This window comes from Alnus glutinosa, chromosome 2, assembly GCF_958979055.1.
Source record: "Alnus glutinosa chromosome 2, dhAlnGlut1.1, whole genome shotgun sequence".
NCBI classification, from domain to species: domain Eukaryota; kingdom Viridiplantae; phylum Streptophyta; class Magnoliopsida; order Fagales; family Betulaceae; genus Alnus; species Alnus glutinosa.
In genome coordinates, this window is record NC_084887.1 from 35,106,011 (window position 1) to 35,235,769 (window position 129,759).

At 35.9% G+C, this 129,759-nt stretch overlaps 7 protein-coding genes across 20 annotated transcripts; 4 read left to right on the forward strand and 3 right to left on the reverse strand.

Annotated features, from left to right (window-relative positions):
• Positions 1-3,416: 3,416 nt before the first annotated feature.
• On the reverse strand, positions 3,417-43,677 carry LOC133859748 (inositol hexakisphosphate and diphosphoinositol-pentakisphosphate kinase VIP2-like). 13 transcript variants are annotated; one of them, XM_062295273.1, is made up of 32 exons: positions 43,519-43,677; positions 43,148-43,355; positions 42,965-43,024; positions 42,618-42,664; positions 41,451-41,534; positions 41,021-41,084; positions 40,227-40,380; positions 30,666-30,736; positions 30,089-30,193; positions 29,268-29,360; positions 27,746-27,820; positions 25,464-25,549; positions 24,440-24,646; positions 24,258-24,357; positions 24,030-24,100; positions 20,146-20,227; positions 19,523-19,681; positions 19,300-19,342; positions 18,503-18,585; positions 18,261-18,323; positions 18,106-18,180; positions 17,449-17,574; positions 16,300-16,535; positions 15,951-15,995; positions 14,164-14,230; positions 13,525-13,596; positions 12,374-12,624; positions 12,234-12,291; positions 8,915-9,086; positions 6,549-6,619; positions 5,853-6,068; positions 3,417-3,437 (listed from the first exon to the last, which is right to left on the reverse strand). In XM_062295273.1, the coding sequence occupies exons 2-32, from the start codon at positions 43,238-43,240 to the stop codon at positions 3,432-3,434; spliced, it is 3,135 nt and encodes a 1,044-aa protein (XP_062151257.1). In that variant the 5' UTR covers positions 43,241-43,355; positions 43,519-43,677; the 3' UTR covers positions 3,417-3,431. The 13 variants fall into 13 exon arrangements, with proteins under 13 accessions (XP_062151257.1, XP_062151261.1, XP_062151256.1 ...); XM_062295277.1 differs by lacking the exon at positions 3,417-3,437 and adding an exon at positions 4,562-5,195 and having other exon boundaries at positions 43,166-43,355; XM_062295272.1 differs by lacking the exon at positions 3,417-3,437 and adding an exon at positions 4,562-5,151.
• Positions 43,678-52,498: 8,821 nt separating this feature from the next.
• Positions 52,499-59,393, reverse strand: LOC133860922 (uncharacterized). The gene is made up of 16 exons (XM_062296590.1): positions 59,083-59,393; positions 58,871-58,996; positions 58,715-58,774; positions 57,535-57,648; positions 57,373-57,460; positions 56,240-56,385; positions 56,056-56,157; positions 54,856-54,927; positions 54,682-54,781; positions 54,533-54,615; positions 53,973-54,050; positions 53,784-53,882; positions 53,652-53,702; positions 53,515-53,571; positions 53,370-53,411; positions 52,499-52,780 (listed from the first exon to the last, which is right to left on the reverse strand). The coding sequence occupies exons 1-16, from the start codon at positions 59,224-59,226 to the stop codon at positions 52,697-52,699; spliced, it is 1,446 nt and encodes a 481-aa protein (XP_062152574.1). The 5' UTR covers positions 59,227-59,393; the 3' UTR covers positions 52,499-52,696.
• A 2,157-nt stretch (positions 59,394-61,550) lies between these two features.
• Positions 61,551-63,338, forward strand: LOC133859749 (putative pentatricopeptide repeat-containing protein At3g28640). Its single transcript, XM_062295278.1, has one exon. The coding sequence runs from the start codon at positions 61,605-61,607 to the stop codon at positions 63,117-63,119; it is 1,515 nt and encodes a 504-aa protein (XP_062151262.1). The 5' UTR covers positions 61,551-61,604; the 3' UTR covers positions 63,120-63,338.
• Positions 63,339-63,371: 33 nt separating this feature from the next.
• On the reverse strand, positions 63,372-66,485 carry LOC133859750 (uncharacterized). The gene is made up of 3 exons (XM_062295279.1): positions 65,806-66,485; positions 64,201-64,489; positions 63,372-63,827 (listed from the first exon to the last, which is right to left on the reverse strand). Exons 1-3 carry the CDS (start codon positions 66,361-66,363, stop codon positions 63,808-63,810), a joined length of 867 nt encoding a protein of 288 aa, XP_062151263.1. The 5' UTR covers positions 66,364-66,485; the 3' UTR covers positions 63,372-63,807.
• A 10,621-nt stretch (positions 66,486-77,106) lies between these two features.
• On the forward strand, positions 77,107-81,564 carry LOC133859752 (HIPL1 protein). Of its 2 annotated transcripts, XM_062295280.1 has the most exons (8): positions 77,107-77,262; positions 77,345-77,455; positions 77,713-77,870; positions 78,373-79,155; positions 79,239-79,455; positions 80,265-80,443; positions 80,607-80,848; positions 80,923-81,564. In XM_062295280.1, the coding sequence occupies exons 2-8, from the start codon at positions 77,365-77,367 to the stop codon at positions 81,317-81,319; spliced, it is 2,067 nt and encodes a 688-aa protein (XP_062151264.1). In that variant the 5' UTR covers positions 77,107-77,262; positions 77,345-77,364; the 3' UTR covers positions 81,320-81,564. The 2 variants fall into 2 exon arrangements, with proteins under 2 accessions (XP_062151264.1, XP_062151265.1); XM_062295281.1 differs by lacking the exon at positions 77,107-77,262 and having other exon boundaries at positions 77,274-77,455.
• Positions 81,565-81,920: 356 nt separating this feature from the next.
• Positions 81,921-84,298, forward strand: LOC133860983 (pentatricopeptide repeat-containing protein At5g39980, chloroplastic). The gene has a single exon (XM_062296672.1). It carries the CDS (start codon positions 81,990-81,992, stop codon positions 84,024-84,026), a length of 2,037 nt encoding a protein of 678 aa, XP_062152656.1. The 5' UTR covers positions 81,921-81,989; the 3' UTR covers positions 84,027-84,298.
• A 4,591-nt stretch (positions 84,299-88,889) lies between these two features.
• LOC133859753 (beta-glucuronosyltransferase GlcAT14B) lies at positions 88,890-93,790 on the forward strand. Its single transcript, XM_062295282.1, has 4 exons — positions 88,890-89,797; positions 89,955-90,030; positions 90,123-90,238; positions 92,884-93,790. The coding sequence occupies exons 1-4, from the start codon at positions 89,218-89,220 to the stop codon at positions 93,396-93,398; spliced, it is 1,287 nt and encodes a 428-aa protein (XP_062151266.1). The 5' UTR covers positions 88,890-89,217; the 3' UTR covers positions 93,399-93,790.
• The last annotated feature ends 35,969 nt before the right edge of the window (positions 93,791-129,759 follow it).

Below are 129,759 nucleotides of genomic sequence, written 5' to 3' on the forward strand. Positions count from 1 at the left end.
CTGTGATAAATTAGTTGACGTCTGAAGAACGCTCGACCGAATAAAAAAAATTAAAGAAAAAAAAAAACTCAAAAAAACAAAGGTGGTGGAGAGGAGAAAGAGTTGCTTGCTATTTAGAGGTCTGACTCCCGCCACTCTCGAAGAAGGTTTCGGGGTGGCTAGACCACACCCTAACCACACAATTTAGGAGTGGTCCAACCACCTCGAAATCTTCTTCAGTGGTGAGCAAACCCCCACCTTTAGGTGAAAGGGTGGTTCAGTCACTCTCAAATGATAGAGATACCCTATTCCGCCACTTTTGTTTATTTATTTTTTATTTTTCCTTTTTCCTTTTTTGTTATTTTTTAATAGGTGAGTGACATTTTGTATATGTGACATCATTTTATTGGTCAGTCTTAACCTTTTATACACATGACAAAAATTCGATTAAATTTCAAATTGTAGATCATGGATAAATGGATGCATCAAATTGATAAACTTGAAAAGTATATATATATATTAATTTTGTCACTTTTTAAAACTCATATAATTCAAAAAAAAAAAAAAACTCATATACCTTTCTTGATAACGTACTAAACCAGTAAACCACCTATATTAATTATGCATTTAACCCTAGAAATTATAACCGTAAGCATGGGCTTAGCAAATACGTTTATTTTCTGTTCCACGTGATATTAAAACGACATCAAAGCAATCCTTTGGCTTTGGGCACTCCCATTAATTGCTGCCTCAAGTGCGCATTCTTATGGTTACGGGCAATGGACCGTCAAGTATGCCCCCTTCTCTTTCTTTCTTTTCAAAGTTTTTCGTTTTTTAATTTCTTGGCACAAATAAATGTTCCCACTTTTTGGCGCACTTAAGACTGTTACAAATTATGTCATGGAGATTTAATGTACTTTACTTTATCCTTCCAGAAGATATTTTCCTTAAAGCAAAGCATGTTAGTGGGTTTAATTAGTTAATAATAAATAACTTTTGTACCTCTGAAGCTTTAGAGTAAAACAATCGGGTTCTCTAGCTTGGGCCTGCCTAGAGTGTCGTTTTACAATTGCTTGTTATTTCTATAATGAATTTACCAAGAATAGGGAGAAGATCATGTATATTGTTGACCGAAGGAATATTAATCAATTGATTATTAAATGAGTTGTGTTGTTGTATTCGAAAAGTCACTGTCAACTGTCAAGAAAGAAGGTATTCATTTAATTATGTTAATTAAAGATGAGTTAGATGAACCAAGCCACTGCAAATACCATCAGGAGGCTGTTTAAAGGCAAAAATGAGTCATGACAGTGACGGCCCCCTGTTTATTTTTTTTTGTCTAGTTTACAGATACTGAAATTGATATGTAAACTCAATACACGAAGAAATATCAGAGACCTCCTTTTATGCTCAGGAACTCACTGGATGCCATTTGGTGATTTGAGCTAATATTTTATATCCCCACTAAACATGGGCTAATGCATCTGGCTTCCACTAAATCACATATATTTGTCTTACGTCACTGGGAAGTAATAAGACAAACAAACATATTTACATATATGCTTTGAACTCCCCCTTAAAAAAAAAAAAAATAAACAAAAACCTTTATGAAAGAGAAAACCCTTCTGCTCCAAATTACGCTACGTTCTTCCCTCCTCTCCTCTTCCCCAACCGGATGTCTCCCGCTTTAGTCTTCTTACGCTGGTGTTTATTTTATTTTATTTTTTATTATTAATTTTTATGTCGCTTTTGTCTTTTTGTTTTGGATTTTGGAGGTCAAAATTGCATTCATCTATCCACTTCTATCATCCATCCGCCTTTTCACCACCTTTGCCAGTATGCTATTTTCCACCCTTTGGTCCCTATTCTAGCTCACAGGCACGGAACTGTGATTTTAGATGTTGGGGGACGAAATTAAACAACAAAAATTTTAGGGGAGGGGGTGAAAATTGATTTTAAAAGAATTAGAGGAGAATTTTAAAAAACTTTTGAAGAACATTTTGAAGTCCTCCCAAGCCTCTTAGTAGTTCCGTTCTTGCTAGCGCGTATACCACACTTGCGAGCGCTACCATGGGTCTTTTATAGCAGATCCATGGTATCATAGCTCTCTTTCGAATAGTCATTTTGGTCATTCATATTACTCAAATTTGGATGTAAGCTTCAGCAAAACCTGCTATAGCGCTATTGATGGGTTTCTACCTTCACAGCCCTAGAATGAGTACTCTCAATTGTTGTATAAATACCTATTAGTCTTTTCAACTCCCTCGGAAGCTAGACATGAGCTAAGTTTTATGAAATTCTTTTGTTAGCACTCCCAATTCCCATTAAGGGCCGCTGCAACTAGTTTTGATGGCAGCATTTTTGTTCACCTTCCACTAAAGAGGTCTCCCTTAGAAGCAGTGGGTGGCTAGCCATCAAGATTAGGTTTTTCCTTTTGGTTTGCTTGTATTTGGATCTAGTGTTTTCTGGTTTTTGTTGTTGTACTATTTATAGTTTTTAGTTCGATTTAATATGATGCACTTGTGAAAAAAAAGGGAAAAAAGAAAAGAAAATATAGAAAAATTGTGGGTCGATGAGCAATTACTAGAGTAATCTAGCATCTAGGGACCATCTTTTTATCCTCTCAAATTAATATGGCTATTAAAATCATCATTAAATTTTAGGATGTATCACTATTAGATTTTGATCTAATTATAATTTTAAAAGTCACGTCAACTTTAAGGAGAATTAAAAAAAAATGGTCCTTAGCATTACTCACAAGTAATGATAAGTTGAAGACTTACCTTATCGTTTTTCCCTTTGATTAGAAATCCTAATGACCATCAATCCTAGATTGTTGATAATGCATCCTCTCAGAATTCCTTGGATTTTCCGTAAGAAAAAAAAAAAAAAAGTTTTTCCATGCTATTTTCGTATTTATTGAGGGAGGTGATTAGAATTCATCATTTGAAGGGACCTCAAGTGAAGTTTCCTACGGAAGGAAGGAGCCATGAGACAAGGATGCTTCTTTTTGCAGTAATCTTCCCTTCTAATATAAGTTAGTATTATAAACACAAAATAAAGGTCAGAAATTAGTAGAAGTGAGACAATTTATGGTTAAAATTGGCCATCTTGTAGATAGAAATTACAGGCATACATTTGCTTCATTGTTAGTGCGGGCAGAAACAATAATCTCAATATAGGGGGACAGAAACAATAATCTCAATATAGGGTGACCGCAAGATCGATTTTGCCAAATATTTCCACTATCAACAATATTGACTTTGTTCAAGAACACAATTGCTTGTGATATTTTTACGAAAAAAAAATGGATGCTGCTCTTCTTGTCCCACTCCCACAAGCTTAGAGAAATATGGGTAAAACTTTTAGCATCTAAGCCACCTACCAGACCTTGTGATATGGGGGGTTGGAATCATTGTTAACTCGAGCCTCGCTCTATACGGATGCGGACCCTATGTCTACGAAATGGTCAACAAAATTAGATTAATTAATTCAAAAATGAAGTAGAAAGTTGAAAGAAAGACATATAAAGAAGAAAAAGGCTCCGATAGTAAGATTCTGGGAATAAAAAAGAAAAAAATATTTATGTAAGCCTTCCCCACCCACCTTCATTTGTCAGTAATAAAGTAGCATCCTCATCAAATTAAGGTGACAACACACTCTTTCTCTTTCAACAAAAGAGAGGAAAAAAAAAAAAAGTAGTATCCTAATCAAATTTAGTTTGATGAACGAGTACCGTGAAAATAAAGGAGGAAAAACAAAAAGAAAAGAAAAAAGAAGGGTGGATTTTGGTAGAAAACTAAAATCGGATAAGGTTGAACAATGAGGGAACATATACGCATGCCTCTTTTAAACAGTGCTTACCACTTTTCGTTACGTTATCTATGAAAAATGTTCCACCTAACATGATTGTGTTTGCAACTTTTTTGATATGCATCTTTGACAAATCAAGAAGGAATTTCTTCATTATGGACTTCCTGTCTCAATTCTCAAATTTTAAACGATAGAGATGTAGCACGTACCACACCATAAGCAACATTTGTTGATTGATTGAAAAAAATAAAAGAAAACGTTTTTTTTTTTTTTTGGATTAAAAGTACAGCAAGCAAAGAACGGACCCCTTTAACTTATTGTGTAACAAATTGCAAAATATTTGACAAGAATTAAATCGCCTCTTCAATACCAAAGAAAAGATAAAACTAACATAAAAATGTCGCTGGTAATTCTATTGTATTATCTTGTTCATCCGTCTTCATAAAATGTTCCCAACGCAAACAAATAAGGGCCCTAATTCATGTACAACCGGAGCGCAACTATTTCACAACCCCAAGGCATCCCACCTCAATGTGCCTTGGGGTTATCCAATAGTTGTGCTAAAGTTGTATTTTTAACATTATCCAACATATAAAAGCCCAACGATATTTACCTTACTTGTTACTTATAGGGTATAAAACGAATTTAGTTACGTGAAAATTGGCTCCTCTTTTTTCTTTTTGTTAAATAGATTGATTAACCTACTAAATAAGTACAGAAGGTATGCCGTCCACAACAGGTTGACACCTAAGTATATTGCCTTTCGATAAGCATTGATGATGGCAAATGGTCTATGGGCCAATGGACTTCCCGGCCTTCCCAAGTGGGAGATTAGGGTGTTCAGTCCCTGGACTCAAGCAATGGGGTTGGTTAGGGGATGAGAATTGTACTGTTACAAAAAAGAAATTGATTAGTGATGACAAGCACATGAAGGTTGGGAAAGAGAGGAACTGCATGGGATGTTTACGAATCGGGCCAAACTTGGCTTGGCATCTAATCCAAGAGTGTTTAGGAGTACTTTCTTTCTCCCTTATTCATCAAATGACAGTAGGCTACACAAAAGGAGGGTAGCCTTCCCCTCTCCCAAAACCCTTGACTCAATGGCAACCCTGAGACGTCCTAATAAAGGGGAAAACAACATGAACCTCGCTGTTGAAATATTCAAATCTGACACCAAAGCATGGCATTCCAAACATGCCATTTCATCACCATGGCCCATGGGTGCTGCACGCAAGCGAGCACTTCCGCAGGCAATTGCTATTATGCGCTTATTTTCATTTTTCTCAAGCCCTCTCTTTCGGAGTTTACTTTCTTTGCAATGATTTGACCTTCATCCCAAAAGCAGATTTAGGATAGTTCCTGAGGCATCACTATAGCAGCCCACATCATGTATAAAATGGATGCTACATTCATCATCAAGGGAGTAAGTAGGAATCTAGCGCTTATAAAAAAAAGACAGTGGGATATACTCAAAAACAAAAACACAGACAAAATGGAAGGGAAAATTTGCTTTGAAATGACTGAATTATTCAATAGACTTGTTCTTTTAGTTATTATCATTGCCATCAACTCATTCTTCAAGTTCAATGAGCCTCAGAAATCTTGTTAGCCAACAAAAATAATCCCATATTTTTTTACCACAAGAAGATTAGAGCAATTTCTGATCAAAACAGAGTATAGTTATTATGGACTTTTAACACTAACAATCTAGACTTTGGGCAAGGCATTTGCTAATGAGTACTGTTATTCACATTAATGGAAGAATGGGGAAATAAATACACACCAAAAAAAAAAAAAGGGGAGATGCAAGCAAAGTCTGTCAGTTCCAGCGGATATGGTTACTTCCAACAACATTCTTTTGTTGTTGAAATTGCGAAATTTTCTCTAAAGGAGCTTGAAACTCACTCTAGCTGTTCAACCGGCCTAAGTTCTTCAAATATCAGGATGCATCATATGAAACAACTAAAGAAAGTGAAGAGAGTGGGGAAACAGAAATAAAGCGAAAGTCCTTGTTACTTTGCACTAGAATTTGCATGCTTATGGAAAGGCCAAAGGTTTACCAGGCGCTCAAGTACAGCTGCACTTTTTGCGAAATAGCCAGAGAATCCTGCAGGGGTTGATGGTGGAGGGAAATCTTCTGCTGGCATCGCAAAAGGGCGAACCATTCTTTCCATTTTCTCTAATGTGAGATATGATCCCACTTCTTGCATCCTTTCTGGACCCATTATTGGCAGTGTATGCTCCTGGTGCAACGACGCAGCCTCACTGTCATTTTTCTGCCACGCAAAAGAGAAGCTTGTTAAACAAACATGCAAAGATCACTGCCGTAACTAATTTCATGCCTTGATGGATTTAATAAGCTTGTGTTAATGGTTTCTGTTCTGGTACCAAAACATTGTTGGAAATGAGGTTAATCAGGTATAAATAAATGCCACCAACATAGGAAGAAGAAACTTAAACGTCAGCTAGACAGATGTGTCCAGAAATTGGTATATTGATCCAACCCTAGCCATGTTTGTTGCCAAAAACACTATTAGGAGTGTAGTGATAGCATACTCAAAGAACAACCACTTTAGTCTTATTTCTAGTAAGCCCCTATGAGGATTTATTCCTCAGAGCTCGTAAGGATAGCTTCAAGACACACCAAAGAGAACTGTCAACTCAAGAATTTCCTTCTCATGATGAACATGCCTTCCATTAACTCCTTTTCAAATGGTCCTTCAATGAAAACTTTACCATAATTGAAAATGCATTACCTCCAAGGGGGACAGATCTGCACCACGGCTGAAGGTCATCTCTACGCGGAACCTTTTAGGGTCTTCTAAGGCTACCTGCAAAACATTATGCTCAGCATACGCCATAAATATCTATTGATGCTTGCTAAGCAAGTATTCATGACAAGGAGTAACGGAACATACAAGTCTAGCAATTATCAAGTACATGTCTCATCATTGTAAAGGATTCTACTCTCAGGTTAGATTACCCTCTAGGTTTAGTTTAGGCTTGGAGTGCATATTTACTATTGTATATGACTGCTTTCATTCAAAGAATGATGAGAAGCTTCTCTCTCGTTAGATTTCCTACATATGGCATATTACCATGGGGACCAAGACTCACCATCCAAAAAAGAAGAGAGGACGTATAGCCAGACTGATTCAACTAGACTGGTAAAAGATAAAAGTTATAAACCTTTAGCAATACAATAATTAGATACTTAGGATTGCCTCATCAAGTGAGCTAGATTTCTTAAAATTCCAGGTGAGAACGAATCAAGTGACCAACCCATTAAATTAAATACCATAAGTGCTGCTGCCTAATGACTTCTTAGAACTGGAAAGAATTGAATGCTGCTAACTTCTGGTTTACAAGTCTTTAGATAGTTTAACAATTTCACAGTGACGGGTTTTGAGGTTTGAAGACAATTGAAGGCCCAAAGTTATAAAAATAAGCTTCACTTCATATTGTCTATGTCAAAAAGAAAATAAAATAAAGTCTAGGAGCCAATAAGCTGCGTCTCAAACGGCACTTCCTTCCCCTTATGAATGGGTTGGAGGGTGAGATGTGAGTTCAAGATAGAGTACGTGAGTAACTTACACAAATAACAAAAAAATAATAAAAATAAAATAAAAATAAAAATCAAGGTACTAGTCAAGCATCCTTACAAAAGACAAAAGAATTGCAACATAAAGGAAAATACATGGCGATCCTAGGTCACCTGCAGGTCAAAGGAATTCAATGAATCCACAAAAAAAAAAGACAAATTCCCCAATGAAGTCAGCAACTTCAGGTTTGTAAAATCAGCATACAATTGAGGACAACAAGAACAACCCAGCTTAGCAATATAGATATGCAGGAAAGAAAAATTTATTTTAGGGAAGACTGTTTCTATGTAAACCTACTAAAAATATGAAAAGGAGAAATTCCCCAGAGAACCAAAACTTTCCAAACAGGAAAGAAGTTATCAACAACACATGCCCACCCCCAACGAAGGACCCATGTCTGAACTTGAGTATGTTAATTACGTAAAATTATCACCAGGCAAGAGTTGATAGCATTAAATAGAGTGAATGAAAACGACATGCTTGTCCCTGTTGATTTTTTATTCATCTTCACCTTCAACGCAGGTCTCCATCAAAATTCAAAATTTTAAGCATCAGAAAGCACGCACAGTATTTACACTTTAATATTAAGAAGAATTTACTGCTCGAGGAGCAATTCTTACACCCAGACCAGTCACTGCACTAATCAAGGGACATGGTCCTAGTTCAATTAAGTATCAGTTGGTCAAACAAGAAGTCAGATAACTATTAGTAAAATGGGTAATCACACAGAAATTACAATCTATAAAGGCAAAGAGAAAGAAAAAAAATATCCACAATGCATATGATTTAAGGAGTTACACCTTAATAAGATGAGGGAAAAAAATAAATAATAAAGGTTGTAAACAGAGGTACTTACTGATAGACTAATGTAAATTAACTTAAATTTTGCTTGAATTTACAGCACACATTCATGTCTGAAGAAAGGCCAAGATCTTATATGTACGTGTATTAAGATCAGTTGTTGATATATTTCTTTTACTGAGACTACAAAAACACATGTAAAGATGCTAAAGTTGGTTGCTGACAGCACACAAATATGTGTACAGGGAGGGAACCATATAAGGCCGGTTAAGTTCCACCCCCCAACCCCATTTTAGGGAGGCGGGGGTGCGCAGATAAGTAAGCTGTTTTAGATTTGATCACTAACAACAAGGTTGTTTTATAGAGGTCAGAAATTCAAAGCTTAGAAATTGCAATAACATAAGTTCTCTATAGCCCAATCACGTAGCATGTGTGAGTCAAAGACTCTGGCAGATTCCATAATGTTGCTGCCTTTAACCATCAGGATTACCTGATTGATCCTGATCAAAATACGGAATACCAAATTAATCGGTCAAGCAGGCTAGTCCATGCATGGACTACTTTATCAATCAAAGGCTAGTTTAAGCACAGAACAGTTTATTGGTCAAACAGGCCAGTCCATGCAGGGTCTATTAACATAGGCTTTAAGCATTGACAATTTAGCAGAAGGACTAAAATAACCAAATAGAATGCCTACCCTAGGAAAAAAAATAAATTACCTACCTCTGTATTCTCAAACATCCTCAGTACAATATAACTCATATAGTCAAGCTCCTTTGTTTTATATAAACGCTCCAACCCATTATGGCAAACAAGGCTATCTTCTTCTTGAAGAGATTCATCCAGGTTACAGTAACGGAGAACATTCATGAGGGAATGGATATGAGACTCCTGTCATCCAAAAAGAATAAATGCAAACTGTGAATATCACATCCCAGAATTGTCATAGGAAATAGGACACTCCACAAGAATCGAAAGACACTAAAGCCTACCAATAAGTATGTAAAAGGAAAGAATCTCGAAGAAAAATATTTGAGAAAATGCATTAAACTAAAGGTATGTCATTGTAACCCAAATACTTGGAAGTTCCATGTTAGAATTGATAATTGAGAGGGTCTTATACCTAAAATGCATAGTCAAGTCCTTGAAGAATTTTTTTCTTCTTCTTCTTCTTCTTCTTCTTCTTCTTTTTATTTTTTATTTTTTGTAAGTAAGGAAAGAATCTCCAATCCCCTCTTAATTGACCCTCCTCAGTTTTTTTTGTAAGAAAACTGTTTAATTCTGACGGCAGCTGGAACTTAGATAAATTGAAGATGTTGTTTGATTCTAATTCTGTCAATCATATTCAAAATATTCATCTCAGTTCTCAGATCTTTGGTTATAATTGGGTCTGGACTTGTTCTCCTTCGGGCAATTCACAGTGAAATCAGCAATAAAGCTTCAATTTACAGGGGCCTCTCACTGCTGCTGATTGGAAGAAAATTTGGTCTTCAAAGCTCCAGCATAGGCTAAAGCACTTCCTTTGGAAGATTGCTTGGGATATCCTTCCTACTAGGGCAAAATTGGCCAGATTCATGCCATCCATTAACTCTGAGGTTTGGTCTTGCCCCATGTGTAATTCTAATGTGGAAACTATTCAACATGTTTTTCTTGGTTAGCTAGAATTATATGGATACAATCAGATTGGCCTTTCAATATTGATGCTTTTGAAAGCTTTCACATTTCAAGCTGGATCAAGGCCATTTCAGAGCCTTCAAAATACTTAGAAATCCCTAGCAAAGAGGTCCATGATTTTCAACTTTTTGCTGCAATTGCTATGGATATGATTTGGTATTCAAGGAACCAAGTGGTTCATAATTCCTCTAAAATAGATATGCCTTCTCTCTTAAAACAGCTGAGGCATACTGTGAACTCATAAAAGTGCTTGGGGTAATTCTGGCTCAGGGAAGGTTCTTTGGAAGGCCCCTCCTTTTGGTTTCTCAAGGGCAAATTTTGATGTTCCAGCAAGGCAAAAAATTTCTGTAGCCTCAGCTGTCATTAGTAATGCAGCATGCCATCTTGTGGCTGTGAGTACTTTGAAACTTAAAATGATGGATGTTAACATTGGTGAGGCAAAGGCGGCCTTGTTAGCTACTAATTTGGCTTTATCTCTCAATGCTAGGCAACTCATATTGGAGGGAGATTCTCTAATCACAATTTCGGCTATTAACAAGCCAAATCTCATGAGGGATTGGCACATTGATCCGATTATCAGAGATGTGTTTTTAAATCTGGCTTGTTGTTGAACTTGGGAAGCTGTTAAAGTTCCAAGGTAAGCCAACCAAATTGCTCATTATGTTGCAAAGTGGGCTGCAGCTCATAGTTCTTTTGGGTTTTATCCTTGTAGCTCTCCTTTGTACTCTTTTATCTCTTCTAGTTTGTAGCTCACCCTCCCTTTCTCTTGTATTGCTCAGGAAAAAAAATCAAAATAATATTAAAAAGCAAAAAGCGCAACTCAAGTACACAGGAAGTATACAAAAGAAACACCTAGCTAGAAGGAGAAAAAAGAACAAGATCATGAAAGCTAAGCAAATTAGACTAGACAAACGCAGCTGTCCAAAGGTAAAGAGAATTGAAGAAGAAAGACTTAAACTCCACCATTGTCGTCTCGTGGTCCTCAAAACTTCTATCATTTCTTTCCTTTCAAAAACACCACAAAAGACATGAAAGCACAATCTTCCACACAGCTTCTAAGAGAGACATAATTGACTGCATTGATCTCTGTAGCCACGCCACCTGCACTCTGAGGGTTACCAAATAACTCCCTCCAAGAAGCAAATAAGTATACTACTCATCTAAGCATAACCCAAGACAGCCCAACACAATTGAAGATAGCACTCCATAAGGCACAAGCAACCTCACAATGGAGAAGAAGTAATCCACAAACTCTCTGCTTCTCTTACACATACAGCACCAATTGACTACAATAACATGCTGCTCCTTATGTTATCCATGGTAAGGATATTCTCTAGGGCGACCAACCAAGCAAAGACAGTCGCTCTCAAAGGAGCCTTAATCCACTAAATACTCTTCCAAGGGAATGTAGTGCCCTCATGACGAGCAAGAGCATTGTAGAAAGATCTAACATCGAACAACCTTCTTCTGGAGGGGGTCCAACAAAACTTGCCTTCAACTCCCGTCTCACTCTAAAGGAATACAATAAATTGAAAAAAGAAGTAAAGACATCCACCTCACAATCATGAGCCGCTCTAACAAAGGTTACGTTCTACTGATAGGAGCCACCAAAAAACTCCAAATGAACTGCTATGGAAGCATCCTTAACGAAAGCAATACTATATAAATCCAAAAAAGCTTCCTTAAGGGCCTAATCCCCACAACACAAGTCATGCCAGAATTTAATTTTGGAGTCATCTCTCACCTCAAATCTTGTATGACTAGAAACCCCCTACCCCTCCTGATAATCTTCCATAACCCCACTCCATACGACCCAAGAATCTCATTAGAACACCACCCACCCCATGAGCTGTCATATTTAGAATCCACCACAACTCTCCGTCAAGCCTCTCTTTCATGCATATAGCGCCTCATGTGTATAGTGCCATAAACATTTTCCCAAAAGAGCACGATTGGACACGAACAAGTTTCGGACCCCCAACCCTCCCTCAAAAATCAGACAACAAACCTTAGACCAGCTTATCACAATCATCGGTCAATATTCCTATATAGCGCCATAGCCATATTCCTATCAATGCATTAATATCACAATCACCAGTCACTTGGGATGAAGGCCAAAGCCCATAGATAATAAACCAGTCAAATAATTGATATAACTATATTCTTTTGTTCAAATTTAGCAGCTATTACTGGCTACAATAAACTAAATATTATTCAAGGCCTCTTCAAACCTCCCTAACCCAAAGGATAGAAAGAAAGAATTCCCACTGCACTTGTTTGAATCATAATTTGAAAAAATTATGGAGAGAGAGAGAGAGAGCTTCTGTAGTGCAAGGTGTGATCACACAGAAACATTGTACTCACTGATGTGAAGTAAAGGCGTGTCCGCACATGACGTTCAGGTGTCTTGACATTTGCATACCTAATAGGAAATAAGGTTAAAAACTTGATATAATTAGTAAAAGCTGAACGAATATGTAACAAACAAAGAGTTATATATTTACTCTGGATCCAAACGATATTTTGTCTCTTTATCATCATCATCATCCTGATCCATTGTATTGCTTGTGGTGCTAATTCTTCTCAAGTCATCAGTCTTAACGTAAAGCTTTGATTGATATTCTGCATCTTCCTTTTCAGGTTTCTTGGATATAGAATCTTGGTCTTGATTACTCTTTAATTCAGCAACACTGATGGCTTCTTCACGAGTATTCCTCAGATCAATCAAAACTTTACCCAACAAACGACGAGCAATCTAGATTGCAAAAATATAAAATTAAGCTGTAACCATTGAGGGCACAGAAAAGGAAATATATGGGATAAAGATAACCATATAACAAGCATCATTGACCAAGAAGGACCCAAGACGCGTGCAAAGGGCAAAGGTCCACAAGTCAACTTAAAATTCCAGACATCATTTTATATTGGTTCCAATGCTTTCTATTTTTGCTTATTTTAATATCTGGGTATACTGAGAGTAATATGACTATCATATGATGTTTACGAAGCATAAAGGGCACAAATTATAAGATTTCGAAGTAATCAAGGTCTGGGATCATGAGCAAGCTGTAGCCCTAGCAATGTACTTCTTTAGCATGTTCTAACAAATATTATCATGTGTGAGAGAAAATCTACAAAAGTACTTCTTGGGTCCATAAAACCCAATAAAACACTCGTTGAGCATGCCCAATAGCTTCCATACATGTTTATGACTAACTAAGTATACACTAACTTTTACCTGATGCTCCCAAATTAAGCCTATATATCTCATATTTCCTGGAAGAATTTCAGAATATTTATTTTCCTAGTGACTGTTCAGATGACACACATTCTTAAACAGAAAGAAAGAAAGGACATATATCCTTGAGTTTTTTTTTATCTGTTATCTACTTTACCCAACATCAACATAAAATTTCATGAATTGATGGTTCGGTCTTCAATGAACAGGAAGCCACTATGTTACAATGTAGTGTTCAAACTTATTATGGTTACAATGTAGTGGAAGAAGGTATGGAAGTCCATGTTGCGAAAAGTGCTTGTAGGGTCTGAATTTACATCAAAAACATTTTATTTTTTGCTTTCTCCTTTTTCGTTGATTTGGTTGAATTTGACACTCTGTTGGTGCTAATGAGGTGAATCACAGCAGAGAGTTTACCTTTGAGCCAATCTTCAGCTTCTGCTTTGGATTAATTCCATACTCATTTGGGATGACACCATCTGCAAGTAACTACAATAACAATATAAAGAGCATTTTCAGTTTACCTATGATAATGAATCGATCTCACCCAACACTCTGGTATGCATGCCAGAAAAAGTGGATATATACAAGTGTTAACTCCCCCTCCATTCTATTTTCCACAAATGCTGATACTCTTAATTATACTTTGGAATTGTTGAGGTTTTTGTTTGGAACATGGGGACAATTTTTTTTTAAGACAGTGATGCAGAGCCCTTGGAAGCAGAAATTATAGAATTGAAGTTAAATGTATAGCAGAGTTATAAGTCCAGCAACCATTGCTTTTTTGCCATATTTATAAGTAAAAGACAGTGGGTTCGTTTGCCAATGCTTTTTAGAGGGTGTTTTTTGCTTTTTGGTTGTGATGTGACATAAAGGTGAAAGAAGTTTTGGGTGTTTTGTGAATATTTTATGTTTTGAGTTGTTTGTTAATGATTTTGTGTCTTTGCTAAAAAGCAAAAAGCTTTGCCAAACGAGCCCAGTATCACTTAATTCCATTACAGCAAAGTTATGAACATTTGCTATTATATCAACAATGAAATGAAAATGATCCGTCACCTGAGCAACTTTGAAGAGTTCGTCCAACCCTTCCAGATTAAGATGTGCATTGTGCAAGAGATCGTATCTGCCAAAGCAGCAAGTCAAGAATAGAATGATTGATATCAGAACATAAATTTCTCTGCCAGTGGGATGCCATAATAAACTACGAATCAAGTTCAACTTGAATTTTAATTAAATTTCACAGAAGATTGTGACGCAACATAAGATAGATGAATGTAAGGAGAACCAAAGATCTTTGTTGAGAACAAAAGAACCACTAAAAACTCTCTCTAAGTTCTACAATAATATTCATGTTTGGCCATTGCCATGTTCCATGAAAGTTAAAAATTCTTACTCATATACATAAGTGGATGCAAGTAGGCATGCAACATGCATATATCTTTTGTCATGTCATGAGGTGTCCCCAACCACCTGACCAGCCCAGACCACTGTCACTCATATGCCGTTCACCTAGTCTAAACTTCTATTCATTATTATTCAATTACATTGAGTAAAAACAAACAAACAAATTCCTTGAAACAAAATAGTAGAACAAGACAATTGTGTATCTAAATTTAGAGGAAATTAATCCTTTACATTCCATGTTTCATACAAGCCTTCTGCCATTCATACGAGTATTATGTGCAACTGAAATTTTTGGTTCCCTTGGAGAAAATCCAAGGTGAAGACATAAGGGATGTGCTCATCAAACTGCCCATTACTAATAAATTAACACAGGTACGTCAAGGAACAATATGCTAAAGCAAAATGCAGATATATAACAGAGAAAATTATAGTTCCTCATATGAAATGACAAACAGTAGGCATATGAGTGATTTACTAAAGAGGACTTTGGCTCTTGCAATGAGCACCAAGCAATTCCTTGTGTTAAAAAAGGGGCTAAAATAATGTCTCACCAAATGGATTTGAATCAGAAAGGCCATAAGTAGAGTCATATTATAACTGCCTATGCAGATCCAGTTCGTAATTGTTGGTAAGCTGAGCAAATCCAAACTGACCTGCAGCCCTAGTTTTGACGTGCATTCCAACCAAGTCACAAGCACCAACCCACAATTGACAGAAAATTTACTGTTACTACTGGGCTAGGGGGAAAGGCCTCTAATTCCAAAGAAGTGTTGCATTGCATTCCGGTGGGAAGGCCTCTACTTTTTGGCATTTTTTTTTATTTTTATTTTTTTAAAAAAAAAAAGAGGCGACTAGTGTAGGAACATTCGATACAAAGATCGGTAGAAATGATTGTGTCAAACTACTCATAAATTCAGCAGAGGTGCATAAGATAACAATTTAGAACACCAGAATAAGCAAGGCCCTATAGGCAGCCATCAAGAAGCCTACTGAGATTTGAAAAGCATAGCAAGATTAACATTCCAGTCCAAATTAAAAAATTCTCCCTCCCTCCATAGATTGAATGTGATAAGTAGTGATGATCAAACTGAGGGTTTATTTGTTAAGGGTTGTTTGAAAAATTCTTCTAATTTTAGAGGTCGATCTAGTGAGGGGGACTAGTTAATGGACACACGTCTTGAAGTGAAGCATAATGAGGGAAAGTAATTATTCCAAACTTTCAACTTTTCATTATAGGACACACTTTTGGTTTTCTTTAGGGGGTGGGGGGGTGGGGGGAGAAAAGATAAGTCATTGAGGGACAAATAGCGTCAACAAAACTAACATGGTAACAAATATCATTTCCAATCTCATGTGCAAAAAATGCACGAATGCAGAATAGGTAATGTGGAACATTCTTATACCTTGAATTCAATATAGATTTAAAACCAATGACTTACTTGCATGAGTCATAAACATCAGGAATTTGTGTTATATCAAACCGCCTGCAAGAGAATCCACAATGTCATGAAATTGCCAATCTATCATATTAAACAATTAGAACATTAAGTTCAAATATCATTTTTCTTTCAACAAAATATAAAACTAACTAAAAATATTTTTCCAGAGTATTAGAGTCATACTTTGTACATATTGAATTGAACAAGATTTAAAAGTAGCTCAAAGGGAAATTCAATATTTCAAAGATTTCACACATTGTTCATACCAGAGAATATGATGCACACAATCTCTTGTGGATCTACATTCCAAACATAACCACAATTAAGTCCATAACATCAAAACACTTACTCTTTGCGTTCATTATACAAGTCTCTCTCAAGCTTTTTCCAGCGGGCATACATTAAAAGGAATCCCTCACTACCACAGGGTAACCCAGCAGCAATGCGATCAACATCGATGTTGGTTTTACCAAGTGCCTTTCCTTGGTCATAAGGTCGAATCACATCATCTGAGCTTGCAAGTTCCTCGTCTTCATCTTTGGCATGTAGTCTTACTTGTTCAGTCACCTTCTTAGTCAATTGTACCTACTTACGATATTATTTTTTTGATAAGTATCAAAATTGTACCTACTTACGATAGAAATCATTCAAAAATAAAAAATAAATAAAGGATGTAATATACTTTTTTTCCATGCACATGCACAACATCAATTGTTGCAATTTGATGAGTGAATAAATTGCGCCATAAGCACAAGGAAATAGATAAGATCAGTCATATTGCAGATAAGTACATGTTGCTTAATGTAACTGCATGACCCGACTAAAATGTACGCAAAAGGCACAGAATATTGCTCAAACATGAATCAAACAGTACATCTTCCAGATTCCTGAAAAAGGAATTTCATCTATGACAATGGAATATATGTAATTTTGTAATTTGGGATAATCCACATCAAATGAGACATTGAATAAAAACTAAATAACAGTTGAGAAAATTTTGTTTCATTCACTAGTACTAATACTCCAGGGTGATGTCAAAATCAAAATAAAATTTAAGATGCATCAGTGTTCCTCTATCAACCTCTTTGCAACATTGAATTAAAAAAAACAAATGTAAAAAAGCAAACTGCTGGTGCCAACTCGAAATATGCAGTAATAGCAATACAAGCTTAAAACGTGAAAATAAACAGATTGAAATAAAACAAAGCAGCTCAGAAAAATCACTGCTAAAGACTCATGGTCGGTAGAAATTATTCCATACACGCCTGTTCCACACGTAAAAGTGGGTCCCACATGTGGAGTCTACAGCAGACCCTTTGATCATGTTAGAGGGTGAACTATTACCCCGGAGCATTGAATAATTTCACCATGGTCATACAGATGTGCTTAGAACGAAATGCAGTGGTTTAGTTTGTATTTGAACATATTTATATCCCGATAAGAGAGGAAAAAAGAAAAAAGGTAGTTAGGCATTGCTTCTCTTCAACAGTGTAATTACCAATTTTGGAAGAAGTTCAGATGCATTAGAAGGCAGTCCGGCTCCATCAGCCATCCAAGGAACTTCAGATGATCCGTTGTTCTGGACCGTCTTTGCACCCGAAGTTATTATCTCGTTCAACCTAGCCTGAAAAGAATTTAAAGGTGGAAAATGGAAAAGAATAAGTACTAGGATCAGAACATAGTACGACAATGCCCCAAATCTTTAAAAATGACAAAATCCAGAAGCATAGTTTCACAAAACCAAGTTTGTTTACCCTGATCCTAGTAATGGAAATGAATCATTATTAAGATCAATGACACAAGGAAATGAGCTTAAGACTCCAACCCTTCAAAATGGAGTAAAAGAAGTTCTGAGACACTGCAATTACTGAACCAATGCCACTTCTCAAACCCATAGCAAGTTACATAATCCAAACAATCATATGGGGAATAGATAAATTTGTAAATTATGGAAATTCGGCCTTACAGACACCATCTATCCAGGTAATAAAGATTAAATAAACACAATTATAGTTCTCCCATCAGTCTAATTATCCCTGAATGATAAGTGTGCGAGGAGATATAGCAGAAACCATCCTCTTTCACAGAAATAATAACAATAACTACAATATCATATGCAGAAACATCCATAATTCAGATGCAGGAGCAAGCAAACCTTGGCTTCTTCCATCTCAATACTGGCATTATCAAGTCCATCCAACATAGAGGAGTCCTTGCTAACAAGTGAAACCTTGAAATTGGTGACATGTCAGTCATACAACCAAAACTTCCAAAAGCAGTCAAAACTTCATTGAGAAAAAGGCTACAGACCAGGATTGGTGTTAGCTGCCCTTCTAGGTCAAGGAGGCCTTTGGCAAATGCAGCTGCAGACATCTGCCAATGAATACCGTACAACAATGTAAGTTATCAATGATGTGAAAGTCAAGTGTCAATTATCAAAAACTCTGGATATTCAGTCTGAGAACTTGGGAGGACAGAAAAGCACTAGAAGAAGTCAAGTTTAAAAGCATAGATTTACAACTACAGTCACACAAGCCCTACTATGGCTATACCTGTACACGACCCTCATCAGAGCTGTAAATCTTGAGATCATGGCGATATGTACTATGGAGGCGAAGTAGGCCAGTGCCTTCACCTGCAATTTTATTAAAACTGCATCAATATATACACAGAAGGATATAGATGTTAAGACAACTGCATAAAATTGGCCTCGTAGACGCAAAACTGATTACTCCTTCAATGTTATACAATGTAAAAAACCATCTAGCCAGTCAAGACAACTTGGAACGAGAAATTGCTAGAGTAGGGAAGGGGAAAAAAAAAATACAACTGTTCATAAACTTCAAGTCTGTGGTTAAAGTGCAAAGCCTCCCAACTAAACAAGGGCAAGCATTCATTGAGACCAAAAATAATCCCAAAAGCAATTATTAATTCAATGGCACTAGGCAATAAGTGGTACAGGATATACTGGCCATAGAGAAGTGGACCAAGGTGATATGCAACCTGGGAAATCACAACTGAGCTCCAAGTACTCGTCACATTCATTGGGGACTAACATGGTTGGCTGTTGGGAAGAACAGCTAACTCAAATAGTCGGAGATCTCATGCATCCGAATCATCTAAAAGTTCTCCATAATCAAGGTCTAGTTTGAACTTAGTAAGGACTTCCAGACTGTCCGTGAAGGAAAGGAATAGCTATGCAAAAAGTTAATAAAGAAAATGGTTGAAATGAGTCAACTGCCTCTTCATAAACATAGGTTGAGTGAGCTATCTAGAGTAGGAAATAGTGAGGATAACATATTACAAAAATGATTTAAAAATTAAAATGAGAAAGATCCATGGCTATAACCTGGATACATGTTATTACGGAAATATCTACCCAAATCTTCAGCCTGCAAAGAAGTGAGAGAAATTAATACTGAGAGACTGAACAAAAGGGCTAAACAATATGTTACAGACAACAATTTTGCATAAGTGTACTTTTCAGCAACAATTTTATTAGATTAGTCCTTATATATGCTAAGCCTAATCAAAATACAGAAACATGTCCATGATGCATAGATTATCATCACCTGCTTTCTGCCAGCATGTGTAAGAACACCCCCATATTTAAGAACCATCAGAGCTTCAACAGGTCGTTCTTCCTCCTCTTCACCATTACTTTTTGTAATCTTAACCCACTTGAGAGGCTTTAGTTGAACCTTCCTATATATACCAGAAAAATGTCCACCCTGGATACACGAAAAAATAAATAAATAAAATAACGCTGAAAACAGAATATGAGGATCATCTGAATCTCATATAAAAGAAAATACTTATATTTAGGCATTTAGTGACTATCCAATCTTTATATCACATGCATTATTGTGGCATCATTGGCTTCATTTTACGCACACTGTCCCGGTGCAAATTGACAAATTACAATCCACCTTCAATCATATAGCCTCACTGAACTTAAAATGCCAAATGATTGTTTTCCTTTAGGAAAAGCGTCCAGTGTTAAACATAATCCCTATTATGGTTGGTGAAAATAATATAAAGGTTTGTTTGTTATAACTTTCAGTTTGTGTATGACAGCTAAATCAACTCCAGGTATATCGCACTTATGATGAACACAAGAAAACACAATAGAATGATTATATCACAGCTGGATATTTAAAATACAAATGCATGACACAAAGGGAAACGAGATAACCTCCTCAAGCACTGCTTTGACTTGCCGAAGCTTTTCAGCATGCTCAACGTCTTCTGTTTCACTATCACTTTCTCGACCTTGTCTAGATAATGTAAATAGTAATCAATAATTCAGATTTCAGAGCCATTGCTAGTGTTTTAACATTAGAATTGTTAGCAAATAGGATGTTTATTTCCATTCTTAATTTAAACATAAACCATGGAAGCATAAAAAGAAAATGTTATAGCCGTTTAAGTACTTCTATGGAAAGTAGGACCAGGGAAAGGAACCATTTTCCAGTTTCAGTTCTCCTTGCTTCTCGAGTAATACCTATGTTTGATGGGCTTATGGCCATTCTTTATTCCACCAACTAGGATACAGAATTCCTTAAAGGGTTGAATTGAGGGAAAATGGTGCTCGTGAATAGCTCATTGTATTTCCACTGTACGGTTCTCGGTGTTAGTTAATGGCTCTCATAATGGTTTTTTTAGTAGATCCAGTGGGTTGAGATAAGGGGATCATTTTTCACCCTTGCTATTTGTTTTTGTGATGGAGGCTCTGAGTCGCATGATTTTTGTTGCAGTCAGTGGGGGTTTGCTAGAAGGCTTCAAAGTAGGCAATGCTTCTTTCTCTCATCTTCTGTTTGCCAATTATACTCTAATTTTTTGCAATACTCGTTTTTCTCAGTTGCGTTATTTGCGGATCATGTTCCTTCTTTTTTAAAGCTGCTTCGGGCTTAAAGGTTAATTTGGCTAAGTCAGAGTTAATTCCTGTGGGGTCTGTTGATCAAGTGGAAAGTTTAGCCAGAATCTTAAGGTGTGGGGTTGCCACTTTGCCAGTGAAGTATTTGGGTCTTCCGTTGGGGGCTTCCTATAAATCTATTCATATTCGGGATGGTGTTATTGAGAAGATAGAACGTCAGTTGGCTAGTTGGAAAATGTTATACCTTTCCAAGGGTGGTAGAATCACCCCTTATCAAGAGTACCATCGCCATTATACCCACATATTATTTGTCTCTCTTCCCTCTCCCTGCGAGTTTTGTTGTTCGCATTGAGAAGCTTCAAAGGGATTTTTTATGGGGTGGGCTTGGAGAAGAGTTCAAATATCATTTGATGAGTTGGTCCACGTTTTGTTCCCCAATTTCAGAGGGTGGGCTGGGTATCAGGAATTTGTTGATGTCTAACCGCGCTTTGCTATGAAAATGGTTGTGGCATTACGGGATTGAGAGAGAAGCTTGGTAGAGAGTTGCAATGGATTTTAAGTTTGGCAATTTATGGGGTAGGTGGTGCTCCCTTGAGCCCGTAGGTGCCTTTGGGGTGGGGTTGTGGAAGAATATCAGGAAAAGGTAGGAGACATTCTCAGGGTCTCTAGATTTAAGGTGGGGGATGGGGCTAGGACCAAGTTTTGGCATGATCTGTGGTGTGGGGATTCAGTTTTTAAGGAAGTTTTTCCTGCTTTGTTTGGTATTGCTCGGCGAAGGATGCCTCAGTTGCGGAGAATCTAGAGTTTTTGGGCGGTTCCAATCAGTGAAACGTGAGCTTTTAGAGAGAGGCGCATGATTGGGAAGTGGATGTCTTTGGTTCCTTTTTCCAGGTGTTGTACTCAGTCTTTGTTAGAAAAGGTAGTGAAGATAGGCTTTGGTGGGTCTTTTCCAAAAGAGGTTTGTTCAATGTCAAGTCTTTCTTTAGCTCTTTGGCTGGCTCTGAAGGAAGTTTCTTCCCTTAGAAGAGTGTGTGGTGGACTCATGCTCCTTCGAGAGCGAAGTTTTTTTGCGTGGTAGGCGGCCCTAGGCAAGATCCTTACTTTGGATAATCTTAGGAAGAGGCAAGTTATTATGGTGAATAGATGTAGCATGTGCCAAAGGAGTGGAGAATTAGTGGATCACCCTTCTTCTTCATTGCGATGTGGCTTTTGCTTTATGTCTAGTAGTGTTATCGAACTGTTTGCTTGTTGGTGGACGTCTAAAAGGCCAAGGAGTGCTGCGATTTGGAAGATGATGCTAATTTGCCTTTTTTGGTGTTTATGGAAGGAAAGAAATAATAGGTGTTTCGAGAATTTAGAGAAGTCCTTTAAGGATATTTTAGCTTCGTTTTTTCATACTTTGTATCTTTGGACAGTGGCTTTTGTGTCTCCACTGTCACTTCGTTTTGTCAAAAGAAAAAAAAAAGTGTGGAACTTCCAAAGTTGTTGTTGGAGATGGAATATGTGGGATTCACGGAAGTTTTACTTTATCGAGCTTGGACTTGACCACATTCTGATTAATGACAAAATTTGTGCTTAAAATGATGCAAAAACACTGGCAGGAGTTCTTGACCGGAACATATTGATGCCAATTATGACTAAGCGGAATCCTTAGTTAGGTTATACAGGGCAACAGTAAAGCATCTACTTCATTCTGTGTGTTAAACAACAAAAGATAAATTTTTTTAACCACTCCGGAGACACTCTAAACCTTCATATTTTTTTATAAAAAAAAAAAACATAGATGCTCCCACTTTTGCTCTCGCTTCGGCCCCTGATCTCCCACTACGTTCTGATATCCTAGTTCCAGAAAGCAGCTTCCCTAAAGAAAAATCAAATTAAACTTGAGCAAAACATTGACCCCTTATCTAAGGACATGCATTGATTCTGATGAGAAAACACTACATCTATCCCTGGAAATGAAGAAACCAGTCCAGCAGGTCAAGAGTCAATCAGAAACGAATTAATTTGAACCAATGCCTGCTGCCTAAGTACTAAATGAGTCAAAGAGTCAAAGTCCTAGGAAATCTTATTTGTCTTTATGGATACAAGAATTTAATAATCTGTATGATATTTTCTGGGTACCTACCAATAGGCGTCTGATTTCCAGAGGTTCTTAAGTCTATTTAAGAGTCTCAAAAGCTGTTCCAAAAGTTTTTAAGTCTGGTTCTGACTTCTCTTTGTAAAAGGCTGAGGCCTCGATTCCTAATTGTGTATCTATTTCGTAGAAGCTTTGCTGTATCTTTGGACAGCAAGCTATTCTATCAAGAGTTGAAATCTCTTTTCATTCTCCTCTCAAATTTTTCAGCGAACGCATTGACTTTCTTCAGTCACTTGGGTTGGGTTTGTTGGGCTTTCTGATTAAAAAAAAAAAAAAAAAAACCATATCAGTAGCCTCAGGGCTGCATAAGATTCATTAATATCGAACCTTCATATCTCAGCAACTTCTGGAAGGGGAAAACAAGGTGCAAAATTGGTTATGAGTTTCAAATAGAAATCACATTTACTTGCTCTAGATTTGACTACAAATTCAGCACCATCTGTGGCATAAGTGTACATCAGACTACTAAAGGTGATAGATGACTTTCTCAATTCTCCAAGAATGTACTGCCTCAGTTGTCAGCTATTGGTTGACAAACAAAAAGAGAAAGATCCCCTCAACTTCATACGTCTAAACCTCCAACTTTGCCCACAGTTCCTAAATAAACAGTTTCCCTTGAGGAAAGGATTTTCATATCTTCATTTACATTTGACTCGCTTCATTCGTAGGAGGAAAAAAAACCTCAAGGATCTCTCCTAAACCTATATATTACAGGAATAAAACACAAAATGTTCAATTTTAATTTTCATTGTTCTTTTTTAATATAAACAATACGAGGTATTATATTTACCAAAACTTGCATGTAGAAACAGTACAGTTAACTGTCCGATGACTAGAGATTACTATGCTAATAATCACTAAAAATTTATAGTTCCTAAAAAAAGAACTTTTCCCAAGAGTAGAACCAATAATTCTAGAAGTACTGAAACATTTCGTTTTTGAAAGCAACTATACCATACATTTTAAAAAGTCACATCTGCGAACACGTCTTTTGGGGGGAGGGCAGTGAGGGTGAGTTTTTACACGAAATTTAATGAGAGGAACTTCTAAATGTGAGTGATACCTAGTACGAGGTACAAGCATTCGCGTGGCATCCAACAAATCTTGCAACTGGATAGCACTTTTAAGTTTTGTCTGTAGATTGAGAACCAACAGATAAACTAACCCATGAGTGGTTGAATAACAGAATATATTCAGTAGAATAAAACAAGATGAAGTCCCCTCTGCGCTTTTTAATGAGATTTTATTATTTATTAAAAAAAAAAAAAAAAGATGAAGTAAAAATATTTACCTCAGATCTAGGCCGCCCCCCATTGTACTTTAACATTAGTTTTAACAGCTTTTCCTCGGTAACTTTCAACTTCACCTTCTGTTTGGGAGTTCTATCACCACTACAAAATTAAAAAAGTGATAAGAACAGAAAACAAGGAATTAACTAATCTAAGTAATCAGACTGAGGAAAACACAACATACTGACGAATAATGGCAATTACACAACGGAGCTCCTCAGACTGCCCAAATGTGCCAATAATCCCACTTCCCTGACGAGTTAATCCTTCAGAAGGCTGGACTGGTTCATTGAGTTTCCATGGTAAAGTTGGTGGAATCACTGAAGAGAGATGAGGAGCTTTCGCATCTAAAAACATCTTCCTCAACACACAAGCAGCATCATCATAATACCTGTATTTGTAAAGGGAAACACATGTACTTTTACAACTGAGAAACATAAGCAATTTCTGAAGTCAAGAAGATAAGGCAGTAAAAAGTTGGCCTTGGTTGAACTATTCAACCCCGTGATGCAGAGAAATCACAATAGAAGCATATAATAGTAATGCATAAATGATGACAAATTATTCTAAATAATTTTTTTTTTAAAAAAAAAAAAAAAAAAAAAAAAAAAAAAAAAAAAAACTTACAGTCGTTCAATATAAGAAGTGAGATGAACGAACACAATTACATTTAATGAACATTTTAGTCATTTTCGTTGTGAATGGTTTTGGCAAAGGCAGTGGTTGAATTAGCCAGATGAAGGGGCACTTTACAGTTGACTAAGAATAATGGTCCCACCTAGTTCTGAATTCATGCATCCAACAGATATCGGCCATTACAGAAATTGATAAGAAAATTGTGTAAATAGATACATGTGTTCACACTCTAGATCATGAAATGATCACTTAATTTCATAGACAAATTGAGATTATCCGATTTATCAGTCAATAAAAATGAATTAGCTTTTCCCCGTGGAAAACAAGATAGACAGATTGCCAAAGAGCATTGATGACCAAAAGGGGGAAAAAATAAACTAAACACTTTAGTTAAGGAGGTAACGGCATCACCATAAGCAGCTTTTATGCTGCTGCGGGGGTCAAAGGAGAAAGTTCAATACTGATATTTTCTAAAGAAGAGTTTAATTCATGTTGCACTCATGCTGGCAATATCAAAACGAGTGCCCCTTAATAATTGTAATATTAGAAAAAATAAGCAAAACAAACATTACTTGTGAGAGTTTTTCACAAAGCTCCACCCATTCACATCACAAACATATGAACATCCATCAGAACGCAAGAGGTCAAACCCACAAACCTGCAAGTAACAAATTTACTTATAAATTGACCCAAAGTACAAATCATTTAACAAGTGACGTCTTGATGCAGAAAGAGTATATGTCTACACATTCGTGCATACCATATTGAGCCATATTATAGTTAGCAGTATTGATCTCTGTATTTCATATTACCCAACTACACAAGAAAAACCATTTACAGAAGTTCTCTGTATTTATAGAACCCACTTACATACAGCCTGTGGAAACTAAATTAAATATCCATCCCAATTTTCGGAACTGCATTGGGTTCAACAAATCAAAGAGGAATAACTGTTTAGAGAAAATTCATATAATACAACTTTACCAATGAGCTTTAGCTCAACTGGTACCTTCCTCCCGTTATAGCACTCTCTCAAGCTTACCTACGTACTTTCTATCTCTTTTCCCTATTCCTGTGGGAGTGGCAAATCGTTTGGAGAAACTTCAGAGAGATTTCCTTTGGGGTGGTGTTGGAGATGAATTTAAATTTCATTTGGTTAATTGGCGTACGATTTGTTCTTCTAAAGCTTCGGGGGGGCTAGGAGTGAGAAATTTGGTTATGTTCAACAAAGCCTTGATGGGTAAATGGTTATGGAGATATGCTATGGAGAGAGATGCTTTTTGGAGAAAGGTGGTGGATGTCAAATATGGTAGTTTGAGGGGTGGTTGGTGTTCTAAGGAGGTTGGGGGTTCTTATGGGTTTGGCGTGTGGAAAAGTATTAGGAGGGGATGGGATGCTTTTGCTGCGCATGTGAGATATGAGATCGGGAATGGTTCGAAAGTTCTGTTTTGGCATGATGTATGGTGTGGGGAAATTCCTTTGAAGATCCTCTTTCCAGATTTGTTCCTTATTGCTAGAAGAAAGGATGCTTGGGTGGAGGAAATTATGCAGAGACAAAATGGCACCATCTTATGGAATATTATGTTTTCTCGTTCAGTTCATGATTGGGAGGTCAAAGTGGTTAGTAGGTTTTTTGGGATGTTGTATACCCTCAAAGTTAGCAGCGAGGGAGAGGATAAGTTGTGTTGGGTGCCAGCGCGAAAGAAATCTTTTGAGGTAAAGTCCTACTATAAGTTGTTGTCTAGTCCTACTCAGTCTTCATTTCCGTGGAAAAGTATTTGGAAAGTTAATGTTCCCTCGAGAGTGGCTTTCTTTGTTTGGACGGCAACTTTAGGGAAATCTTTAACTTTGGATAACCTTCGAAAGAGAAACATTATCGTGATGGATTGGTGCTCTATGTGTAAGACCGCTGGAGAATCCATTGATCATTTGTTTCTGCATTGTATGGTGGCTACAGAATTGTGGAGGGCGCTTCTGCAATTGTTTGGGGTGGAGTGGGTAATGCCGGGGTCGGTGAAAGACATGTTGGGGAGTTTGAGGGGCCAGAAGGGTAATCGGACTTCGATACAGATTTGGCGCATGGCTCCGTTGTGTTTGATGTGGTGCGTTTGGAGGGAACGGAATGCACGCTGTTTTGAAGATTGTGAGACTGGTTTGTCGAATCTGAAGAGAAAGATGCTTTAAATGTTGTTTATGTGGAGAGATAGAATTAAGTTAATGCATGAATGTTCCTATTTTGATTTCTTAGATAGATGTTCTCTATGTTCTTTACATTAGGGGTTCCTTGTATACATCCTGTGTACTTTGGGTTGCGCCCCTTTGCGCCTTTTCAATATATTTTACTTAGCAAAAAAATAGTAAGGTGGAGGGTGAGGCCGCGGATTCAAATCCCATCCGGTGCGTGGGTAACTTACCAATCAAAAAAAAAAATCATATGATATGACTTTAAAATGGGATGGCCAAGTATCTGATACAACATGTACAGCAAAAAAAAAAAAAAGCTGACTTTGAGCCAACAATTCATTTTACATTCCAAAATCCAAAAATAACAAATACTTAGGAAAAGGTTGAAAAACTTTGAGAAAATAAAAACAAACCATTAATCTAGCTAATAAATTGAGCTTGTTAATCTGGCAAATTTCATAAGCTAAATTTAAAATAATAGTTAAGAACTTTTTGTTGATCATCATGGCATGAGCAGATAAATAAATTTACTGACAAGCAAGAACAATTGAAACAAATAGAAACTAGCCTTTAATTAATGTTTGAGAATAGAAATGATCATAAATAAGAAGTAACAATAATGCCTTGGAACAGCGTACTGATTACATGTTACAACAAATTGACAACATACCCCTTGCCTAAATGCAATGCAAACCTCTCTTGCCATTTGCTTCTCAGTAGGTGTCAGTAACACAGGATACCTTACCTGTCAAACAAAGTAACAAACATACGATTCAAACATAACTTTTTTATAGCGATTTATTAGTTTGCCCCCAACACCTACTCCTCGCTACATGCTACATACTAGTATTTTTATTTTTAAATCCAGTAAAGCCAAATCGGCTTATTTCATTATCTGAACATGCAATTCATATATTTTGTTCTCATATTTGGGAATGTCAATCATCCACAACCCAGGTTTTTTTTTCCGCAAAAAGTTTACAACCCATAAGAAGATATAATTCTAGATGAAGCAGAGCTGCTAGATAGGATACATGCACCCAACAGAGACAACTAAGACAAGGCTGGATGTGTGTGATGACAAGAACAGGTTTCCATTAGAGTTAAATATGCACTAAAACAAAACAAAAAGTCAGTTGTACATGGGATATCAAAGTACGCAGGAGTTGATTTTGGAATCAAAAGCACCTGTTCACGGCACAATCCTGTGACAAAGATACAGAAATGAGATGAAGTAACCATTTTATGTGACAGGATCAGGACCATGTGAGAGGCTGCTTCACAGAGTGAAGTATGATAGTTTTTAAAAAATTTGTGGCTGCAAAATATAGCACTCTGAAATAGAAAGTATACTTTTTCGCTTATACAACATGGAATGCATATTCTGAGTCTAATACGAATTGCAGTTACATTAGGCAGTATATCTATGCACATGGTACACAGTGTTTTGAACATGGAGACCAGTAATGATAAGTGGTTACAGTTGCGTATCAAGAAAAAGTTCCAGTCAACAAGTAATGGTTTAAATTCAATTGAACAGCCCACGTTAAATGTAACAGTAGATGTTTTCTACTTTATGTGAATTTTAAGAGCAACTACATTTACATACTACGTGCATTACACCAATAAAGTCAATCAACCACAAAAAGGCCGGCAAAATCAGTTAAGTCATTACAGGGTGGCAAGAAATTGACAACATAATCAACGATTTTTAACCTCAACTTTGCGGATTCTTAAACATCTAGGTTTGCCCCCTAGCTAGGCTTATTTTTCTCAGTTAGGGGTTTGCCCCCTAACTGATTATGTTGACCTGAATGAGTACTCTAACATGAAGCAGCTCTACTGAACCATTCTTCCAGCAAGGTGAGCTTGCCCACACAAAAGCAATCTTGATGATCCAGTTTTAAGCTCAAAAAATGCCAGAATTGATGTTCTTAAAGTTTTGACTGCAAAATATTTTGTGGATGTCCACCATACACAATACCACTCCGAGATGCAAGACCATTAGCCAGTCAGGAACAAAACTCACACCACCTTCAAGTAATGCCAAACAAATAAGAAGATAACAGGAACTTGAAAAACAAAGACTAGGGATCTCTTTGAGAAAGAGAGTAACAGTTGTAGCAGAAAAGGAAGGATAAAAAGTTACATGTAAGTTTTAGTGATCAAAATGTGTTACATGTACAACTTACTTCCTTGCCATCAGGATTTCTCATAACAACACCATCAACAACAGGAGACTTCCTTGCCTCAGCATGTGCATATTCAGGGCCAACAGTATACACCTACAATCATTGATTCATTGGAAAATAAACTCAAGCAGTCATTTGCAGAAAGAAGTATGATAAATTATTTAAAAATTAAAAAAATCATTAAATAATTATAATGAATAAATGATAGAGAATACACTCTAGGATTGCAAAAAGTAAATGCAGGTAAACAGGCCATAGCAGATTTATTTCACAAACATATTTAAAACCAAAAAAGAATGGATCCAAGGAGAAACAACATACAAACAATCAAGCAATGGCAAGTTGAGGCCAGTACGGTTAGAAAATAAAAAAAGAACCATATAAATGAACTGAAAAGGACAGCCACATCTCACACATCTAAAAACTTAATGTCCAATTAGATTTGTGAAACATTTATACTTGGTCTCTTTTTTTCCTCTTTTGTCTTCCCTTTAATGCATTACACAATTGCCACTGTAGCGTAGACCATTACGATCAACACAAATACCAGCAATTAGAAAATAAATGAAAATTCTAAAAAAGTATAATGGGATCTAAGAATTTTGTATTGGTTTTCCCCAATTTCAGCTAAGATCCAAGACTAGCCATTCAAAGTTTTTTCCTGCCAACCCACAACCCAAAAGAACGAATCCAAATACTTTTAAAGAAGTCAAGCTTTCAAAAGGTCTATTGACAAGGAAAACATGTACATTCATCTGCTTACAAAAAGTAAATGTTTAGAACTTCATTACACAAGCAAAATAAACACTAAACTCCACAACCTTGACATCTGTTCCTCCAGTGGGCTTAAATTCCTCATATATATAGGAGCCTTCACGCCTCACTCTTCTGACCTCCGGATTAAACTCACTGGACCGATTACCAACCTAAAACCAAAATAATGATCACATATTGATAATACATAATAATAAATTATAGAAGCCATAAGAACTTATAAACCATCAAACAAATGGATGTCCCACTGGAAATGTTGATATGCTACAATGGATGTCACTAGTACATATGCTAGTATATTAATTCACAGTTATGTCATAAACGATGGTGCAGAAATTTGAAATGGACCTGCCAAGCTACCCACAGCCAGTGAAACTCAAGTAAAACCTAAATTCAACTGACTACAAACTGGTTAGTTTTTACTTAGGTGGCAAAAGCCAACGGACCCACAACCGACGCAATCACAATTTTTTATCAGTATATGACCCCCTTTTTTACTTGACATGTCATTTAGACTTCAGGAACCCATTATATCCATTACATAAACAACACAAAAGAAATATGGATTTAAAATGTTTTGAGTCCACACAATGTAGACCACAAGCTGTCAACAAAATTGCTCACCTTCCTAAATAATTCCTTCATGCCTCCACCAGCAGAACTAGGGTAATATATCATAATACTATGATCATCCCCTTCACAAAAACACATTAGAGTCATTACCATATATGCACATTGGGAAAGCAATATCTTCAAATTAATGCAAATCTAAAAAGTAGTCAACATCAGAAGTTGCATCCAAGAGAACAAAATAATTTTATAACATATTCAAGCCAATGTTTTCTGTAGACCCAATAACAATTGCAAAATGCCAGCTACAAGGATGAAGGAAATTTGTCATATGATTGATAGAAAGAGATCTAAGATACTAAGGGTTACTTATAGTAAGTAAATCTGCAGAGCCACAGATTTTCAAAGAAACTAAAACAACTTAGCACTTTTTCACTTTCAATTTCCCATCTAAAATTATGTTATCCATAAAATGTCAATACAAAGCTTAACCAGACCTTGAGGAAACATGATCTTGGCTTCTGATGTTAATTACAGAGAATTAAAATTAAAATTTCAGAAATAGGTAACAGGAACAGGTACCATAGTTTTAACAAGTGAAAGTTTAATGTGAGGCGCTTGCCTTTCATGAAGTGAGCATAAGTCTCCAGGCGTAAGGCAAAAGCTTTTCAAATTGCTTTATTTGCAATGACTTATTAAATATGTTCCTGGTCTGAACATATAAGAAACATTGTTCAATTTATTTTTTCTTTTTTCTTTTTTTAATAAGTACGAAAATTTCATTAAAAAAGCGTAAGGCGCCCCTAAGTACACAGGAAGTATACACAGGAGCAACTCAGCTAGCCCACATGAAAAACCCAAGAAAACCCATATATAATTCCTTTTATATATATAAGTAAAGCAAATTCATTAAAAGTGCAAGGGGCACAATCCGAATACACACAAAATATACATGAGAAAACCACCCAACAAGATCAAGAACGAGGAAAGAGAGCACAAAAATTTACAAAGCTAGAGATACTGAGAAGGGCATTGATAGAGATCCACTAAAAAAGCGATTTAAGAGAACACAGTTGTAGCTCTGAACTTGTCTTCTCACAATCTTCGAAACTTTAAGCATTCCTTTGTTCAATTTATAATATAACTTTTTTTTTCTAAGTATGGTATTATTTGAGTATATAATATAAATGGATTATATATTATCATCTGATTCATAAGACCAACGACTAGTATATCACAATAGTGCACTTGAAACCACCAAAAAAAAAAAAGAAGAAGAAGAAAGAAAGAAAGAAAGGAGATAAAAAAAAAAAAAAAAACTTAAGAGGAGAAAGATAAAACAAAAAATTAAAAAGCAAAAGCCTTTATTTGCCAGAAAAATGTTGATGGAACTTATGACTAGAATAATTGTCAAAATGGAGAGATTCTTTTTATCACCACCCATAATTGGCTTTGCTATCAACGATGGTCAATTTTATTTCTATAGTTACACTTTATATAACTAAAGGGTGCTTAATTGCTATGCTTCTTATAAAAAAGAAACAAGACTTGCTATTTGAAGATTAAATGTGCAACTTACGTGGTGGTGTGGGGATATGGCCCTTAAGGAAGCCTTTTCAAATTTATTTGGTATTGCTTGCGCAAAGGATGCTTCTGTTGCGGCTCACTTGGAGCTTTCTAGTGATTCCAATAAGTGGAACATGAGCTTTGCTAGAGCGGCTCGTGATTAGGAGGTGGATGTCTTTGCCTCATTCTTCAATGTGTTGTATTCAGTTAGAGTGAGACGGAAAAGTAAAGATAAGTTGTGGTGGGTCCCCTCCAAAAAATGGTTGTTTGAGGTTAGATCCTTCTACAGTGCCAAGGTCTGCAGTGAAGGCTTTTGCTTCCCTTAGAAGAGTGTTTGGTAGACTAAGGCTCCATTGAGGGCGGCCTTTGTCGCTTGGCCGACGGTTCTAAGAAAATCCTTACTATGGACAATCTCAGGAAATGGCATGTCATTGTGATTGATAGGTGCAACATGTATAAGAGGAATGGGGGGTTTGTGGACCATCTTCTTCTCCATTGTGAGATTGCTTCTGCCATATGGAATGTTCTCTTCAGTCGATTTGGGTTGTCTTGGGTTATATCTAAATGTATAGTCGACTTGTATGGCTTGTTGGGGACTGCTGATAGCACTTAAAAGTGTTGTTATGTGGAAGATTGTGCCTTCATGTCTTTTATGGTGTCCATGGAGGAAAATGAATGACAAAAGATTTGAAAACCATAAGAGGACATTAGAAGAGATTAAGTCCTTATTCTTCAAAACTATGTATCTTTGAACAGCTGCTTTTGTTTCTCCTTTGACGATTAGTTATCATGATTTTCTTGTTCTTTTTACTCCTTCTCACTAAGTGTTTTCTCTTATATACATCCAATGTACCTATGGGCACCTTAAGCTTTTAATGATATCTCGATTACTTATCAAAAAAAGAATGTGCAACTTATGTGAGAAGTGTGGGCATTTTGGGAGGCCCACTAAAATTTTCAAGCCTTGGAGTGCACTCATAGCACGTTTTTAAAAACTATGACAGATACACAAAAGAAGATACTAGTGTCACGTTCATAGGCATTAATCATGTTAAATTGTTTTATTATGGGGAAATAACCATACTAAACAATATGAAAATATTCATTTTGTAACACCTCGGTCCTATATTAAAAAGAAGTGTAGCTCACATAGAGAGTGAGTGGTTTATAAAAGATGATCATGAGTGTTAAGTCCCACATTGCTTATTTACTAGGTGAAACTAGGCTTTATAAGTGATTCTAAGAAAACTACAAATTGACTAGTCTTTTTGGAGTGATACTGTAGATGTAGCTAGCGCTTTTCCCTGGGTCATTACAAAATGATATCAGAGTCAAGTTGTAATGCGACATATGGTACTATCAGCACCGCATGACGTGGCCCTGACGAGGACATTAGGGTTGAGGAGGGGAATTTGTAACATCTTGGTCCCATATTAGAAGATAAGTAACCCACATAGAGATTGGGTTGTTTACAATTTGTAAAGACTCGATGAAAAGCGTTAGCCACATTTACGCTATCACTCCAAAAGAACTAGTCAATTTGAAATTTTCCTAGAATCACTTATAAAGCCCAATTTCACCTAGTAAGTAAGCAATATGCAACTTAGCACTTATGAGCATCTCTTATAAACCACTCACTCTCTATATGGGCTACTCATCTTTCCAATATGGGATCGAGGTGTTACAAACTCTCCTCCCTTTAAACCCTAACGTCCTTGTCGAGGCCACGTCATGCAGTGCAAACAGTACCACATGGCATATTACTAGGTGGCTCTTATACCATTTGTAACGATCCAGAAAAAAGCGCTAGCCACATATGCTATAACGACCCAAGGAAAAGCGCTAGTTACATCTGCGCTATCACCCCAAAATGACTAGTTAATTTAAAGCTTTTCTAGAATCCATTATAAAGCCCAGTTTCACCTAGTAACTAGGCAATGTGGGACTTAGCACTCATCTATCTCTTATAAACCATTCATTCTATGTGAGTTATTTATCTCTTCTCAGTATGGGACCGGGGTGTTACAAACTCCCCCCCTTAAACCCCTGACATTCCCGTCAGGGTCACGTTATGCAGTGCTTCAGTACCACATGACCTGGCGTTAGTAGGTGGCTCTGATACTATTTGTAACGACCCAAGGAAAAGCGCTAGCCAAATCTGCGCTATCATCCCAAAAGGACTAATCAATTTAGAGCTTTCCTATAATTCATTATAAAGCTTAGTTTCACCTAGTAACTAGGCAATGTGGGACTTAGCACTCATCTATCTCTTATAAACCACTCATTCTATGTGAGTTATTTATATGTTCTCAATATGGGACCGAGGTGTTACATATGCACTATTGCCTCTTTTTTTTATAAGCAATGTCAATTCATTAATAAAGCGCAGAGGGGCGCAACCCTAATACACTTCAGTATACAAAAGTACCCCTAATAAGAACGAACAAAAAATAAATTTAAAAAATCTGCATAAGTAAAAACATTCAAACTATGATGAGCCGCTATCCAAATATATAACGTGTTAAGCAAACGCTTCCGTAATTCCAACATCGATGCCTCTACATCTTCAAAATGCCACGCATTCCGCTCCCGCCAAATACACCACATTATACACAACGGAACTAACAGCCAAACTTACTTAGTTGAACCATACCTAAACGACGCTTCCCAACTAGTCAACAATTCCTTCACCCTTCGTGGCATAACCCACTCTACCCCAAATAGAGTAAGAATGTAGCTCCATAGATTGCAAGCAACTTCGCAATGAAGTAACAAATGTTCAATGGACTCCCCACTCTTTTTACACATACAGCACCATTCAATCACCACAACACTCCTCTTTCGCAGATTGTCATGCGTCAAAATATTACCTAAAGCTAATGTCCATACAAAGAAAGCCACCCTTGCTAGAGCCTTAACACGCTAGATACTCTTCCAAGGAAATGAAGGGTCATCTTTCCTATTTAACACTTCATAATAGGACTTCACTTCAAATAGACCCCTTTTGGAAAGGCTCCAAACTAACCTATCATCCGCTCCATGTCAAACCAAAATAGAACAAAGCCGAGAGAAGAAAGAAAGTACCATCTCCATCTCTCAATCCAAGACTAGATGCGTAAAAATAGCATTCCACTGAATAACTCCATAGAGGAGCTCATGTGGTGCTTGTGGAAAATGGTTCCTTGTTGTCTTATGTGGTGCTTGTAGATGGAACGCAACGATAGACAGTTTGAGGACAAAGAAAGAACCATAGAGGAGCTCATTTCCTTTTTTATTCATTCTTTGTACTCCTGGACGGCTGCGTATCTCGCACCTCTAGGGATTAGTTATAACGATTTCCTTGTATTGCTTTCTTCTTCTTCTTAATTGTCTCTCTTGTATACCCCCTGTATACTTGATTGCACTTTGCGTTTTTTAATAAAATTCTCTTACTTATCAAAAAAAAAAGTTATCTGCCATCACCGCATCTTTATTCCTCACAATACGAAACAACACTGGAAAACATTGCTTCAAAGATCTATCCCCACACCACCAATCATGCCAAAAACTTACATGTGACCCAACCCCAACCTCAAAACGAACAAGGTTACGAAACTTATCCCACCCTCTCCTAATATGTTTTCACATTCCCACTCCAAAAATACCCAACACTTCTTTAGAACACCACCCACCCCTTAGACTCTCAAATTTGACATCAATCACCATAATGTCTCTCTCTCCCTACCATACCTCCACAACCATTTCCCCAGAAGAGCTCAATTAAACTAGATGAAATTGTGAACTCCCAACCCACCTGATTGTAATGGAATACAAATCTTGTTCCAATTCACTAAATGAAATTTTGCCTCATTTCCAATGCCACCACATAAAAAATCCCTTTGAAGTTTATCAAGTCGATTTGACACGCCCACTAGAATGGGGAACAACGACAGGTAATACATATGAAGGTTAGAAATAGTACTTTTAAGAAGAGTCAACCGACCACCCTTCCACAAATACATCCGCTTTCATCCGGCCAGCCATCATTCCATTTTCTCAATTACACCATTCCAAATAGAAACAGCTTTAAAAGAAGCCCTCAACAGCAAACCCAAGTATGTCATAGGCAAAGATGCGACCCGACATCCAAGGAGTTGAGCCAACTCTTCGACATCCTCCACCTCACCGATAGGAACAATTTCTAATTTTCCTAAATTAATCCTCAATTCTGAAACTGCCTCAAAGCATAAGAAGATACAACACAAATGTCGAATTTGTTCTGCTTGCACACCACAAAAAATCAGCATGTCATCAGCAAACAGAAAATGATTCACAACTAAAGCATCAGAATCTCTGGGTACCACTGAAAACCTTGTCAAGTTACCTCAATCCATTGCCGCAATCAGCATCCAGTTCAATGCCTCCATAACCACCACAAACAATAAAGGAGAAAGCGGGTCCCCTTATCGCAATCCATGAGTGCTATTGAAAAAAAACCAGACAGGGTTCCATTCACAAGAATAGAAAATCTCACCGTAGAAATACAAAATCATATCCAAGTCCTCCATTTCTCCCTAAAACCACAACGCTGCATCAAATAAAGCAAGAAGTCCCAATTAACATAATCATATGCCTTTTCCAAATCCAACTTACACAGCAGTCCAGATTCCCCCAATCGAATTTGACTATCCAAGCATTCATTAGCAATAAGCATTGAATCCAAAATTTGTCGACCGCCAATAAAAGCATTCTGTGTGTTGGAGATAATCTTGCCCAATACTAACTTAATCCTGTTCACGAGCACCTTGGAAATAATCTTATACATCCCTCCCACCAAACTAATAGGGCAAAAATCTTTCACATCCATAGCACCAGTCTTCTTTGGAATTAGAGAAACAAAAGAAAAGTAACATTAAGACTCTTCTCAAACTAACCTCAATTATGAAATTTTGCAAATACAGCCATAAGATCCTTTTTCAATATTTCCCAACACTTCTGAAAGAAAGCCATTGTGAAGCCGTCTGGACCTGGTGCCTTATCTCCATTCATAACCCTGACCACATCCCACACCTCCTTCTCCTCAAACTCTCTTTCTAACCAAATACTCTCATCCGCATCAATGGATAGGAAAAATAGACCATCCACCCTTGGCCTCCAAGAACACTGCTCAAAATACAATTTGTTGTAATAATGTAATATATGCTCCTATATCTCCACAGGATTCTTGTACGTTGCACCATTTATATTCAAAGAGTCTACATGATTGAATTTACGATGTGAGTTGGCCACCCTATGAAAATTTGTGTTCTTGTCCCCAGCCTTCAGCCACAAAGCTCGTGATTTCTGTCTCCAATTCATTTCCTAAAAAATGAGAGTTTTCTCCAGCTCTCTCGACATATCTATCTTCTGAACCCTTTCCTCCTCTAAGCAACAGCACTCTTCAACTAAATCCAGCTCTCGAATACCCTCCAATAATTCATTCTTTTTCTTCCCTACATCACCAAACACTTCCTCATTCAATTTCTTCAAGTCCTTCATCAAAGCTTTCAACTTATTAGCCAAAACGTAACTTGGTAATCCGTAAAACTCATAAGACATCCACCAAGTTTTAACCTGATCAACAAAACCATCCAATTTCAACCACATGTTTTCAAATTTAAAATACATGCTCCCTCCTCTTAGCCCCCCACAATCCAACAGCAAAGGAAAGTTATCGGATAGAAGTCTCTTGGCAATCTCCTTTGTGTCACTTCAGGAAAAAGTTCTTCCCACTTCGGAGAAATTAAGAATCTATCAATTCTAGACCATGTTTGATCTTCCTAATTATTTGACCAAGTAAACTAACCACCTTCAAACGGTAGATCCACCAAACTCTGCATGAATACGAAGTCTAGAAACTCTTCCATTGCTGCAGAAAAGCCGACAACACCTGACCTCTCGCTTGGAAATCGAACCACATTAAAGTCTCCCCCAATACATCATGGCATCTCCCACAAACTCATCAACCCAGCTAACTCATCCCACAATTCCCTCCTATCCCTGTCATCATCCGGATCGTAACCAACCCCACCCCCCCCCCCCCCCCCGCGCGCCCCAAACCAAATGCCCATACTGTTTATCACTAGTATTGTGCAGAGAACAAGCAACCATATATCTTCACACACACTCCTCAGCCTTCTCCATCACCCGTCTATCCCACAATAACAAAATCCCGCCCGACGCTCCACTTGCTCCCATATAGCACAAATCCACGTAATGGTAGCCCCATAGACTCCGCACCACCTCCCTTGAGATAATTGTCATCTTCGTCTCCATCAAACATATAATACCGCCTTCCAATCCCTTAGTACTCATGACTATCTTTATAAACCACTCACTCTATGTGAGCTATTCCTCATCTTCCTAATGTGGGATCGGGTGTTACAAACTCCCACCCCCCCCCCCCCCAATAACACCTGATGTTTCCATTAGGGCCACGTCATGCAGTGCTCAAGTACCACATGGTGTTACAACCTGGCTCTGATACCATTTGTAACGACTCAGGGAAAAACGCTAGCCACATCTACGCTATCACCCCAAAAGGACTAGTCAATTTGGAGTTTCCCTATAATCACTTATAAAGCTCAGTTTCACCTAATAAGTAAGCAATGTGGGACTTAACACCCATGAGCATATCTTATAAACCACCCACTCTCTATGCAAGCTAATCATCTTCCCAATATGGGACCGAGGTGTTACACATGTACTCTAGAAAGTACATTTTGCAAATTTCATATGCTAATCTTAACATCACTGAAGATACTATAAGAAGTTTACTAAAGGTCACACTGGTTCGACTTTGGGAGAGAAAGTCCGAGATGCAGTCTATTGGTGGAGGAAGGAGGTATCAAAGCTTCAAGAGAAGAAGGATCAGCCTATTGTTTGCGATCAGAATTGGGAGAAGGACTGTTGGAGAATTGAGGCAGAGCTCTAGGGGAAGATCTTTAAGGTGTATCCGTTGGTGACTAAAGAACAGAAACAGAAGCATCGGGAGATTTGGGGTGAGATGATTGAGAACAAGAAACACGAGAGTAAGGGGGAGCGTCGGAATCTACAAAGTTCCATAAATTACGGAGACATCAAAGCTTCTTCAAGGTGCAGGAGAGACAAGGCCAATAGGTCGTAGGGTTGGTTGCTTTGAGGGGTTTTTTGTGGGTTGTTCTCAGGTTTACTTGGTTTTTGGGGTGCTATTTGGTTTCTTTTGCAAGTAGTATTTTAGTTGGTTCTTCGTTTTCTAGGTTTTGTCTTGGGGGCTCTTTCCTGGGTTTTTTTCAAGTCTTTTGGGTCAGTTGTGGTTCTCCTGTGTACGTAGGGGCGCCTTACGCTTTCTTTTCAATAAAATCTACTTACTTATCAAAAAAATATATTTGAACTTACATTAAATAGGTGCCAACATCATATTTCAGGCTATATTATTGTTGCATATTTTCAAAAACAGAATAGACAAATTATAAAGAAACAAATAAATTAAAATTAAAATATTTAATCAAAACAAGGCAAATTGATTTTATACACCAACATCCCTCGGGTCCAACACACCCACACCCACACCCTTTTTTGTAAGTGTCTGTATGATCATAATCCACCTTTTGTCAAGAACCTGCTAATAAAAGCATATTACATCCTTTAGTGTAAGATTTTTATTTTCAATTTGTTGTTCCTACTATTTACTTTTAAAAGACAGAAACCCCCTTCAAAGTTTTTTTCTTACTAATGATTGCTTTTAAAAGCCATGAAGGTCTGGAATTAACACCTTATGATAGAAACCAATACCAATAAATCATATGTTGTCAAAGAAACAGAACAAACAAATGAATTGCAATTAAAAAATCTATCATTCAGACATGCTGCTAAAAAAAATTTGCCCAAGATAATGGCAAGCTTAAACCAAAAAAAAAAAAAAAAAGATGAAAACATGAAAAGAAACAAGGCATAACTAACAAAAGCTCGTATCAAAATTACCGGCCTAAATTTCAACAACAAGAAGCAGCGTAGATGGAGCAACTTGTTTATAAATAGAATCAAACTCACCATGAATAGGCTTTTCCACAAACGGCTTCCAAAAACGCTGACCATGAACCTCAACAAAATCTTCTTCCTCAACAAAATAATCCAGCTCTTGATATGCTACTTCTCGATTTACAAGGGCATATCTTGGAACGGGGATTCCATACAATTTAAGACGCTTGAATTCAGAAAAAATATGAATTAATTTTTACCCTCAATTTTGATTTTAAAAAAAAAATTAAAAATTAATAGAATTGACATGATACTGTTAGTTATTTCAAATTCATGCATGAAGCACTTAAAACAATGACCAGGTCTGTCAATTTCCATAAAGTCACAAATTTTAACAGGAGAGGAGATCATAGACAACATAAATACATGCATACATGCATAATGAATTACTTTTTACAACATACATACAATTACACAGCCTTTGCAGACCAGTCCAGCAGAAACATGCTGCACTACACTTTCCAGTCCACATAGTAAACTACAGAACCCCTCCTAGAACTACATAGCAAAAACACAGGGATGGCCTGATAGCCCCAATTTGTGGACTGTGCCAGAAGAGCTCAAACTAGCGCTTGGTAAGCGACTAACGTTTTTTCTTAGCACTTCCATGACTCTTACCTTATAAATGATTTATCCCTAAAATACAGAAATCAATAATGGAAGCGTTTAAGGAAACATAAAGCATGACGAGATCACCATAAAGGATTAAAAAGAACATGAAACATATGCAAGAACCTACCACAAAATGCTAAACACAAATAATGGAACTGAACACTAACTAAAATATCAGAGTTCATTAAGCATACCTCATATACCTTCCTTCGGTCATGAAGAAGGTGTTGCTGTTCTAATTCATTTACTAGAAAAGGTCTGGATCACAGAGCATGTAAGAAAAATTATGGTTATAATACTCCCTCCATCCCACAGTAAATGATGTGCTTTCATTTTTTGAGTTTGTCACAAAATAGATGAAAGTGCCTACAAATGAAACCATTTATCTATTTAACTTCCTATATTACCCTTATAGTTGATTTTTTTTTGTCTCAAATTTGAACTCATCTTTTTTTACATTTGAGTCCTTGACCCTTCTAAGGACGTTTTAGGCAGAGTGTTTGTTTTATTAAAAAGAATGCCATTGATAAATTTCCATTTATTGTGAGACAGAGGGAGCAACTAAAAAAGAACAGTGGTTGAGGAATGAAATATAATTGGTGTAAAAAAAGACTGAAAACTTACTTCCTTAAAGTAGCATATGCCTCGGCCTTTTCAAGGGGATAGCCATTGGAATAGAAGGCAATTAAACAATCACATATTGGCCAGCTGAAAAAAGAATACAACAACAAATTAGTCATCATATGCCCAAAAAACAGAGAAACAAGTAACAAAAGACAAAACCCAAAAGCAACAGATTTCTCATCTAACAGCATGAACAGAATCAGTCACCAATTTCTCCTCTTTACTTATAATGGAACCTTTAAAATTGTCAATTTAGAATTCTTTGGTGATAATTTTGGATTAGATGTTAGGGATCAGAACTGAACAGAAACATAAACACGTCTTTACATTCTATATCGTAAAAGAAAAAGGCTATTAAGTCAAATAATTAGTTTTATTCAAACTCATCTGTTTTTGGAATAGAAACAAATTTTAATTTAAAAGCAAATATAAAAGAAAAACAAATATTGAAAGGAATCTCTTGTAATTACTTCAAAGGAGAGTTCCTTCATCCTCAAGCAGACCTGATCCTTGCTTGGGCTTATCTTCTCTTATAATGACTCATCAACTCATATGATATATGGCAATGAAATGCCAAAAAGTAATTTCCACTTTTTACAAATTTGAATTTTTCCTCTTTGAACTGTATCAATTTAAAAGACATCACCTAGCAGGAGTGGAACTACATGCGAGGTTGGGTGGTACCTTAAAACCTTCTAATATAATTTTACCCTTACATTTTAGCTTAACTTTGTACAAAGTATATAGGTGACCCTCCCAAATGTTCACATGTTTTCTATATGGCCTAATATGTTTGGTTACTTTTCATCATCACCATTACTTTGGCTTCCAATCTTAAAACACTGGTTCCATCCCTGCCACCAAGGCACCAAAACTAGTTGTTGTTTTTAAAGTTCGTTTTTTATTTGTATTTTTTTCTTTTGGCTAATATTGTAAATCACATGATGTTCATAGGCTTTTGAAAGTATAGTATCGACTTTGAAGATTTTGGTAGGAACCAAAGAATCAACAATTATAAAAATACTATCCACAGCCTTTAAATGTCGATAAAATGAAGAAGCCAACTCACATGACACCTGAAGTTACATTCATATAACCAATATTACACATCGTAAGATGTAAAGCACTAAAACACACTATCTTCCAGGTCATTACTTAAAAATATACCTCTCAATTGGATCTTCAAGGATGACCTTGTCCCCAAAATATATGGTCTACAACAACACAAACACGAGAACACGTCAACAAGAAACCAGAGAATGTCAGCAAAGAAATTAAAAAACTCCTACCCTAGTGAGTCGTGACAACAAAATTTGGGAAAAATGCATCACTTAAATATTCAAACAACAAAAACAAACGTCCAAACACTACAATGCTTCACAGAGAAAACTATGACATGCGTAGAACCTTTCGATCACATTCATTTTCTTTAGCAAACAGAAGCATAAGCCAAATCCACAACAACGAGAAGAACAAGTATACCTCAAATTCGATCAAAATTAACACTCATATACCTCAAATTCACCAAATGATTGTAGCCTGTCTAGAATCTGTCCCATCGGTGCCGAAAATACCTACAAGATAAAACAGATTAATCGCTTCAGATTAAAACAAAGCAATATAACCTACATTCAGAGATTCATTGCACGCTCTGTTTCGTATTATTTGACAAAAAAAATTGAGCAAAAAGAGAGAACCTCCGAGCCGCATTTCACCTTCTTTTCCATCACGCAGACTCCAATCGTTATCTTCTTTCCGAAACCACCTCCTTCCTCCTCCATCTCGACCATCTCTCTCTGGAACTCTCTGAAAAACACACACAAACACTCTCTCCCCCCTTTAAGAACGCAGAATTCGAATCCAAATCCAATTCAAACTCTTCAACTCCAGCTTCACCGCTAAAATCTAATACACAAACTCATTAGCAACCGCCATTCAGAAACACCGAAAGCTCTCTGAAACATAAACATACATACACGCGCACGCGCACGCGCACACACATATACATATATACCTTCACATACACGTATACGATCTAGAGGAAGGAAAAGCAAGCGAGAAACATTACCGGAGAAGCGCCAACTTGGACAATAGATTGGAAGTGACAAGCTGAGGACGAGAGAGAAAAGTTGAGAAGCGCTTTTACGCCTTTCCCAAGCTGTGGAAAGTGGAAACTGGAAAATGAGAGTTTCATGAAAAAGGTTATATAGATACATAAAGTGGGAGTGTTTGGATATGAACTTCTTTTAGATTCTGGGATATGCAAGAAAAAGGCGGGCCGGTACGTTGCTTTTCTGGACGAGGTCGAGGTCAGTTTTGTGTGACGTAGCTTCATTACCGATTTTGGATTTTTTTTTTCTGCTGGAATCTGTTAATGCCTTCGTCATGGTCGAAGCTAAGATAGTTTTGGCTGTTTAAGCTTTAATTTGTCAAGTGGCATGTGGTTGGACCGTTGGAGGCGAGGAGGTCCCACGCCTGAGATAATTATGTCATATTTCATCGCTATTTTATATTCAATTATGTGACTGTGTCTATTGTGTCTATTAGTGGAATCCCGTGATATCCCACGCTTGTTGTGGCATAACGCATGGCTTTTGGTACCATTTATTGTTCTATGTTTTTAGGCTATTCTAGATTTTCTAGTCAATTGGTGTTTCTTTCTCCCCCCGGAAGAGGATTTTATGCTCAATTTATTGGGATATGCGAGTCTAATGATTCTACTTTAGCTAATGACAAAAGATAAGCATATGGCAATTATTCCCATATTTTATTTTATTTAACTTTTCGCACCTACAAATCAGTAAGAGATCCCCAACTAAATTGAAATCAAAATCTCTTTCGTGATGTGATGAATGTTCATAGGCATAAATATACATGGTTGAGTAGTGTAAGCATACTACTTTGGAATCTTCCTATAGTTTAATAACATATAATCATATATATATATATTTATGTTAAGGACCACAGGTCCACAATTCATTAAAAAACAGATTTAAAGCGAAAACAATGGTCAAAAGACGGATCACTGGCTCGGAGCCTCGGGTTTTGGGGTGGGGAGTGGGGACCGTGCTGTTGACTACCCCATCAAAACCAGTGAGGATAAATAGTAGTATTTTTTTTACTTCTGACTTTATTGGACATGTTCAATGGAAGACGGTTAGATACCAATTGTTTTCACCATTTTATTTGTTTTAATTTTTTTTTAAAAAAAAATGACGTGAATCTAGGCAGAACTTTTTGACTCACCATTCCGACTTTCCGAGTAACTTCCGAATACACGATTTTACCCATTAAAATTAATAAATTATGTATTAAGTAATTCGGAAAAATTCTTAGTGCGGCATCAATACCAGGAATTTTTACCTTTTACTTAAACCACACAAATTTTGTCTACTTTCTTAAAAGAATTCTAAGTTTAGCAATTATAAGTTATAACCTTTAGGCGGACATTAGTTAATCAAAGTAAGATTTCCATATTGACTTTGGGGGTCAGAACTTAGAATATGCAACTTTATGCTTTCGAGATGGAGCAAGCATATCCTTTATTCTCTGGAAAGATTTGTGTTAGGGAAATTTACATGAATTAAAAAATAGAATTTCTTAGTGACCCCGGACAAGGGCAGAGTCCGACGACAAAGAGTCCGACGACAAAGACACGGAGAGTCCGGAGAAGAAAGGCGGAACAGTGAAATATTAAATGAGGGCATTAATGGGGGAAATCACTTCATAGGAAAGCAGTGGTCTATCGGGTCAAAGACACCCGCCGCCATACAGGAAAGCATGAACTGCGGCGTGAGGTGACCATTTGGAACGGCTGAAGGGCATTAATGAGGAAAAGATAAGCATCTCAGAGTAATAAATGGTCGTACGGATTAAGGGAAAAAGGGGACAATAAAGAACAAATGAGGGAATAAAAACAACAACATGATATTTTTTTAGGTGATATAACCCAAAGAAGTTTTTCCATCCTTCGTACTAAAATCTCCTACTAACTTGATCGTCGGAGGGGATTTGGCCGGAAACCCCGCCGATCCTTTTGTTTTGCAGGGCTTGGAGAAAGTTGCTCTCTGGCTTCTGGTCTAATTGTTCGAGGTCCGGGAGCACCAGGAGCTGACACGTGTTACATTTGAAATTTGACATCAACAATTTGCATTTTGGTCGTTTTCATGGTTCTTTCCTTCACAATTTATTATTTATGTTTTTGATGTTCTTATTCTCCTTATTCCTTATAGCACGGTTAGAATGGTCGGTGCATATCTTCACAGTCTTAATGGCCTAATGGGCTAAGACATTTAAAAATCCACGACGATTTTACGTAGCAACTTCTGGTTCCAGCCAAAGTCGAAAGCAGATAGAAAAAATAAAAATAACCAGAAGGCAGGAATGGTACGTACAAGGGTGATATGATAGAACTAAACGCACCCGTTCCAAATGACTAATCCTCTAATCCTATCCGTACGTAAGTTTGCTTGGTTCTCAACAATTTTATTGATAGGATGGTTAGTAATAGACGTTAGTAATTCACGCAGTAAATTGTTCAAACAAGTTTTGAACGACTCACTCTTATTCGGGAGTATGGGTAGCTCATCCAAAGTGATTTCGATAACGCCCAAACAAATCCAACGATCGTTATCACCAAATTTATGATTCTAGAGGTGGAGCAACCACCTCTAGAGGTTTGAAGTGATGACCAACCACTCCCTTACCTCCAAGGAGGTGGTCAGCCACCCATGAAAGTGGCTAGGGTGACTATTTCGGCCTTCCCTTAGTGACTTGTTTGTGCAATATTTTTGAATTGATGTAACATTAGTGCTACACCACATTGCCACAATAACGCGTAAGGTAACCGTGTGTTAAAGAGTACACATGGCTAGCATTTTTCTACGCTTATTATTTTCTATCTTCGTTTGCATTCTCTTCAAATTACATATGTTGTTGTTACTAAATATTATTTTTTAAGCTTTCATTTAACATCAACAAAATTGAAACATATTTATGTCACATTCAAGTTATACAAGCTCCTCTCCCATTCCCCGCATTGAATAAAATAAATAAATAAATAAAAGAACAAAAAAAAAAAAAAAAAAGTTATGCATGCTTCTCTTTGTGTCGACCCTCTGCCATAATACAGCCCTTAGAAAGGTTTGATTGGTTTATGGTCCATTTGGGGTCATTAATGGATCTATTGTCTATTGTTTATTTTTGTTTCAATATTGCCTTTACGTTTTGGTTTTGTGGTTAGAATGGCCACCTCTTTATAGTTGTTCGACCCCTTAGCTGTTGGACCCCTTGCAACCTTTTTCCGCTACTATAATAATAATAAAAAAGTTATACAAAAATATAGCTATTTGATAATGTTATATCACTTAATATCTTGTCGAACCCATGCTGGGCCACATAATTTATATGTATTGATTATATTTGCTAAATATCAAACGGATCATAAGTTAAAGATTATTATTTTTAAAAAAATATTTGGTGATCACTAGATAATATTTTGATCCTATGGAACCCGTTCCTTTGTGTACATATATGGGATTCTATCATATCCTTTGTCTCGTGTGATTAAATAACTGGAGATATAATGCGGTTCAAATAATTAAATGGTCAAAATTACAAGATGAATCCTAGTGAGTTTTCCTCCAATACTACAATCTTTACCATTTATTTGAATTAGAGGAGATCGATCTTCCATTATTAATCACTTGAGGCAAGCCAAATTGATAATCATCTAATAAATATTTAGATAATTTTCCCTGCAGTTCAAAATCTATTAAGCATATGAGTTTCAAATTTAATATATATATATATATATATATATATATATATATATATATATATATATATATATATATATATATATATATATATATATATATATACTGGATGAGTCCATTTCAAAATGAATATTAAATAACATTTAATTGACCGTAAAATTCTACATAATTAAGTAATAAGTGTATAAAAGACATACAGTCCAACAGTTGACTTGACAATTAATAACATAACAAATGATGAATAAATATAATTTAAAACCTATATACTAATATACATATATATATAACCATCTTGGCCATTTTCATGATGCTTTCTTCGTAACTTTCTCTGTTTTTGTTTGTTTAAGCAATCATGTTATATAAACATAAAATGGCTCTCTTCTCTATCTTTCTCTTGATTTTTAGGATTAAAGGATAGTCAACAACGAGAATTGATAACAAAAGAATATAGAAAATATTACATAACTTTCCTCGAAGTTTGCGATTATAACAAATTAAATTATTTTGAATCCTAAACTTGTAAAAACATTTCAATGCAATCGAATCAAACCCCTTCGTCCATATATTTGACTTGGCCACTTGGGCTTAATAGAACACGTGCACCCAAATCCTTCCGCATTTTACGAACAGTTTTGGCGCTCAAGCCGCTCAAGGACTTTGGATCTTCTCCGGTTCATTTGTGATGAAATTGAGTGCTATGCTTTAACATTTTTGGGAAGCAAATTAAAGAAGGTATTAGATGTACGTTACCATGAAGAAAAATAACTCTAAAATAATTGCATACCATTGATAGATAATTAAATATTGAAAGTGATTAATTGGACATGCAATATTTTCTTTCAAATGTTTGGAATAAAAAAAATATTCATGTCAGTTATTAGACAGCCTATATTAAAATAGAAATGATATAAATACATTTCATTTTCAAATTCATCATTGAATTTATGAGACCCACGTTAGGTCCTACAAATTCAATAATAAATTTAAAACTTGATTGCGTGGAGATGTGTACATGATGTATATATATCCCTTCTCCTTAAAATGTTAAATTATTTTATATTAATTAATTATTAATTTCGCCTTACATGGACAATATCCTAGCTCCGCCGCGGACTATATACATAATATGTAACATATGATTAACTATAGTAAATATAATATAATTACATATAATATTTGATAGGGCAAAAAGTTTGGTGGAGAGTCAACGGAAGGAGGTGTGGAGTGAGGAGTTCGACTCAGTAGGAGAGGGAGTATGGGTGCTTAGGGTGTGGTGCAGCCCAGATTGGGCTTTAGCATCTTTTGTCAGTTATGAGGCTGCAAAACGGTGTCAATTTGTTAGTTATGGGGTGTGAGGACAACGTCTTTTGGTAACTATGAGCGCCATATAAGGATCCTTTTCGGTTCACTCCAATATTCAGTTAGTTCAATATATGATAGCATATGCTTTTTGTTAAAAAAAAAAAAAAAAAAAAAAACTATCGTTAACTATTTAATCTGTTAATAATTAATAGTTAAATATTTAACATAGGTTTTAGTATCATAGGAAAGCTATAGGACGATCTATTTAATATGTTAATAATTAATAGTTAACTATTTAGCATGGGTTTTAGTATCTTAGGAAAGCTATAGGAGTTTGTCACATGTTATAGAAGGTCAAATATTACATTTCATACGTCATCTCTCGTCCTATTGTATACATTTTTATTTTTGTTTGCATTGCATTTTGCATTCTAGTTTTTACATTGCATTGCATACCTGTTATAACTAATTAGTAGTATATTAAAAATTATTGAGGAATGCTAGACATTCCAATATTTTTTTTCCAAAATTTGGTTCCAACATAATATATCACAGTCCCATGAGATTGTTACATATTTCAGCCTCCTTTTGTTTAATAGTATGTTCAAACAAATTTGAAATGGAGTCCATCCATAGCAGTAGCACCCACGCATCTGCTCCATTTTTCAGCCTCCTTTTGTTTTTTGTTTTTTCGTCTTGCCTTCCACAAGGCAGCACCCACACCTCTCTTGTTTAATAGTATGGTTAATATACACTACAAATAGTTAAATATGTTATACCTAGGTTAATAGTATATTAACCATAGTTAACTATTTAATATGTTAATATTGTTTTTTTTTTTTGAACAAATAGCATGTGCTATCATTAATTTTACAAACTGCCTAGATGCTTACAATTTGAAAGTAAGGGACAAGACCCCCCAACTCTCTAAGCCAGAAGGATCTGGCTTAATAAAACAGCTGCCTAAGCAGAAATGCAAATTTTACAAGAATGACATTTGAGCCTCTCTTACAATAACGCTCACTTTCTAAAGAAAGAGGGCTGATCTAGCATTTAGCCAATAAATATTCTCATAAAATTTGATCAAAACACAAGCAGACTGTGACCGGAGAAAAACAAGATAATAACACAAACACAAAAAAGCATAAACACCAAAAAACAAGCTACCGGCAGTGGAGAAGGAGGCCAAAGACGCCGGACGGCGGTGCGTGTCCAACCACACAGACGAAGATCCGACGCCATCGAACCGGTTGCCACCGTGCGCGGCCTGAAAAAGACGGAGCGTGGTGCGCGTGCAAAGAGCTCCTAGGCGCGTGGGCACCATGCGCCGATCACCGACGATCGACACGACTGGATCTTGCGGTAGCAAGGGCAGAAGATGGTGGGGAACGCTACTGGGGGTCTCGTGTTAATCAGAATTCGGCGGAGAAGTGAAGATCTGGCTTCCAAAATCAACGAAAAAAAAAAAAGGTGAAAAAACCGGCCAAAAATCATCCCGTCAATGACACGTTGGCTCGGCCACTCTCCCATAGAAGACATCTTGAAGTGAACAATCCTGCCAAAACGAAAGAAATAACAAAGAAAAACAAATAACAAAGTCACTTTAGCTCAAAAAGGCTAGGGGAAGGTCAACCACCACCAGATTTAGCCAGGGGGAATAAAAGCTCCACAACTCAAGAGGTTGGGAGTAAACTAACCCCATTGGACCAACTCAGGGGAAACAAAAAACACCCTGACTCACGAGGAGCCAGAGGGAAATCACCACCGGGAGGGGGAGGCGTGAGGCCACCCCCTCCCGGTGAAAACCATGCTCACAGGGGAGGGGCTCTAGAGTAGAGAAGAGAAGGACTGGAATTAGGACTAATATGTTAATAATTAATAGTTAACTATTTAACATAGCTTTTAGTATCTTAGGAAAGCTACAGGACGATCTATTTAATATGTTAATAATTAATAGTTAATTATTTAGCATAGGTTTAGTATCTTAGGAAAGCTATAGGAGTTTGTAACATGTTATAGGAGGTCACATATTGCATTTCGTACGTCATCTCTCATCCTATTGTATACATTTTTATTTTTGTTTGCATTGCATTTTGCATTATAGTTTTTACATTGCATTGCATACTTGTTATAACTAATTAGTAGTATATTAAAAATTATTGAGGAATGATAGACATCCCAATATTTTTTTCCAAAATTTGATTCCAACATAATATGTCACAATCCCATGAGATTGTGACATATTTCAGCCTCCTTTTGTTTAATAGTATGTTTAAACAAATTTGAATTGGAGTCCATCCATAGCAGTAGCACCCACACGTCTGCTCCATTTTTCAGCCTCCTTTTGTTTTTTGTTTTTTCGTCTTGCCTTCCCCAAGGCAACACCCACACCTCTATTGTTTAATAGTATGGTTAATATACATTACAAATAGTTTAATATGTTATGCTTAGGTTAATAGTATATTAACTATCATTAACTATTTAACATAGGTTTTAGTATCTTAGGAAAGCTATAGGACGATCTATTTAATATGTTAATAATTAAAAGTTAACTATTTATCATAGGTTTTAGTATCTTAGGAAAGCTATAGGATTTTGTAACATGTTATAGGAGGTCACATTGCATTTCTTTCGTCATCTCTCGTCCTATTGTATAGGTTTTTATTTTTGTTCGCATTGTATTTTGCATTCTAGTTTTTACATTGCATTGCATACCTGTTATAACTAATTAGTAGTATATTAAAAATTATTGAGGAATGCTAGGCATCCCAATATTTTTTTTCAAAATTTGGTTCTAACATGATATGTCATAATCCCATGAGATTTATCATTTTGAAAATTGTGCCACAATCTTATGAAAATGTGCCACAATCCCATAGGATTATGATACATCATGTTGGAACTAAATTTTGAAAAAAATGTTGGGATGTCTAGCATTTATTTTGTGATAATACTTGCACACAATAATCTTATATTTATATAAAATATTACTATTTATGATTACACATTATATATATATATATATATATATATGAACAATCTAACAAGCTGAGCCAAACTTATATGATTTGTGTTCATAATCATTTACCAAGTCAAGCTGATTTTATACAAATATGTCACGTTTAATAATTAAATATAATTTTATGTTAATGATCAACTTATTTATTAAACGAACTGAGACCGAATCAAGTCTATTTAAGCCAAACCTAAGCCTACTCGCGAGCGGTTCTATATGTCTAACAGCCCTACCCAAATTTCAGGTAAAAAAAAAAAAACAGCCCCACACATGCAACAAAGGGCGTCATATAGGTATGAAATAATTAAAAATCTAAGATATAATTTGTTACCATCTCAAACTCCGACGGAAATTACGTAATCTTATTTCGACATTTCAATTTTATTATTGCTTCTTTCGTTGAAAAACTGGCCATCATTCTCGCAGCCACATCAGCTCCTCTTTGTTTACCGTTTTATGCGGTCGCCGATATGAACCAACTGCACGGATAATATTAGTTAACTCCGTTGGAAGTGACAGGTAATTAGATTTAAGATGGCCTAGATGCAACGGCAAGTAATTTGTATCCTGCTCTTTGTCTATAGGTACTAGCTACCGCAGTAGGTAGAGCCCCAAGTCACTTGGAATGCACGCTTCGGATGCATGCCTAACCTTAAGAATATGGTTAAATTTTTTGTTCTCTTTCTCTGAATAAAAATAATCTTAAAAATACAAAAACAGTTTTCACTTTAATATCAATTTAGAATTCATTTTTTTTTTTAAAGCTAAAATACAAAAAACCTCAAAATATTTCACCGCGCATGCATTCATGTATCTTTCTCTGAATAAAAATAATCTAAAAAAAAACAAAAAAACAGTTTTCACTTTAATATCACTATAGAATTCAACTTTTTTTTTAAAAAAAAAAAAAAAAAAAAAAAAAAAAAAAAAAAAAAAAGAAGCAAAAAGCAAAAAACCTCAAAATATTTCACCGCGCATTCATTCATCTCTCTGCGGATAACAAACTAGATTGTTGAGAAAAACGTAATTAAGTTGTTAATGAGAATCAAAATCAAAATTGAAGAAAACTCTTTTGATCAGAACAATTGAACATGCTCTATCTGTGTGGAAGCTAACCAATTAATGGCTCAGCAGGCATGGCCAAATGTTTGTCATAGAACCCCCTCCTGAAGATAAGCACCAAGTGCTGATTTACCAATATTTGTTCCCGCAATGTATCCACCAGACCAAGCATTCTGAAAAGGGAAAAATTTATGGCCCAATGAGAATTGAACAATATCTTGTTTCTTAAAGGGAGGGATGTAGATCTGAATAATAATCAAACACATAAGTTTTTTTGATAAGTAATAATCAAACACATAAGTTGCAAAAGTGAAGATCGAATTTGCTTGGAAGGTTGATGTGCTGGCTATTTTGCTGTTGAACGGGTTGACGTGCTGCCTTTCATGTTAAACAAAAATGCATGGAATATCTTATTTCAGGACATTGTGTGCCTTAGCTACGTGGTAAATGACAACCGCACAAAGAGCGGTTCAAATCCTAGCATGACCAAAGGAAAAAAAAATAAAATGAAAGAAACAAAGACCATCCTTCCTGCAAAGCAAAATGCATGAAAAATCTACATGCAGTGGCTATATCGAAAGCTGAACGTATAAGAGCAACCCACCAGGAAGTGCTTCCTATAGCAACAAATTGAGATATTACTGTCCAAAGTTCAACAAATTGAGATATTACTGTTGATTTTGGAAATGGTTCCATTACAAGAGGAGCTATGAGGTATACCTTATCAGCATGTAACAGCTAAATGTTAATATTATGCTTTACCTGGAAATTATAACCGCCAGTTACACCATCAACATTCAGTACCTGCAGATAATTCAACCTTTTGAGTGCCAGAAATGGGCCTTTATAGGGTCTTTTTTTATTGCAGTGTGTGAATGGAAAGACAAGAAATACCAAAGAACGCTACCTCTCCTGCAAAGTATAGATTTGAATGTATTTTGCTTTCCATTGTATTCAGCGATATCTTCATAAAGGCAAGAAAAGTAGAGTTATATTTACAATGTGTGTATGTGTGTGTGTGTGAGAGAGAGAGAGAGAGAGAACCTCAGAAAGCGGCACACCTCCAGCAGTGACAAATTCATCCTTAAATTGACCCTTCACCAGGAAAGAATGCATATCATCTCAAGAAAGCATGACAAATATAAAGAACTAGAAAAGTTCAAGCGTTAATCCTACCTTCCCTGTCACTGTGAAAGTACAATTCTTTAACAGAGAAGCAACAGAAATTAATAAGTTATTAGAAATGGAAGCCCACAACATATCTCCAAATAAACCCTGCATGTGAAGAACAAAAAGTATCATCCTTCTGAAAAAATCTCACTAGAAGACAACATATGATCTTTCAACTTGTAACAACAATTAAACCTCACGATCCAATATATATTTCCAAAATCTCTTGACAAGGCCAAATTCTGAAGGACATGAATTGAGCACTTTTTGCTTCTGCAGAAATGTGGACGAAAAATTACGCAATCATCAATTCAAGTACAACCAAAGAGCAAAATATCTTTACCATGTTACAGTCCTAAGCAAAAAGGAAATGACAGTAGTCAACAAGAAAGATTGGGACAACATCTTATTTGGGATTTTAAATTTGAACTAAAGTTTTTTCCCCAACCTAAGTAATGCCTACTAGAAAGCATGTTAACACAAGATTGTTATTCTTTATAATGCCAAAGTCTTAGCTAACTCAAGTATTTGGAATGAGTTGCTAAATTGAGTGGTATATAACCATACTTTCCACATTTAAATTCCTACACCACCTTAAATTACAGTTCTACATCTATGCATGAGAACCCAGATAGAAAGTTGTCTTCACCATGAATTGACATAAACCGGCAACAACTATTGCATATATTAAAGAAACTACCTCCCACTTAAAGCTGTATGTATTATAAAAAACTTAACATAAGATCCAGGATTACCGCAAACCGATTCTTGTGTTTACTAAGGATGGACTTCACATCTTCTATATGCCAATCAGGTGAAAAATCCACTATAAGTTTCCCTGTATAAAAAATAACAAGTTGCAGTAAAGATAAATCAAATTAAAAGAAGAAAAAACTTTCATTACCTTTGTAACCTAAACTGAACAGATCACGGGCCCCCCAAGCAGATAGCCTAAGAATTACAGGCCCACTGAGTCCCCAATGTGTGACTAACAACGGCCCAACCTAAAATTCAAAAACAAATTTGTCACGTAACACACATGATTGATATTTGGATGGTTGCAATGAGAGAAGCATGCCTGTGTTAGCTGCGGTATGTTCCTTTGGACATTTTCTAATTTCAGTTTCGCTTTAACTTTAGGGATTGTCACCTGGCATTGAAATAGAAAAGAAAAATGGACTAAGCTTTGCAGCTATCATATGACTATGACCATTACACCATCATCATCAAGCAGCTATAACTTGGTAATCCTCAAGCACACAAATGATAGATGTCATGCAAGTTGAAGTCATCACTAAGATAATGATCAGAGAAAAAAGAAAAAGAAAAAAAGAACAAGTGTCATGTTATAAAAACCAGAACAGCTAAATTCATGAGCTCTCCACACTGTCAGATGGTCAATTAATTGCAGATGCTACATAGAAGCATCAAGGTTAGAGTATAACTTAAGCATTGAACAAGTTCCTCAGAGCAGAGGTGATTATCAGATTACAATTTATGCAATTTGCGTAAATTAGTAGCTACTTCTGCAAATTTGTAAATGAATTTCCAGTTATAACCATCATTACTTCATGTGATCCACACTTCCAGATCCCCAATGGTACTAGTATACTAATGCAACCAGTCCAGGATTGACTAGTTTGCAACTAATAATGCATACTCACCTTTATCAACATGGCCTCCGTCCCATATCGTTGGTCTTTTATTCCAATTTGAAATGTTCTAAAAATATTGTCACTTTGAAAAGTCAGTAAATAGAATTTTATTAACTTTTCGAACTTAACCTTTATTTTATTTGACAGGCAATAACCTTTTTTCATTTGCTTTATTCTATTTGATAGGCAATAACATTTTTTCATTTGCTTTATTCGAGTTTAAATTAAGAAAGGTAGTTTTTGGAAATTTATACTTCTTCATTTGAAAGACATTGTACTAAATGATGTTCTCTTAAAAAGTTCAATTTTCTAAACAGAACCAACAGTATAGAATGAAGAGAGTAATTAAAATATGAATATTTTATCATTCACATAACCATTGCTTGGCATAACTATCTTTTTTCCAAATTACCATTATTTACTGAAAATTAAATATTGAAATATTTTCAACTAGTTCTTGTGCTTTTAACTCAAGAAATGGAAAATATGGCAGTGACTTGTCAGGTAAAGCACTCATAGGATTTTTTTTCTTCACTTGAATACATGAGTTGCGTAAGAAACAATGAACAGTATCTTGCTAGCTATCATAAAGAAGTGATAGAGTGAGGATAAATAAACATTACCCCTGACAACTCTGCCAACAGAGGATCCTCAATCTTGAAAGTAAATAAACTTGGCACTGGATCTACAGTAGAATGACCAAGCTGAGCTGCAAGACTGTAACCCTGTAGGAAGAACAAGAACAATTGACCAAGAAGTATAATCAACATACATGACAATCGAAATGAACCATTTATTCATTACAACCTGCGGACTACTTCCACTAGCAATCAATAGATAATCAGCATCAACATGTTCGACATAATTGATTGTCCGCTTCTCAATCTTGATGATGAATTTTCCACCACCAGTAGCAGAAGCAGTTGTCACAACTTTTCCAGTCTGCAGAGAAACTGATTGAGGAACTCACATTTTAGCATTGATGGCTCACAATATAAACTAATATATTGAGAAGGCTACCACTCAAGTTCTGTAAAGCAAATATTACACAAAAAGCATTGAACTATAGCAGAAATAGACCAGGCTGGTCATTAATGAACACAAGACATTTTACGAGATTTATGAACTTCACATCTGGTATTCCTACACAATATGAGTTTGTTAAGTAATCATGCAGCAGTACTATGTTCCTCTCATAAAATGCTATAAATATCTTTTGTAAGGCATGAAGACTATCAATATTAAAAGAAGCAGGCTATTACTCAAATGTCCCTTCTGTTACAATCGCAATAACCTTCATTTTGTCAGAAAAGCAGGATTTCGGCATATTGCATACAGTGTATGCGCAGATGCAAGGACAAGTAATCTTTATCCCACATTCAATAAAGAAATCCTCCCTCTTGAGTCTACATTGAGTACTTGTTCATAAAAAGTATTAAGAGAAATGTTTACGGATTAGATTCTCTAATTTTGTTGATACCATTGTTCCAAAGATGAACACTATTACCTAAGCATGGAGGTTATAATTGTACAAATTAAGTAATCAGGACATCAAGCAAAACCATCATCTGGACACTAATAAACAACACTGGCTCAGTTGCATTTAAAGAACTCGACTAAACTTACTAAATTACATACCAAGGACCTAGGCCATTTGATGAAATTGTTCAGAGGCATTCACAACTTGATTAATGATTCCAATTTGTTTTTTGAAGCCCTAAACATTATGGTTCAGTGCAAAGCTAAATCAAGGGACAGACATTACTTACATAAGAAACACAAAGTAATTTACAAATTGGATTCTATATATTGCAGTCACCTCAGGCCCCCAGAACCCAAGACCCTGTGTAGGGTAGATACAAATGGGTAGACTCCAAGACATACCACCACAACCTATTAAAGCAAGAAAAATAATAGTTAACAATTGTAAACAAGCATACCTCCTAACTTCGTTGCTTCAGACATGAGACAATCAATTATTGAAGAAGAACTGTTACTGACAGGAAATACCCTTCCATCGTCCTCAATCTATGGGCAGATAAACATAGATTACACATGCATAGTAAATAAATGAACAAGCGACGTGCAGTTTTGTAGAAAACCTTAAGTTCCACCCCATGATCAGAGAACCAGGACATGGTATCCGCTGGGCCATGCATGTTGAAGAAAGATCCTCTCAGTTCTTTATGACCCCTTGGATAATGTTCTGCCAGAATCTAAGAAAAAATTCATAATTCTAAACATCATGTAGAATTGTAGGGAAACATCAAAATACAAAAGTTTAGTCCAGTGAACCAGTTCGAAAAAAATGCAGAAAACGCTATAAATAAAGGTAGTGATGGAAAGCCCTGACATATGTATAAATCTGTTCTTTTTCTAGGTCACAAACTCTTAACATTTTAACAGAGATATGAGCTAACAGCTGAGGGGTATTATGATAAGAACCGAGAAATATTACAATTTTCTTTTTGTAAGTTCCAATTTTAATTAATTCCCTAACCAGGCATGAACGAAAATAAATTTAATAACCTTGGAATTTGATGTTATTTAAGGATTTCTATATGCCTCTTCAGCTACTAAAATATTTATGGTCAGCACCCAGAAAAGATAATGCATATTGCATAAGTTATTAAATAAAATTTAGAGTTTCAGACACTACTACAAATGATATTCTACAGAGTTTGGCACGTGAGAATTCATTATTGGGATTGATCCATTTTTTTTTCTGAGCATATTAGGATTATGCATGGAATTAAAGAATGTGGAACATAAATGTAGGAGCCAACTTCTTTGAGAATTCAAAGATGGCGAAAATCTCCCTATTCACATAAACACAAACAACATGCAGCCAACAATATCACTTACCAAATATGATTTACATGAATACATCAATTAAGGCCAGGTCCAATATTTATCAAAAAAGAAAAAAAAAAAAGGCCAGGTCTAACCAAACAGCCAAAACTCTGTTAAATCACCAACTTGTAGTATTTTTTCATAAAATTTAAGCAAGAGAATCACGGTTTCTGTGAAAAATTATTAAACAAAAATGTTTAGTATGAACACATCAATCCCGTAATAATATTACTACATCTACAAAACACCTAGCATTTCATTAATGCAGAATATTAGAGTAACAATAATACCATTCCTACTCTCAAACTTTGAGCACTATATGTTGCCATAAAGTGTGAGCTATTTCATTATAAAACTTCACCCATAACTTCAATTTATACACTTTTCCGCTTATGCTATGATAATAGTATAATACATTATAGTCCTCACCAAATTGTCAGCACAATGCCCATTTGTGACATTGCACCGGCCACCGCCAGATATTTTCACCTGCCAACAACATTAGAAAAAAAAAAAAAAAAAAATTGAAATGAGTGACAAGCCAAAAAAGCAGGATTGTCCAAGAATATGTAGCAGACCACAAACCTTTGACAGAGGTTTTCCTTTCTCAATAACCACCACTTTCAGATTAGGCGCAAGGGTCTTTGCTCTAATTGCCCCAAAAACCCCAGCTGCTCCACCCCCAACTACCACCAACAGCTCTTCATCTGACTGCCCATTAAGGGAATAAATAAATAAAAGGAACTCAAGCCATTTTCCCTGTGTTTGGTTCCTGAGAAAATGTGTACATTTATTACCTTATGAGCTACGGGTATGACAGTTGTTGTAAATTTTCTTTTCCTTGGGGTTAAAAGGAGAGAGCCATAGTTTCTGGTGGTACTTGCCGCTTGTGAGAAAACCCCCCCGGTGTGGAAGATGAAGCGCGCCAAGGCGAAACTCATGGGTTACGAGTTACTGTTGCGCTCAAAATTTGAGAAAACCAGGATAAGTAGGCCTGGGCCAGGTGGGGAAATCTGATGGGTATCGGAACAGGGTGGTATGCTGTTGCCTAGGAAAATGCCTCGGGCCCTCCTCCTGGGAAATTGACATGACAGTGTTCTGTGAGGATAAATGTTATAAAGTTATATAAGCATAAATACGAATAAATTTTTTTTACAATAAATACGAATAAATACGAATAAATAAGTACATTTATGATATTTATCTTTTGTTAATTCATGTAAAAAATAACTTCAAATAGACTAAATCTAAGAAAATAGTAACCAAAATTCTTACAAAAATAAAGAGTTTGAATGAATTATTATTGAATTTTTTAATCTTATTTTATTATCATATTAAAGACTGTGCATTAGTGCATATGAGAGAACATATTTTTGAAGTAAGTCTAAGATTTTCATACAGCCAATTTTATTGCGTTTTCTTACAAATGGAAGTTACACTACCAATATTTTTCACACAATTCTAACCCTCTTTGTTATGTAAGATGCATCATCCTCAAAGACTTATAGGATAGTTCAAGTATCCCTTTTGATTGATTATAGGGTGGCTAAACCATTGGCCTCATAGGCTCATAGATCATCGGATGACCATCTCAATGACTCTAGAGGTGGTAATGAGTCATGACAACCCGATGACTTGAGGGGTGATGGATTACTTTCATGGGTTTCTTATCTTTTATGTCAACTGCAACTCCTTCAAGAACTTTTGGAGGTGGTTCAAACACCATTTTTTAATCGATTATAGGATGGCTAAACCACCAACCCAATAGTTGATAGGAGTGGCTACAACCATCTCAATGGATCTGAAAGGTGGTCGTGACCACCCCAATGGCTTAAGAAGGAGCGATGCATCACTTTCAAAGGTTTTGTAAAAGTGACCAATCATCCCCTAACTCCCAAGAGGATAATTGTCTACTAATTAGAGTTGTTGGAGTGAGTTGACCACCTCTTTTCAAAAGGTAAAATTGATGGGCGATCCAATCATCCTTTTTGTTTAGGGGTGAAAATAACCGCCTGCTAACCGTCCATAACCGTTAACTGGAAAACCGCAAAACCGTTAAAACCGCCTAAAAATCGGTAACCAGTAACCGCCCTACAAAGACGGTTAGCGGTTATAACCGCTAACCGCCTATATATATATATATATATTTTATAACCAAAACGGTGCCGTTTTGGACGTTTACATTTAACCTACACGGAACAAAAAAAAAAAACTCTAACATCTCATTTCTTCTCATCTGCATTCTCTCTCTCGTCTCCCTCTCTTCCATGCCGCCACCTCTCCATCCTCTCAAATCTCTCATCTCTCTCTCTCTGGCCTCTCTCTCTCTCTCTCTCTCTCTCTCTCTCTCTCTCTCTCTCTCTCCTCTATGCCTACGGAAGAGATTGATCATTACTTCCATAGCGTCAGTCCACCCAGAGAAGAACACGACTCCGGTGACGGGACCTGATGCTTCTGTGTCCCATACGGTTGCAACAGAGCTGTATGACGAATTTCTGGCCTCGGGGATGCTCGGTGGGGTAGGGAGGCCAGTCGAGTTTATTGTTCGCTGGAAAATTGGGACTGCGCTTGTGGTACGAGTCCCTGTATTGCGTTTGATTTTTGTGTAGTATTTGATTTGTGTGTGTATTCTAGACCATGGCCGATTGGCTAGCGACCCCTATTTTATTTTATTTTATTTTTTTTTTCTGTTTTGTATTTTGTTTTTCTTTCTAATTTTAGAAATTAAAGCCATGTTCGGCGACCCCTATTTTGTAGTTGTAGTTGATTTTTGTGTATTTTATTTGCCAAACGGTTACCGGTTGGCGGCTGCCGGTTTATAACTGCCAACCGCCTAGGTGGTTGGTCATTTTTGGTAACCGCCCATGTGGTTTGCGGTTAGTGGTTTTGCCCAATAACCACTAACCGTAACCGCATTTTCACCCCTACCTTTGTTACTTCGTTTATGTGGCACTCTTTAACCACGAGAACAGTCATGTCAATTATAACTAACGTGATAAATGCCACGTGATATTATCAAGCCAATTTGTAAAACATTTTAGTAAAATTGGTAAAACATTGTTGCCCTTAGCTCATAGCTTAGCAGCTTAATATATATATATATATATATATATATATATATATATATATATTTTTAATTCCTTATATCTTATTTAAATGTGAATTAAGATGATAAAGTCTAAATTATTTAATTTTGAAAAAATAGTTGGGACTAGATATATAGGCACCTTTTCCACAATTTCACAATTTCACAAATCGACTTCGAAACTCCTTTTCCACCAACCGTTCCCTCTCGCATGCCCTTCAGTAATGCTCGCACATGACCCACCTCCACCTCCTCCCACACAGCACCAAGGTAAGCAGTATCCAGGCATGGAAACGGTGCATGTCCCTTGCGCAACGCTGCACCACCATGCGTCAACTCAAGCCCATCCACGCCATCTTCCTCACCAACGGTCTCCACCACAACAACTACGCCATCGCCAAACTCATCACCTTTTGCGCTCTCTCCGACACCGGCAACCTCTCTTACGCTTCCCTCATGTTCAGCAAAATTCAAGCACCCAATTCATTTATTTACAACGCCCTTATCAGAGCTTATTCCCGCGGTTCACAGCCTCAACTTGCTCTGCATTACTTCCAACTCATGTTGAAAGATACTAACTTAGCTCCCGACCACCACTCGTTTCATTTCGTTCTTTTGGCTTGCTCGAATGCCAAATGGGTACTTTTGGGCAAGCAAATTCACAATTTGATAGTAAAAAATGGATTGGTTTTATTTGATGGTCATGTTCAGACAGCAGTAATCAGAGTTTATGCTGACTGTAAGGTTTTGGCTGATGCGCGGAAAATGTTCGATGAAATTCCTTGTTTAGATGTTATTCAGTGGAATGTTCTTATGAATGGGTATGTTAAGTGTAATTTGGCTGCTGAGTCTTTGAAGCTTTTCCGGGATATGTTGGTGTTTGGAGTTGAGCCTGATGAATTTTGTGTAACTACTGTGCTTACGGCTTGTGCTCAGATGGGTGCGCTTTGGCAGGGGAAATGGATTCATGAGTATGTTAAGAAGAGGAAAAGGATGGAATTGGATGTGTTTGTCATGACGGCACTGGTTGATATGTATGCCAAGTGTGGGTGTATAGACATGGCTGAGGAAGTCTTTGTGAGAATGCCTAAAAGGAATGTGTTCTCATGGGCAGCCATGATTGGAGGGCTGGCAGTTCATGGGTACGCGAGGAAGGCGATTCATTGCTTGGAGAGGATGCAGGTAGATGACAGGCTGAAGCCAGATGGGGTTGTCCTTCTTGGAGTTCTAATGGCATGCACACATGCAGGACTCCAAGAGGAAGCCCAATTGCTGTTGGATAACATGGAAGCTCGATATGGCATTAGACCCAAGCATGAGCACTATAGTTGCATGGTGGACTTACTGTGTAGAGCAGGTCGATTAGATGAAGCACTTCAGTTCACAAGAAGAATGCCAATGAAGCCACTTGCTTCTGTATGGGGTGCTTTGCTGAGTGGTTGTCGAATTCATAATAATGTTCACCTTGCAGAGCTTGCTGTTGAAGAGCTTCTAGTGCTAGAAAATGATGGGGCAGAAGAAGATGGAGCTTATGTTCAGTTGTCTAACATTTATTTGGGTGTACGGAGAGGTGAAGATGCACGTAGGTTAAGGAGGATGATCGGTGATACAGGACTTAAGAAAACACCAGGTTGTAGCATGATAGAGGTGGATGGCAGAGTGAATGAGTTTGTTTCAGGAGATGTATCTCATTTGCATGGTGCTCAGATACGTGCAATGCTAGAGCTACTGTCCCTTGAGTTAGTTTAATATCCTTGTTAGAATGTACTATAGGATCTGCATAGATACAACAGATATGGTTTGATATTGCAAATTCTTATTCAATGAATTGTTAATACTCCAATGAGCTTAAAATTCTGCAAATTGCACTTACAGCCACAGGTTCTCTTCTTTGAAGCTGTGCAGTAGATTTGTTTCCGGGAAATTCCACCATTATCACACCACAGTTCATTTATTTAATCGAAGCCAATTCTTGAGGAGCAAGCTTTTTGGAGCCACACATTGTCAAATGTAATATGTTGTATATTCACCTTGTGATGCCCAATGCCAACTCTAGACTGCTACATGTAGCCATTGCCCATCCAGATTGATTTGTTCTCACACAAAAGATACACTTAGAAAGATATTGAACCAAAAAGACGAATTCTTAAAATGAAACAAAAAGTTGCCGAACGAGTTCTTTTCCATAAAAGAGTCCCCAAAAATTCACGAGTCCCTAAAACTTTCAAGGCACCAAATTTCAGAAACCTGGCAGCAAATTTGAAAGACAGTTTATCTTTTGTGAATCTTGCGGTACTTCCTTGCACTAGTGGTTCGAATGATGGAATACAGTTTATCCAGCTAGCCCCCAATTTCTATTTGCTAGTACAAGCAGATCCAAAGCTGAATGTACGCAATATGCGGATACCTTAACTTGTGCTGGAAATTTAAAGTCGGATTACTGTTCAGGAGGACTCCCTGCTTAAGTGCACAAAACGAACGTTGTTAGACCAACAAAAACAAAAAGGCAAAAGAACAAGAGATAACACATAAAAATTTCCTCTATCCAAAAGGGTAAAAAGAAAAATATAGAGTATATTCTCGAGGCAGCAAGACATTTGAAGAACGCTAATACTTGACCAGTCAAAAAGTGTTAAAATATTAATTAAATAATTACATTTATCAATTTTTAATAAATTGAACTTTTAAGATAAATGATAATTTAATATGGTACCAAAACTTAAGCTGTCAAAAACATTTTTAACCAAATAAACTTTCATAGTATCAGCTAAAACTTTGAGATATGTGGTGATTTAAATGCAAAAGATTCTAAATCACTCGAAAAACTAACCTTCAGACGACGAGGGAACCACAACAACATGCATATCAGAATTGTTGGGAGGAAGGTGTAAGCGAAGGGGGCAAAGTTTCCCACTCAATGGATTGCGAGAACACACGAGGATATCACTGAGTCCTGTCTCTTCCTTCAACTTTTCCTTCAACTCCTCCACACTACTCCCCTTGAATGTAAAGGAAAGTCCTTCGGATTCATCATCAACGTCTCCTTTTTCATCAGCCACATTATAATAAATTACTCTGCCTTCTCTCTTCATGGGTGAACCATGTAACTCATCACTCAACTGCATTTACAGAACAGACAACATAAACCCAATTTAAATTCAATTTCACCAGACATAAATTTGTTGCCAAACATGAACTTTCCATAATGACATGTTTTGTTTTCCACGAATAGGCAAGATCCTCTCCATTTCAACTATTTTATACTTAAGATTTAATATTGTTACATTTAACGGGCTTAAATGGCGTCACATCATTTAATTTTTTTGAATGACGTGCCAACATATTTACTATGTGGATTAGGATTCCTGCAGATTCTAAAATGATGGAATCCAGGCCATTCATTGCATCGAACGGCTTAGAAAATGTTACATATTAAAAAGTTGGCATGTACCTGGAGATAGTTAAAAAGAATTTCCCCCCCAAAATGATACTTATTAATTTCGTTGAGACATTTCATAAAATTAAAAGACAACTTTTGGCTCAAAACTTGTTTGCAACATAAAGAGGAAAAACATGATATAAAAACAAATGAAAATATACTCAATTCTCATTTGTTTGAAAAGAAGCATTTCCATCTCCGGTTGCATTAGCTGATGAAGATGAGGAGGTTGAGGAAGAATTCCCTCCACCATAACAAGAAAAGAAAACCTTCTCCCAATTCCACTTCTTCTATCCCCCCACCTCCCTCTTTATTACTACCACTACCATGACCAGTTTCACTCTAATTACTCTCCCTCTCCCTCCGATTACTGCTGTTCCTATAAGCATCTGTATCACGCTTGGTCTCTTCAGCAGGCAACTGAAACCTGCAAACTGGACAAGAACAATGAAGCTCCAGCCATGGCATAATACACCCACCATGAAATTTATGCTTACATGGCATCTCCTTGCTTCAGCATCAATCTCAAAATCATCCAAACACACTGGACAGTGAAGAAGAAGTGTTTGTGCTAAAGTGAAAAAGAGACTTTTTGGAAGGAAACTTCTTTTTAGCTGTTTGGGTAACATGCTACCTTTTTAGTAGGTGGCATTTTTCAAGCTATTTGATGCAATGAAATGCCTGAATCCGCAATTTCAAAGAAATTGTGGGGATCCTTTTCTTATCACCTGGCATCAGCTGACATCTCTACTGTTAGATATAACCATGAAACAATTCCAACATTTGCAATAACAATCGATTGAGAAAGGTTAGAGCCATTGCTACCACACGTTACATTATTTAGGATTTATTAGATCATGCCCTTGTTTCAATTTTTTTTTTTTTAATTATTATATTTTAATGATAATTTCTTTAACTCAAGATATATATATATATATGATAAAAATTCTCATTCCCTGGGACAATCAAATAGGCCATAAAAGAATCAAATCAAACCTCTTCTCTGGCTTGAGGAGACACAAGTTCAATTTTGGAACTTGCTTCTGAAGAGGAAGAATCGCTTCGACTAAGGGGTTCTGATGGCGGTTGACTTGGTAGAGATTGCACCCGAATCTGCACCACATCCACATCCCACAAAACCCAATCCTGTGTTGCAGTTCTATGTGGAATGTCATGCGTGATCGAGTTCCGCCAAGGCGGAACGCCACCGTTTGCGCGCAAGAAGTGGCCATAACGCGTCTTGAGCCTGACCTGGAATCCTTCTCTAATGGGCTCCCATTCCACCGATGAATCCAATCTTTGTGGCAGTGTTTGCAGGACTTTCTTGCCCGTCATTCCCAGTAGAAACGGCGTGTTGGAGGCCGTCAAGTACTTTCCATAGCAGCTTTTGAAGCGTAAAGCGTTGGCATTCTCAACGATCTCCACAGTCCATCTAGCATTCTTGATCGCGCCATTGCGATCTTGGCACACAGATTCTTCATCATCCTCGGCTAATAGGTACTTGTCGTGGCGGCTCCGGAAACGCACGTCTTTGGCCTTATGGAAGAGTTCCATAGCAGATCAAAAATTGTACGTAAAATCAGAGATCTTAAACTATATGATTAGAGAACAGGAAAGCCTAACAGAAAGGTTTCTTCAGGAAATGCTGACTTTTGATAAAAGCTGAAAAAAAAAAAAAAAAAAAAAATCCATCATTTCCGTTGTAGATAAATACAAATTAAGTGGACAAATGATTAGAACCACACATTAATTTCTACTCTACATTAATTTGCACCAGCGTCATGTCACACAGTCAACTACACATGTGAGTAATATTATGAACTATTTTATTTTTTTATTAAATTTAATGTGACTTTTAAAATTATTGATCTAATTTAATAGTGGTTCATTCTAAAATTAATGGTAATTTTAAAAGTTACATCAACTTTAAAAAAATAAAAAAAAAAATGATTTACAGTATTACTCCTACACCTATTTAACCTTCAACCATTTAGACGCTTCTTTTAGCCATTATGTATCAAATAATACTGTTACACGAGTAATGTTAGAATTAAATTTTATATTTTTCTTGTATTACTTTTTAAAAGTTAAGTAATTTTTAAAATTATTATTAGATTTGAAATTAATTTGCTATTAAATTTTAATTTGATGATAATTTTATAAGTTACGTTACTTTTGAAAGAATAAAAGAAAAACAAAAGCTCACGATTAATTGAGAACCACTCTCTCGCAAAATCCTTTATTATATTTTCCTAACATCCAGTTGATTTTTGTGTCCTGGCCTTGTCATCTTAAGAGTTCTATAATAAATCTCTCAATATCCCGCTTTGTTTGTTAACATGATTTGAGGTGTTTTCTTTTCTTTTCTTTTCTTTTTTTTTTTAATTTTTTATTTGTTGAAAAAAAAAATTAAGATGAAAAAAGTTTTCAGAAAACTGTTTTAATATTTTTAGTTATCTGTTATTGTTTTAAAAAGAACAAAAAGTTTAACAAACACGGTATTGGGTTATGTTTGTTAAAACCTTTTTTGTTTACTGTTCTTAAAATAAAAATATTAAAAAAAAAATCCAAAAACTCAAAACATTCATTGTAAGGCCCGAAAAATTAATTAACAAATCTATTATGATCAAATAAAATAAGATGGATTATGATGGTGAAATTTGACTTGAAAATTAGTGAAAAAAACATTTTTGAAATTTTCGTCATGTCATGACTAGATGATGATGACGAAAATTTCTAGAATAACTTTAAAGTGAAATTTCACCATCATAACCCATCTTATTTTATTTGATCATAATAGTCTTGTTAATTAATTTTTCGGGCCTTACACTCATCAACCTTTATATTACGTAATAGTGTAATACATTCTAAGCTCACTCCTAAATTCCTAATACATTCAACCTTTATATTTGAGTATCTAACTTCCCTGTAGTATATTCTAAACTCACTCCTACCATATGGTATGAACTTTCTTTATATATTCTTTGCCTCGTTAGTGCATATAAAAGAAGTATACAGGATATGCCACCTATAAGGGAGAAAAAAAAAAAAAAAATGTCCAAAAATCCCGTAAAGTTGTGATAAATTTCTTAGCTGTACCAAACTTAACCGGCCCACTAAAATGTTAACAATAATCTCAAATTCTCAACGAGGGGCATCTCTATCTGCCAGCATGAAAGCATTTCCATTAAGTTAACTATTCTATCAAAATGGCGCTAATTATTCAGTTCTTGGGGTAGACGTTTTAACCCTTTGTACTTGCTTGGACTCTATTTGTTAGGCCTTTGTGCAGATTTTTCTTTTTCATTGGGCTTTTTAGGCCTAAATACTAACGTAAAAACAGTTCAATAGGTCAACAATCTTAAGAGAAAAATGCATACATAAAAACAGTTGAACAATCTAAGGCCTGAATGCCAACATAAAACCAGTTCAACAATTTAAGGCCTAAATGACAAAAAAACTGTTCAACAGTACAAATTTTATGGCTTAAATGCCTAAATTCTAAACAATCATACGCAAATTAAAACAATTTAGTTTATGCCTCTACGGCCAAATTACAACGTTATAGCATCCATACCTGCCGCACAGCCTACAAGTTTACAACCAAAACAGTAATACCTGCAGCCACAGAGCACCAAGCCCCAACAGCAATACCAACAGCATCCACCAATGAAACCGACCCCAACAATAGCACCAACAACCAAGAACTTCCTACAGGCAAACAAAAAACCGCAACAAATAGTTTAAGTTCCTAACTAAACATATACAAAACAGAAAAGAAAATTTACTTACTGCATTGGAGCCACACCTCATGTGACCAATTAATCCTCATCAATTAGCATGCTTATGGAAGTCATTTCTACAATAAGAAAAATTGTAAATAACTCATTAGTCTATCATACAATTATTATATCACAATATCAAATAAATTGTTTGAAAGATGCGTAATAATATTACCAGCGTCTATCCTATAGCTGTCAGCATCCTCAACTTGATCCAAATAATGCTGACTCAGATTAATGGGTGAAGGCTTCAGCCAATTCTGTGCACATATAATAGCCTCCATTGTTTTCGGAGCCAAAGAACTTCGGAAAGGATCCAACACACGACCTCCGGTGTTAAATGCTGATTCAAAGGCAACAGTGGTAATGGGAATGGCCAAAACATCCCGCGCTATTAGGGCAAGGACTGGAAATTTGGTGAAATTTACCTTCCACCAGCTTAAAATATCAAAGTGAGCAATCGGTGTTTCAACATCCTCTATCAAATATCGTTCTATCTCCGATTTGAACTTAAAATTTCGTGATTCCCAAAACTCATAGAATAATTGCATAGAAGGATCCTTAGCCAACCAAATCCGAGTCTCATCAACATTTGAACACCCACCAAACTTACTATACTGCTCATATAAGTGGTCAATGTCTGTCCTCAGGATTCTAACAATTTCATTTGCTTTCTTAGTGCCAAAATCTCGCTTGAACCAAAACTCTACCACGGCCAACTTGTAGCGTGGATCAAGCAAAATAGCCACAAACAACAACCTGTTAACCTTCTCAATATCTCCCCAATACTTATCATACTTTACCTTCATTCTTTGTGCCATGTTACTCAACAACATATCACCATTTTGACAATATGATTTCAAATGTTCATGGACGCTAGAGAGTACCTGAAAATGTAGATTTGAAGTAGCATACAAAGTATCTGACATGCGCAATGTGACGTCATAAAATTTCTTCAAAAACTTGACTAAGTGGCGAATAGTATCCCAATCCTCTCTTCCTAACCCATCCTCCCCCGGATAATTAAGGAGATGTTCATCCTCCTCCTCCTCTTGCATAAGTTCAAAAGCCCCTTGGAACTTCTCTGCCACATCCAACATCAGATATGTCGATTTCCATCTAGTTGGAACATCAAGACACAAGAGATTATTACATTGGATCTTTTGTCTCCGTACACAAGACTTAAACCAATCAAGCCTTTTAGGGGAAGATTTCACATATTTAACAAGGTTGCGGACCTTTATAATTAACTCATCAACATCTTTCAAACCCTCGTGGACAATGAGATTCAAAATGTGTGCACAACATCTCATGTGAATGAATTCATGACCACAAATAGTTTCTTTCCATGACAATGTTCTCCTTTTCAACCAATCAATAGGAGTGTCATTAGAGGTGACATTATCAACTGTAATTGTAAGAATCCTATCAATACCCCATTCAAGCATACACTCCTCCAACTCCCTCCCAATTGTTTTCCCTTTGTGATCTTGAACTAGACGAAAGGAAAGAATTTTTTTTTGTAATTTCCAATCATAGTCAATGAAATGAGCAATTATACACATATAGTCTAAGTTTTGCACTGAAGTCCACATATTAGTGGTAAAGCAAACCCTTTGCTTAGTTGTCAAAAACATTTTCCTCAAATTTTCCTTCTCCACTAGGTACAACTTAACACAATCCTTCATCACTGTATAGCGAGAAAGGGTCGGAAATCTAGATTCAACGGTCTTCATAAATTCTTGGAACCCTTGGCTCTCCACAAAAGTGAAGGGTAACTCATCCACAATGATCATCTTGGAAATCGCTTCCCTGATTTTTTTCTCACTATACTTTGCAATTATAAGATTGCTAGTACTGTCCTCTTCACCTTTAACTTCATCACTCATACTATCCTCTTCCCCACTCATACTATCCTCTTCATCACTCATACTATCCTCCCCATCTTTAACTTCATCACTCAACTTCAACTGGGACTTATCCAATTGACCATTTTTTCTACGGTATTTTGCGCAACCCTGGCTACAAATAGACTCTTCTACATCCTCAACTTTGTATATGGAAGCCATTGGAGTGTCTAGATCTGCACAAAAACCAACAATATAATTTTGATGCAGCATCTCCATTAAAATATTCACAAATATAAAAGAAATTAATTAAAAACACTGAATCATCTATAAGATATATTCTCCTAACAACATATTTGAATGCAACACACTTAAAAATTACAACTCCAAGTTTCATCTCCCAGCATAAACAAAAAACTGGCATAGTGAAAACCCAAAAAAATAAAAACTCTAATGCTAACATATAGTCAACCAGACTCCAAAGATCAACTCTCAACAACCAGCTAACAACATACCTCAACCCGAGGGTCCACTTGCTAACTCCGAAAATCATAGTCGAAAATATAAATTAGTTAATGCCAGTAAGTAGCAAAAATAATAGTGTAAAGAAAAATATGTTTTATGATCAAAATTATTTACACTACATCATTTAGTATAAGATTTGTCAAGCAGGAAATAACAGAACAGAGTCAATTAAAAGATCCAATATGTCACAAACTAGACAACACATACTGTGAATCAATATCCAACCAAAATCAAAATAGAATCATACCCCAAGTCCACATAACAAGCCACACAGGCTAGTATGCCACATGGGCATCAAATAAGCATTACATAGATGCAACGTCACACATACTAGTTAATCAGAACGGGATCCTCTCCATTTCACAAACCAAATTAGATTTCACAGCAAAAACTTCCAATAATTCATTAAATCAATCATTAATTGGTAAATTAAGAATACTCATCATTTCAGATTCACATCTCATACATTTCCCTAATGCAATGATAAATATGCGCTTCATGTTCTTGCTTTTTTCATATATAATCAAGTAAAAAGACTATAGCATAATATTTATAGAGAAGAGTATGGTTCAGTGAAAAAGTTCCAAAACTAATGAGATGCTTTCATGCAACAATGTGTCTTTCAACAACAAAAAAAAAAAATCCATTCACTAGCTATCTACTTCACTTGCTAATAAAATCAACTGTCCTTCAAAAACCTTAACAGAACTACTTAGAGCCTAATAAAAAACAATAACAACAAACTGTCAAAGCCTGCCAAAGATACCAACTCTTCTAATAAACCAAAATTGAGACATGACGGAAAAAACATAAGTGAAGATAATAACATAACAACAAAGCTATGTACTAAACCATAAAGCCTACACTTCATTTCCAACAACCAACAAAAACATGGCAGGCCCTGTACCAAAGCAGGATAACCTCGAATTCCCTATAGAGGCATGCTCTCCTTCACTAAATTAGTTCCAAATAATGTCATTCATGGCCACGTCTTACAGAGCTATTAATTTCCTTCCAACTCCACACTCTTCAAAAAGAACAAACCCCGAAAATTAAAATTTGGCTCACCCCAACCAGACCCTCCTAAAAACTCATAACCCATCCTATTTACACTATTTCTTTAGAAAATCCCACCAGCAAGAGGACAACAAGGCAACGGCACCCACAAGGTTCAACCATGATGTCTTCTCGTGTTCACCATCAAGTAACGCAAACCAACTTCTTAAAACTCATTTACAAAGAATAAGGAAAGTTGAACACAGAAGTTTGTAACCATTCAACCTCATGGATCTCATGGAGGTCCAGTTATCAGTAGCCCCAAATCAAGAGAAACTAACATCCAGTAGAAAGGTTAATCGGGTTCACAAAGAACTCTATGACCCAGTCGGGTTCAGAGCTAGTCGGCTTTACAAAGATCTCTAGAAATCTAGGATCCAGTCGTCAAAAAACTGATCTGAAGCACTCATCAACTCAACTCACATGATTCGGACCTCCAAAATCCCCACTCTATCAAATCTGGGTAAAAACAATACCCATAACCAAAATTCAATCAGATCACTCCTTAAACACCAAATAACTCAAGTAAAAAATTAAAAGAGGCTTCAATTCATGTAAGAACATCTAAAACAAACAAAAAGCTAGAAGGGTTAGAGTTTTCACCTTGATTCTAGCAAGCTGAACGGAATCCGGCAACCGGGACTGTATATAAGATTACAGAGGAGAGATTTTCAGGTGGTGGGTGGTATGTCGCCGTTTAGTGTGAGGTTATTGTGCGTGCCTGCGTGGGTTCGACAGATCGAGAAGAGAAACAGGGAGAAGTGGGAGAAAAAGTGAAAGAAAGTGCGTGTGTGGTTGTGTGCTTGTCAAATAAATTAGGGTTGGGTGTCGGGGAAGTCGGGTCGGAAGTGTCTTCAACCGACTTCTTCCGCCTGAAGAGTGGAGAAGGCGGAAAATGAATGAGCATTATACGAGCTTTCTTTGCCGTTTGAACTATTTAGCGCCAAATTTATTCTTTTTTTTTTTTTTTTTGAGCAATCTTAATGAATTGTTTTGGGCTTTTTTGGGCCTGATCTGCTAGTGATATTAGAGCATTTTTAGTAGTCTCACCAAATTAGTTTTTTAGCTATTTTGGTGAGCCAATTTGATGAAAACTCTTAAAAACCACTCCCAGCAGCCTCACCATTTTAACCAAAAAAATTTGATGACTGAAATTACTAGTCAAATTAGACCAGGCATTTTCACTCAACAACCCACTCACCAAATTTTGTTTCACATTTCTCTCTCACATGATTAGCACACTTTTTTCCTTTTTTCTCTCATTTTCTTCTCTCATCTCCCATCTCTCACACGATAATGTCCTTATTTCATGGATATAAATGATTTTTTATAAAAATATTATATAGAGAAAAAATAAAGAAATATGAAAAAATTATTATTTAAATGGAATAGTGAATATTGACTAGTTAAAATGGTGAGGCTGCTGGAGGAATTTTAATAAAGTGGCTCATCAGAATAGAAAAAAGTAATTTTTAGTTATTTTGGTGAGTAAAATTTTTAGTTAACACTTAAAAGGATTAGATAGTCTAATTTATATTATTTTTTGTGCATAGTCTGCTTGTCTAATTAGAATACATAATATATTAACAAATTAAATATCCTAATTTATAAGATAAGATCAGGAACACATGCTATAAAATTTCATACTCAACTTCATAAGCTGGAAGTTACACTACAATTAACACTGGTTCACTACAAATTACATATGAAAATTACACTGCAATTAATGAAAGAAAAAATTACACAAATAGCAACTAAAAGAAAAAATGAAAAATTACAATTTAGCCTCCCAAAACTACCAGCCGTTTTTCAACTAGCCTCACGAACTATTAACGCTTAGATTCTGGCCCTCCAAACTACCAAAATGTGTTTTAAAAATGCCAATTTTGTTAAAATATGTCTATAATACCCTTGTTACGTGTCATTTTTCAATTAAAAAAAGAATAAAAGAATTTAATTTTTTTTTTAAAAAAAAAAAGATTTAAAATTTAAAAAGTAAAAAAAACTAAAAAATTTGTATATTTTTTTTTTTTAAAAAAAAAAAGAAGAAGAAAAGAAAATGGGTGTTTGGAGGTGTCTGCCAAACCCATTTTCTTCTTCTTTTAAAAAAATAAAAAAAAATTAGTTTTTTTTTTTTGTTTTAAATTTTTTTTTTATTTTTTAATTGAAAAAATGACATGGGGCAAGAATATTATTATCATATTTCGACAAAATGTGTATTTTTAAAACTTTTTGATATTTTGGAAAGTTAGAATCCAAGTGTTTGTAGTTCGTGTGATTACTTGCAAAATGATTGATAATTTGAAATATTAAATTATAATTTTTTTCAAAAAAGAAAAAGAAAAGAAAAAAGCACAAAACAATGTCACAACAGCATCATAACTTTGCCCTGTTGCAGCCCTCTGATTACGTAATTTACGTGCCCTTAGTGCGACATTATGAAAATGTGGACTAATATTGGAATCCTACATAAATAACCATATCTTAAGCCTACAGGCAGCAGCGGTCATAAAAGCTGAACATGCTGACATCCATCAACTCAGCTAAACAAGAAGCAGGAAAAATACAACAAAGCAGCAAATTGACATTCTTGATAATTTCAGACCATCTTAAAAAGAAGTTGGACAATCGCCGATTTGTGGAGATGGTGGATGAATTAAATGCAAAACTTAGTTAGAGCATTTTTTATGACTTCAGTAAAATAGTTAATCAAACCTACTTTATTTAATTTATTTAAAAGACATTATACATTTGATTATCTATTATTATTATTTTTTTTTTTTTTTTATTATTGTATTTTTTGACTGTCTTTTTTTTCTTTTTTATTTTCAAACGATTAAAGGTCATATTTGTCGACAAGCATTTTGTTAAAATTGTCATTTTTTTAATGGTAATTTTTTTATCAGTTATATTTTTCAACAATTTGTTATTTTTTTAACACAATAACTTTTAAATGATCATATTTTTATCGTCGTATTTTTAACAATTGCATTTGCCAATTTCGAATTTGTGTGGCATCAAATCCAAGATGAGATTCAAACCACCATTCAGATTTCACATTATTTTAAAAATTTATTCGAAAGCTACTCTCAAAAGGCTTTCGTAGCAGACAATGAGGGGAAAATAACACTCAGGGGCCTTGAAAGAGTGCTCCTTATTAGCATTATGATACCATCAAGCAATAACAGGGCATTGATTTCTTCTATAAATCTCAGAAAAAGAAAAAAAATCCGTGGAAACCGGATTCAGCCATCTCATCTAAATCCCCATATACGAACCCAAAAATACCCAAATTGAACCCATAAATCCCCATATACGAAACAAGAAAGGTAAACGAAACCTTTACCTTGGGTTGAAACGTGGCTGACTGAAGGATGACGGCGGGTCAGTGTTGGTCGACGGCGCAGATGATGGTGGAAAACAGTAACGAGCAAGAGAGAGAGAAAATGAGAGAGAGCAGTGACCTTGAGAGACAGAGAGAGAAGATGAGGGAAAGAAAAGGGAGCTCGAATGCTCTGATAAGGGAGACGCAGACCAGAGAAAGAAGCGGGAGAAAAGATGAGGGGAAGAAAAGGAAAAAAAAAATGGTTAAATACATATTTAGTATTTATGATTTAAAAATTTTATTTTTTTAGTACTTTAATTTCATTTTGTTTTACAAATTATATCTAAATTTTGATAAAAAAATCGATTTGATATTTGTCTATTTTTTCATTTGAATTTTAACGCATTGTTACGCGTCAGCTGCACAATATAAAAAAAATTAAAAAATAAAAAATAAAAATCTATAAAATGCCCACCCCTCCATTAATTTGGTATCTAACCTTGGGGTGCATCGGAAGAAAATCTCCGACTCTTCTTCCGACAGAGGCAATGTCAGTGGTGGAGTCGGGAGATGTGTCAGAATTGCTGGTTCGGCGTTCTGGATTTTTTGGGCTGAACTTGGGCTTTTGCTTGAATTTTTGGGCCTTAGGAACCATCATTTTTTGGACTTGGTGCAAAAGTCCAGGCTCAAGCCTAGTCCGCCATTAGACTGGTGGCTTCAGGGTCCATTTAGAGCAATCTATTACAGGTCCTGAATGTTGGCCCAAGCTCAGGTTCACTCACTTCGATAACAAAATATTAAAAAAAAAAAATTATTAAATAAGTACAAACTTCTTCTTATGAGAGAGTTTCTATAAAATTTATGCGTTCGAACGTGTAGGTGAACTGACAGAAATTTGCTTACACATAAATTTTGTAAGGGCTCCCTAACAATTACAAGAACATATTACTAATAATACAAACAAATTGCTGAGAAACATGTCTCATTTCATACTGTAGGATCTTAAAAAGTTTGTGACGTGTAACATTGTGCGAGAATGACAAGCAATTTAAGTGTATGGGAGTGGGAATTTTAAATTGAATTAAGATCTTCTTAAATTATTTGTTTAAATTCTTTCGAATTTAGACAAGTGATTATGAGAGAAAATTTATAGGACTCATATGACCGGATAAGTAATTGGACAGCTCAATTTTTATTTTGTTAGGTAAATTTCTAAAAATTGTCTCTTATAATTATTTGTTTGAATTTTTTTAAATTTGAATAAATAATTTGAGAAAACTCCCTTTTAAAATGGTGAGAGAAAAATAAAAAAATTGCATTCTCGTGGATTGTGAAACAATTGATTTGATTTGAGCATATTCAAGCACCTTAGATTAGTTCTCCAATTCCAGTTACCAATAACCAAATATATAATAAAATTTCAAGCTGGGTAATTACCTAAGAAATACGTCAACTAAAAAGAAACCTTTTATTCATTACCCAAGAATCTGGACCAGGGGCCTAAATCTCTCTCTCTCTTAACCTTTTTTTTTTTTTTTGGTTAATTTCTTGTGATGAAACAATAAGACCAAAAAAGAACTGGTTTTGTTTCCATTGCTGGTAATGTTGGGAATTTTCTCTGGTGTACGACAACACAAATAGAGTAAGTCTGAATTTAACTGTACTTTTGTCTTCTTTACTGCTTTTGGTTAGACAGAATCAAACCCACTTCTTGTTGGCTTTTTTTTATTTTAAGGTTGAAGGTCAACTTGGTGTTTTTTTTCCTTGCCAACCCATCAGCTAAGTGTGAGTGTTCCGGCAAAGTCAACCATGGAGTTTGAAGAACCAAAATGTCAAAACTTAGCTGCCACCATTGGGTCCGGGAGATAGAGATACGGTGGTTTAAAAAACGCCAACTTGGTGTTGGGAAGAATTGCTAGTAATATACCCAGAAAATTCTTTCTGTACTTGATTGTATTTTTGTGTCTAAGTGTTCATTTGATTGTCATTGTTGTTTGCAGTTGCTTGTCTTTTCAGAGAGATGAGAGGGGTTCTTAGTATTACCTTGGTGCTTTCTCACCTGCTGCTGCTCACTGATTATTGCTTTGCACATCCCTTGTGCTCTAATATGAGTGGGTGTCTCTCCTTCGTATCTCCGAAATATTACTTCCTTTTTATATATGTTCTTCTCTTTATGCTTTGTTTGATTTCCAAAAATGACATACATACATGAAAGCTTGGAATCTAGTAGTGTTTGGACTTGAAATGACTTCTTTTGGCAATCAAATGGAGCATATTAATATATTTTATTACCTCAGTTCAAAATTTCTATCTTTCTGGTCTGTTTGTGAGTTGACTGATCTATCTCGTCGCTGTTTTATTTGAATAGGGTCACCTTTTACCCCAAAGACCCCGCTTGTTTTCTGTCAATACAATGGTAGCGTTTGCTGTAACTCCACTGAAGATATGCAGTTGCAGAATCAATTTAAAGCAATGAATGTCTCTGATCTTGGCTGCGCTTCTCTTCTGAGATCAATACTCTGCTCGGTAAGACGGTCTGCCAGGTTTTGTGACAATAACTTTGAATTGATGTTATTGTGTCTCTCTATTTTGCTTATGAGGAAGTTGGTACCTTCTTTTTCCTGCTAGTTTTCTGATTTTTTTGGTTCTTCACTTCATGTGATTTGATGATTAAAAGGAATCCTCATGTGTATGAGAAAACCAGAATACTGAAGGTTAATTGAACTACTGGATGAATCATACCTGGCTTATGATTTGAGTATTGATTAAACATGAGTTTACATGTTATTACCCTTAAATAATCTTCACAAATGTTGTACATATTATAAATCAGCACTTCACTGTCAGCTTTTGAAATAATTACCCCATATGGCGTATATGAAGACATGATGTTGATTTGCTTTTGTGCTCTCAGTTTGAAACTTGTAGTAAAATATTAGTCACTATTTAATGCGCGCTTACATGAGCACCTAAGGCTCAGTCAGAACTAAAGTTAACTTTTTCACTTACATATATATATGCATTGCATAGATGTGATCAGTTCTCAGCAGAGCTTTATCGAATTGAATCGGCACCGCGGAAAGTTCCTGTTCTTTGCAATTCCACCGTTTCAGCAAATTCAACCCAGTCTCAACTCACTGAAGTTGACTTCTGTTTGAAGGTTTGGGATGAGTGCAAAAATGTATCTATATTAAATTCTCCCTTTCAATTGCAAGGTGGAATGCCACTTAATTCTACTTCCAAGCTAGCTGATATATGGCAGTCAAAAAGTGCTTTCTGCAATGAATTTAGTGGTGCTTCTGAAGCTGGAGAGTTGTGTTTTGATGGTGGACCAGTTGTACTAAATCATACTGAAAATTTGAGTCCACCAAGTGGTATGTGCCTTGAGAAAATTGGTAATGGATCCTACCTTAATATGATAGGTCATCCTGATGGGTCGAATCGTGTCTTCTTATCTGACCAACCAGGTAAGATATGGTTGGCAACAGTTCCTGGGGAGGGATCAGGAGAACTATTGGCAGTTGATAGATTAAATCCTTTTCTTGATTTAACTGATCGAGTATATTCTGACGCTCAGCTTGGGATGATGGGAATAGCATTTCATCCAAACTTTCAGCAGAATGGCCGCTTCTTTGTTTCTTATAACTGTGATAAGGTTAAGTCGCCAGAATGTTCAGGAAGATGTTCATGTAACTCAGAAGTGAGATGCGATCCTTCAAAGCTAGAATCTGACAATGGAGCCCAGCCATGTCAATATTCCAGCATCATAGCAGAATTTACTGCTAATGGTACCACATTGCAACCTTCCTCGGTAAAATTCTGGTTTTTTAGGAGTCATTTCTCATAATTATATCATTTGGTGGTCTTAATTTTTATCTCCTGCCTCAATTACAGGTAACAAGTGTCAAACCCAAGGAAGTCAGAAGAATATTCACTATGGGTCTTCCATTTGCTAATCATCATGGTGGTCAGATTCTCTTTGGACCTGAGGATGGTTACCTGTACTTCATGCTGGGAGATGGTGGAAGTAATGGTGACCCATACAATTTTGCACAAAACAAGAAATCCTTGCTTGGAAAGGTTATGAGGCTGGACATAGATAACATACCGAGTAAGTACTGGTAAAATGTATTGTCTTACGATAAAATACTTTTCTGTATCTTTGTCCGTGATCTTTAAATATCTGGTTTCAGCCTTTTGCTTTTCTGTTCACTGCATCTTGTTTTCCATGGTTCCACTCACGTAAGACGTTCGATTCATGCTGTGCCTTTTGAATATATGTTACAAAAATGACTTTGAAAAATAGATGTTTATGACAGGAAGGGTAAGAAACACATTCAAATAAAGTTTCTTGAAGACTATCTTGTTCTATCCTAACAATGCAAAGTTTAGGTCAGAAGCAGGTTGTATTCTTCCATTTGTTGACTGGAGAGACGATCTCTAAATCCATTTCTTGTCTAGATGTGGTGAAGTAAAACTCCTTTTAATAAATAAATCCAATGGCTTGAGGGATATCAGTTTACATTGTTACGGCTGTGGGGCGAGTCAGATTTTGCTTTTTCAGGAAAGAATTTGGTTATAATAAACAGAACAGCTTTCAAGAGTTTTGCTTTAGTGGAGGACAGATGAGGTTTTGAATGTTTTGATTTCGACATATGTTTAACTAAATATATGTTTCTCAAATGAGCTTTTGATTTCCAACAAGGATTCCTGTTTCAGTATTTTAAACTTTCTAATAATGCCCGTCACTGATATGAAATAAATGTAGTACAATTAAGGCCTACTAAGTTTGATTCTTTATTGCTGTAATTAAACCTGTATTTTTGAGCACACAAGTGTATATGGAATATATCTTGAAATTTATTAGTCTTCTTTATACTGCTATTCTTACTTGTACATTTCCTTTGCAATACGTTGCAGGTGCAATGGTAATTGCTGACCTTGCTCAATGGGGAAATTATTCTGTCCCTGGAGACAACCCATTTGCTGAAGATAAGGAATTGAAGCCTGAAACTTGGGCATTAGGATTTAGAAACCCTTGGCGATGTAGTTTTGATTCAGAAAGGCCTTCCTACTTCCTATGTGCAGATGTTGGCGAGGTTTATCTTCCAAGTGACTTTCTTTTTCCAAGTTCTGTTGCTTTACACACAATTTCAAGCTCTTCTTTTGATTATATGTTTATTTTTAAAGCGAGTTTTTTTAGATATCCATTACCCTTAATCTCATCTAAAACCAATAATGCTCAAGTCATTTATCTCATAGGAGCAATATGAAGAGGTGGATATAGTGACCAAGGGTGGCAACTACGGATGGCGTGTCTATGAGGGCCCCTTTCTTTACAATCCCCCAGCTTCTCCTGGGGGAAATACGACTGCTACCTCCATTGATCCAATCTTTCCTGTAATGGGATACAACCATTCTGATGTAAACAACAGTGTAGGATCTGCATCAATCACAGGTGGCTACTTTTATCGGTCCACGGCTGATCCGTGCATGTACGGAAGGTAAATTCACTTTACTCATCTGATTTTAACACTGTTGGAAGTGCTTAATGTTGATACCGATGTCATATGGACAGGTACCTTTATGCAGATTTGTATGCCGGTGGTATGTGGGCAGGTACAGAAACCCCAACAGATAGTGGTAACTTCACTAGCACTCGGATTCCTTTCAGTTGTGCACAGGATTCTCCCATCAGGTGCATTGCTGAAGCAGGAAGCTCTCTCCCTTCACTGGGGTACATACTCTCTTTTGGTGAGGATAACAAGAAAGATGTCTTCATCCTAGCCAGCAGTGGAGTTTATAGAGTTATTCGTCCTAGTCGCTGCAACTACACTTGCTCCAAGGAAAATGTTACTCGTCCAGCATCTGCTCCTCCTTTCAACTCAACCGGGAGGCGGTTCAGCAATCCGTTAATGGAGCTGATGCTCTTGATTTCATCATTGCTGGTTTTGTTTGGTTCTTGTAATCTATAGTTAGAGTTGGTGTTTAAAGCAAGGCTTTGCTTTGTATCAAAACATGGTTGTTGACACATAGAATTACAGGAGTGAGTGCCATTGGTTTGACCTCCTCTCTTGATCCTTTTTCTTTGCTTGCTATGCTATAGTTGTGCTTAACTTACATTACGAGCAAAGCATTGGTTGCCTCATTTGGCATGCTCATTTTTTCTTTTAGACAAAGTTTTCCTCCTAATTTAATTTGAGTAAATTCTTTTAAACCAGACTATAAAACTAACACTTATCCTGAAAGGATATGAGAATATTTTAAAAGGGTAATGATAAATACTACACTTTCATTTTGCTTCTATCTCACTGAATTGATGTGACAATGTCTATCAACTTTTATTTTTTTTTAAACAATGACCGTCTAAAGACTGATAGGCAGTGCCACATCAACCTAATGAGATGAGAGTGTAGTATATAACATTATTATTTAAAAAAGACATATGAGAATCACATATTCTAAAAACAAATTTAGTTTAATAGACTGAATTTTTTTTTTTTTAAAAAAAAATCTAACTTAATTTAAAGAAAAAGTTTGCCTTGGTCTTGAACCTCCATTTTCTGGCGCGGGACATTAACGAATAAACCGCGCGAGGACATCACGGGTTCCTTAACTCCAATCTGTAGTAATTCTACTACAAAGATGTGTACGGTCTCGTTCTCGCCTGCGCAAGTCGATACATTTCCATTCTCTTCATTTTTTGTCCCATTGTTGCCCCTCACCAGAACCAATAATTACAGCACCGTTCCCTTCAAGAAGCACAAGAGAAAACCCATAACCCGATTCATACTTCTCTCAGTTTCGGCTTCTTCAACAGCCAAAGATGTCTGGCGAAGAACGACGCCGTCCTCACCTTCTTACCACCAAGCGTACCGCAGACACCCCAGAAAACAAGAGCCTGTGCACTTGGATCACAGCGTGGACATGGACGAGCTCTTGGCCTCGATCGGACAGACCCAGAACGAGCAAGAGCTGTACGCTCTAATGTCACCGTACAAAGGCAGACAGCTCTCAATACGTTTCATGGTTTCGCTGCTCTCGCGCGAGCCTGACTGGCAAAGGTCGCTAGCGCTGCTCGACTGGATTAACGAAGAGGCTTCGTATTCGCCTTCGGTGTTCGCGTACAACGTGGTCATGCGCAATGTGCTTCGCTCGAAGCAGTGGGAGATTGCGCATGGGCTGTTTGAGGAAATGCGCCAGAGAGCGCTCGCGCCTGATAGGTATACTTACTCGACGCTTATTACTTGTTTTGGGAAGGAGGGTATGTTTGACTCTGCGCTGGCTTGGCTCCAGAAAATGGAGCAAGACCGTGTGTCTGGGGACCTTGTTTTGTATAGTAATTTGATTGAGCTTTCCCGGAAGTTACATGATTATTCCAAGGCTATATCAATCTTTTCGAGGTTGAAAGCGTTGGGTATTATGCCGGACCTTGTAGCTTATAACTCGATGATCAATGTGTTTGGTAAAGCTAAGCTATTTCGAGAAGCCCGTCTTCTTATTAAAGAGATGAGGGCAGTGGGTGTTTTGCCGGATACGGTGAGCTATTCGACGCTTTTAACTATGTATGTCGAGAATCAGAAGTTTGTTGAGGCACTATCTGTTTTCTCTGAGATGAATGAGGTGAAGTGCCCGCTTGACCTTACAACGTGCAATATTATGATTGATGTTTATGGACAGCTGGATATGGCCAAGGAAGCTGACAGACTGTTTTGGAGCATGAGGAAGATGGGAATTGAACCCAATGTTGTTAGTTACAATACCCTTTTGAGGGTTTATGGTGAGACTGAGCTTTTTGGGGAGGCCATCCATCTTTTTCGGTTGATGCAGAGGAAGGATATTGAGCAGAATGTTGTTACCTACAACACCATGATCAAGATTTATGGGATGACTCTTGAGCATGAAAAAGCTACGAATCTTGTGCAAGAGATGCAGAATAGAGGGATCGAACCAAATTCCATTACGTACTCTACAATAATATCTATATGGGATAAGGCAGGGAAATTGGATCGGGCAGCAATGCTGTTTCAGAAGCTTAGGAGTTCGGGAGTTGAGATTGATCAGGTCCTTTATCAGACGATGATTGTGGCTTATGAGAGGGCAGGTTTGGTTGCTCATGCTAAGCGTTTGCTTCATGAACTCAAGCGCCCAGACAATATCCCCAGGGAGACTGCAATTAAGATTCTTGCTGGAGCAGGTCGGATTGAAGAGGCTACATGGGTTTTTCGCCAGGCTTTTGATGCTGGGAAGGTGAAAGATATATCAGTTTTTGGGTGCATGATTGATCTTTATTCAAGGAACAGGAAGCAAACAAATGTCATTGAGGTGTTTGAGAAGATGAGAGCCGCAGGTTATTTTCCTGATTCTAATGTGATTGCTCTTGTTCTGAATGCTTATGGGAAGTTGCGGGATTTTGAGAAGGCGGATGCTGTATATAGTGAGCTGCAGGAAGAGGGATGTGTTTTTCCAGATGAAGTTCACTTCCAGATGCTCAGTCTCTATGGTGCTAGAAAGGATTTTAAGATGGTAGAGTCACTGTTCGAGAGGCTGGACTCTGATCCCAACATCAACAAGAAGGAGTTGCATCTTGTTGTTGCCAGCATCTATGAAAGAGCGGATAGACTTAATGATGCATCCCGAATCATGAACAGAATGAATGAAAGAGGAACTTTGAGATCATGACCATCTTTAGAAGTCTGCATATGACCTTGTGTCTGGTAAATTTTGCAAAACCATCCGAAAATGCAGTTTTCTTTTCTGCTGATAATTTTGTATATATTTTGTACTTGAACCTCCTATTTCTCCAACCCATCTGTGTTTATCACACTGAGATGTCCGGCTCACCAGCGATCATTGTAGCACTGCAAGGAGGAGTCATGAATACTAGTCATTTTCTCTTCATTTCTTATATGTCATCCTTATGAGAAGCAGGGAAGATGGTTTATAGACAAGAACAGCTGAAGCATCTTACTTCTGTCAATCCTCATTTCAGGCCTCATTTGATGTTTGTTTCCAGTATTAATGTGCATAAGAACTGGCCATAGTACTGTGACTTCTCCAAGTCACCCAATCATAATGGACAAAGCACCTAATTACTCAAACAGTGACAAGGAGTTCTAGATGGCATTCGTATATGGATCTTTATGAGATTCACAACTGATTTGCTTGTTAGGTTAAAGTTGTTCAAATAAATACGTGATAATATCCCAAAAATCTGTAGAGAAACAGCCTTCATTGTTTTCTTGTGCCGATGTATGAAGAGCTATGCATGAATTCTCATCATTCCGTCTGGAATTTTTAGTGCTAAGAAAACGTCTTTTACGCAACATAACTAAAAAAAATAAAAAATCAACGAGGCAATTGCCTCTCCCTTACACTTTCGTTTTCCTTATTTCCAGTAATCTCCTAGTAATTAATGAGTCAAATTTGAAAAACTGAACGATGGACATCTGCAAATTAAACAAGGAGAAGACCATTGAGTGACGGGTTGGGAAGGGAACGTCCCATGCAAATTAAACAAGGAAAAGACTATTGAGTGACAGGTTGGGGAGGGAGCTTTCGATAGTTAAGTCAGATAATTTTTTAAGAGAGAGAGAGAGCCTCAATAAAGAGTTTTTGGGCTATTTGATGCCATATGACCTTTTTGGAATTTGGTGGCACTTCTTATGCCAAATTCTTTGAAGTGGTTACAACTTTTTGATTGAGTGAACCCTTGATTATTTATTTTCGTATCAATTCTTAAAGCCAACAAAAATAAGATTAGGATCCATTTCTAAAATTATGTGAATTCATGCCATTTTTTGCATTGAACGGCTAGAAAAATGCTACATATTAAAAAAAGTGTAATGAAAGTAAAAAACATTATTTTTTGAATAACAAAATTAAAAAACGTTGCTGGCCAGAAATGGTCTAATGCATCTTGTAGTTACTATAGAGGTTGTCATTCTCATGGCCTTATCACCTTGTTGCATCTATATGATTCGGAGACATGGTATACATACATATTTTGTATATCTCATGTATATCTATTTTTTAAATTAACCATTTGATATGTAGGAACCACATGTAGGTACGGTCCTACAAAATCAATGATTTGTTTTTTTTTAAAATACAAAGAAATGTAAAAAGATGATTTCTCATATGATCTGTCCTACTATGTTACGCAAGCCTGGATTAAGTAAATGTACCTATTAATCATAATGGTAATGAACTGCTTGTATCTCTCCTACCATTGTTGGACTTGGCTACGTCGCTTTCTCTCATAGAGTGGGTCACTTTTATTCCTCAATCAATATTATCCTTCGGTAACTTAAAAAAAAAAATAAAAAAAATTATCCTTCGATAGGCTTTTTTTTATGCGACAGAGACGCACCTAGGATCAAAATTTCGTCTTTTATTGGGTTATCAACCCGGACTGCTTCTTTGTCATCCGTTTGTCTTTCGAAACCCTCAATTTAATTCTTTTTTTTTTTTTTTTGAGTTGGGGAGAAGAAAAAGAAATTAAAATAGAGGATATGATCTTTTGACCAACGTGTTCGCTTTTTTTTTTTTAAAAAAAAAAATTTATTTATTTATTATTTGGTTATGTTGATTGTGGGTTTTAATTTCTTAAAACGGGTTCGACATGCAACCTAAAATGATAGGCCCGAATGTCGACTTGTGCGGGTATTAATTATTATTTGCATGTTTGAAAATATTCTAATTTTCTAGCATGTTTATTATAGTTATAACACAATGATCCATAAGGAAGAATGACGAGAGATGAATGATTTCATAGAAATACATGAAAGTAGCTTTTTTTTTTTTTTTTTCTTTTTTTTTTTTCTATATATTTTCACACTTATATAAACTTCTATATTATATTTCTACTATAAGATCAGGCTGAGAGGAACAAGCGAGAAAAACTCAATTAGCTTTGATAATTTATTCCAATTTGCTGAAATCTTTGCTTTTCAAAAGGGTCTACCAAACTTCATGCATGCTTTTTTTACAAGAAATTATCATGCTTATTACATTATGTATTTCTACTGGAAGATCGGGTTGTTGCTCTTTTATGGAAGAACTAACGAAAAAAACACAAGTAATAAAACGTCCTTACTTTTTTTGTTAACGAAGCTTCACGTTCTTGTTTTTGTTTAAAGTAGCTTTAATAATATATTCCCGTTTACTTAAGTTTTTGCTTTTTAAAATGGTCTATCAAACTTCTCGCATGTCTTGTCTCATCATTTCCTTGGTTGATCTAATCAAGATGACACCCAATCTCAATTCAATTATTGAGTTAGGTAGTTCACCTCGAAGTGATAAAAATAATGAAAATGATGAGTTATGGCTATAAAAAAATATGCTCCAAACAAAGGAAACAATATATAAATTAGGCGATCAACTGACCTAATTTAAGCTTTTAGCTGATTTGTATGGGATTAAATAATCAAATAAGAACACATATTTACTTTCTTTTTATTCCTCCCTCATGGGTAAGAATTTAAACTAGTTTAAAATATTCTAAGTTAGGCCACCAGGTGGTCACAGCTTCCATCTAGATTGTGTATGTTATTTTTATTTACTTAAATTAATTTTTTACCATCAACTTTAAACTCTTGAAATAAATGTTAATTTAACAGTCTTCTAAGTGATGGGAAAAATGGAACAACAGACATCAGGATGGAATTAGTAACGAATGGTTGGTAACATTCTACGAGGAAGCTATTAAGCTAAGGCAGGTAGGTTGAAGAGTAATTTATTGGGGGTCCACAGCTATCTATCAGGTCGCGCGCTATTAACTTTTAGAATTGAAGGCAGGAGAAAGAATAAATTGGCTTTGAAGTTAACATCAGATCAGCATTTTAAACGCTTCTAATTAACTTGGATAATTATTAATTGAAAGGCCCATCTCTCTCTCTATATAGGGTTAGGCGGTCGCATTAAGATAAGAATTAAACAATGTGGGACTAATTGTCACTGTTGACGTACCATCTTCTTACGATATAGTATATAGGCATTTCTGTTACATTACATTATGATCTCTATCAAAAATGGGAGTCAGTGAGTCACGGAGCACCATTGAACAACCTTTTATTAAACTTTGGGTTTTGTCGGTCATCCTGGGCGAGTTTAACCGCAACTTGAGGAGGGAATTACATTTTTATTTTTATTTTTAATTTACATTATCTCAATTATAATAGAGTAATGCTATATGAAATATTCATATTTACTTTTTATTGGATCAAAATTTAACAGTGATTCATTCAAATTTAATGATAATTTTAAAAGTCATGTAATATTTAAGAAATAAGAATTGTATATAGCATTATTCATTATAATATCTTTCTAAATTTTAAAAAGTTATAATTTACCTCAAAATTATAGAAATGCTACAAATCCTAATTTTAATTTTATTTTTATTTTTTAAATTCTTGTTCCCCGAATGATCTAGCCCGTTCAAGAAATAACTAGGTTCAAATTGTTTTTTTTTTTACCAAGATGATGTGAAGCTTATTCATCAGAGATAATCAAAATAATTAATAAAAATAAATGGTTCGGGTACTAATGATAAGCTCCACATCATTTTGGTACTCATCTCTTGATAAAAGATTTAGTATATCTAACCTTTCTTTTTAAAAAATGTTTTGAGATCCGTAGCATTTTTTTTCTAAATTATTAGCCCATATTGTCATGATTTTTGGTTAAATGAGGCGATAAAATAATTCACGTGACCCAAAATATTTTTTTTTTTTTTTTTTTTTTTTTTTAAAAAAAAAAAAATGGACTCACGACCGCACGTAGGTCTCCTCCCAACTTCCCAAGGAGACTCGACCACTGCAGAATGTTTTTTAATAAACTTTTTAAATCTAAAGATATATTGGCATTTTCACACATCTCATTGGGGGGTATAAACTATAAAGAATATTTCACACGCTTGCAATCAAATTAATCAAAAATCCTAAACATAAAGCCTAGTGAGAGGGGTTATTATTATGGATTTAGGAGTTTCTTTTTTTTTGGTGAGTAATAAATAATTTAGGAGTTAGTTGGGCACATTGCAGTTTTAGTTTCCCCCAACTTAAATAAGCTAAATAAAAAACATCCTATGAATTAACTGCTGGCCTAGGCTACAATAACAAAGCGGTGACCTGTGCTTTTGTCAATGTTGCCGTGTGAATTGGGTCTCTTAATATTGCACTATCACTCCGGAAAGTCCGTGGGGGAAAAATGTATATAATGCCACACGAGTTCTTTCTATGTTCAATGTGTGCAATAAGTAAAAAAATTGAATAAACTGAAGATTGAATTGAATAAGATATTAAATAACAAAGTGATAAAGATTGGAGAGTAAGAATAGGGATAGACTCATAGAATTTATCTTTTTCGTTGCAACCTAACTTCAGGAATTTAATCTCCATTTATTGACCCTTATCCTAACTTCAATCTTCCAATTTCTATTTGTGCATCAAAGAAAAGAGCAAAGAAGAAATAATCGTTAAAACAGTCTAACAAGCGGACACCCACCAAGCTTTGATACCCAGTATTTTCTCAGCCGTTTGATCACAAGCTTGGACTTTTACCCAAACTCCATCACCAATTTTAGCCCCTCCTGTCACGGCGAGACTATCCCACGTACACGTTAGCAATTTCAAGCTCTCTCTCTCACCTAAAACTAAAAGGGGGAGGAGTAACTACAAAACCCCCCCCCGCCCTCGATACCCTTTCCACCCAACGCTCACACAACCACCACTTTGAGCTCATAAAGAAAGAAAAGAATACTCTGTCTCTCTCTATGCAACTCATTTTCCCTCATTTTCTCTCCCACTTTCCTTCCTAACAAACGCTAAATTTTAATGCAAATTGAATTAGAAAAACTAAAATTGTAATTGAAATGAAGAGGCTGAGGAGCTATTACATGAACCTGAGGCACCCGCAGACGATGGAGAGGAAATGGATCTTCCCCTTGGCGATAGGCTCCATAGTCTCTCTCTCCCTCCTCTACCTCACCACGCTAACCTCACCCAATGGCACAACGTTCCTTCCGTTCTACCGCTCCCTCACCGCCTCCAACTCCGTTTTCGTCGAGTCCAAACTCCACGTCATCCCGACCTCGACCCTGCCACCTCCGCCGCGGCTCGCGTACCTGATCTCCGGCTCCACCGGCGACGGGCGCATGCTGAAGCGCACTCTCGAGGCCCTCTACCACCCGCGCAACTCGTACGTGGTGCATTTGGACCTGGAGTCCTCGACGGACGAGCGAGCGGATCTGAGGAACTACGTGCAGGAGCACCCGGTGTACGCGAGGTTCGGGAATGTGAGGATGATCACGAAGGCCAATCTGGTGACCTACCGGGGCCCGACCATGGTGGCCAACACGCTCCACGCGGCGGCGATTCTGCTGAGGGAAGGAGGGGACTGGGACTGGTTCATCAATCTCAGCGCCTCCGACTATCCGCTGGTCACGCAGGACGGTGCGTCGTCGTTTTCTTGTGTTTGTTGTGATATCTTTTTGGTTTGGAATTTACTTATCAAAATAAAAAAATCTTTTTGGTTTGGGAATTTGGGGATTTCGTGTTTTTTAATTTTTAATTTTTAATTTTTTTTATTGGTTTTGTTTGGTTGGATTAGATCTGCTGCACACGTTTTCGTACTTGCCGAGGGATCTCAATTTCATTGATCATACTAGCAACATTGGCTGGAAGGAGTATGTGAATTTTGCTCTCTTTTTTTTCGGTGTTTTTTCTTGATTTGGTGAATGAACTTGTATGATTAATTTATGGTATATGTGATATTTAGGTATCAGCGAGCGAAACCGATAATTGTAGACCCGGGGTTGTATATGACAAAGAAAGCGGATGTTTTCTGGGTTACACAGCGGAGAAGTGTGCCAACAGCATTCAAACTCTTTACAGGTGCGGATGTTGTCTAATCTGTTTTGTTGATCAGTTTTAGGTTTCACTAAATAAGTGACTACTTTGGGTAATTGGATATTCTGTGAATCCGGTTCATTTATGCGTATTGTGTCAATTCGGAAGATTTAACTTTGATCTATCCTGCTCGAATTGCACGTGGTAGTACTATTTTAGTGATCATCTAGTTGTGTTTTATCCATGAAAACACAGTTCAAAGAAGATGAAATGAAAAAATTTAGTCATAATGTGTCTGCTCCTGAGAATGCCTCAGAGCGTCCTGTGTATCCCACACGATACTCTCTGTTTAGTGATATTAGGCGAAATGGGATGTCTTAGAATAACATGATATGCATCTCTAGCGGCGAACTGAATCCAATCTCTTTTCAGAAAAACAGAAGAATCTTCCGGAGCTAGTTGAATTGCACTTAAAACAAATTTGTAAGAAGAACTAGTAGTGTGCAATCTGAACTCCGCCATGAGAAGCTATTCTGCGGACTAGGTTGAATTTTTGGAAGGACTTTATTAGAAGCTCTGATCTATTAGGCATGATGCCATATGCCTGGGATTAGAATTGGGTCTAGATATCTTTTATATTTTCCCTTCCTACTTTTTTACTTCCTAGAATCACGAGTTGTACAAGAGTGACTGACTTTGGTAACTGTAGTAGGAATAAGAACTGTTAAGATATACTGGAAATACTTTCCATGTCTGACCCTGACTAGGATATATAGAGAATGCAATTGGACCCGATTATGCTATGAATAACTGATTCACTTAATTAGTGAACGTGATCCGTGGCACCATCTAGGCCAACTTTTGATCTATCTATCTAATTTTGTTTTTTTGGTAAGTAATAGAATTTTTTTATTAAAAGCGTAAGGCGCCCCTACGTACACAGGAAGTATACAAAAGGAAACGCCTAAGTAGAAAGAGCAAACCCCCCCAACTTTTGATCTATCTGGCAACACATTTGGTACATCAATACCACATTTAGCCCACCTGGCAGTATGTTTTCAATTGGGATGGCACCTTTTAATCAAATAATTGTATTCTTTATTATCAAAAAGAATTTCCTATTCCTCTCTCTTTCTTCCATGGTTGGAGAGTGAATATGGTTACCGACAATAGACTGAGCCACTGAGCATTGTGGCTTGACCCTGAATGTGCCGACCAGCTACATTATCGCAGCCGGCAAGCATAGCATCGCCCTCTCATCCTGTGTCTGATTCCAACTCAGTTCCAATTCGATTAATTTGTCATGATTTTCATGAAATTCTAACAAAGTTATGATAGAAACACTTTTATGTTTTGAAAACACTTGTCAGTTTTTTGTTTTTTAAAACACTTTTCAGTTATCCAAATGAATTTTCATGTTTATCTCGTTCCCCTGTCCTATTTCATGTTTCAACCCCATTTAAAGGAATCTCCACATGCAAAGATGCCTTTACAAAGTACACAGCCAAGATGACAAGTCACTTGTTCAGACTTCCAGCCTTGTTATTGTTGTCACTTGGCAGCCACTGCCATCTTTTGTCAAATCTCCCCAAGTAGGACCCAAGCCTAAGTTGGACTTAATTCAAGCTTGTGGGTTAGCGTTAAATTCCAGCAGATGAGACCGATGTGTGGTAGGCAATTTATGTGCTCCTGTAGGAGAATTGGCTGATCTCCTATCTTGATGCAGAAAGGTTTATATTATCCTACCCAAGACTCTTGATGTAAAGGAACACCAAGTTCATGTCAGTTTTAAAATATGGAAGATTATTCACTATGCATGTTATAACAAACAGGGTAAAAAAAGAAAAAAAGGTTCTGGCACAGTTTAATTCTGGGCAGCTCATGCTTTTGTTCATTTAATATGCAATGAGAGTGATGGTTACCAAAAAAGAAGAAGCGTGAGCTGTGCCAGAGTATGAACTGCTTCACTATGAATGTCTTCTAAAATCTGCACATAAAATAGGTTTGTCATACTATATAATTCTGGGTGGCTCAAATTTTGAAAGATTCACCCTTAGGCCTGATACTGCTTCATATATACTCTTAGCTTTCTTGGAATAGCCATTCTACCTTTTTCCATTCCCATTAAAAGTTATTCATTTACCTAATAGAATAGCCATTCCGTGTACTAAACGTACCCTTACTGTTTATACTATGATGTAATAGTTTCTTTAGTATGAGGGCATCCAAATCATGGAGGTATGATACTGTATCCACTGACAATTAAACTTAGCTGAAGCTGAAAGTTCTGTTCTCTTTCTGTTTCCTTGTACAATGAGTTGTGATAAAGCCATGCTGTCAATACTGTTTGGATAGAAGATGTTCCTCGTGATTAAAGATATATGTGGGAACATATAGTCTAAGGTTGTAGTCCCCAGTTTAGTTGGACTTATGATGCCATGGATTAATTCTAGGCTACATGCATTGAGAAGATATTACTGCTTTACTTCAAATAGGCCAACAGTACTTGGTGATATGTATTGAGTAGTGCTCGACCCTTGAGTTTCCTACTGAACTCATTTAATGTTAATTGCTAGATAACCTCTTTCAATTCTCATAAGGTGGAATCAGACAATTTGCAAGTTAGTATTTCGAAACTGGAATATTTTTGGTAATGAGTTGCTAAACAAATATAATGATTTTTCTTATAGGTTCTGCTTGGATGGGACTTTCTAGGCAATTCGTTGATTACTGCATATGGGGATGGGACAACCTACCTCGACTTGTCCTAATGTACTACTCAAACTTTATATCTTCCCCAGAAGGATACTTCCACACTGTCATCTGTAATGCCCAAGAGTTTCGGAACACAACTGTGAACAGTGACCTCCACTTCATATCGTGGGATAACCCTCCCAAGCAACATCCCCATCATCTCAATCTCAATGACATGCAAAAAATGATTAACAGTAATGCTCCATTTGCGCGAAAATTTCGCCAAGATGATCCAGTGCTTGACAAAATTGATTCTGAGCTCTTGTCCCGTGGTTCAGGCATGCTGGTTCCTGGTGGCTGGTGCATAGGAAGTAGGGAAAATGGAACTGATCCATGCTCTGTTATTGGTAATACCACACTCCTCAGGCCTGGCGCTGGAGCCAAAAGGTTGGAAAGTATGATCAGCTCTCTATTATCAAGTGAGAATTTCCGGCCAAGGCAGTGCAAATAGCCACCACCCAAAACTGTATTAGTAAGCATCTCTCTTGCCAGTCGGGGTGGTTCATATTTGAAGATGGAAGACAGTATAATCAGGGACTTGATATGTGTTTCAGTAGGAGAAGAAATTGGCTGAAAGTATACATAACTCTGGCTTATTTAGAAGGACGAAGGAGATGGATTTGGTGGGAATGATATGAATCAGAATCACGTACACGCTGAACTGATTGTGTAGCCCGAGGTTTTCCTTTTCGTTTTTAATTTTTTTTAATTTTTTTTTTTTTTTAAAGATCCAGCAATTAATTTCCACATCAAGCCCTGAAGCATTTTGAACTGCTCATGGGGTGGGAGAACAACTGCTGAGATGAATATTTTACAGAAGAAAATTGAAGAAAATTTGTTATATGATCTTGTGTATATTGGTGCTCTTGCTAGCAAGTCTTCCAGGAAGTATGACAGCCATTCTACTACTAAATGTTCAGCTATATCTGGGCCTCGCCAATTAGCCCAATTCGCCATTAATCTTAGATTAATCTCAAATATTGGGCACCTGCCATTAAACAATTAATATTAATAAAAGAATACTTTGATCAGATTAAATTGGACCCGGATTTCAGCCTTTTGCTCTAACTTGTGAGATGAATTAAGATCCTTTAGTTTCTTTAGAATAATTTCATCGTAAAGTTGATAGTTCCTCCAATCCCAATTATTATTTTTAATTAAACATTCAAATGTTGTCATTTCATTGTATACGTGAGTCGTGAGATCCAACGAATTGAGAAAAATTAAAATTCTTTGACAGGTGATAAGTACTAGGATAGCGAGGTTGAACTTCTATTTTATTTTTATTTTATTTTTTTTAAAAAAAACCACTAATAATAATTTTGATTTTATAAACTCTATTGTAGAATTATCCTAGAAAATCTAGAAGATCCTAATTAAAAAATGCATAGAATTTTTTTTAAAAAAAATGCGGGTATTTTTTTAAGTAATTTCAATTACCTTTTGTTTGCTTATGTGTAGATATATATATTTTATTGGTAATTTTTTAAAAAATAAAAATAAAAATTGATCGCTTTAATTCGGCTTAATAAATATTTTCCTTGGGCCAAATTGTTGTAATTAGTTTTAGTTAGGCCTTAGTTTGGTTGAGCATTATGAATAGGCTTAATTGGGCTAGAGATAGAACTAAAATGGGCAGTGAGCTAGAAGTTTGAAAATTATCTTAAAGCTTATTAAAAAAAAAATTCAAATTCAAATTAGAATTTCTTTTTAGTAGCATCTCTTGCAAAATTAAAGTTTGGAAAAAGACTAATCTTCAAAAAAAAAAAAAAAAAAGTTTGAAAAAAACTAATGCTACATGTACAACTATTTTATAACTTTAACACATGTCAACATGTTATTAGAGCCAAAAGCTATAAGCATTTACACCCTCTAACACTATCCAATCACATATTGACACATGCCAAAAGTTGTAAAATATATATATATATATATATATATATATATATATATATATATATACCTCTTTGGCTGCCCATTTTAAGGGCAATTAAATAAATTTTTATTCAAAATTTTTAGAACCCAAAAAACCTAGATGAAACCTATATAAATAGCCTAATAACAAAAAAGAAAAGAAAAGAAAAAATAAAGGCCCTCCACGCTATTGTTTTAAGAAAACTATATATATATATATCTTCAAGGAGGGCTTTTTGGCTAAAACATCCGAGCTTCAAGGAGGTAAGACTTTTTTTTTTTAAAAAAAATCCTTTTGGTTTTATTTCATAAACAATGAATAATCGTAGGTATTTAATTGCGATTAACAAATAGAAATCAAAGAAAAAAGGCCTACTAAATTCAGCCAAGAAAAACTTTGTTTCCAAAAAAAAAATTAAAAAAAAAATGATTGAAAGCTTTCATTCCTTGATTTAGTATATGTAAATCTATTTAGGTTTAACCTAGAGTTGGAGAAACCAAGAAAAATTGATTGAAAACTTTCATTCCGCCGAGATAGATTTTTTATTTTTTTTTTTATTTCAAAGAAAATCTTTGATTTTCAAAAACTAGATTTGAAGTTAAACTTGAGTTTTACATGAAATCAATGTAAATTAACCAAAAGAGTAGAAGAATTAAGTTTGTTTTTTAGATATGATTTTCGTCCAGCCCGTAGTTGGCTACATTTGGTTTTCATCTTTTAGGTTAAGAAAATCCAAGACCTAGAAGGCCATAGGAGGCGTACATAGAGTTTTGGGCAACGATTGGGCTTTTGGGTCTAATTGGAACCTCATTTTTATGAAAAAGCCCAACTGCAGTAAATCTTAAATTTCTGTACCTTTAAAATATTTGAATTTTTAGACCTCAAACTCCAAGAGCATTTTCATTTTCATAGTACCTAAGCCCGAATCTCTATTTTGACTATTTTATTTAAATACTTTTTTTCAAATATTGTATTTTTTTGTTCTTTTTTTTTTTTTTTTTCTTTAGTGGAAAGAGAATGTTAAAGATTTTTAAATGCTTTTCTCCTTAGAGAATTCTCGTTCAGCTTCACAAATATTTAGCTAAAATGATCACATTTTTTTATTTTAACAACCCACTTTTTTAAGGTACGTACATCCAACTTAGTATTATAGATATCCACTTTCTCTATTCCATTTAAATATACTTTCTTTATTATTTTTTCAACGATCATAATAAAGGAGAGAGAATTATATTTATTTTTAATTATTATTATTATTTATTTATTTTATGTATTGTAGTCTTGTAGAAGCACTTTAGCTAGCTATTTCCTTAGCTAAAGTTGTTAGCCGGATGAGGGTTTTTTTTTTTTTTTTATTATTATTATTATTTATATTTTTGCTAATTTTTACTACAATTGGTAGCCCAACCCAATTTAAATGATCTGACAGCATCTTCATCAAATGCTTTAAAACCTCTGTATTATGCATATTTAGCTAATACGAGACAAAACTTAAGTCCAATAGCTATCTTCTCTTTATCTAAAACATATATTTTATTTTTTGATTAGCCATTATTTTTAGACAAGCATTATAGTTTATGTATTTTTTTTTTTAAAATCATTTGTCTCTATTCTCTCTTTATTTGCTGCAATATATTTCTTATTTTTCTTCTTAATTTCTTGGTGGTTTAAGAAAATAATAATAAAAATTATTATAAAATAATATTTAAAGAAAGTAAAAAATAAAATAAAAAATCTGCTCAAATTTGTGTTAAAATATTAGATAAAATAGAAAAATTTGTTGGAGATGCTTTTAGAGAGCTTTCCAAGAAGGGAAATGCTTGCCGGGGGACACTCATCCGTCCTCCAGTACCCATTTATAATAAAAAAAATATTTTTTATTATAAAGAAACTCAGAGGGGACGGATGAGTGTCCCCTGTGTAGTAAGGTTCTTCCAAGAATGCAAACCATTCGTGAATAAGATACTACCACATCCTGAGATTGCCCAATGATTGCACCGTCCTCTAGCTGGACTAGTAAAACTCTTGCTTCAAATCTCAAACAATGGAATCATACTATTATAAACCTTTTTTTTTTTTTTTAACATGTCACCACAATGGTATCATTACTTAAAATTACTTTGTTATCCTTTACTTAAAGTAAATAAATCCTAATAATTAACTTCATTAGCTTTGTTAGATTGGGACCACAAAAAGTTAAAAATTACTATTCAAACTTTTTTCTCTCTCTCTCTAAAAGAATCTAAAGTCACAGTCATGATTAAAAAAAAAAAAAAGGAGGAGGGATTATTGCTTATTACAAGGGTGGTCCAGCTACCTTAATGGCCAAAATGATAATTTGGTCATCTTCAAAATTTGGTTTGGGGTTAGGCAAATTACCCCAAATGGTCAAAGAAGTGATTCAACAATTTCCAATGATCAAATTGGAAGTGACTGAATCATCCCAATAACTAAAATTAAATAACGGTTCGACCACCTCCAACAATCAACCCGTGGCTTACATATAATGCAAGTTACCTACTTGTTTTTTCTCTCTATCTCCCTAATGTGCGGCTTTCTAGACCTTTTATTTAAAATAATTTGTCCATACAAAAGTTATTGCACCACCTATAATACTTAAAATATTGCACGCGATCTCAACCGCGGAGTAAAATGCTGTGGTAGATTGTTATTACTTTACAATAAATGTAACACAATTTTTTTATAGGAGTTTTATATTTTTTTAAAATTTGTGGATAATACATGAAATTATAGAAGTATGAATATTCACTATTATAAAATATTATGAAATAGTGCAAAATAAAAAATTGTAATTTATTTTGATAGCAAAGAAAGATCTAGTGTTTTTTTTGTTTTGTTTTGTTTATATATATATATATATATATATATATATATATATATATATATATATATATATATATATATATAAGGCTAGTATTAGTATGCTAAATAAAAAGAAATTCAGCTTGATTTGTTTTTCTACAGTAAAGAACCAGTGGATAAATCTATAAAAAAAGAAAAAGAAAAAGAAAATAAGAAGAAGACAGAAGTAAGCGAAATAATTTTAGAAAAAAATGCAAAATTGGTTCCTGTGGTTACCTAATTTACAAATCACTCATTATAGTATAAAACTTAACTGAGAAATTCCTGTAGTAGGCGAAATTGACAAATTACTCATTGAAGTTAATTTTCATCTACTAACTTGATAGAAACCTTTTGATTACCATGTCATGCCCAATAAAAGTGCGACACTGTCACTCTTAATAATATATATATTAAAAATTAAAAACTTGAAATATTATTTTGTTCTAAAAGAAAAAAAAAAGAAAAAAGAAAAAAGAAAAAAATGTGGGGTTTGTACCCCCTATGGGGAGGGGGTGCATGCAAGCCAACCCCATGAGCCAGGGGTGGCTTGTGGGTCACCCCAGAGTTGGGGGTGGGCTTCAAGTCACCCCCAGCCTGCTTTAGGGTCACTCCAACCACCTCTGGGGGTGGCTTATAGGTCACCCCGTTCTCCAGCTGCTCCCAAAACCCCCCGCCCTCCTATTTTTTTTTTCTTTAAATTAAAATTTTAATATATTAATATATATATATATATATATATATATATATATATATATATATATATATATATATATATATTTTTATTAAGAGTGATAAAAATTAAGTACTTCAGGGAGTAATTTATCAATTTCACCTACCGCATAAACCTCTCAATTAATTCTTATACCACAAAAAATAATTTATAAATTAAGCTAACTATATACATCAATTTTACATTCTCCCACAATTTTAATTTCGTCACATTTGGCATTTGGCTTTTGCAATGCTTCAACATCGAGAATGGTGAAAAGCTATTCCCACCTGGGTCGTCCAGATTGTCTGGAAATGGAAGCTGGTTAATTTACCCATATTTTTAACCGTCTTTCTCCCCAACCTCACTTTGTCCACATTTTTATTGTAGGAATTAGGTATCTTCCAAGCTTTTAAATTTTTAATACTATACATTAATAACACTAATAATAACCAGGCACGAAAAAGGAAGGAATCTTAATCTAGCACGGGGCCAGGCTAGCTGTTGTGGGATTTCTTCCCATTAATAAAGGAGAAGATACTCCTATAAAGAAATTCTTTACAAATTTAATCTTTCGTACGTCCTTATTAGAGTATTTTTTGTCATGCTGCTCCCCTACATGCCATCACCTTTACAGAATTTGTATCAGTGTTTGACTGTGTTTAATTTCTAATATATATATATAGATAGATGTGCCTTCGCATGCATGTGAGGAGAGAGAGAAAAATATTTGTTCATCCACAGAATCACAAGAAAATCTGAAAAGATGTATTAATTGGTTTAATTTACATAGAACATATATATATATATATTCAGAGTTTCATTATCATGAGAAATATTTGTTCATACACAAGGAAATCTGAAAAGACGTATTGGTTTATAGAACATAATCACCGTCCATCCGTGGGACCCGAAACATGCGTAATAGTAATTTAGGAGCTAGGCCGAAAGATCTGAAATTAAAGCTAGCTTTAATTAAGACACGTTCGATGATCTGGTCACATAATTTGTCAAGCTCTTTGCATGTGCGCTCGTGTTCTAAAGGACAATAATGTGGTTTAAATATAGCGCAGCAAGTCAAATACATCACTGTAGACTTGTGGAAGAATATTGCAGTCGATCTGGACTCTTTCTAGAGAAAAAAAAAAAAAAATCTAATAAATTTTGAAATGATGATGATTTTAGATTAATTAATATCTCTATATATTCTTAATCCAAGAGATTCTTCTACTCCACCTCTTTCTTAAAATTGATGATTTTGAGTTTGAACATTCTCCTCTCGCTCTATATATCTTGTATTTAAAGTTAACCTTGTCGTAAATGAGCATGCTGAGTACAAGCATATATAGCTAAAGGAATATATATATATATATATATAGAGAGAGAGAGAGAGAGAGAGAGAGAGAGAGAGAGGTAATATGGACATGGCATGGAGAGAAAATAGTAAATTGTAGATTAATTAATTATTATTTAGTATGTGTCTAGCTTGGCCATCAATCACGAATTTCTTCGGGCAGAATTGATTAACCATTGTCGTCAAGAGTAACCAAATTGGATTGGAGCTCTATGCTTTCCGTACACGAGCAACGTGCTTTACAGCTCATTCTGCAAATGACTTTTTCATGTTATTTAATCCTGAAACCCACTGCATAAGCTGATTAAGATCCAACAGACTCCATCAGTGGAGCCCGGTCCCCTTCAATTAATCATTCCCAAAAGATGGTTACTTTTGAAGTTTAGAAAGCAGACACTGTCATCTGTTGATCGGTTTAGCAAGGACAACTTTTAGCGAATATTTAAGGAATTTAAATAAGGAAACAACAAATGATGATTCAACACTAAGATTTAGGATCAGATAAATGCCACCGCAAGTTCAATCTTTTTATATAATTTCCCCCCACTGAAGGGGTAGCTATAAAGAAAAAGCGCTTTTGCAAAATTATTGATGGGATAATAAATTCTATCCTCCCCCATTCATATTGATAAGTACATTCACCCAGCAAATCATGTTTTGCTTCCTTTAGTTTAAATTAAGAAGAAGAAAAAAAACAAAAAAAAAATCTCCAATAATTTGGTGATGTACCAAATTGCCAATTAACAATCACTCCAATCGTCAACCTTTTTATGATGAGCCTATTCTAGTGCTCCATAATGTTACCACAAACTATATATGGACACAGACGTACGTGGAACAAGGAAAACATATGTCCATTAACAAATTAGTTTGTGAGGACAAAGTGTCAAGGAGCTTATATATATAGTTAAAATTGTACATAAGCTATGTTTAACTTAGGATTGTAACGTACCAATATGCTCCGCATCCCGCGACGTCTATGACGACTTATTCTATCGACACTGATTTGATGGTAGTTCGGGTTAACAATTTTTTATATAATCTGCAAACCCGACAAGAACCTAACACGAAATTAGCCGGTTAGGATTGAGAGGTTTAACTCGTTTGATTAAATGGGTTGGCCTATATAATCTTATACTCATACATCGACACGACTCGAACTCGACATGTGACATTTAGGTTTGGCAATTTTTTATATGACCTACGAACCCAACTAAAATTAGTGGGTTATAGTTTATGGGTCAAATCCATTTAATTAAAATGAGTCGGGTTATGATTGACTTATATAATCTTATATCCATGTCTCAACATGACCCGAATTTGAACACGTGACCACGAATTGCCACCTCTAATAGTAGCTGTAACGACCCAAGAAAAAACATTAACCATATCTGCGCTACTACCCCAAAAGGACTAACCAATTTAGAGCTTTCTTAAAATCACTTAGAACATCTCCAACAATAATAACCAAAGTAGCTATTGAAAAAGTACAATTCTCTGCTTTAGCTACTGTTTTTTCTATACTCTTTCCAACAAATTCTCTATTCTATTATTTACTTGCATTTAAATATTATTTGTCATTCTTTTTTCATTATATTTTTGCCAACACTCAATGAAAGATAAAATATTGAATTTCCAAACATTCTTTGAGCAACACCGTACAAATGTTGCACCAATTCAATATTCTAGCAAAATTACACAATTTATGAAAGCAAAGCAACAAAAAACAAAGCAATTGTTCATTTTTTTTTTTAAAAAAAGCAACTAGAAACAACAATGCAAACAAGAAAACATAGCAACTGGAAACATACAATAAGACTAATAATTCTTAAGATTGACCATGCAATTGCCACATGTGTTTGATAAGGTTGAATTGTAGCTGAGAATGAGTTTGATCGTCTCTAATGTTCACATGCCTTTCAATAAACTCCAGAAATCCAAAGATATTTTCGTGAGAAATTTGTATATAGAGAGTTTCATTGATTTGTTCATATTCAATATCACTCGCATTGTTAGTATTTAACTCGTTTTTAATAATCATGTTATGCATTATTATGCAACCTTTTATAATGAAAAGTGGGAGGAAGAGAAAATGGGATACATGAATGTCATATTGTTTTAGTTTTAATTTTTCTCAATATTTTATTAGTTAAAGAATGAATAGGGAATAGGTTATAGGCTATAGATCCTATTCCCTATTCATTCTATAAGAAAAATAACCACTTTGCCTCATTTGTTGAATTGAAAAAATAAATAAAAAAAACTTGATAATAATCAAATTTGACTATTTTGAGGTATTTGACTATCCTATCTCTAGAGATGCTCTTATAAAACATAATTTCACTTATTGCCAATTTGCCATGCCAACCCCCGTGTTAATTTTCAAACATTCATCTTTTTCAACTGTTATATTTTATAACGACTATATATATTTTCTATTTCCAACAGCTAGCCATGCATATTGATGGAGAGAAACCGAAATTCTCGCCAAACGCTGTGAATTGGGTGACCATGATCATGAGCGGCAAATGAGCAAAGGGCAAGACGCTGATTTTGTTGAGAATGAGAAACAATAAAGCAAGAAAATGAATCAAATAAAGCAACATTATGTACAGGGCTTATCCGAAGGTAGATAAGTACTGTAGCAATTAAATATGTGTTTTACAAAAGCAAATGAGAAACTGTTGGAGGGTTCTTTTTTTGTTAATATATATATATATATATATATATATATATATTAGCTAAATATACACAATATATATAGGTGTACATTTTAGAGCATCTACCTGCTCGAGAGGCTCAGAGTCAATGCCCCCACCAGTGGTGTACATTTTAGAGCATCTACCTGCTCGAGAGGCTCAGAGTCAATGCCCCCACCAGTGGTGTACATTTTAGAGCATCTAGCTGCTCGAGAGGCTCAGAGTTAATGCCCCCACCAGTAGGTACCTTGTAGTGCTGCAGCTGTACGTGTTTGTCTGTTGTGTGGCCTGCTAGCTGCTTCTTCTCAGTAGTCAGATGGTTAATTGTTTCCAGAATTATACTCCGATCCGCTTTGTTCTGCTCCATCCGTTGAAGTATTGAGACGGACTCTGACGGCATTTGGTTTATTATAAGAAGCCAAACCATGCATGGCGCAGTTTAATGATCTATTCAAGAGTTCTTACCATTTCGCTGAGTGTCATATATATCTTCTGTAACCGTATGCAGTAGCTCCACAACCACATTAATATTCCTCTTTTCTGTATCTTTTTATATCACGAAGACACGAACAAAGCATCTTAAACAGTTAAACTCCGACAAGCGCTTTCTTTAAATGTACTTTTTATTTGATGGTTAGTTAAAATGTTGCAAAAGTTAAGCATCGATCTGTTCCAAAATTCTGTACGTGGTAGAAAAAGATCACGGGTGAGGTGGGTAGTATCCAGCTAGCTAGTTCTCGTTTTAAAGCTTGTATTAAAATATTGCAAAAGCCAAGCATATACTCCAAAATTCTCTTTTGGAAAAATCATTAGAGGTAGGTGGTATTTGGGGAAGGGAAGTAGATTAAAGCTCATTAGGCACGCAAGTTTATAGTAGTAGACATCTAAAATCAAAATAAATTATATATACAAACATAGGATTTTAACCATGTTTCTTTTATGATTTGTTTATATAAGCTAAGTTTTCAATTCCTCATACGTTTTTGGCAGATGGCTGACACAGTGACACTTCAATCCAAGTAGATGAAAAAATATATAATTTTTATTTTTTCTCCTCCACATGCACCTACTCATATTGCATTTTTTAAAGATCCATTTTAGCAATTAGATGATTAGTTTATCAACATGGTAGAGCTGTTTCATTTAATAATTCTGCAGTTCCTGTGCTTGAATTAATCAACATATGTCATTATAAGAAGTCAAACACAGAAAATAATCCTCCGTACAGAAAATAATTTTTTACAAAAGAAGAAGATAAGAAGTACTGCTGAAGGAAATAACATAATTATTACGACCTAGCCTACATATGATATTGTCAAGAAAAACCTAATCAGGCGTGAAGAAACAACAACAACAACAGCTGTAAAGGAATAAAATATGCGGTGGTGTGAGATTCATATATATATATATATATATATATATATATATATACCACCATTGATAGCCTCAAAATACATGGCAAGACAAAGAAGAAGAATAAGAACAAGAAACAAAGAGAAGAAACATTTAACTATATAAAAGTAATAATGGATATCTGTACGTACCGTTGATGAAATTGAGCCAGGAAGAAAAGTTGAAGGGTATCTTGTCTCAGAACAATGGCACTTGCTGCATTAATTTGTGTGTTGCCAGACCTAGCTAATATAGCCAGTGCCATCGCTCCTGCGACAAGATTCCCCCCGACCCTTAACTTGTTTCTTTTAGCCTCGTCTCCTTCGTTTCGGTAGCTGGAGGTACTCCTCCTTTATATATAATTATAGACACAAAGGTGGGTATTTCTCTGTACCTCTGTCTCTCTCTCTCTCTCGACACAAAATATTAGCATTTCAATGGTGAAATTAACTCAAAGCATTGGAGGTCTAGCATGTCTATAAAAAAACCAGAGAAATGTCTTAAAAGAGTCCACGCCCACATGTTCAACGTGGTCGGCTTATTGCGACTATTAATCTACCCGCCAGAAAAGGTTTTAAAGAACTGAAGAGCCAACTTGCTTCAGCTTACTTATTAATTAAATGATTAATTTTTATTATTATTAGTTTAAGCTTTTGAAACAATTTATGATTTAATATGGTATCAATTAATGTTCAACCTTGCTCTTCATCATTTTTATCCGAACCGATCTTCGGGCTCAAAACCTTGGCAAGGTGAGATAATTAAATGTGGGTTTTCTTGGATAATTCCATCTAAAAAAAACATCTTTATATATACAAAAAGAGAAGGTACCTTTTCAAGAGTATTTATTTTTAGATCCCCGGCCGGTCGGTTTTCTTGGTTAGCTTCTTGCTGGATCGATCTCGCTGGTCATGCTTGATAATGATCACCAATTGCAAGAGAATGACTGAAACTAAAATCCTATCAGAATTAACGGACCTGATCACTAAAGTCAAAAGGTATAAATCACCAAACCTCAACTCTCCCGACGACTCTATTAACCTCCAAATTTTGGAACTTTGAGGTAACAGTTTAGAAAACCAGTTTTCTGGTATTAATTAAACAAAGGAAACTGTTTTCTCTACATATCGGAACTGAACGTATCCACAATAACAAGGATATTAAAGCTAATGGAGGTTGGTGAAAGGGTTAAATGGCAAGGGCAGCCATAGAAATTAACCTAGAGATCTCTATATAGCTGTAAACTTCATGTGTATATTTCTTTTCTCTTGAAATCTTGGGACTAGGACAGTCTGTTTTCTTCCCAGATCGGTTTATATTTCATGGTAAATGATATGATCATTGAGTCAAAGGAAATTTCATACACTTATATCTCCAAACAGTTATAACAAAAGCTAGAAAATATTCGAAAACCAATGAAGAAAGGAACTGCTTACCTCTTTCTCAGAAGTACTTGATGGGTTTGAAATCATGTACATTTGGAAGAAACTGAAGGAGCTTCTGTGGAGGAGAGATGAAGCCTACAGTTCAAATTGGCTTCCGCCACTGTACAAGGCGCCATCTCTCCAGCGACAGAAGTCCCTATACACCTCTTCTATTGCTCCTTAATTTCCTGCTTCAAATTATGTATCTCGCCCTTTATATAAGAGGAATTGTAGTGGTTGGTGTACAGGCATATGATGCCTCCAATTGAACGGCCGACTCCTATATATAGAAGGGACACTAACAAAAACAAAGAAAAAAATAATTTTGATAATGTTCTTTCCAAGCTCATACAGGACAGGCATGGAACACAGCACTAGATATCAATGAACTATATGCTTACTGGATCTCATTTATTAATCAAAACTACATCAATAGGCCTCGATCGTCTGAATATATGATTTTTTTTTTTTATGAATTAAAACTTTTATATATAGCACAAAACTCAACAGAAACAAAGTCACTCCAGTAAATATTGGATACACAAACCCAACCCAGCAGCAAGGAAAACAACACTACAAGCAGCAACAGCTGCGAAAACCATCAAAACAACACTCCAAAAGGGACAAACCTGTTAACAGCAGAGACTAAAACCCCCCTACGAGTACAAACAGAACCAAACATTTACAAAAGTGAATGGAGTTTCCAACAGTGAATAAGAGGCCTGTCCTTATCGTCAGTCTGAATATATGATTTGTTTTGAGTACTTATCAACGCTACTGCATGCAGCATGCCTAGTCACAGCTGGAGATGATCAAGAGAACATTGAATGTATTCTACATATCTTATCTCATATATTAATGACGACATCTGGATGACGAATTAATGACACTCAAATTCAAGTAGATATATAACACGGTCGATTCTTTTATCTTCTTCAAAATTAACCAACTATTGGCTCCAATTTAATTATCTTTTAAATCCATGTTCATGTTCAGATATTGATCGTCTTGAAACGGATATATTTCAACTGAGAATTAATGTCGACGGATGGATTGGGTCTAATTAATACAAGAATTAAGAAACATATTATTTTTTTTGAAAAAAAAACCATGATTTTACAATTGATATATACTAGCTACTTAGTAGGTAAAAATGAAAGTTCCATATATATATATATATATATATATATATATATATATATATATATATATATATTTCATGGAAAACAAGATATTTAACCAAATCTGCAATTGATCATGTTCTAACAAAGACCAATAAATTAATAATTATATATGGAGTTTCATGAGGTCACTTATATGATACAATTCTACCTAGCTAGCTAGCTAGCTAGTACATATATGATATAGATAATATATAATCCAATCAATCCAATTCAGGGCATATCACAGTACTGTATATATGTTAGAAAATTTGGATCATATATATATAGGACATGGAAACAAAAAAAAAAGAAAAGAAAAGGAATTTGATGAAGAGGAATAGTGGAGAACAAATATATTAGAACGATTACCTTAAGCAAAATGATCAACTAGTCAACGCGGACAACATAAGCAGAAGAAATTGCAGGTGTCTTGTTACAGAAGGGGGCACTTTGCCGCGCGCATGCATTGCCATACCAAATTAAGGCAGTGCCACCACTCCTGTAACAAGAGTCCTACAACTCCTTTATCTTTTCTCAGAAATTGCCCATTTGGCATGTATGCATATATGGTTTCCATATGCCTAGTACGCCCCATAAATTTATAGATCTTGAATGTTGTAGTCTTTCTATAACGAAATTAAATGGAGGTTTCTTTGTCTCAGAGAGCCCAATGGGGAACAATTTTAAGAGTCCAGGCCGCCGCCACGTGTAAAAAGGTTATATGTTCCTGCTATGAGCCTCCCTTCAATAATTTCTTTGACTAGGGAGAAATCACTATTCAAATAGCGGACGTTGGAATTTTTGATGTGGGGTAGCACAAATAGAGTACAAGGATGTGGGTGCATGCATGCTTTCTATTATGAAGCAGGCCAGGAAGCTAGCGAAGCACCTAGCTAGCTTGGAGCATTTCAATTCGACAATTAATATATATCCACTTCCTTTGACAATTAACGTACGTTTTTTGAAAAGGTTTTATTATTATTATTATAATTATTTTGCCATTCCACAAATATATATTAACAGACAACTTCAAGCATAAAATAATAATAATTATTATTATTATAATTATTTTATCAAGATCATGTCCGACTTAGCCTTTCTAGTCAACATGATAAGAAACAAATAAATATATAGATAAAACTTAATTAATTGGTAAAAACAAAAACGAAAATTAGCCCATACGTACCCTTTTTATTCTAATTTTAAGACTGCTAAAAACGATAAATTAAGTTTTAATTTTCCAAACAGTTTCTCATCTTCATTCTATTAAATGATATTTGTCTTTATAATATATAAAAAAAGTTATTCATCTATATATATATTTTAAAAAATGTATATAAAAATGATCGATGTATTTTTTTCCAAACTGGACGGTAGCCTTTGGAGTGGGGGCTAAACGGTGAACAATCTTCCAATGAGAACCCAACTTCGACATGTTCGGTCAGGCTGGCGGGTGGGTGACGCCGGAACAAAATAGCGATTATTCTGTAGGCTAATCAACAAGTAATTTGCAAGGAAGAAACAAGAAAATCACCCAAAAACAGAAAGAAAACTCTGAATTTTGATAATTAATCAATAACAATAATCTGTCAGAAAAACGCCCACAAGCCGGACTAATATAACTGAAAATTCGACCTCTAAGATTTTACCAAAAATAGCAAAACCCTAAAAAAATCTCCTAAGACTTGAATAAATACAAATAAGCATATTATGGAAATACTTGGTACCAAAGAATATCTCCAAATTAATGGAAAATACTTGGTGCCAAAGAATGACCATATTTAGGGAAAAAAAATAATAACTATAATATAACTTGACGACAACGTAAATATAAATATGAGAATTCTTTAAAAGATGAATCAAGAGATTTGTCGATAGTCTCTTCTTTCCTTCTTGGTCTTTCTCTTGATGGATGTTGACAACTCGGTAGAGAATATCTTTTAAATCACAATTGTCAAAGGTCTCTTCTTTCCTTCTTGAGTAGTTGACCCTTCCCTTTTTTGCTTAAATCAAACCAATCACATCGCCACATCATAGACTAATTAATTCTATAGTTGCGTCCGATTTCCTCCTGCATTAGTGGGCCTACAAATGTGATGCTGGGCAGTTTTTTATTAGACCAATTTTAGAAGAAAAAAACGCCATATCACATCATTCCAACATGTTGGAAAGCTGATTTAAAGGTCTATATATAAAATTATATTTTATGAAATTTTTTCAATTCCATCAAAATGGATTGCAAAGAGGAGTATATATATAGAGATCGCAACTGACATTCCAAATCGCAATTCAAACCAAATTTGGAACGAGAAGACAATAGCGGGCGTTCCAAGTTACAGTTTGAGCTGAACTTGGAACGAGCTGAAGTTTTTATTGGTTTGAACTAGGTGAGGCAAATTTTTGTAAAAAACCGACTTCCTTTCAGTATTTTATTAGGGTTACGAGTCTAGGTTGTATAAATATGAGTTGTGGCTGTGTAGAACCTCACTTGAATTTTGATTAGTTACCAATAAGAAACACTTGAGGAGTTTTTTTTTTTTTTTTTTTTTTTTTTTTTTTTTTTTTTTGAGTAAATGTATCATAAATCCATGAGTAAACGCACGGTTTAAAATCACTCCTTCACTTTTTAATTTTCAATATTTGATGCACAAGTTTTTCACGAATTTAAAATAAGTCACTCTGTGAATTTTTTGTCATGATTTTTTGTAGACAGTTAGTGCTATGTAAGCAGTTTTGCCAAATCACCTTAAAATAATATTTTTCACTTTATTAAAAAGAAAAAAAAAATCTAAAATATAGAACTTACAAAAAAAAAAAAAAAAAATCTAAAATTGAGTACTCACCCCCACCGTAGGCCACTCCAGTAGTAGAGGTGCCGCATTTGGGGCCGGGGTGGCTAAGGGGTGAGAATCGTGAGATCCCGATGGTAGTTCTCCATTGAAGAGCCTACTTGTGAGAAAGGTGTTTGAAAAAATGACAATAGGTCAAGAAAGGTGTTTGAAGAAATGACACAAAGAAAAAATAGAGGAGAAAAGCAAAAAGCACAAAACATAAATCATTGATAGCTACATCTGAATACAGAAGTTGCAAATTGAATGAACAAAAGGACTCGCTATGACGAGACTCGAGAGATTTATACGGCAAGGAAAAAAATGGCCAAGATAATGTGTTGTACATCTTAGTTTTCTCTTATGTTTTCTTCCTCTACTCCACACTTTTATAGTCATAATTCATTCGTATAAATTTATGGCTAAAGTCTCACGAAGAATACAATCTTAGCATGTGGCTTTGTTTCTGGGTCGGCAACCATGACAATAAGTTCCATTGACTTCTAAAAAGTGTGCATGAAAATTATAGTCAATAAAGGAGGGAGGAAGACCCGTGAGTCTTCTGCGGTCCTTTTTGATGCAATGCCTCTGTAACAGATATATTAGTAATGGGCCACCTTAGTAGTTAATGGGCCTTGGGCCTTATTAGTTAATGGTCTATTACTTAGTGGCCTATTAGTTTAGTGGCCCTTAGATGAGTCTATATAAACAAGTCTAGTTAAATGCTTTAGGCATGAAAATTGGTATCCAGTCTTTGGCTGAAAATGGAGGAGGAGTACCTCGAACCACTCATGGAGGTTTTAGGCATCCTCGAATTTGCCTAATTTCAATATAATATCATTTTCTTCCTTGTTCTTTCATAATTCCTCAATTTCTTCTATTTTCCATTTCTATTTCCAATTTCTTCTTACAATTCTCAATCAAAAACCCTAGAATTCTTAAACAGTAAATAAACCTGTTACAAATTGGTATCAGAGCCTTAGATCTAAGGGGAAACTGTTTGATCTTGTTCTGCGATGCAAACAATTCGATCGACGCAGATTTACTCTGCCAATGGACTATGTGGATGGCACGATGGAATTGGTGGATTTTATCTAGTGGTCTCTGGAGTTCCAGAGCATGTGCGGAAGCAGCAAGAAGAAGAACGGAAGTCTCAAGAACTCATCGATGCGATTGCTGAAATGAGAGCGCAAAGTGAGGAACGTCTCCGGCAAATAGAGGCAAAATCTCAGGAGATTCAGGAATTTCCAATTCTGAAACGATTGGAATTTCCACGATTCATTGGTGAGGATCCTGAGGAGTGGTGCTGTCGTGCTGAAGAATTCTTTGCGTGCTACCGCACTCCGGATGAGCATCGCGTTCCCCTTTCCACCTTGTATCTGGAAGGTAAGATTAGAGAGATGGAGTGGTTCTAGAATATACGATTTAGCAAATGTGCAATTACTTGGGAAGAATTCTTTCGGACTGTTAGAGACTGTTTTTCAGTCCCTGCAAAGGAAGCACACATAGAAAATCTCAAGGATGAAGAGGAGCAGAGAGATGAAATAATTCTAGTACCAGATCCAAATGAAGTTTCCACATACACAATATGTTCAACAACAGATCCACAACACACACCAATTCCAGAATCAGACACGAAATTTATAAGCACACCAATCCAAACCACACAGATCAACAAAATTCCAACCACAAATTCGGCTCAAGACACAAACCACATCATAATTCCAGCTGAAAATCCAGACCAAACAGAAATTCCAGCACTACATCCGATGATTCCTAAACAAAGAACTTCAGAATCTAGCGTGGAGATGCAATTTTCAGATTGGGAGGAGCTTTATCCAAATGAAGGAAAATTATGTGATGCACGGCTGAATCCGAAGTGCAAGCTCCGACACACCAAATCTGGGAAGCAACCTTTGCGAAGGGCTGAGAGGGTGCTGTCGTATGCGGATGGGCTGGACTTTGTTGCCTTGAAGCATCGATGGCGTTGGAAGCACGGGGAAGAAGAAGAGGATGCGGTGGCGGTAGAGGCAGCGCCGAAATGTGAGGCGGTGACCTCCACGTGCTCCGCCAGGACACAATTCGGTCAGGAGACAACGCAACCAGCGTGCGTCGATGCTGGGCGAGGAGGACGGCACTGTTGTCGCCGGAGCCGCTCGAGACAGGGGACCGGAGGTCCGAGAAGCCGAGCTATGGGCCGGAGACTTGGACGGGTTCCGATGCTTTTCTCTGTGGGTTCTAGAAGCTGTAGAGAAAGGAGAAGAATGGTACGTGTGGATGACGAAGGGCAATTTCGGGCTGTGCACTTTAGGCCTAAGCAGACGGACAGATGGCATCCACATGAATTGTTTTCAAAAATGAAATTTCATTTCAAAGCTGAAGGGCACGCAGTCATGCGTGAAGACGGTTATCTTTTTGCTTCTAGAAGATTGTGGATTTTACAATGGGCTGGATCTTGTGCATGGGACCACTTGCATGGGAACCAGTACTGTTTATCCTTGAGAAAGGGCTGCTTTTTGTGGGTTATTGGGCCTACAACAATTGGAGCATATTTTTGTTCACAAAGAAAGGGCAGCAACCAACTTTTGAAGCTTTTATATTTTTACTCAAAAATAACCGCACCTTGTGGGCAAGGTGCTTAAAGGGGTCGGTATTGTAACAGATATATTAGTAATGGGCCACTTTAGTAGTTAATGGGCCTTGGGCCTTATTAGTTAATGGTCTATTACTTAGTGGCCTATTAGTTTAGTGGCTCTTAGATCAGTCTATATAAACAAGTCTAGTTAAATGTTTTAGGCATGAAAATTGGTATCCAGTCTTTGGCTGAAAATGGAGGGGGAGTACCTCGAACCACTCATGGAGGTTTTAGGCATCCTTGAATTTGCCTAATTTCAATATAATATCATTTTCTTCCTTGTTCTTTCATAATTCCTCAATTTCTTCTATTTTCCATTTCTATTTCCAATTTCTTCTTACAATTCTCAATCAAAAACCCTAGAATTCCTAAACAGTAAATAAACCTGTTACAGCCTCTCTCTTTGTTAACTTCATCTCAGGCCGCCCAAAGGGGGCAACTCCATAAAGCTCCGACTCCCCTTTGCTTACTTTACGGGAGAACCGAGAATTTCAAGTACTAGCTTATGAGGATAACCATTCTATTCATCATTCTATCAAGAAAAATTTGCATTAGGAGCAATTTGATCATACGGATACCCTGCTGGGGGTGGCCAGCGGGGTGACTTTTTAGAATTTTTTTTTTTTTTTTTTTAATGAAGTGAAAATATATATTTTTAAAGTGATTTAGCAAAAATCTTACGTAGCACTAACGTCTCACAGAAAACTTGATGAGAAACTCACGGAGGGACCTATTTCGAATTCACGAAAAACTCATGCATTAAAAATTGTAAATTAAAAAAAGTGAGAATGATTTTAAATCGCATGTTTACTCATAGATTTATGATAGATTTATCCTCTTTTTTTTTTTTTTCCTTTTTTTTTTATTTGTTCCCCCCAAACCAAAAGGAAGGAAAAAAAAAAACGAGTGTATATGTAGAGAGAGATAGGGTTTCCGACTTTTGCGCTTCCAATGTCTGTTGGTCTAGTCGCAAGAGCTTTCTGAGTTAGCTTGGGTTCTGATAGCAAGGTTGCTTTTCCTTCAAAGATTCTCATAATAAATCTCATGCACACACCCACAAAATCACACATCGCAAGCACATAAATACACGTACCCAAAAGGAAGAGAGTGAGAGGATTCAATCTGTGCAAGTGAACCACTGATAACCACATTCATGAAGATTGGAGCTGCTTTGAAAAGTTTCAACTCGCGGAGAAGCATATATGGTAGAGGTTGGAGGGGACTTCCGTGGAGGAGAGATGGCGCCTATTGCTGTATTTCATGCACTATATAGGGCATGTTCAGTGTCAGCAATCCTTCATGATGCTTGGGAGTAGGCTAGGCTTACTAAAAACTACAAAAAAAATTGCTTATTAGCGGCCAACAAATTTGGCCGGTAATGATGTTATTTTGGCTGCTATTGCTCAATAGTGGCCAAATTTGGCCGCTAAAGAGTGGCCGCTAATAGTCCGACGCTAAAGACTATTAGCGGCCACATTTTTGACTGGCCGCTAATAATTGTTTTATAGCGGCCAACTTTGTGGCCGCTAAAAATAATTATACCCGCCGCTATTTTTTCTTAACTGACTCCAAGGTGGCCGCTAATAGTTAAAATAGTCTAGTATTATTAGCGGCCACATACGTATGGCCGCTAATAGGTAAAATAGTCTAGTATTATTAGCGGCCACATACGTGTGGCCGCTAATAGTCTATTATTAGCGGCCACATATGTGTGGCCGCTAATAGTTAAAAACTTAAAATAGTCTAGTATTATTAGCGGCCACATACGTGTGGCCGCTATTACTATCAAAAATGAAAAAAAAAAAATATTATTATTTTGAAAAAAAAATCAGATTCACCCATCCTCACTGCATTAATTAAATCTCTACATGCATATTACAATGCAGAAATTCTAAATGAGAGCAGATATGTGTGGCCGCTAATAGTTTTATTATTAGCTAGCTCCGCCGATTATTAGCGGCCACACTAGTGGCCGCTAATAATGAACTATTAGCGGCCACATTTTTTATGGCCGCTAATAGTTGATTATTAGCAGCCACTAATGTGGCCGCTAATAGTTTTATTATTAGCTAGCTTCCGTCAATTATTAGCGGCCACATTAGTGGCCGCTAATAGTTGATTATTAGCGACCATAAAAAAGTGGCCCCTAATAATCAATTATTAGCGGCCACTTATGTGGCTGCTAATAGTTTTATTATTAGTTAGCTTTCGCCAATTATTAGCGGCCACATAATAGTTTTATTAGTAGCTAATTGCTTCCCGTAATTTTCAGCAACTCCGCCAAGTTATTAGCGGCCATAACAAAAGTGGCCGCTAATAATCCAATAGTTGATTATTAGTGGCCACTAATGTCGCCGCTAATAGCTTCTCGGAATTTCCCGCAACTCCCCGCCAAGTTATTAGTGGCGACCCGAATTTCGACACTAATATTAATATTTTGTATATTAGCGTCCATTTTTAGCGGCCACAATTAGGTGGCCGCTAATAGTTTATAAAATAGCGGCAACTATTAGCTGCCAATTGTATTTGGCCGCTAATAGTGTATTATTAGCGGCTACTATGCGTTGGCCGCTAATAATGTGGCCGCTAATGATCAAATTTCTTGTAGTGAAAGGAGGAGTTTTCTCAGGGTCCACAGGTGTCTAGGCCTTCTAGTCGGGAGTTGGTTGGCTTGCTGAAAGATAGACTCTTTTAAAGTAATTTGTTGGTATGTGAGCCTTCCATAGCCACCAATTCTCTTGAATAATTAGTGTGCGAATCCAAGAGCAAAACTATGATTTTAGATGTGGGGGAACGAATTTAAAAATAAATAAATTAGGGGGGGTAAAAATTTGATTTTAAAATAATTGTAAGGATATTTAAAAAACTCTTAAGGCAATATTTTGAGGCCCCGAAGCCTCTTAGTAATTCTGCCCCTGTGCAAACACTACAAAAAAAAGGGTATTTATAGACGGTTTTTTTCTAGACGGTTTTAGAAACCGTCTAGAAAACAAAATTTGCAGACGGTTTTTTTAAAAACCGACTGTAAAAATTTTATTATGGACGGTTTTTATTAAACCGTCTGGAAATTTTCATTTCTAGACGGTTTTATAAAAACCGTCTATAAAATTATAGACATTTTTTTAAAACCGTTTGTAAATGCTATTTTCAAAGAATTTTATGGACGGTTTTTACTAAACCGTCTATAAAATTTCAGACGGTTTAGTAAAAACCGTCTGGAAATTTTCATTTCCAGATGGTTTTTACCAAACCGTCCATAAAATTTAAGTTCTAGACGGTTTCAAAAGAAACCGTCTGGAAATATTTTTTCATATGCCATGTCATCGATCCGCGTAATGCCTCCAAATTGAACCACGTCCATTTGATTTTTTTCCAAGCCAAAATCACAACCATCCATTTTTTTTTTTTTTACAATTAAGGAATAAAACTTTCCCAGCCAAACCAAAACAAATAAAAAGGAATATCGCTTGGCCGGAGGTAGCTAGATCAGCGACGTCTTCGAGCTCTCCAAGGTCTACAGCTTGAGTGAGAGCGTGTCCACTACACCACCGGCCAAGAGAGACGAAGATGAGGAGGTCCGATCAGCCAAGAGAGACGAAGATGAGTGTGTCCACTACCACCACCGCTTCCACACCTCCAATCCGAGACCGCGCGTTGTCGGACAGACATCTCCGGTGATGACTCCTAGTCCTCCCCCTTCGCCGAGCTTGAAATCAAACTGAGCCGCAAAGCCCGATCTGAGCCGCGAAGCCCGTCGTCCCCCTTTGTCGAGCTTGAAATCGAGCTGAGCCGCGAATTAAGCCCGATCTGAGCAGCGAAGCCCGTCGTCCCCCTTGGTCGAGCTTGAAATCGAACTGAGCCGTGAGCCCGTTGTCCACCACCGTCGTCCTCTCCGCCGTCGACCCGGCCAAGCCCAATCTGTTGCAACCACGGCGGCATGGGGGGTTTGCTCGATTAGGCCTCAGAAAGGGGAAAGACCTAACATTACTGGAAAAAAAATAAATAATTAAAAAAAAAAAAGATTAGTTAATGATAATGATATATATTAATAAAAAAAAATACATTTCCGAAAAAAAAAAAAAGAAAAAAAAAGGGGGGGCAAACCGTCCAGAATTGAATCTGGACGGTTTGCCCAAACCGTCCAGATTTGAATCTGGACGGTTTACCCAAATCGTCTAGAACTGATTCTAGACGGTTTGGGCAAAATCGTCTAGAATTCCAGACGGTTTGGGCCAAACCGTCTAGAAATTCATTTCGCGAAAACCGTCCAGATTTGAATTTGGACGGTTTACCCAAATCGTCTAGAACTGATTCTAGATGGTTTGGGCAAAATCGTCTAGAATTCCAGACGGTTTGGGCCAAACCGTCTAGAAATTCATTTCGCGACACCTTATCCTAGACGGTTTTAAACCGTCCATAATAAACCGTCTGGAATTGTTTCCAGACGGTTTTTTTCAATTTCTAGACGGTTTTAAACCGTCTAGAATTTGTGTTTTTTTTGTAGTGAAACCAATCCATAGGAATTTGAGGTGGGTGCACTTAGGCTTGTTGGAAGGTCTTTCTAGGGCTTGGCAGTAACCTTGGGTGTCCGGTCCCTTGACAAGCCAAGACGTCAAAGTATAAGCAGTCTCTAATCATGTAGGAGTTTTATTCTCAAGGTGAATTCCTTATAATTGGGAGGGAACGTATCCTTTCAATTTTGAGTGTGTACTCGCGTTTCCTACTCCTCTTCAATACTCCGGCATCACTATGAGAAACAATTAATAATACATGCATTTTGTTGTTATCGTGCATAATAATAATGAATAATATGAAATTGAAAAGAGAGAGAGCAAGAAAAAATTTAAACACAGATTTACGTGATTCGACAATGTACCTACGTTCATAGAAATGTGACTATATTTCAATAATATGATTTAAGGTTACAGAATAACATATTTATAAGTAAATCCTAATTGTACGGACGTATTTATAAGTAAACTTTAATCGTCGCGATACTCCACCAACTAACCATTATACTAGTACTCTTATATTTCTCTCTATGTCCAAGAGAATATAAACTTGATCCTGACACATTTGAATGCAAACAATAACCGGTGTGCTTACCTTAGATATAATGAATATATATGTGAATTTGGGCGAGCCAAGAAATTGTAGAGTTTCGTGTCACAGGAGGATGGCTCTGACTGAGCCTTGCCATATATATAAAGTACGCAGCCAGTGCCATCTCTCCTGCGACACGAATCTCCCAACTCCTCTTCCTTTCTTCCTTAGTTCCCCCTTGTGACCACATGCATCCATACCTACCATTCCCATATTTATAGACCAAGAGCTCGGCTCTCTCTCTCTCTCCATATTATTCTAGCTAGCTAGACTTTTCTATAATACAAATATATATTATTATTATTATTATTATTATCATTTTTTATATATATATATATATATAGATATAATACAATTAACTCAATCATACATTAATACAATTATGAAGTTGCTCATATGTTGCTGCGGCTCGGCTTTTGTGTGAATGATTTGGGTGAGTACGGTCCTAACTCCTAAGTCTATATTCAAAGTTTGAATAAATCAACATCATTTCAGTACTTACGAAAGTTACTAGTAATTACATTCACATAAGGGTGAAGTTGACTAAGGAAAGGACCGGCTTCCTTTCAGTACTTTAATGATTACCGTCGTCTCCGAGATTTTTATTTTTATTTTTATTTTTTTTTTGAAGTTGATCTTTGACTTCATTGATCGGTGAGTAATCACTCCTTGTTTTTCATTGAAAAAAAAAAAAAAAAAAAAATTACATTCAAAACAAATTAAATTGGAGTGATCGAGTACTTTTTAATTGGAGGACCGTGTGGTATATATGGGGGCATTCGAAAAAAAAAAAATAATAAAATAAAAATTGTTGGATGAATTCTAATTGCCATTTTTATTAGAGATTACAATCCCAAGCAAAGTGAGGTAAAAATTGATAGGTAGCAAATTCGATCAAAAGGGTTTTTATCTTGCGGCATGGATTGAATTTATTCAAGAGTTAACCAAGTTAGTTGAATTTGTTGATTTTTTTTTATTATTATTATTTGGATTAATAATTAGTCGCCGGCCTTAATAGTCCACGTCCTTTGAATAACTAAAAATGTCTTCATAATTCCTTTTGGGCCTTAAGAAGCTTCTTGTTCAATGCATTAGGATCACTTTCGAACGAAAAAAAAAAATGCATATATGCACGCATTAGGATATAATATTCCTATATATTTTTGCTCTTATAGCACCTATTGGCCGGGATTTGGTAATATAAGAGAATTAATGTCACCTCCAAAAGGATTAAAAAGATCTAGTTGTTCTGGTTTATCTTTTTGTCCATCCAATATTTATATATTATAGTACGTGTTATCGAGTAGGTGGAACAGATCCTCGGAATTTTTTTCAGGAGGGAAATTACCTGACCACTCAGGGAAGGGCAAAGTTGTTAATTAAGGCTACCGTTGGTCTTCCTATATATGAAGGAACGAGGTTTAGAGAAAGACTTGGAGGGTTGTACTTGTGCTACCAAAGACTTGATACTACATATACCATTAAATTAAATGATTACTGTTGGTCATTTATAAATTTTAAAATGACCGACAGTAGGGTCAAAAAAGCAGATAAAAAAGCACTTGTTTCACCACTCCCATTAATATATAGTATTTTCTCTACAAGCTTATGCATGCACAAGACCGTGAATGATTAATTTCAAAGGAAAAAACCCTTTGATCTACGAATGCAATTAAGTCGATCTTGTAGTGTTGAGGATATTTGTGCAAAAATCAACTCCAACGAACTAGAACTAATTAACTCGATCCTTAATTATTATTTCGTAGTGTTGGTGATTTGCATCCTCTTTTTTAAGTTATAATGTTACATCTATCTATCTATATTAAAAATAAAAATAAAAAATGTTACATCCATCTATATATCTTTCTTTCTTCTTTTTCCCCCCATTTTTTTTTCTTTTTTTCTTTTTTTAAAGTTATATTGCATATATGATATATCTATCAGACAATTAAGATGTTTGGTAATAGGATTTTTTTTAAAATATATATTTAATTCAGACCCATCCCTATAGAGTAAACTCTGGATGCTTGCAATTACTCGCAAACCACAAATATGACTTAAGCCCAAACTCAAATATATACAGGACTTCAAGATATAAGAGTATCTCTAGCAATAATATATAGTCAACGTAACTATTGAAAAAGTACAGCTCTACTTTAGTTATTGGGTTTTTTTTTTTTTTTACTTTTTTTAACCGTTTCTCTATTCTATTCTTTATTTTCTTTAAATATTATTTTGCGTGGAAGAGAGTGAATGTGAAAAAAAGAGGAAGAGAGAGTGTGAAAGAAGGAAATGAAGAGAGAGAAAATAGAAAAAAAATTGTTTGTAGTGTGAATAGAAAATAGGCTCTTTTGCCTATTTACTATATATTCACACTTGAAAAGGAATAATTTTATTATGTTTTTTTTGCTAAAGACGAAAAATAGTTCATAATAGTCAAATTTGACTATGACGAGCCAGGCGTTTACCTATTCTGTTGGAGATACTCATACCACTGAAACTTTCATTTGGGTTGTTCGTTTGGACTTTTGGTAATTAGATTTATTTTTGAAGAAGGGACATGATTGACTCACAACCCCTTTGCACAATTTCCTTACAACCCTACTCACAATGGTGTGGAGTTCACACACATGAGCTCCACACTATTGTAAGTGAGAGTTGTAATGGAGTTGTAGTTTTATCATTTTCCTAATATATTAGTCCGTTGGATGGCCTACGTATCTTTATTACCGAAATACAACAATAACCATAATGCCTGCTTCATTTCAGACAAAAGCAAATTTGCGTGTGAAATGAAACCTTGTCCTGATCGAAGCCTAGCTATAAAGGTCAAGCTCATGTACCAGTGACGGCGGTGATGAGTACCAGAACTGGAATTCTAAGTAGGAAAATGATTGTTGGGGACGAAAATAGCATTTATAATAAACAAATGTTTTATTTTATCAAAAAATAATTTTTGATATGACATTAAAAATTACTTTTTGATTAAAAACACCTGTTTTAATGAAAAGGGGGGCAAAGGAACGGGTTACCGTCCCTTGCCAATCACTGCCTGATAAAAAAAGCCTAGTTAAAGGATGGAGCAGTAATTCATGGGACAGGAAACCGTCTTTTACCCGTTACTTTTGAATAAAAAAGTAATTTTTGATGTGACATTAAAAGTTTTTTTTTTTTTTTTTTTTTTTTTATTAAAAATCACTTTTTTATTTAAAAGTGACGGGTGGGAACGAAAAAGGTCCCCCACAAATTATTTTCGAAAAAGATGTTGAATGATCCAAAAAGACCCCAAGGAGCCTTTTGGGCTGCAGTCCATGGCTGGCTTAATTAACCCCTTAATTATCTTTTTTATTTTTTATTTTTTTTTCCTTCTAGTCAATAAAGGAATAAGCCCTTAAATTAATTATCACTTCCATGACGAGGATACCGTCTTAGCGATGACTTCTTCAAGTCATGCTGAACCAAAAAAATAACAAATAAAATATAATGCTTATTAAAATTTAAAATGCTATTAATGTGATTTAAGTTTCAACTTTTTTGTGGGTGAAAAGTGAAATATCAAATATTGTTCCGTTGTTAAAGTTTTTGCCTTTTTTTTTATTTTCTCTTCTCAACACAAGAAAATTAACAAACAACTTAAACTTAAAGCTCACATTAAAACATTTTTTTTTTAAAAAAAAAAACAGAGCCTCTATATATTTTCTCCCTGATATTTGTTATGATTCCACATATTTAAATCTACAGAGTTAAACCCTGAAAGATTTGATCATGCTTATTATATTGACCTGAAAGTTCTTCCTACTTGGGGCCTTGGGCCCTAGCCTCGAACTATATATGGTCTATAATTATGCGGAAACCTACGTGAAATTTCAAGGATTAAGCCAGGAAAGAACTTTGAAGCGGGCTAATTACAATGACACCTCATTGATTAGACAGAACATGGACCAAAGATTGTTTCAAATTATAAAAAAAAAAAAAAAAAAAAAAAAAAAAATATTAAGGGAGATATTTTTTTTAAAAAAAAAATTAAATAAAAGGCAATTAATTTGTTCCTAATTTCCAGCTAATTAGGTAGGAAATGACCTCAGAAAGTTACCATGCACAGTAAAGACATGTGTTGTTTCCTCAATGCTCTGCATGTAGTCCGATCCCCCCATTGGAGACAAATGAATTAAGGTCACTTCAATCTTTTCACATTGGCAAGCGCGCTGCCGAAAGAAATTCATACAGACTTTTCAATGCTGCAATATTGAACAAAGATCATGGACCTGATCAATTGCGTGAGAATTGAACCATGCACTTTTTATGTTTTTGTCATTTTCACATATGAAATATATGATCAAAAAAAGAAAATAGCATTTTATATGCATCAGGAACACACTAAAATGGCATCCAAAAATGCTTTATGAACGCACATAAAATAGCTTTCTCTCTTTCTCTTTGGTTTTCTTAGAATTTGGAGATACTTAAGACTCTGAATATTGTCGGCATCACTCTAATTAATGTTGCACTCCACCTTTGGGAAAAAATACTAGAGATTCAAGAGTTAAAAAAAGAAGGCTAATTGTATGGTGTTGGCTGAGCGGATTACCTCCAAGCTAGGCTAATTAAGAGCTAGCTAGTCTACCAGTGCCCTCTCTTATGCAGAGAGGCTTCAGTTAGTTAATTCAACCCCTTTTGCCATCAAAGTGTACTGGATCTTCTTTTTTTATACTTCCTAATTAAAGATGTCATCATCCAAGTGGAGTTGATTCTTAGGTCTTTCTTATGAAAGGGAGGTGATTGCGCTTAATATATAGTTCAGAAGCAAAAGTGGCTTGAATTTCTGTTTGTCTTTCCAAGAAAGAAGGCAGGCTAAGTGTTAAAAATTTGGAGATGTACAATAAAGCAGCTATATGTTGAACCATGTGTAACTATGTTCCAATAATGACAAATCTATCTGGTCAAGTTGGGTCTAATATTCTCAAAAATAGGTGCATGTTTTTGAGATATGAAGATTGACGAGGATTGCTCTTGATCTTGCAAAAAGATTTTGGACCTTAGAGGTGTTATTCGGGACAAGATGTCATGGTTGATAGTTTCGAGTTGTGCTTTCTCAGCTAAGCAGCCAAGCAGGCTTAGGAGAGCTTGCGAGACCACGACCCTGGCCTGATGTATTCTGACACAAGATAGAAGATTGTATACCCAAAATAGATTAGTTGCTATTGGCTTAGGGAGATGAAATGTGTTTTCTGTGGGTTGGGTGACGAGAAAATCAACAATCTTTGTTTACTGCACTTTCTAACAAAATATTTGTTTTAATCTTTGGTTTAGATGCAATATACCTTAGGTTTGTAGGAGCTGGCTTGGAGGGGTTTATTCAATAGATGGCTTCCCAATTTAGAAGACAAATCATGATCTTTTATCTCCACTGTGGTGAAAATTATGGTAGCTGTTACAGTCTCTTTGGCGTAAGAGAAATGCTAGATTGTATGTTTCAAATGAGAAACATAGATTCTAGGTACATACTTCTAGAAATTTTTATTATTATTTTTTTTTGCTAGATCCAAAGTCAACCTTTCTAATTAAGAGTGTCGGTGATTCATTTCGTAATCACTTTCTAGTTGGGTCTTGAAGTTTTTCTAATAATAATCTTTTAGCTTTGTTTGCCCTTTTGCTTACTTGTAGGCACTTGTTAGTGTGAGGCCCCTCTAGCTTTTAGGCAAACTTGTTTTTGAGGGTTGTGTGTGGATCTTTTCTTTTTTTCTTTTTTCTTGTCGTGCTTTTTTAGTAAATTCTTACTTATCCAATTTTTTTCCAGCTGATCACTTCTTTTAAACACATATTAACAGTGAATTTTTTCTTGTCAAAAAAGGAAATTGACTATATATATTGCGGTCAAGAGTTTTGGTTTGATAAGAAAACAGAAAAATATCCATGGCTCTCAATTTACTTCGATAATCATAACGTGGATTATTTACCAAATTATATCAAAACGTAGAAAACTCAATGGAAAAGAAATTAAAAGATCGAAAAAATGATCAATTCTTCATGCCTTCAATCTTAAAGAAGTTGGGTTAGAGTTATTGAAACTTTTGATAATAAACTGGATTGAACTAGACATGCATTTGCACTGATCGATCATAGGAACAACGTACAGATCTATAATTTCCTGTTGCAATTCATGTATAAGAGGGTACGTACGTATAGCTAGCCAAAATAGTAGCCAATCGTGCGAAAGCTTTTTTGCCTTTTCCTGTTGAAAGACAACACATTGATGCCTTTAGAGACAGTTAACACATATTGCTTGAGCAAGAATTGATGAGGAATTAGCATAGAGATTAGAGATCCAGTGAGAGATCGACAAGGCCAGCTAGCTCCCCTTTGTAGAGAACAAAAAATGAACTTGATAAAAGCCTTTTGACATATATAGTGTGGTGGGACTCGATCTGTACGGCTTCATGGAAAACGTGGTTCTTTGCAATTGCAGGAGGGCCAGGTTCCTTTAATCAATAATAGCTTGCCTGCTTTAAGCCTAGCCTGCACAATAACAAGCTTGGGCAAGAAGGAAATTAATAATGCTTTTGATCCTCTGTTGCACAGAAGAGGCAGAAATCAGCTTTATATTTATACATGGACTAATTCTCAACATATATATACACGTATGCCTTCTTTAATTTAGAGCTAATAATTTAAATCCATCACTCGCATTAAAATATCAGCACAAACTTAATGCATAAAAATAAAATCTCTCCTAGCCTTCTAGATCGAATGGGATGTCAGATACGTGGTACGTATAGTATAATTCCCTCTTTGTTTTGGTCAAAGTAACATTCTTAAAAATCAAGAAAAAAAAAAGGTAGGACGTAGAAAAAAAGGCAGGAACCAAATTCTTAGCCAAAATTAGAAGAACAAAAAGAAGGAAAGAGAAAAAAACCAAAACACAAAAACACACGGAAGACATATGCAAAGGCAGTACTATTACGTGCCAAAAGAGGCTATAGGGTATACTGCCGCAGGAAGATGGCACTTGCTGTGAGTAATTGGCAAATATTATATGAACCACAGCAAGCGCCATCTCCCCTGCAACAGTAGTCCCTCCAACCCCTTTTATCTTTCTTGGTTTTTTGCCCCTCTCCTGTCTGCCATATATAGTACTGCCATGCCTTCCCTTCCCTTCCCTTGAATTTATAAACCAAGCTGGCTCTCTCTCTCTCTCTCTCTAAAACGTTAGCTTCTTTGAACATACAACGAAGTTACCCATCCAATACAATGAAGTTGCTCATGCGATCCGCGGAAACCTTGCTTTTGATCTTGGCTGTACGTCCAAAGAATTGAGTAGGAGGAGGGGTGACCAAATTAATTTTCAACAAGTTTGAACGTTCCTTTCACACATGAAACTTGACTAAGATACCTATTAATTATTTATGTTTTTATTTTTTGATAATCTATCATTTTTGTTATTTTATTATTACAGGATATTTTGCTTTGGGGGTGCACCACTACTGTTCAACCAGGTGAAGTCTACTTACCCTAGACTTAACGACATTCAGATATACTAGGGGCGCGCAATTCGTGTTCGTATGTTAGATTTGAGTTGTATCAAGATATGAGTATAAAACTATATTTCAGTCAAACATAACCCAATACATTTAATTAAACGGGTTAAACCCCTCAACCCTAACTCTCTAATTCGTATTAAGTTTGTGAGTTGTATAAAAAATTGTTAGCTCTAGATTCGGCAAAGGCAACAATTCAAAACTCTTTGGGCAACAACCTAGTGTTGGTCTAATTAACCTACCGCCTATGTGTGAATTAAATTAATAACTCAAATAACACGTAGAAGAAAAAACACAAGAAATTAATCAAGCACCATGAAAGCTTAACACACAAAAACACGCCAAACTTAAGTCAAAAACCCTCCGGTGTAGAGCAAAAAAATTGGAGGACAAATTAAATCAATCAACTATATATAATAAAATAGAGATTGCAACATATTCAAGTTTATATCCAAAACTGAAGTTTATAGCAAATTGGGAAAATATATACAACAATATCAACTGTCTAGGAAAAATATAATTTCTCCGCAAACCACGGTACGTAGTCTGAACCAAGGTTTGCCAATTGACGCCAACCAATTATGACCTAAATTAAGTATATCATCCGAAAACATATGAGAAATTTCAAGGATTAAGGCAGGAAAGAACTGCGGAGATTAATCGACGCACGTTCATTAGAGCAAAACCAAGCTGGTAAATGGCCGGGCGGGTGTATCGGAATATCATTATATATTTCCTTCATGGGAAAAATCACGTGGAATATTCATCTCAGAAAGCTCCAAATGTTCAAGACAAAAGGCAATTATGTTGTGTTGTCGTTTAATTTTCTTCAAACCTTCTACACTCAACTGTAGAAAATATTATTATGGTATATTTAGGTGTTCGATTTTATAAATCAAAATTTAATTATTATTTAATGTACAAATTTTGAAGCAAAAAAAAAAAAAAAATGTTCGGATGATTGATAGAATTAAAATTGTATTTGAATTCATGTTTGGATGATAGTTGTATGATAGTATTTTTTTTACGGATAACCATGATAGGCAATGATTTGAGGTATACAAAGTTGTGTAAAATGATTGAAGTTATGAAAATTATTGTGAAATAATGATTGAAATAATTATTATTTAATATCAATAATTATTATTTTCAGTCATTCACGCGTCTAGAATGATAACGTGTATTTTTTGTACCTCAAATGCAATTATGATGCCTTAAAGTGTTGGAATTCCTTTTTAAAAAAAAAAAAAAAAAAATTGGGGTGAATTTGGGTGGAAAAACGGGTTGAATTCAGGTTGTATTAAACCCGAACACTGAAGCAAGTGATTTTTTATTTTTAAAATTTTTAATTTGGATCCAAACATGCCATAAAAATGTAAAATATAGGGAGCTAGGCAATATAAGATTGCGGGTGGTTCGCCTTTAAAGGCTTATGAGTTATATATATTATAAGACTATATTTTGATCTTATATATTGGCTTCTTTGAGAATTCAGTGAAAATGCTTATTTATATATAGGCCATATAAATGTACAACATAAATATTTTAAATCTAATGATAACAATTAATTAATTAGATTCTGACATGATTACATCTGATAAAAAAAATACTATAATTTTAAGAATAGGAAGAAATCTTGCTAATAGATTCTGATATCCCCTCAAACATGGAATCTTGACCTTTTTATTTGGTATAGGAGTACTATATATATTCAGGACCTCAGAAAGTTTCAAAATTCGCGAAACAGCATGGAGGGCTTGCCGCTTACCTGGGGTTCGCTTTTAAACAAGACAATGCCATGTTCTAGTCTTCTGGACCAAAATTAAGATTAATTACACTCAGCGAAATGTATGCCTGTCGAAGGCCCAATTCAGCAAATAATTAATTTATACTGTATCCTCCATAGCCCAAAAGCCCCAAGATAAATAGCATTAATTGGGCTAATTTTTAGCTCAATTCTTACTTATTATTTTTATTTTCTGCACTGTATTTCAATTTAAGTTTGTACCCAATTATTTTACGGGCAAATTATTCTCCACCATCCCAGATTAATCATCACTTTTTCTTTACTAAATTTTCAATTTTGTTGATTAACCTTCTAATTTGAAAGAATGTGGTGTACCCAATTACCAAGGGTCCATAAGGCCGCTCCTCCGAAGGCCCATCAGACCTAACAACTATTGAACCATCTACGTCGACTAAGCCAATTAGGTTGACCTCAAAGGCTCCTCGGAGCTGCTCAGGTTGGCTTGGCTGATATAGGCTGACAAAATGCTCATGACCTACTCCAATAACTTATATTAGGATGTGGGAACACCCAAACCACTAAAAATTGTGGTGTATGTACCTGATCACTCCCCTACCATGTCATGTAACCACTAAGGACCACACACATTCACCAGTACTTCAGCATTCCCGTCACAACGTCTGGTAACTATTTGGACCATGCATAATCTCTTAATATTCTCGGGGGAATCTCCCATGATTGCAACAAATAATGAACGGGAACCGCTGAAACCCTACAAAGAAGAGGCGGAAAAGGAAAGGAGGTGACTCCATCATGTACACTCAGTTTTCCCTTACCAATAGTCTGCCATTTTCTATTGCTGGCAAAAACATACATGTTTTCACTTTTAATGGTTGTAGACAAGTTGTCATGAAACATACATTTTTTAACCTTTTCTGCGTCTAATTCTACTGTTACTAATATCGAATCCATTTGATGTTAAACCATCAATATATGCTAATTTAACTTTTAGTAACTTCTTTTTTTTTTTTGGTGATGAGCAATAAATGTGGATGGCACTCGAAAGTGGTCGTTTGGTATTGATTGATTGTTTATTCAAATAAATGCAACTTCAACATGGTTACGTAAATGCACGTACATAAGAGGTATTTCACTATTTTGGTATTGATTGATTAATTGTTGTTGTTGAAATGTTCAATTGTGGTTGCCAAGTTATAGCAGTGGTTGTTTGGTATTGAATGTTTCCACTCTAACGACTGCAGACAACCTATTTTCCAAACCTAATTAGGAGGTAATTAATGTATGATTTGCATGAGTTGTATACAGAATGAAACTCAATCTATCTAACATAACTTACAAACAACAAATCAAACAAACAAACAGCAAGGAAAACAATGAGCTTTATAATCACAATTTGAATTTTGTTGTACATAATTTGCATGACCTTAACATATGTCCTAATCTACCATTGGATATCATTTATTGTAAGAAAGGAAATTATACATCATCATCATGCAAATTGGAAAAAGAAAAAGGGAAAAAAAAAAAAAAAAAAAAAAAAAAAAAAAAAAAAAACCCATGACAGTTTTAAAGCTCAATTATATCAATCTTTCATTTAACTGTTTCTGCTATTTTCATTCTCCGTAAGTGATACAGATCGCAGATTTTCATTTGCCACACTTGCTTCAAGGTTAATTAGCAATCTGAGCATTCCTTTTTTTTTTTTAATTATCTTTTTTGACTCTTTTCATCGTCCCTCTTAATAATTATCGCAACTATAAAATTTTCTACCAAAGTTAACATCTGTATTTGCATATCTCAGTCGTGAAGGAAGGCCACAACAATATATAGCACATTCTTGAGCTTCTCCCAATCTTTGTAAATGATGTCGACATATGTGGTGAGTGAAAGTGGTTCAACCGATGGCAGTCAAGTTGGTATGGATGGAACTTGTGTCGTGTATTTCAATGTGACGAAATAGCTAGTGAGCTTTCGATAGGACTTTTGTTGTGGGTCGTGATGTGATGAATCAGTGAGCTAGAGTCTTCGTCTATGCATATAGGTATTAGAGATCGGTGAGTGGTGACTTTGGCCCCGTTTAGTAATCCCCTCCCCTTCCCCTCCCCTTCCCTTTGTGAGAATTTTTTTGTTGTGTGAAAATAGAAAGTGATTGATGTGATATAAAGTAGAAAGAATTTATATGAAAAAGTGGAAAAAAAAATTTGTTTTGTAGTGAATTTTTTTAATTAAATAATAATAAAAAATTATTGATGTGATATAAAAAGTAAAAAAGAAAAGAATGTTTTGAATTTGATGTTTTTTTGGGAAAGGTAAAAGTAAGGGGAGGGAAGGGAAGGGGAAGGGGAGGGAGTTAATAAACGGGGCCTTTGTCAATACTAATCAACCAAAACTGGCGGTGAGCTTGACAGTGGGTAGAACTTCATTGACCAAAATGAGATTTAGGAATATTTCAAATGGATTGTTTATTATCAAGGGACTTTTTGCTATTTTTTTTTTTAAAAACAAATTTTAAAATAAAACAGTGTGTTTTAAGCCTTTTACCCCAGTCTTGAAGACATTTATGTCATTTCACATGGTTCAGTGTCACATGACTTGCACGTGTTGACAGATTTCATTCAAAGTTGACGACCCAAACCGACCTAAGAACCTAGTCAAAACAAAATGGTTGCTTATGAATTAGGATCCTCTCCGGTTGTACTTCAACAAGAGAGGATCCAAGTCCGTTGCTTATATGGGGGAGTTGTAGTGAATTAAAGTTTGAAGGTATTAATCTAAGAAAAAAAGAAAGAAAGAAGTTTGAAGGTACGTATTTGGTGCATCTCCATTAGCGGTGACTATTTTAAGCACTCAAAAAACACATTTTATTATTATGATTTTAATTACTAATATTTCAATACAAATTCGAAGATTATTTATTCCATTATCTAGTTTTATTTAAATATTATTTTTCAATTTTATTTTTTCCACTTCTCTTTCTCACTCTCGTTCGCCACGCTCAGATACACTACTACATTGTTTATTTGTTATGCCAGCGGCAGAGACCTGCAGCTTCCTGAACTCAAAAGTCCTCCACTTGGGTTGGTCTCAAATGCATGCCCAAAATCCAAGCTTCTCGAAAACCCAAACTGATCAACCTCCAGCGAAAGCTATTGCTCCGAAACGAACCCCAAATCTGATCAACCCCAGAGACCCAATATGCCCAAGCCTCTCAATCTCATAAGCTGAGATGAAGATCCCAAACGACAAGAGCAACCAAAGTAGCTTCGAAAACCCACTACGGAACCGTCTGGAGGTCTCGGATTTCGGCTTTCTGACGAGGACCCGTAAGCAAATGGCCAATATATCCACCCAAAGAAGACAAATTGCCACCTGCCAGTGATTTTCTTTGCTTCAATTCCGAACAAGAAATCACCCCCTATCGG

What these genes read in the sequence shown, in the direction of transcription:
- LOC133859748 (XM_062295266.1), bottom strand. Translation starts at nt 43,240, where the DNA reads ATGGTCGAGATGGAGGAGGAAGGAGGTGGTTTCGGAAAGAAGATAACG. An exon ending in AATCATTTGGTGAATTTGAG is followed by an intron (nt 42,665 to 42,964) that starts GTATATGAGTGT and finishes GTGTTGTTGTAG; the next exon opens with ACCATATATTTTGGGGACAA. An exon ending in CCGTAATAACATGTATCCAG is followed by an intron (nt 18,586 to 19,299) that starts GTTATAGCCATG and finishes ATAAAATTGCAG; the next exon opens with GTGAAGGCACTGGCCTACTT.
- LOC133860922 (XM_062296590.1), bottom strand. Translation starts at nt 59,226, where the DNA reads ATGAGTTTCGCCTTGGCGCGCTTCATCTTCCACACCGGGGGGGTTTTC. An exon ending in AATATATATTGGATCGTGAG is followed by an intron (nt 53,883 to 53,972) that starts GTTTAATTGTTG and finishes CTTCACATGCAG; the next exon opens with GGTTTATTTGGAGATATGTT. An exon ending in ATCTATACTTTGCAGGAGAG is followed by an intron (nt 53,412 to 53,514) that starts GTAGCGTTCTTT and finishes AATTATCTGCAG; the next exon opens with GTACTGAATGTTGATGGTGT.
- LOC133859749 (XM_062295278.1), top strand. Translation starts at nt 61,605, where the DNA reads ATGACCCACCTCCACCTCCTCCCACACAGCACCAAGGTAAGCAGTATC.
- LOC133859750 (XM_062295279.1), bottom strand. Translation starts at nt 66,363, where the DNA reads ATGGAACTCTTCCATAAGGCCAAAGACGTGCGTTTCCGGAGCCGCCAC. An exon ending in CTCCTCAAGCCAGAGAAGAG is followed by an intron (nt 64,490 to 65,805) that starts GTTTGATTTGAT and finishes CTGTAAATGCAG; the next exon opens with TTGAGTGATGAGTTACATGG. An exon ending in GGTTCCCTCGTCGTCTGAAG is followed by an intron (nt 63,828 to 64,200) that starts GTTAGTTTTTCG and finishes GCACTTAAGCAG; the next exon opens with GGAGTCCTCCTGAACAGTAA.
- LOC133859752 (XM_062295280.1), top strand. Translation starts at nt 77,365, where the DNA reads ATGAGAGGGGTTCTTAGTATTACCTTGGTGCTTTCTCACCTGCTGCTG. An exon ending in CCACATTGCAACCTTCCTCG is followed by an intron (nt 79,156 to 79,238) that starts GTAAAATTCTGG and finishes CCTCAATTACAG; the next exon opens with GTAACAAGTGTCAAACCCAA. An exon ending in GATCCGTGCATGTACGGAAG is followed by an intron (nt 80,849 to 80,922) that starts GTAAATTCACTT and finishes TCATATGGACAG; the next exon opens with GTACCTTTATGCAGATTTGT.
- LOC133860983 (XM_062296672.1), top strand. Translation starts at nt 81,990, where the DNA reads ATGTGTACGGTCTCGTTCTCGCCTGCGCAAGTCGATACATTTCCATTC.
- LOC133859753 (XM_062295282.1), top strand. Translation starts at nt 89,218, where the DNA reads ATGAAGAGGCTGAGGAGCTATTACATGAACCTGAGGCACCCGCAGACG. An exon ending in AGCAACATTGGCTGGAAGGA is followed by an intron (nt 90,031 to 90,122) that starts GTATGTGAATTT and finishes TGTGATATTTAG; the next exon opens with GTATCAGCGAGCGAAACCGA. An exon ending in AGCATTCAAACTCTTTACAG is followed by an intron (nt 90,239 to 92,883) that starts GTGCGGATGTTG and finishes TTTTTCTTATAG; the next exon opens with GTTCTGCTTGGATGGGACTT.